The sequence below is a fragment of the Oncorhynchus nerka genome, linkage group LG18, assembly GCF_034236695.1.
Source record: "Oncorhynchus nerka isolate Pitt River linkage group LG18, Oner_Uvic_2.0, whole genome shotgun sequence".
Lineage (NCBI taxonomy): Eukaryota > Metazoa > Chordata > Actinopteri > Salmoniformes > Salmonidae > Oncorhynchus > Oncorhynchus nerka.
The window spans coordinates 57,972,180-58,116,358 of record NC_088413.1 but is presented as its reverse complement, the minus strand read 5'-3'; the positions used below and the strand labels follow the sequence as shown (position 1 = coordinate 58,116,358).

Below are 144,179 nucleotides of genomic sequence, written 5' to 3'. Positions count from 1 at the left end.
CAGAAATACCCGGCTCTGATACTCATACCTCCCCTGCCTTCCTGGAGGTGGACATTTGAAGACAATGGTTTTCTTTTCTAACTCTGAAATTGGCAGATGAAATTAATTAGGCTGAGGGACAGAGAGAGTGGTCAGAGGCAGGCAGAGTTTCATCTGAACCGTTTATAAAGAAATCAGTGAACATACTGAAGATATCCATTACTGCATATCATTCATAAAGTTTTTCAATTAGCCTGGAACCCCTGTGAAAACCTCGAATGTCTGAGGCAGAGAGGGATGCAGTTTGTCACGTTCCACCTCATGACTCAACTGTTTCAGCATGGCACGCGTTCAAAACGGGATCATAGTATCAAGACACAATGAGCCATCACACATAGTGGTCTGAAAGGCTTCTGCTGAGCCTGTTAGAAAGAAGTGTTCGTCAAGTTCATAGATAGGCTAATCTGATATGTCAATACCAGCGTAATAAAAACATATATATAGATATTAATATTATCCTGTTAATAATGTGAAAAACTATAATCATAATTGTCGTTATAATCATACAAATAATCATTTATTAGGCCTATCCTCAAATATATGGGCCAATCATGTGCCGCATTGATATATCGCAATAAACTGGATAGCCTGGGCTATGAATCGTATCTTGAATAAAAATTTAAATGATTATAACATTTGTATTGAGTTCTGTATAGCATATTGAAGCATAACATACCTGAGCAGGTGAAAGCTGAAGTTGGAACGTCACCGCAATCTGGATGACGAACGAAGCAAAGGGTTTCATTTCGTGTTTCTTGTCAGAAGGCCAGATGATGAAGTTTTACAATGCAAGCGAAATCCACCAAAGTGCAGATAAACCGCGTAGATATTCTGGTAATAACCCTCCAGTCCAGAGAAGAAATTGCAGAGGAGACACTTCTCGTTCGTTCCTTCTTCAATAATCGTGAGGCAATGAGCGCGTCGTCATGCGGGATAAGTGTAACCTGACGAGTCGACCAGGCTACAGAAAAATGCTCTCAGAAAGTAGATTGATATGCATTTGTGTAATCTAATATGCAAAAACAAAAAACAAATGGACACAAAAAAAAATACAGTAATATTGTTGCCTTTTTAAAGTTGCTTACAAAAACCAAATATATGTTAAGCAGAACTGTCTACCAAATCAGCAAGTCCAACAATCTATAAATATCTTTCCAAAAGTTGCAATTATATTTACATTCAAAAAGTGCACGATGAGCCAGCTGTCACACTTTGTAACCTGGTCAATTTGAAAGGTCTTCTTGCTCTGTTCATTTCCTGGTAAAGTGACATACTTGCTATTAATTGCCTCTCACTGCCTCTCAACATGTTGCCCATTGAAATCCCCGCCCCTCCAGTTTCCCTCCATCTCCCTCTAGCCTTGATACACTCCTCCTTCTCTCCTCCTTGGAAATACTTAATAGAACTCGTGGAGGTACAGTATATGCTGTTGTCTTATGGGGTAGAGTTTTCCATTCATAGCCCCAACTTCTTGATAATTGTATGAAACCTTTGACATTTGTTGGACAGTTCAGGCTCCTCTCAACCATATGTCACTGTTTAGGGAGACTAAAATGGTCCCTAATTGTCAGGCTGTTAGGATGTAGACATTACAAATTTGCCAACATACAGAATGAGTGTCACATTTTCATTAGAAAGGACACTATGTTCTTTGTCACTGTCAAACTATATATCCTCTTCGATCTCCCCACCCCAACCCACTCCATAGTCTGATTTCATGGAGACTGATTAGTCCCACAATGCAACAAAAAAAGAAATAGTGTACCACCAAGGCAGCTTTTGTGAGAGTATGTTATTGTTGATGTTGCACAGTTGATCCATTTTCAGTCTCTTGGGTATGAGAATCCTGGTACTTCTGTGAGATACAGAAGGTTCTTGTCTCCAACCATGACATCCTCTGGCTGAGAAAGTGTCACTGAAAGTACTCAGGATGTACAGAGTCATTGGAGCAAAGTAGACTTGTATATTCCCTTTTAACAGGAACATTTAATACCCTTCTCCATGGGTTCAGGATCCAGGATGCATGGAGGTTTTCTCTTTAAGAGAGATGGGCTTTTATATTTAGTTGGGTCTGGGAAAGGGAGATTCCTTGACTGTTGACACAAAGAGTTAATCTTCTGTATGGGACTCCTGTGTTTGCAGTAGCACAGGAATGCAAGGATTCTTCACTTGTCTTCCACACATTCCTCCAGCAGCGCTGAATGATTCCACCGCTGTCCGCTATTGTACAGACCACACTTAGGATGATGGTGTTTGTAAACATTTTAGACACTCTGAGGAGACCCAGCAATCCCACCCTACCACCACCTACATGCCCACCCCAGCTCAACGGACCATGGGTCAGTGCAAATGGACATGGATGATAAACAACTCCTCCTCAAAGAATGCCATAGAATTACAACACAGATGTATATAATCATGTCCACCCTAAGGACCACCACGAGCCACTCCTGTTTGGGCTGTCAGATTCTTTCTTCATAGCAATATTCATCTTTATATCTAGTCATCCAAATATCCTCACTTTTTTACCAAAACAGCACACTGGACAGGATATGTCCCCAGTATCCTATATCACACGTACACTTCAGCCAAAACACGATTATGGAACGGTTTAACTCAAAGATTCTTTGTGCTTCTCTATTATTCATGCATTCAAAATCTGAAGCATGTTGGTGAGAAATTTGATAAAGTGTATTCCAGACAACGTGTGGAGGGATGGGAACAAATATATAACTCCTCAACGTCCTAAAGTCATCCAATGCAATCACACTGACACATATCAGCATCATCAGCCATGACTGTGGACTTTGTGTGTTTTCACAGTTTTGCATAAACGGAAAGAAAAATAAGTAAAAACTTGTGAAAATGGAGGGCTAAAACCAACAGTGGTCATCCCCTACGACACAACAGTGGTCATCCCCTACGACAACAACAGTGGCCATCCCCTACGACAACAACAGTGGCCATCCCCTACGACAACAACAGTGGTCATCCCCTACGACAACAACAGTGGCCATCCCCTACGACAACAACAGTGGCCATGGGCTGTGTTTGTTCAGAGGACCGACGCAGACACTCAGTACAGAGCTATGCCTCTGCTGCCTCACCATCTGTCCGGTGATTTAGGTCTGTTTTTAAAGGTGCACTGTCTGATAAGAGCTAATTAGCTCCCTCAATCAGTTTGCAGTATAAATATATGCTAACAGGACAAGCAAACCTGTTGAGAGTGACTGGGCTCTAAAGGCAGATGAATCTTTACACTGTCGGTCGTCCCCTGAAACAACCCTGGGTCCTGCTGTGATTTTGCTCAAACCATAGTGCTGGAGGTTCAATGTTATCCTTGTGCTCTCTAGTCCCATGTCAAACATTCTGACGCTTGTCCATGTGTTTAGACAAGAGGAAGTCGAATTCCTGCTCTGATCACATGTTTCATTTAAGTAAGATAGAACTGTTTTTTTGTTCCAAAAACGATTCAAAGAATGAATAGAATTCAAGGATTATCTGTTAGGACAAAACATTTATTAAGCCACGTTTACATTTCAAGTAATAAACATTCAAATGTTAGATTTCGGTGAAACATCTTACTGAATCTATAACCACCCAAACCGTTTTATAATTATTTTGCTCATTACCTAATATGTGCCAGTACTGGTAAGTGCCCTTGGCTTAATGTTACATTATTCCTTCATTAAGAACAATGTCCCAATGACCTTTTCCATCACATGACATTTAAGCGGAGTAGTGAGTGGAAAATGACCTGGTTCCTCCATTCTGTGTGGATGAGTGATAGATAATCTAGGAGACCATTAAGAGCAGAAAGCCAATGTAATAAGTCCATGTTTATTTTGTGAAGGAATTTGGAATAATGATACAAAACAATCCTAACCAAAACGCCAAAACAATGGCCGTTGTGAAGAGTGCTCCAGTAGAAAGTAGTGCGGAAGGTCGTCAGGTCAACTTGTAGTAAATGAGTCCCCAGCACACTCCACAGTGGCTATTGATGTTCTGAGGACCAAATGGGTGGCTCGCAGGAACTGGGGTGCCAAAGTAAGCACATTTCCCTCTCGCTGGTGACCCCTCATTTTCCCAGATTGCAGAGAAAAAGGTAAACAGATGAACAACATTAATGATGTCCATTCATCATTGTGGGCAGATCTGGTTTCCTCCACGGTGGGCCCTTTAGGGGGGAGGTAGCCAGAGAGACCCCTACTGCCATTTCAGGGGATTGATTAAGAGTACAGAGAGCTCCTCCGCTCCTGAGATATGGGATCAATTATTGGTAAGTCATTACAGTAACTTCGATGGTATGGTAGATTGTGGCCTTTTGTTGATGATATGGCCCATCAACAACAAAAGGCTGAGGAATCCCATATTATAGTATGGTGCACTGAAGTTCTGGGTAAATGTATTCTTCAGTACAAATGATGAATTATAAAGAGAAGCACAATCAGGGGAATGCTTACACAAGACTGTGATGATTCAGAGTTGTATCATATTTGTATGGCTTGAGTTACCTGAACGGGCAAACACTTGACCACCTGGACAGCACCTCAACAGGATGTGACATCATGCCATCACCAGATGACATCTTCCTGTCATTAATTGGCCCAGACACTCTTGACATATTTTGTCCCCCACACACTGTTGGTAAACCATGATAAATAGTGGCAGGAGGGAAATGCTCCAGTCCTGAGTAAAAAGCTGCTTATTGTTGCTTAATGTGATTACCATTATATCACAATTAGCTCTTTCATTTGAACCACGTCAAATCCTCTTTACACTTCCGCGCCACACATTGTCCCACTTTTGTCTCAGCAGAGACCGACATTGTCACGTCTTCAAGGTTGTCAGGTGTCATCCTGTTTTCATTAGTGGTCTGTTCTGTCTGAGCATTGTTGCCTTCATAAGGAAGTCCGGCACAACACTTGTACAGTCAGTAGGAAGCTATTTTAGTCATAAGGTGTTATACAGTGTTATTGTTATGTCCGGATAGAAAAATACAAACCGGGATAAACTTTAACATGAGGATTGTTAGCTCTGACTTGGACAACACTGATCCAATCATCCACAGTCCACACAAGCCAAGAGGGGAAATGTTCAGTATTCTGGAAATGTCCATAGAAGTATTGTCTCTGTTCATTGTTCATCTGAGAAGTTATTCTAGTGACCTGCAGCAGAGTGCAATGTCTTTGCTGAACTACCACTACTGGTGGGGTACGCCGGCAACAATCATATAGTCCAATATGAGCATTTCCTCAGATAGCCCTCTCCTCTCCAGCAGGCCCTTCTCTCCTCACGAGGCTGTTCTCTCAAGCTAAGCTTGACGAGGAGCTGCAGCGTTGCAGAGACACTTTCAGAGGGAATCCCAAGTGTTTTTCTAAGATATAGTTTCATGACCTGCACCAGCCAGCCATGGGGAAGGAAGCAGCATGCGGTTGGTCAGCCAGAGTAGGAAAAACAGCATTAAAAGTGAGTTATCGTGGATTGTGTTGATGCGAGTGGTAAAAGCCGTTTGTAAATGAGGAGCCAGTGGTGAATAGTTGTGGAAGCAATCCTAGTCTCCCACAGTCAAAAAGCAGGTTATAACTCATCACGGCCATGATGATATGCTCAACTCCATTAAGAGGTAACACATGTCCAGAACAGACTGGGCAGGGGCCGCTGCTGAGTAAATGAGATGTTCTTAACATCAATCTTCTGTTTCAATAATCCAGAGGTGGGGCAAAAGTACAGGTCAGTAGGCAGGCTCAGGGTCAGGTGCAGGCAGAGTGGTCAGGCAGGCAGGGTCAGGTGCAGGCAGAGTGGTCAGGCAGGCAGGCTCAGAGTCAGGACAGGCAAGGGTCAAAACCAGGAGAGTGAGAAAAAGAGAGACTGGGAAAAGCAGGAGCTGAGAACAAAAACGCTGGTTGATTCGACAAACAAGACGAACTGGCATTGGACAAACAGAGAACACAGATATAAACACACAGGGGATAATGGGGAAGATGGGTGACATCTGGAGGGGGGTGGAGACAATCACAAGGACAGGTGAAAAAGTTCAGGGTGTGCAGTAATAAAACACCAGGTGCAAAATATATAGACGTTGTACAGTTGAAGTCGGAAGTTTACGTACACCTTAGCTAAGTACATTTAAACTCAGTTTTCACAATTCCTGACATTTAATCCTTGTAAAATTCCCTGCCTTGGGTCAGTTAGGATCACCACTTCATTTTAAGAATGTGAAATGTTAGAATAATAGTAGAGAGAATGATTTATTTCAGCTTTTATTTCTTTCATCACATTCCCAGTGGGTCAGAAGATGACATACACAATTATTATTTGGTAGCATTGCCTTTAAATTGTTTAACTTGGGTCAAACGTTTTGGGTAGCCTTCCCCAAGCTTCCCACAAAAAGTTGGGTGAATTTTGGTCCATTCCTCCTGACAGAGCTGGTGTAACTGAGTCAGGATGGTAGGCCTCCTTGCTCGCACACGCTTTTTCAGTTCTGCCCTCAAATTTTCTATAGGATTGAGGTCAGGGCTTTGTGATGGCCACTCCAATACCTTGACTTTGTTGTCCTTAAGCCATTTTGCCACAACTTTGGAAGTATGCTTGGGGTCATTGTCCATTTGGAAGACTCATTTGCGACCAAGCTTTAACTTCCTGACTGGTGTCTTGAGATTGTTGGTGAGTTGCCGTTCAGGTTATGTCAATATTGGACTCGTTTTACTGTGGATATAGATACTTTTGTACCTGTTTCCACCAGCATCTTCACAAGGTTGTTTGGGGTTGTTCTGGGATTGATTTGCACTTTTCGCACCAAAATATGTTCATCTCTAGGAGACAGAACTCGTCTTCTTCCTGAGCGGTATGACGGCTGCGTGGTCCCATGGTGTTTATACTTGTGTACTGTTGTTTGTACAGATGAACGTGCTACCTTCAGGCATTTGGAAATTGCTCCCAAGGATGAACCAGACTTGTGGAGGTCTACAATTTTCTTTCTTAGGCCTTGGCTGATTTCTTTTGATTTTCCCATGATGTCAAGAAAAGAGGCACTGAGTTTGAAGGTAGGCCTTGAAATACATCCACAGGTACACCTCCAATTGACTCAAATGGTGTCAATTATCCTATCAGAAGCTTCTAAAGCCATGACATCATTTTCTGGAATTTCCAAGCTGTGGAATAGTGATACAGTGAATTATAAAGGAAATAATCTGTCTGTAAACAATTGTTGGAAAATGACTTGTGTCATGCACAAAGTAGATGTCCTAACGACTTGCCAAAACTATAGTTTGTTAGCAAGATATTTATGGAGTGGTTGAAAAACAAGTTTTAATTACTCCACCCTAAGTGTATGTAAACTTCCAACTTCAACTGTATATACAGTGTTGTTTGTACAACACCAGGTGTACTGAGGAATATAGAATATGAGCTCTATAACTTAAATGGAGGTATGTTTTTTGGCAGTAGCTTTTGAATGTGTTGAGATGAGGGAGTGATCTTTTTGGTACGGGTGATTATATTTGCGTTGATTGTCTATGAGATTAGATTTATTTCTAAATGTGAGAGACACTTAAAAAAACATGGAATCAAGGAGCAGTTAGATTTAGTAGACCGCAGCCCCACTAGACCACTGATGTTTATTTTTCCTGGGCAGCAATTGGGTTTACCTCAAATGTGTTTATCCTCCCCCTGGGGTTAAATTTAAACCTGCTCAGGAAGGAGACTCGTTCTGTCTCATAGTGATGAACGTACTTTGGTGCGAAAAGTGCAAATCAATCCCAGAACAACAGCTAAGATCCTTGTGAAGATGCTGGAGGAAACAGGAACAAAAGTATCTATATCCACAGTAAAACGAGTCCTATATCGACATAACCTGAAAGACCGCTCAGCAAGGAAGAAGCCACTGCTCCAAAACCGCCATAAAAAAGCCAGACTACAGGTTTGCAACTGCACATGGGGTCAAAGATCGTACTTTTTGGAGAAATGTCCTTTGGTCTGATGAAACAAAAATATAACTGTTTGGCCATAATGACCATCTTTATGTTTGGAGGAAAAGGGGGAGGCTTGCAAGCCGAAGACCACTAACCCAACTGTGAAGCACAGGGGTGACAGCATCATGTTGTGGGGGTGCTTTGCTGCAGGAGGGACTGGTGCACTTCACAAAATAGTTGGCATCATGAGGTAGGAAATTATGTGGATATATTGAAGAAACATCTCAAGACATCAGTCAGGATGTTAAAGCTTGGTCGCAAATGGGTCTTCCAAATGGACAATGACCCCAAGCATACTTCCAAAGTTGTGGCGAAATGGCTAAAGAACAACAAAGTCAAGGTATTGGAGTGGCCATTACCAGGCCCTGACCTCAATCCTATAGAAAATATGTGGGCAGAACTGAAGAAGCGTGTGCGAGCAAGGAGGCCTACAAACCTGACTCAGTTACACCAGGTCTGTCAGGAGGAACGGGCCAAAATTCATCCAACTTATTGTGGGAAGCTTGTGGAAGACTACCCGAAACGTTTGACCCAAGTTAAATGATTTAAAGGCAATGCTACCAAATACTAATTGAGTGTATGTTATGTTCTGACCCACTGAAATGTGATGAAAGAAATAAAAGCTGAAATAAATAGTTTTCTCTACCATTATTCTGACATTTCACTTTTTTTTAAATAAAGTGGTGATTCTAACTGACATAAGACATGGTATTTTTTACTAGGATTAAATGTTAGGAATTGTGAAAAACTGAGTTTAAATGTCTTTGGCTAAGGTGTATGTATAAACTTCCGACTTCAACTGTTGTCACGATTGTTAGAATGATTTGACCAAGGCGCAGCATGCGTAGAGTTCCACACATTTTAATAAAATAAATTCACTAAAACAAATACAGAAAACAAACAAACCGTGAAGTAATTGCAGTGTAAACAGGCACTACACAAAAACAAGATCCCACAAACCACAAAGGGGAAATGGCTGCCTAGATATGATCCCCAATCAGAGACAACGATAAACAGCTGCCTCTGATTGGGAACCATACTAGGCCAACGTAGAAATGTAATCACCTAGATGACCCACCCTAGTCACACCCCGACCTTACTAACATAGAGAATAAAAAGCTCTCTATGGTCAGGGCGTGACAACTGTACACACTTGTTTTTAGAATATACCTTTACTTTTCCCTGCAAGCCCTACCACCCCTCCCCCAATTCGAGTAAACTGATAAACAATAACACCTAGGCTTCTACCTTCAGTTTATACACATTATACACATTTTACAGACACAATCTATTTTACAATAGTTATATTTTGTTTGTTTTTAGTCCTTCCTCTATTTCTGATGTCCACCCAGTTTGATTTCAATTTGTAACTGTGCTATTTCACAACATTTCTGAACCTATATACATTTTGCATTGGTTATCTTGTTGTTAATAGTCCCACCCTTCAGCTCCATTCAATCCCTCCAATCTATCTCTTAACACCATCCATTTTGGATTCTATTTACCATAGATGTTTCAACTGTGCTTCACAAAAGTACTGAATCTTTCTATTCTCATAGCTTCTACAGATTGTTAAATTAAAGATAAACATTTTTTCTAAATAATTACTATATTATTGATTGATTGACTATGACTTTTCAAATCACCCAGTGTTGCTATCTGCAGCATTAGTTCTAGGTAAATGTTGCAATTCCTCAGCCATTCCCAGACTTGTGACCAAAAACGAGCTACATATGGTCAGTACCAAAATAAATGATCTAATGACTCCGCCTCCTCGCAGCAAAATCTGAAGAGCTGGGTAGATTGTATCCCCCATATATATATATATATAACATTCTATTGGTTGCAAGAATTTTGTCTAATAATTTAAATTGAAAAATGCCTGTTGTATTATTTGTTCTGTCTTTTCAGGTGGATTAACCTGAAATTGCAACCAACTTTGTAAGGCTTGATTAAAAAATAACGATATTTTGGAGATGATTTTGTTTTCAAATAAGGGAAAGTGAGCAGTTGTAATCTGAATAAAGACCAAGATTTGGTTGCACCACAATTGCTGTGGTTTCACGCAATAGAAAACATGTTTAGCGTCATTGTCTTATAAAGTCATTGAAGTCATTCAAAGTGTTTCATTACAAAGTGTACTAGACTACTAAAATAAATAAATGGTTTATTCAAACATCATATTCAAGCACAAATGTTTCTAGATATTTTCATGTGCAACCTAAACCAGTGATCTTCATGAATTTTGAGTTTGACAACTAGGAAATTGTTGTAATTATTTTACTATCAAAATAGGGTTCCAGAATTTTCATATTTTTGCCCTGACTGTGTGTTTTGTGTCGTTGTCATGCTGGAAGACCCAGCCACGACTCATCTTCAATGCTCTTACTGAGGGAAGGAAGATGTTGGCCAAGTTCAGTCGTCCTGTCCCCTTTGCGGAAAATAATCCCCAAAGAATGATGTTTCCACCTCCATGCTTCATGGTTGGGATGGTGTTCTTGGGGTTGTACTCATCCTTCTTCTTCCTCCAAACACGATGAGTGGAGTTTAGACCAAAAAGCTCTATTTTTTGTCTCATCAGACCACATGACCTTCTCCCATTCCTCCTCTGGATCATCCAGATGGTCATTGGCAAACTTCTGACGGGCCTGGACATGCGTTGGCTTGAGCAGGGGGACCTTGCGTGCTCTGCAGGATTTTAATCCATGACGGCATAGTGTGTTACTAATGGTTTTCTTTGAGACTGTGGTCCCAGCTCTCTTCAGGTCATTGACCAGGTCCTGCCGTGTAGTTCTGGGCTGATCCCTCACCTTCCTCATTATCATTGATGCCGCATGAGGTGAGATCTTGCATGGAGCCCCAGACTGAGGGTGATTGACCGTCATCTTGAACTTCTTCCATTTTATAATAATTGTGCCAACAGTTGTTGCCTTCTCACCAAGCTGCTTGCCTATTGTCCTGTAGCCCATCCCAGCCTTGTGCAGGTCTACAATTTTATTCCTGAAGTCCTTACACAGCTCTCTGGTCTTGGCCATTGTGGAGAGGTTGGAGTCTGTTTGATTGAGTGTGTGGACAGGTGTCTTTTATACAGGTAACGAGTTCAAACAGGTGTAGTTAATACAGGTAATGAGTGGAGAGCAGGAGGGCTTCTTAAAGAAAAACTAACAGGTGTGTGAGAGCCGGAATTCTTACTGGTTGTTAGGTGATCAAATACTTATGTCATGCAATAAAATGCAAATTAATTACTTTAAAATCATACAATGTGATTTTCTGGATTTTTGTTTTAGATTCCGTCTCTCACAGTTGAAGTGTACCTATGATAAAAATTACAGACCTCTACATGCTTTGTAAGTAGGAAAACCTGCAAAACCTGCAGTGTATCAAATACTTGTTCTCCCCACTGTATTTATTTTGATCCAAAGCAATGAATGAGTAAGTCACTCAGCTTTATGTAGGTGCAGCTATATGAATTGATAATATATGATATTTTGGAAGTTATTTAATTTTCACAAAAACAAAAGTGAGCGAATGTAATCTGAATAAAGGCCAAAATAATATTTGTCAAGGCCAAAACATTTATTTCTGTTTTTAGATGGAGACAAACGCAGGGCCAATTGTGCACTGCCCTATGGGACTCCCAACTACGGTCTGATGTGATACATAATAATAATAATAATAATACTTTTTTCTGTATTATTTGTTTGGTCTTTTCTGGTGGATTAAACTGAAATTGCAACCAATCAGACGGTTGTGATACAGCTAATCTAACTAAGATATACATTTGATGATAGAATTCTCCCCGTACCCTCCTTCTAGGCAAGTCTATTGTCCAGCTACCTGCCAATAGACATAATGGCGCTGTACAACGTGACCGTGTGTGTTTGAAATAGTATTTTCCATGAAGCAACCATTTGTTTACCTTCATTAGACAACTTAGTTCCAATATTTCTGTAATTTAGTGATATTTATTACCATAGTAATTTGTTATGGAGCCGTAACTAAATAAACATCGGAATTTTGAAAGAGTATTTTTCTCATTATTTTATTAACGAAAGTATAAAGATGCCATTATTAGTTACATTGTTTTAGTTTGAACATGCAGACTGGCACTAAGAACAGCAGGAATGTTTCACTAGTCTGCACCATTATTAGTGCAAAGGCCCCTTAAAGTGTTGCTCTTTACTACCCAGTGTGGTGGGGTGGGGGTCCACCCCCCCTCCCTCTTCCTCCTCCTCCCTTCCCCATGGGCCAGGTCCGTTTTCTGCTGCCCATCCTGTGCCCCCTGCCCTCGTGCCTTGAACCTTATGCGCTTTCAGTGAATCCAGCTGGAGACCTGCAAGGCAATCCCATTGTGGACCACTCAGGAGCCATGACCAACATGACCAATATATATATTGTCCTGCTATTAACAGGGTTAATAATATATCTGTGAGAATATCCAAGGGGCTTTTATATAATTCTAAATTAATAATAATAATCGCTTTCTTTAAAACATTTCAATATTTTGGAGATGATTTTGTTTTCAAATAATGTAAAATGTGCGAGAAAAAAGGCCATTCTTGAACATGGGGTGACATTGTTACTAATTTGTAAATAAAGCCAGTTTGTTATTTATAATGATTTATTTCTGTGTTTACAGGGAGAGAAAACAAAAACCTACAGTCATCTCATGGGTCTCTTAGTCAAGGACAGCACAGGTATTGAACCAGCATCTGTAGCAATACAGATTACACTGCTATGCAGTGTCTTAGACCGTTGCCCCACTCAGGCGCTGTACAATGTGACTGGTCGGGAGTGGGCTACAGTACTACGGAAAGAGCAAAATAATCCTAACAAAATAAAATAATACAAACCTTAGTGTAACAACAGTAAGTAAGTAATACTGAAGCCGTGTACAATTATCTGTTTCTTTTCAGGTTTATGTTGCCCATTCATTGTCATTTAGAGACACATTATAGGACCAAAAAGCATAATCAGTGCCGTATCTCCCCCTTGCGCTGGTCTGGAGCAATGAAGTGGTGACTCAGGGTACCGTACTAAACCACAAATTACCTCTAAATCCTGCAGCATATTTGCTAAACGTTTAGTGGAGGAACCACTGTATTCATTAAACCATAAAAAGAAGCCATCGACTCTTGATGGGCGATCAACAGAACAATATAATCTCTGAAAGAAGTTTTGATGGTGTGCTAAATGACAGCAACGATGACAACTTTTTATCTAAATTCCCTTTTGAGATCAGATGAAGTAATTCCGAATGTAATCAGCTGTTTTTAAGAATGTAACTGTAATCTGATCAGACGCGTTTTTAAAAAGTAATCCAGGTTGATGGATTACGTAATCCCGTTACATTTAATCCGTTACTATCCAACCCTACTTGTAATATTTGTAACAATAAAAAACTTTACTTTAAATTTATATTTTCAAAGATATACAAAGATATAAATCATGATATGTGGACTGATACCTCTAACTTCAGTGCTCACACCACACGTGCACTGAAACTAGGACATATTGACTAATCATTCTTCCCTCTGTCCATGGTTACAACATGTTGAACTGACCCTGTTCTAACTTCCCATTTTCACATAACAGATTAGCAGTGAACCTGACATTAAAGATCATCATCAAGATAAGTGGTAAAGGTCAGATGACTTGGGACGTGATCAGTGAATGTGTCAAGCGCTTACAGTATCATGATGAAAATCTATGTAGATGAGACCTCTTACCCCGTCTCTAAGGAAGGGGTGTCCTTAATTCCTCCATTAACACTGTGTTTTTATTGATGACAAACTCTAGGGCGAGAAGTGCTGAAATGGGAGATGGACTGTCTTCAGCTGAGAGAGAGAGAGAGAGAGAGAGAGAGAGAGAGAGAGAGAGAGAGAGAGAGAGAGAGAGAGATGGCCTGAGCAAGTGTGAGGTGAAATCCATCCCTGAACCAGTGTTTACACAAACTGAAGCCAAGCTAAATTGTGCCTCAACATTTAAAGAGAGAGGGGGCTTTTTTTAAAGGGGCATGCTTATTTAAGATGGTGAGGACATTACTTTTAAAGAACAATCAGACATCCTTGACTGACGGGAGGAGGTCAATACCCGGGCCAGGATACCCGGGCCAGGTCGATTAGAAAGGCCTGCTTGCAGAAGTGTTTTGGGGAGCATTTGACAGTGATGAGGGGTGGTTGTTTGACCACGGACCCATAACGGATGCAGGCAATGAGGCAGTGATCGCTGAGATCCTGATTGAAAACAGCAGAGGTGCATTTGGAGTGCAAGTTGGTCAGGATAATATCTATGAGGGTGCCCATGTTTACGGATTTAGGGTTGTACCTGGTGGGTTCCTTGATAATTTGTGTGAGATTGAGGGAATCTAGCTTAGATTTTAGGACTGCCGGGGTGTTAAGCATATCCCAGTTTAGGTCACCTAACTCTGAAGATAGATGGGGGACAATCAATTCACATATGGTGTCCAGGGCACAGGTGGGAGCTGAGGGGGGTCTATAAACAGACGGAAACAGTGAGACTTATTTCTGGAGAGATTAATTTTTTTAATTAGAACCTCGAACTCTTTGGGCATAGACCTAGATAGTATGACAGAACTTTGCAGGCTATCTCTGGAGTAGATTGCAACTCCTCCCCCTTTGGCAGTTCTATCTTGACGGAAAATGTTGTAGTTGGGTATGGAAATCTCAGAATCTTTGGTGGCCTTCCTAAACCAGGATTCAGACACGGCAAGGACATCAGGGTTGGTGGAGTGTGCTAAAGCAGTGAGTAAAACAAACTTAGGGAGGAGGCTTCTGATGTTATCATGCATGAAACCAAGGCTTTTTCGGTTACAGAAGTCAATAAATGAGAGTGCCTGGGGACATGCAGGGCCTGGGTTAACCTCCACATCACCTGAGGAACAGAGGAGGAGTAGGATGAGGGTACAGCTAATGGCTATCAAAACTGGTCGTCTAGTGCTTTGGGGACAACGAATAAAAGGAGCAGCTTTCTGGTCGTAGTAGAATAGATTCAGGGCATAATGTACAGACAGGGGTATGGTGGGGTGCAGGTACAGTGGAGATAAACCCAGGCACTGAGTCTTGATAAGAGAGGTTGCATCTCTGGATGCGCTAGTTATGCTGGGTGAGGTCACTGCATGTGTGGGAGGTTGGACAAAGGAGGTATCTGAGGCATGTTGAGTGGGACTAGGGGCTCAGCAGTAAACTAAAACAATGATAACTATCCTAAACAACAGTATACAAGGCATATTGACATTTGAGAGAGACATAAAGTGAGGCATAAAGCAATCACAGGTGTTGATTGGGAGAGCTAGCTAAGACAACAACGGGTCAGACAACAACAGCTAATCAGCTAAGACAACAACAACAACAGGTAAAATGCGATGAATGGGCAGAGAGGGTCGGTTAACTACACACAGGGCCTGAGTTCGAGGCTGGGGCCGACAGATAAACAAAATAAACTAAATGGAGTACTGTGATTAATGAACAGTCCAGCAGGTATCAGCTATGTAGCCAAGAGATCATAGGGTCCAGTGAACAGCAATAGATGGAACAGGGAAGCTGCGGGGTAGTTGTTACTACGCTAGCACGCGGGAGACACAGCGTTTAACGTTAGCAGGCCGGGGTTAGTAGAAGCGTCTGCTCCAACGTCCGGCAAGGCCAGTTGAGGGCACAGTGGATGGAGTTCCGTCGGCAGACCAGTCGTGGTGGAACGACGGGGCGCCGTGTTGACAAAGGGTCAAGGCCAGATGGCAAAAGAGGTATTGTAGTTGTAGTAATTTTGTTTGCTAGCCGGGAGATGCGCCTGACTCGCGGCTAACTGGTGCTAGCTTCGGGGCATGGGCGTTAGCCATTATAGTCACTCAGTAGCAGCTAGCTAGCAGTGATGATCCGGTGCAAAGGTCCAGTGTTTGCGGCAAGGATCCGGTGGAGTAGTGGATTCTAGCCGTGTTGGGGTAAGAGTCTGGGAGGCATCAGCTGTGTAGCCGAGTGATCACTGAGTAGGCCGGGAGGTGGGCCTGGCTCAGAGCTAGCTTCGGGGCTGGGTCACTCGGTAGCAGCTAACTAACTGTGATGAATTAGCTGGTTAGCTTCTGATGGCAAGCTTCTGATGGTGGTTCTGGCTATAAGGTCTAAAAAAAATAGCGGATCCGTGTCACATTGGGTGAGGCGGGTTACCGGAAGGTATATTTAATTTTCAAATGGAAAAGAGATTGAAAATAAATTGAAATATATTGTGGCGTACAGCAGGTCAGCCACCAGGGGGAGACTCGTTGAGGCCTGGTGACAGACGGAGTATACATCACGAGGCGATGGCTCCATCTGCTGGACGTGCCAGGTCTCGACAGGCTCTCCGGCCAGGACTGGCCCAACAGGCGCAGCTATTCCACAACTGGAGGTTCGTAGCCGACGCATCCCCCAGAGCCCAGATGAGTGACCTACTGCGCGTCACCAGGGGAAGGCTCCTAACCGACGTACCCACCCTCTCCATCCTAGACAAAGTGGTCCTGGATCACTTCCTAAGGGCACTACCCTACGACATGAAGAGGGTAGCGAGTCTATGCGTGCCCCAGACCTTGGAGGGCCTCCTGGAAGCAGTGGAGACGCATCAGAACACTCAGGCCCTGCTGAGTGGGAGCCGTATGTATGGGAGGAGCTAAAGCTTAAGAGGGTGTGAACAATGCTGAATGGGTGTAGACAAAGAAGAGCTCTCCAGTAGGTACCAAAACATTCAAGGGCCATTTTCTCAAAAGTGTGGTTACAAATGTATCAACGTTTATCAACTTTCAAAGCAGAATTACTTTCCCATTGTTTCAACTATAGTGTATGAAATACACTTTTCTAGCTCTGAGTCTACTTTTATCCAATGTAAAAAACACAATTTCAAATTTTGCTACATAAGACTAAATTGAGCCACATTTATACATAGAGAAGGACATTCACTTAAATAGCTATAGCTTGTATAACACAGGACAGCGGTTAGGGGAAGGAGAGCAGGCAGCTGGGGAAAGTTAGAATAACTTAGAATAATAGACAATACAACTGGCCAATGGAAATTTGGCAGTAGTGCCATCTATTATCCAGACTCAATTCACTGTGCCTGAAAATACGGGTGGCTTTCTTCTCCGCGGCTACTGTGCACTTGCTAGATGGTGGTTTTCATTACTCCTGACAATGTCTGTTTGTTGTTGTATCCCTGGTCATAAGCATCTGGTCTTGGAGCATGGAGCATAGCTGCCAGGGAGATGGTAGAGACAAGCAGTCCCAGATGGCTGTTTGCCCGGAGAGAACAGCTAAATGTAGACCACCAGAGTGGATAAAACAACAGGACAATGACACAGGGGCATTGGGCCGATGAGATGCACATGCCAGTATATGAACCAAGCAAAGTAAATGCTAATGGTAAGGATGGCAAGTTTGTGACTGCCTATCTTTAGTGATACAGTTGGCTTTTCTTCTACAAGTCTTGATTATCTGACTAAGTCTGCATGACTTCACAGTGGTCAGGATGTTTGATTTTCCATTCCCCTAAAAAACTATAAACAAACAAATAGGCTAGCTACAGGATGGCGACGCTGAAGAAGGTTGGGGTAGGCTGGGGTTGTGAGAAAGGAGGGTCCTGCCCTAAGGTTGTCACTGGCTCTCTGCTGGTCCAGCCTGGTCTACTCTCCTCTCTGTCTGACTCAGCTAAACAGGAAACACGCCTATAACACACATACAGTGCTGTGAAAAAGCATTTGCCCCCAATCTGATTTTCTCTATTTATGCATATTTTTGATACTGAATCAGATCTTCATCCAAATCCTAATATTAGATAAATGGAACCTGAGTTGACAAATAACAAAAAAAGGATGCTTACTTTCAAGGTGTGTTTGCCAAGGACTATCAAAAACAAATCTGTACTGATACATCATTGGATTAAAGTGATTTGCAAACTGTGGGGAACACCAGAGTCGAAACAGAAGCTCATAAATGTCCCTAGGTTGTCACGCCCTGACCATAGAGAGCCCTTGGTTCTCTATGATGTAGTAGGTCAGGGCGTGACTAGGGGGTGTACTAGCTCAATATTTCTATGTTGGTGTTTTGTATGGTTACCAATTAGAGGCAGCTGGTAATCTGCCTCTAATTGGGGATCATATTTAGGTAGCCATTTTTCCCATCTGTGTTTGTGGGATATTGTTTTGTGTTTGTGCATATGCACCACTACTTTCACGTTTCGTTTTTTGTTTTAAGTTTCACCGTAATAAAGATGTGGAACTTCAATCACGCTGCGCCTTGGTCCGCTCATTACGACGATCGTGACATAGATCTAGGATATCACTCCCAATCCCTTATGAGCTATTGATTAACAGAATAAACCCCTTCAATTCCCTTATTACATTTGTAGAGATTTCAGTAATCCACAGTGCAGAGCTGAGGGATCCGATGTTGAGCACTTTTTCTTTTCTTTGGCAGTGAGAGGTCCCTGTGAGGTTCCTGCATCATCAGCCTGCTGTTATGTACAACTGAGCCATATTCTCTGTAAATGCAGAACATCTCAGATCAATATTACAAATCATGAACTCCTTCAGACAGCCTCAGCAAGCCTGAGAGAAACAGGGAGAGAGAGAGAGAGAGAGAGAGAGAGAGAATCACAAGCACAAGTTGTGGTGAGTGTTGACATCTCATCACTGTCTGTGCAACCTGCTGTCACTATGCCAAGCAAGAACCTGGGGTTGATTAAAGCTAAGCAGGGGCTGTGTTTGACACTCCCTGCAGAGAGAGAGTGACAGGCTGGCTTGGGGCACGAATATGTGTTTTGGGGGCAGTCAGAGTCTTGGGAAGTGGTGAGGGGGTGATATGCTGGGGACAGGGTGAGTGGATGGCATTGAAAAGACACAAGCCACAGCCCGCACACCTCCCACCTCCTCGAACTCTTCCACGAGGAGTGTGTGAGAGAGTGAAAATAAGTAGTGCTAATCAGGAGAAAATTAACAGAGCAGTACCCCTGGGCATTGTGGGAACAGGAGAGGGCTTAGGCCAAGTCAGGCAGAGTCAATGTGCCACACATGTTGAATGGTACTTATGGCCACCTACCATATCACACTGTCAGCCCATTTATTTATCAATTCACTGACCTGGATTGTATCCAGGGACGCATAGACAAAGATAATACAATAAAGAACTTCACAATTCAAGTTGCATAGACAAGGCAGAAGTCCAATAAAATAATGAATGGTGTGATGAAGTTATAGAAAATCGAAATCAACCAAAACTGGTTTAGAAGTTGGGGTGTAAAAAGCATAATAAGGCTTTAGAAAGGTGTAGTGTCGGGATGTCTGATAGATATCTCCGTAATTGATTGGTTATGTGTGTCATCATCATAACCGGATATGACTAATCTAGCAATGAGGACTAGCAGATAGTTGCTCGGTGGACTGCATGTTAATTGTCTGATTTAAGATTTCTTAAACATATCTAAAGTGGATAATTCACTGTCCGGTCTCCATCAGGACAGCTAGAGATGTTACATTCAGGCAACAGACAAAGCAATAAAGGGTATGCCGCCACTGTGCTTGCTGTCCCCAAAGTTCAACTCACAATTAGAGCTCACAATCAGCCAATACCTTTGTACATTATACATAAGTGTCATTTTCTCTCCCACACAGTGTCTATCCTAGGGAGTGTGTCACTACAGTCCAGGCTAGGGTTCCGTTCATGCTGGTGGAGGGGGTCACGATGGAACTGAGCCAACAAGGCCTGAGGGAGCACGCTTATGATGTCCGAGCCTCAGAGGAGCCAGGCTGCTCTATCTGAGGGACTCCAGCCTAATCTCCAGGATCAGGGGAATTTTTCCCATTGAGATGAAAAGCAGATGTGTGTGTGTGTCTCTCTCCCTCTCTTTCCCTCTCTCTTTCCTCGTAGCCGAACCTACTCTATCCTACTCCAACCCCCCCTCCGTCCCCCCAGGCCCCAGGAGGGACATGGGAGGAACATGAGCACCATGGGAAGGCTGATTGTCCCCAGGCCCCGCCACATGACGGAGGAGCATTTCTGTGGGAGGCATGGACCTTTTAGGTAGCTGTGAGCGCGTGGAGCCGGGCCAAGAGCTCCCTGCTTTCTCAAGGAAAATGCAAACAAAGCTGTTATACTAAACGTCATGTTTCGCAGATTCCCACTTAAGATGAATAAACTCTGGCTGGCTCTAGGTAGACAGGGTCTCCTAAATGCATCCCAGACTTATTCTCTTTCCAGTGTTGATCTAGCACGTGAACTTTGACCTCTGGTGGGATGAAGATCTATGGAGATCAGAGGGCTAGTGGCTTGGCCGCTGCCGTACCAGTCTCCTCACCCCCAACTCCCCATCCCCAGGGCCTGTACCACCACCACCCTTCTGGAGTCTGTGCCCCTCCTCCTGCACCTGCAGCCCCCCTGGGTCACGTCCCCTGCTCCCCTAGAGTCCAGCCCTGGCTCCGGCCCCTGTGTGACTCAGCAGTGACATGCATAGCCTGGCTCACAGCGTAAACAGACAGAGACAGGGCTGCTGTGGAGTCGTCCTCTGTGCAGTGGTCACAGGGTTTGTAAACAGAGCTGGAGGAGGAACAGAATATCCCTGTGGAGTACAGACTCACAGACAGACAGACAGAGAGATAGAAGTGATGGAGGGAACGTTGAGGGATGAGATACATGCCTATGATCATAGCTGCTTAATCTCCAAAATGCCATGTGTAGTTAGGATAAGGAGTTTCCCTTATGAAAATACTGCTCACAGATTACATGGGATTGTTTGCGGTTGTGTTCTGTATATGCAAAATTAAGTAGTAATCTCTTTTCCAATGATTCAGTTGTACCCTATCATTACCAAAACAACATTTTATATATAAGGAACCGTTAGTTCACATAGAACCATTACAAAAAAACTGCTGAAATGGTTTTCACAGGATGAGCTTAAGTTTCATGTGAAACCATATTTTACCATCTATTCAATTTAGAGCTCACATGTTAACACCATCTTCTCACGTGAGGAGAACAACTTTACACCTAATGTGAATTTAGCATTTTTCACATGTGAAAATCGGACATGCAGTTTCACTAACTTTCACATGTGGAATTGCAAGTTCACATGTGAAAAACATTCACATGTAAGAACACTGGTTTTCACATATGATTGTTTTTCACAATCAAATCAGTAGTTTTACATGTGAATAACTTTCACATGTGTATATATAACTCTTGTAGATTTTTGCTTTTTTTTTACATATGTAAGAAACATTCACATGTGAAAATCGAACTTTCACATCTGGATTTGCAAGTTCACGTGGGGGGTGAAATAGTGTTATTCTCCTCACATGTAAAAAGGTGGTGTTAACATTTTGCACTAGCAATGTTTACACATGTGGAATTGCAAATTATGGAATGCCATTCTGTAACAAGGTCATTTAGCCTACCTGAGTATAATAATTCAAGTGCGTTCATTAAAAAGAATGATTTCCTATTTTTGAAATGTCCTCTATATACAGTAGTCCTCCATGGTGTTTCATTGATATACATGTATACTTAGCCACACCACTAGGGGAAGGGATTCAAAGTGTTACTGCTGCAGGCCTCTTTTCTTCATACGTTTGTCTTTGACTGTTGGAAGAAGCACAGTGAAAAGAACAGAGAAGCTAGCACTCCGTGCCTCCTTATTCTTTTTTCTGGTTTACATGGTGTTGCGTTGTCTGGTAATTTTTATGTATAATTTAATTGCTTTGAACAAGTGAGATTTTTTCCATTTACATAAGTGTAGCTCATGCTCCTAGACCTTAGTGCTGCTTTTGATACCATCGATCACCACATTCTTTTGGAGAGATTGGAAACCCAAATTGGTCTACACGGACAAGTTCTGGCCCGGTTTAGATCTTATCTGTCGGAAAGATATCAGTTTGTCTCTGTGAATGGTTTGTCCTCTGACAAATCAACTGTAAATTTCGGTGTTCCTCAAGGTTCCATTTTAGGACCACTATTGTTTTCACTATATATTTTACCTCTTGGGGATGTTATTCGAAAACATAATGTTAACTTTCACTGCTATGCGGATGACACACAGCTGTACATTTCAATGAAACATGGTGAAGTCCCAAAATTGCCCTTGCTAGAAGCATGTGTTTCAGACATAAGGAAGTGGATGGCTGCAAACTTTCTACTTTTAAACTCGGACAAAACAGAGATGCTTGTTCTAGGTCCCAAGAAACAAAGAGATCTTCTGTTGAATCTGACAATTAATCTTAATGGTTGTACAGTCGTCTCAAATAAAACTGTGAAGGACCTCGGCGTTACTCTGGACCCTGATCTCTCTTTTGAAGAACATATCAAGACCATTTCAAGGACAGCTTTTTTCGATCTACGTAACATTGCAAAAATCAGAAACTTTCTGTCCAAAAATGATGCAGAAAAATTAATCCATGCTTTTGTCACTTCTAGGTTAGACTACTGCAATGCTCTACTTTCCGGCTACCCGGATAAAGCACTAAATAAACTTCAGTTGGTGCTAAATACGGCTGCTAGAATCCTGACTAGAACCAAAAAATTTGATCATATTACTCCAGTGCTAGCCTCTCTACACTGGCTTCCTGTCAAAGTAAGGGCTGATTTCAAGGTTTTACTGCTAACCTACAAAGCATTACATGGGCTTGCTCCTACCTATCTCTCTGATTTGGTCCTGCCGTACATACCTACACGTACGCTACGGTCACAAGACGCAGGCCTCCTAATTGTCCCTAGAATTTCTAAGCAAACAGCTGGAGGCAGGGCTTTCTCCTATAGAGCTCCATTTTTATGGAACGGTCTGCCTACCCATGTCAGAGACGCAAACTCGGTCTCAACCTTTAAGTCTTTACTGAAGACTTATCTCTTCAGTGGGTCATATGATTGAGTGTAGTCTGGCCCAGGAGTGGGAAGGTGAACGGAAAGGCTCTGGAGCAACGAACCGCCCTTGCTGTCTCTGCCTGGCCGGTTCCCCTCTTTCCACTGGGATTCTCTGCCTCTAACCCTATTACAGGGGCTGAGTCACTGGCTTACTGGGGCTCTCTCATGCCGTCCCTGGAAGGGGTGCGTCACCTGAGTGGGTTGATTCACTGATGTGGTCATCTTGTCTGGGTTGGCGCCCCCCCTTGGGTTGTGCCATGGCGGAGATCTTTATGGGCTATACTCTATGCCTTGCCTCAGGATGGTAAGTTGGTGGTTGAAGATGTCCCTCTAGTGGTGTGGGGGCTGTGCTTTGGCAAAGTGGGTGGGGTTATATCCTTCCTGTTTGGCCCTGTCCGGGGGTGTCCTCGGATGGGGCCACAGTGTCTCCTGTCCCCTCCTGTCTCAGCCTCCAGTATTTATGCTGCAGTAGTTTATGTGTCGGGGGGCTAGGGTCAGTTTGTTATATCTGGAGTACTTCTCCTGTCCTATTCGGTGTCCTGTGTGAATCTAAGTGTGCGTTCTCTAATTCTCTCCTTCTCTCTTTCTTTCTCTCTCTCGGAGGACCTGAGCCCTAGGACCATGCCCCAGGACTACCTGACATGATGACTCCTTGCTGTCCCCAGTCCACCTGGCCGTGCTGCTGCTCCAGTTTCAACTGACCTGAGCCCTAGGACCATGCCCCAGGACTACCTGACATGATGACTCCTTGCTGTCCCCAGTCCACCTGGCCGTGCTGCTGCTCCAGTTTCAACTGACCTGAGCCCTAGGACCATGCCCCAGGACTACCTGACATGATGACTCCTTGCTGTCCCCAGTCCACCTGACCATGCTGCTACTCCAGTTTCAACTGTTCTGCCTTATTATTATACGACCATGCTGGTCATTTATGAACATTTGAACATCTTGGCCATGTTCTGTTATAATCTCCACCCGGCACAGCCAGAAGAGGACTGGCCACCCCACATAGCCTGGTTCCTCTCTAGGTTTCTTCCTAGGTTTTGGCCTTTCTAGGGTGTTTTTCCTAGCCACCGTGCTTCTACACCTGCATTGCTTGCTGTTTGGGGTTTTAGGCTGGGTTTCTGTACAGCACTTTGAGATATCAGCTGATGTACGAAGGGCTATATAAATTGATTTGATTTGATTTGATTTAGCTAAGCTAAGTAACTAGCTAGCTCACTTTTGTATGAAAGTCAATAGGAACAAGATGGCGTTTCCATTATAATCTCAGGAAGAAGAAAAAGAAACTGTATGTAAATCCAAAGAACTTCACAGATCTTCATTGTAAAGGGTTTAAACACTGTTTCCCATGCTTGTTCAATGAACCATAAAAAATTTATGAACATGCACCTGTGGAACGGTCGTTAAGATACTACCAGCTTACAGACGGTAGGTCACAGTTATGAAAACTTAGGACACTAAAGTGGCCTTTCGGCTGACTCTGAAAAATACCAAAAGAAAGATGTCCAGGGTCCCTGCTCATCTGCGTGAACGTGCCTTAGGCATGCTGCAAGGCGGCATGAGGACTGGCAGCGCTACAGGGAGACAGGACGGACAGCTGATTGTCCTCTCAGTGGCAGACCATGTGTAACAACACCTGCACAGGATCTGTACATCTGAACATCACACCTGCGGGACAGGTACAGGATGGCAACAACAACTGCCCGAGTTACACCAGGAATGCACAATCTCTCGATCAGTGCTCAGACTGTCCACAATAGGCTGAGAGAGGCTGGACTGAGGGCTTGTAGGCCTGTTGTAAGGCAGGTCCTCACCAGACATCACCCACAACAACGTCGCCTATGGGCACAAACCCACCGTCGCTGGACCAGACAGGACTGGCAAAAAGTGCTCTTCACTAACGAGTTGCGGTTTTGTCTCACCAGGGCTGATGGTTGGATTCACGTTTATCGTCGAAGGAATGAGCATTACACCGAGGCCTGTACTCTGGAGTGGGATCGATTTGGAGGTGGAGAGTCCGTCATGGTCTAGGGCGGTGTGTCACAGCATCATCAGGACTGAGCTTGTTGTCATTGCAGGCAATCTCAACGCTGTGCGTTACAGGGAAGACATCCTCCTCCCTCATGTGGTACCTTTCCTGCAGGCTCATCCTGACATGACCCTCCAGCATGACAATGCCACCAGCCATACTGCTCGTTCTGTGCGTGATTTCCTGCAAGACAGGAATGTCAGTGTTCTGCTATGGCCAGCGAAGAGCCCGGATCTCAATCCTATTGAGCATGTCTGGGACCTGTTGGATCGGAGGGTGAAGGCTAGGGCCATTCCCCCCCAGAAATTTCCAGGAACTTGCAGGTGTCTTGGTGGAAGATTGGGGTAACATCTCACAGCAAGTACTGGCAAATCTGATGCAGTCCACGAGGAGGAGATGCACTGCAGTACTTAATGCAGCTGGTGGCCACACCAGATACTGACTGTTACTTTTGATTTTGACCCCCCCTTTGTTCATGGACACATTATTCAATTTCTTTTAGTCACATGTCTGTGGAACTTTTTCAGTTTATGTCTCAGTTGTTGAATCTTTCTATGTTCATACAAATATTTACACATGTTAAGTTTGCTGAAAATAAACGCAGTTGACAGTGAGAGGACATTTCTTTTTTTGCTGAGTTTAGATGTTTTGGCTCTTAAATGGTTTTACTTTTATAAACGAGGGCTCGTATTAAGTGCATTTACATTTCTACATATGACCTATGCTAATGATATGTACTGTATTTTAGAAGGTTATAAAACATTTAAAAAATGTTATTAGCTTTTTCTGTTGCTAACTGTCCGTTGGTTTTTGTTACATTTCATACTCAGGCCTAAAAATTAATTTTAATGTATTTGAAAATGTGTGAATGTGTTTGCTATTGGAATGAATGTAAACATACTTTTATAGAAAGAGATGGTTTATAATTAGGGCTGTCTGAGTTAATCAGTTAACTTGAATTAACTTTTTGTCATTTTAGTGCACAACAATTGCACACGTGTCTGACACTTTCATGTGTTTTTCTCGTTTTTTTTCTCACATGATTCTTTCACGTGACATTTTTCATGCAGTTTTTTTGTAAGGCAAGGCACAGTGAAAGAGGTCAGAGGGTATTGGCCAGCTCAGTTAGTTTGTATGGCCAGAGTTCTCACTGGCGCATCAGGAAACAGATCAAACATCTGGCCTACATCTGTGCAACTACCCAACTTTAGGAAGTTCGAGAATGTACTGTAATCCCTGGCCACGTTCACTGTCGGAACAAGTGGAATTCATAGTTGACTCCATGAAATACATGGAAAGAACAGCACTTTTTAAAACATCAGGGAAGTATATTTATTTCAATTCCAGACAATCAGGACAGGATTGAAAGTATTTAAAATATATTTAAAATATCTAATTACATATTGACTATCATTCTATAGCAGATTATTTGACAAATGAAAAGTTAATAAATTAATCTGTTATCCAACACCTCATAACTTAATCCACTGTTGGTGTGTAATATTGATGGTGAGAAGTAAAACAAATACACTCAACACTCCAAGTAATGTTGGCCAACTTTCTCCGCTCCACTGGCCCCTCTATCCAGTTGGCATTTCCATGTAAAAGGACCCATGAGCAGCAACGTGAAGTTCATAGGAACACATCAAATTGGGTGTCAAATAAAAGCTAAGAGTCTATATGTTTGGGAAATGAAGGCATAGATACACTTTTCAACCATTTTCCATCTTTAAAATTAAGCATAAATAAAAACTTGAATTTCTGGATAAACAGATGGAAAAGGGGCCTTAGAAAACATCTACCAGAAAAAGTCTTAAAAGGTATCAGAAATACATCAACACACAATAACATTGATGTAAAGACACCTATCAACTAATTTCAACACTTATATTTACACTGAACAAAATATAAACACATGCACCAATGTCAAAGATTATACTGAGTTACAGTTCATAAAACGAAATTAGTCAATTCAAATAAATTCTATGGATTTCACATGACTGGGAAAAGGAACTCCTCATGTTTCAAGCAGACCACCATAGTCCCTGTGCCTAAGTATGCCAAGGTAACCTGCCTAAATGATTACCGCCCGATAGCACTTACATCTGTAGATGTCACACCCTGATCTGGTTCACCTGTTTCCACCCCCTCCAGATGTCGCTTATTATCCCCGGTATATATATCCCTGTGTTTCCTCTCTGTGCCAGTTCGTCTTGTTTGCCAAGTCAACCAGTATTTTTCCTTGCTCCTATTTTTCCCAGTCTCTGTTTGTTTCTAGTCCTCCTGGTTTCGACCCTTGCCTGTCCTGACTCCGTACCCACCTGCCTGACCACTCTGCCTGGTCTGACCAACAGCCTTCCTATCCCCTTGTACTGTTTTGGACTCAGATCTGGTTTCTGACCCCTGCCTGGCCTGACCTCGAGACTGCCTATCGTCTGGTACTGTCTGGACTCTGACCTGGTTTATGAACTCTTGCCTGTCCCTGACCTGTCTTTGCCTACTCCCTTTGTTATAATAAATATCGGAGCTCTACCATCTGCCTCCTGTGTCTGCATTTGGGTCTCGCCTTGTGCCCTTATAGTAGCCATGAAATGCTTTGAAAGGCTGGCCATGGCCACACACTCCAATCCGCATACCACCCCAACAGATTAACAGATGACACAATTTCTAATGCACTCCACACTGCCCTTTCCCACCTGGACAAGAGTAACACCTATGTGAGAATGCTGTTCATTGACTACAGCTCAGTGTTCAACACCATAGTTCCCTCCAAGCTCATCATTAAGCTAAGGACCCTGGGACTGAACACCTCCCTCCGCAACTGGATCCTGCATTTCCTGACGGGCCGCCCCCAGGTGGTGAGGGTAGGCAACAACACATCTGCCACGCTGACCCTCAACAGGGGTAGCATTCTCACGTAGGTGTTCCTTTTGTCCAGGTGGGAAAGGGCAGTGTGGAGTCATCTGTGGATCTGTTGGGGAGGTAAGCAAATTGGAGTGTGTCTAGGGCAGGTATTTTCCACACTGGGGTAAGTGAAATGCCGCCGGAGGTACACCAAATAAAATGTGTCATTTTAAAACAGTACATTTATATTTTCCAACGGGTTATACATTTGGATGAGTTTTTCTCTCTCGCCCGAGTAGCCTCGTTTCACTGCCGGAAACAAAATGAAACCATCTAGTGTTCAGTGAAATCACAACACAATGTCAAATACGTGTAGCCTCGTCAAATAATTAACCGTTACTCTCTCGCAGGAAACCTTCACTCTTGCGTAGTCATTTAGAAACGAAACATGCAAATTTAAAAAAATAAGCCACAGGAGTTTGTTGAGCGAGAATAAAGAGGACTTTTGAGTAGTAAGACATGCATAAAAGCAACAGATACCATTAACAAGACGGGGCTAGAAGCGTCTTATATGGTGAGCTACCGAGTGGCTAGGACAGGCAAGCCCCAAACTATTGTAGAGGACTTAATTCTTCCTGCTGCTGCGGATATAGCTGGGACAATGCTGGGGGAAAGGCCCAAAAAACTATACCTTAATTCTGATCACCTGTTCACAAGCCTGTATGTCATCATCACACACTATTTAGTTCAGTTCTTTGCACCCTTTCATTGTGAGGTATTGTTTGTTTTGTGACACACTTCTATTCGGAGCTCTGTTTTTCCCATAATTTAATCCTCCCGTGTATGATAGTTTTGGCCTACCTCACTAATGACGCCGTTTGCTTATTCCCTGCATGTACTTTAACCTATCGGATTAGCTGTTATCAACCTATTGCCTGATCTCCCGGACGACGTTACTAGCCTTTTCCCTGCCTCTACTGTTTCCCTTTTGGACCCCCTGTGTATGACCTTCTGCCTGCCCCTGGACACAGCTATCTGCCTCCTCCTGTGGTCCTTTACAATAAACACCTACTGCAACCTACACTTGATACCAGCTCTCTGTCTCCCATTGTGTTCATTGCAGACTCTTTCCAATACAACCCTACCTTGTAGATTTATGTGCATCCTTTCAAGCACACCCTTCTCATTAACCTGTGGTTAAATTGTATTCACAATTTTCTATGAACAAATAATGTACATTTTATATGTAAGACGGCTAAATACAGAGCAAAATGATTTATTATTACTATTTTATTATTTGTGCCCTGGTCCAATAAGAGCTCTTTGTCACAACCCGGCTTGTGGGAAGTTACAAACTTATTCTTATGTTTAATAAATGCATCGTATAGTGTATGTGGCAGGCTTACAATGATGGCAAAAAAACTACATTTGAGAGTGCTCTGAACCTAGTGCCATAGGGGGTACGCAGCCGGAGGTTGAATGTTTAAAGGGGTACGGGACTATAACAAGTTTGGGAACCACAAGTCTAGGGTATCCGGAAAGATGCTGTTGATGTGAGCCATGACCAGCCTTTCAAAGCACTTCATGGCTACCGACGTGAGCACTACGGCGCGGTAATCATTTAGGCAGGTTAACTTCGCTTCCATGGGCAGGGACTATGGTGGTCTGCTTGAACAATGTAGGTATTACAGACTCGGTCAGGGAGAGGTTGAAAATGTCAGTGAAGACTCTTGCAAGTTGGTCCGCGCATGCTTTGAGTACACCCCCGCGGCCCCCCGGCTTTGTAAATGTTGACCTGTTTAAAGGTCTTGCTCACATTGGCTACTGACAGCATTATCACATAGTCATCCGGATCAGCTGGTGCTCTAGTGCATGCTTCAGTGTTGCTTGCTTCGTAGTGAGCATAAAGGCATTTAGCTCGTCTGGTAGGCTTGCGTCACTGGGCAGCTCACGTCTGGGTTTCCCTTTGTAGTCCGTAATAGTTTTCATGCCCTGCCACATATGAAGAGCGTCAGAGCCGGTGTAGTAGGATCTTAATCCTGTATTGACGCTTTGCTTCTTTGATGGTTCGTCTGAGGGCATAGTGGGATTTCTTATAAGCGTATGGATTAGTGTCCCGCTCCTTGAAAGCGGCAGCTCTAGCCTTTAGCTTGATGTGGATTTTGCCTGTTAACTATAATTTCTGGTTGGGATATGTACGTACGGTCACTGTGGGGACGACGTCGTCGATGCACTTATTGATGAAGCCGATGACTGAGGTGGTATTCTCCTCAATGCCATTGGACGAATCCCAGAACATATTCCAGTCTGTGCTTACAAACATGCCTTGTAGTGTAACATCCGCGTCATCTGACCACTTCCTTATTGAGCGAGTCACTGGTATTTCCTGCTTTAGTTTTGGCTTGTAAGCAGGAATCAGGAGGATATAGTTATGGTCAGATTTTCCAAATGGATGTCTTGGGAGAGCTTTGTATGCATTTCTGTGTGTGGAGTAAAGTTGGTCTTGAGTTTTTTTCCCCTCTGGTTGCACATGTGACATGCTAGTAAAAATTTGGTAAAACTGATTTAAGTTTGCCTGCATTAAAGTCCCTTGCCACTAGGTGCTCCCTTTCTGGATGAGCATTTTCTTGTTTGCTATATGGCCTTATAGAGTTGTTTGATTGCGGTCTTAGTGCCAGCATCGGTCTGTGGTGGTAAATAGACGGCTACGAATAATATAAATGAGAACTCTCTTGGTAGATAGTGTGGTCTACAGCTTATTATAAGGTACTCTACCTCAGTCGAGCAATACCTCGAGACATCTTTAATATTAGACGTTGCGCACCAGCTGTTATTGACAAAAACACACCCCCACCCCTCATCTTACCAGACGTAGCATCTCTGTTCTACCGGTGCATGGAAAATCCCTAGCTCGAACAGTGACATAAACAATTAGATGCCACCGTTTGGAGTGGGGGTGCCTTCAAGAGCTTTGAGTTTGTTTTTATCTGATGGAAAAGAGTGTTAGTGATGGTAAAGTTGTACTCAGCACATTTGATCAGGAGAAATACTCCATTGGAGTTTATGTTGCCGATGCCTTCCTTTCCTATTGTGCCTCTCTAAAGGTTGTGGTCCCCAATCCTGGCATTGAAGTCCCCAAGAAGAATGATCTTATCCTCCTTTGGGATGCTTGCCAGTGATGCGTCTATGCTGGCATAGAAGGTCTCCTTTACTTCCTCCTGTGAGTCCAGAATTGTGGCATCGGCACTCACAATTGTTGCCATCTGGTGTTAGCAAGCACCAGACAGATGGTCATGATCTCAATGGGAAGTTCAGAGAGGTGGCTGATGAGCTGGCTCTTGATTGTGAATCCAACGCCATGGATCCTGGGCTCATCAGCTGCTTTCCCACAGAACAAGGTGTACCCACCCTTCACCTCTTTCAGTTGCCCTTCAACTGCCAGATGGGTTTCAGAGAGGGCAGGTATGTCAATCTGGCACCACCTTAGTTCTCTGACTATGATCGCAGTTCTCCTCTCGGGTTGATCACTGGTTGCACTATCCATTAGGGTGCGAACATTCAAGGTTCCAAATGTGATTTTTCTTTGTTTTTGACCGCATGTGGGTGACCCCTCTGGTGACTCAGTCAGGAGTTTTCGAGGCAAGCAATTTTTAGGGAACCTTTGAGTGTAGCTGGGTGTAGCTGCTGAAAGCTCTATCTGCCTCAGTCCAAGAGCGCAGAGACAGCCAGATCACACATTCCTGTCCACTACGCCCATTGCTGAACACCATAGGACTTTAGTCTGGGATGTATAGGGCGGATTCCTTTTTAAAGGACGCCTGTGCGTGACATAGTTTAACGTGGAGAGACTGATGCACGGGCAGCCACCACACAGTCCAGTGGCATGGAGTCCAAGACGATGGCAGCCTACCAGCCATTGTGGCTTGACGTCATCTTCCGCCTGCTCTACTGTTGAGGCCTTGGTTGGATTCCACTTGGTCTGGAACCTCCCCATTGACCTTAACACCGTGGGTGACCCTACCAGAAGCTAGCTCAGCTCCAGACGGCTTCGGGGTCACTGGAACTGTGCAAGCTTCTCCACCACTACAAGGTGGCGATCCTCAGAAAGGACAGTACTGTATATTGTACTGTACTGCATTGCGCTGTACTGTACTCTACTGTACTCTACTCTACTGTACTGAACTCTACCCTACTCTGCTTTGCTGTGCTGTATTGTACTGTACTGTACTCTGCTGTGCTCTGCTGTTCTCTGCTGTGATGTCCAAACTTGTGAAACATGAGGAGAATGAGATTCATATCCATAATTATGCATTTCTGTGTAGTACAGATCATGGACCCATGATATAATTCTGTTACCATAACGGGGTGTAAATCCACTTCACTTACTGTAGTTTAATAACCAAAATAGGTGCCATGTCATAGTTGACACCCCAGTATTTCTGCAGACATCTTTGAATCTTAATTTGGAGCAGATATTCAAAAGTGTTTGGAAATGTGGACACACAAAAACCTGAAGGACATTTTACCATAATTCCATTTCCAAAGTTTGCATCTGCACAGTTCTGTGACATTTTTTAAAGGTAGTCCTTGTGCATAGAGTTGTATGGTTCTTTAAACTTTGAAATCAATGTTGTTTGTTTGGCATAGATTTAAAAGTGATGTCAAAGCCTAATTACTTTACCGTGGATTTGCCCCGGTGCTACACCTTCCCCTCAGAGCAGTACCTCCAAACGGGACGGGTGGAGCGGGGATAAACCCCATGTCATGGTTGAGAGTTACTGAGGATTCCCATCCAAAGCCTTGCAGTGTGTTAATAAGACTGTGTTGACACTGAGTCGCTCTGTGTTTAGGCAGAGTTGAATGGTTGGGATTAAGGAGAGGCTGGTGGTGTTTTGACAGTCTTGTTAGATGCTCCCCCCCGCCCCCTCTCCTCCTCCAATCTGATTTCATAGTGGTGCCGATGAGATGAGGGTTTGAAGGCACAAGCCCAGTTATGCCAGCCTGCAGGAAGTGCTCAAGTGCTTTCATGTCAACATAACTGGCCCAGTCTAAATGGCACAATCCATTACAGAGCAGAGCTGTGATTAAATAGGGGCCTGACAGAAGCTTCACAACGTCCACTTCATCAAAGCTCCTGACCTGCATGTATGGATTATGGCCCTTTAGCAGCAAAGAAGCCTAGATTACACTGGATCATATGAAACATTTAGGAACAGGTTGCGAAAATCACATAGCGGTGCTTAGGAACAGGTCTGGGGAGCTAATAGAGAATAAGATAACTTTGTGTACAAACATCACATTTAAGCAAGGTAATTAGCAATTAAACCAACCGCGAAAGAACAAGCTGCAAAACAAGGATAATAATTGAATTCACTGTAATATCAGAAAAATAACAATGCATCCAGTGTTCCAAAATGATGAAGGTTAATTGACCCTGCTGCTTGCTGCTAGAAAGTGCATTTAAGTAATCTGAAACCTACACCTAATGACTATTACCACATCTCATAATCTCAATTAGCTTTGCTTACGTCAAACCACTTCAGATACTTATAGGCAGTGTACACTGTACATCTTTACCAAAGCTTCCCATGGTAACAATCTCCATCTCCCCACCACTGATTGCTGGGTACAGTAGTTAAGTATAATTCCGTGTAGTGTAGTAGCCTCCACATCAGGAGCATGCAGCAGCTGGAGAATGTCAGGGCCAGGCTGCAGTGTCCATGAGGACCATGTTAATGGGGCCTTAATCACCTTTACAGATGGGTCATAGAGGGACTTCCTCTGGGCTAACTCCACTCTCCAGCCTGTGGGCTCAGCACAAATGGTGGCAGAGCACAGCTCTGGGAGAATCTACTACTGTACAGTATATACTGTATCTATTGTTTGTGTAGTAGTACTGTAAAAAAAAATATTTACATTTAAACAGGGTAGCAGGACAGATTTTACTATTAGTGCCATTCTTGCTGGGGAAACATGGTGTTTTCTGTTTTTATGTCCATACAGAGACATCAGGTGGGATCATAAGGAGAGGCACTTCTCTCATGTCCTTAGTTCCTTACATGTGATGCTATATCTCCAGGGAACAAAAGAGGGACACTACAAAGAACTCATCCATCATCGGGACATGTTTTAGAACAAGACAAATACCAGTCTAATCTAATGTTCAGCTGGCCAACAATCTGGGTCTTCCCGGGCCCAGGGTCACTCCTCTACACCTGGCTGTAAAGGAGCCCTAGTCTACTGGTACCTGTACAGTCAGGACAGCTCTAGATGGAAGGATTAGTCATAGGGGATGAATTTATGGGAAACAGTGACAGCATGGTCATAACACACTGACACATACATGTGGGATGGCCCTGGAGTGGACTTAATGGGCCATGATTTGGAATTCAACTCCAAGGACCCCAACTAAGGAGTTTCTCCTTTATGTGGAGGGGCGGCAGGACGAGGGATTTAAGTGGTCCTACATCTGTCCCTTTCAGGGTACAGTACAGTAAGAAAAACAACCATCCCTCCTCCTTTTCCTCCTCCTCCAGTGTGTCTGAATGGCAGAGGGGGTGTACAGTACTGTATTCCCAAAGTGAGTCTGATGCTCTTGGCCCTCTCTGTCGTGACTATGTCCACTTCCAACCCAGAGATAACCCAATAGGTTTATGACACTGTAACGGCTGAGGGGGAAGGCTGTCCCAGCGGACCCCCTGTCCCGCTCCTCGCCTCCCTTCTGAACACCGCAATCTAATAGATAAGACATGACAAATGAATTCTGGCAAGTGCATTTGCACACTCACGTGACACATTCTCAGGGAATCACCAATTACGCTGGTGCGTCCCCAGCCTCCCCATCCCACTGGTGCCTCTTATCAATGTGGGAGAAGGCACAAGAGGAAATGCCTCCTTAACTGGAGGAGCCTGCACACTGCTGTTTGTGTTGTCGTGCTCCCTCTCAGTCCACAGTGACAGAGGATGATTGGGGGGGTAGATGATGTCTCGGGAACTATTAGGCAGTGTGCCTGGTGGCCCTCCCCTCAAGGATCTGCATAGTGGAGTCCGATTACAGATTACAGAGCTCTGGGAAGCAACAGGATCCTGCTAAGGGTACATAACATGGAAGCAACAGGATCCTACTAAGGGTACATAGCATGGAAGCAACAGGATCCTGCTAAGGGTACATAACATGGAAGCAACAGGATCCTGCTAAGGGTACATAGTAACATGGAAACAACAGGATCCTGCTAAGCACATGATCATGGGATTGACAGGCCTTTTTACTCAGGGCAGGAAATGCACATCTGCAGATGTTTAACAGCTGGGACATATCACAAACTCTGCCATGGGAACTACATTATAAAATACACTATACTGTCTGTCTATATCCACTATTTCATATACTTTAGTCATAGAGATTAATTATTTAATGAAGTGGACTAATACATTAAACAGATACAAATAAATATAGATCTAGTATACAATAGTGATTTTCTTTTAGTTTACCCACTTGGTAATTGTTTGATTAATTGAATTTGAATGAATCTGAATAGGAGTTTGATTGAATAGGGCTTCATAACTTTTTGGTGTAATAATATGCCAATTTGAGCAATGCTGAAAAAAAGTTTTGTGCAATGTAAGTCCATTTGAATCTGTCTCAGTGAAAATTAGACGAAAGCTGGGGGAAGTGGAGAAGAGGAAGAGATGAGAGCACTACATAATTACACAGATGCAAAGAGATAGTAATTGGCATACTACACTCATTGTCCTGTTCAAAGTAGATGGTATCAGAAATAATAGGAATACAAGCCAAAGGGAAGTCCCATAAGGAAAAGAGAAAACAGTGAAAAAGCTCAAATAAAGATGGACATTCCCATGGACAAACTAGATGATGTTACGCAATTCCGGGATTTTCCTGTCAGTTCACTAGCCGTCACTCACAGCAACAAGCTATCGCCATTAATGCAAATGCATTTAAAGAGACTCCTGGCATCTACAAACTCTGTTGGATCCTATAAGGAGAGCATGTCAGTAAAGGGAAACTTTATTGGATGAAAATTACTTGTAAAATGTTCATTAAACTGTCTCGATCAAAACGTGTTGGCATATCCTACGGTATAGATCAAAGTGTTGATAAACTATACTTCATATACTGTGAAATGCATTAACAGTGCTTAAGTTGTGCAACTCACACAACTTTCATTCTTAACATGAAACAAAATACCTTTCATGGCTGATAACAGGAAACAACAACATTAAAGCAAAAACCCTCTGAGATTTTGTTCTATCTCTGTGCAACATGATTAGCACCTGCTATCATGTCTGCTGACCTGGACCAGGGGTTCTCATGGTCATTGGAGTCTGACTGGGTTCCTGGACGCTGTGCACGCTATGAATCTCAGAGACAATCTGAATCTGTTTTTATTTGTTTTGCCTTCCAATGTTATAGTCTAATGCTTCTGCCTGTGGCCAGTTAGTAAGTACTTGTTTAGCTGGCTCTACAGTACAATACTATTGGACCGATTCTGTAGATTCACAGAGGTTTGTCTTAACTCTGACAAATCTAAAAAGAAAGGTGTGTAAGAATCTTGGTCACAGTCACTATTACCTATTGGATTGAGATTTGTTCAAATCATATTGTTTGTTGCATGACTGATACTTATCCAAAAGAGTAAGGGGACCAGTTGCTGCAGGTTGGCAGGCCTGAGGTGAAGATTAGAGGGGTCATTGACAACTAGTGTCCACCTCAGCTCCTATATGACCCCTAACACTTTCTATTCAGATAACTGATCAGGTTAGAAGAGGTCTAATGCTGAAAGCCACAGTCTAAAAGGCCCTGTGATGACAGACAGTCACATTGAGTACCCGAGAATAGGATTTCAATCCGTGTAATGTAAACCATTTAAAAATACATTTAAGTTCACCATCCCTTAAGTGAACACCAAAATATGTTTCAACAGACTCTACTGATTGTAATCTTAATGTTAAAGTTTGATGTTTTAGATAGAGAGACGAGAGGAGTTCCTAATATTATCCACTTCTTCATCACATTTCAAAAACATTTTCGAAAACGATCTTGAGATGGAAACCATCCATAAAGTCAAGCATAACTTTCAAGCACATAAACCACGGCTGGCCTGTACAACAAACGTTGTGTTTACTTTGGCAGACTGCTGCAGTATGCAAACCTGTTTCTGGCAAAGCTGGAGAAAAAAAAATGTATGGAGTTCAATGGGAGTAAGACCCAAACTACAATCATTTGTTCCCACTGTTGAAGCCAGTTCAAGGCTAGCAGTGCATCAAGTTGCTACTGTTTCCACCATGCTGTTTGCAGTTTACACCATCCTAAGATACTTCCAAGCCATTGTATTCAGTCATAAAATAGTTTTTTAGAATCCATCTAACAAGCTGTGAGCAAGCGTATAGAGTAGAGAGTGCAGGATCAGCACTTCTCAGTGCCAGCATTGAAATGGCCATTTACACTTTTTGACATGTTGAATGTCATACTACAGTACGTGTAGAGGATATCAGAGTTGGCCATCTCCAGACCACGACCCATTTCTGTATATTACTGAAATCTCCTAATGGGAGCTAAACAGAGGTAAATTAAACCTGTAGTTATGCTTAGTACAATCTATCCCCAAAATTTCACAATTCATAAACTAACAGGCCATTTCATTTTTTCCCCCAACTTGTACTGCATGTATGCTTCATACCATTAGAACTGATATTGATCATTCAGTACAGATTGGTCTCTCCAGTAAGGCCAAGTAATAGCCGTTGAAGTGACTTTATCTATGACAGATGTGAGCTTTGAGAAAGCTGACAAAGGGGTTGTGTTCTGCAAACTACTAGCAATTTCCAGAAAACGATTGGGCAATATTAGAATTGTATCAGACTCACAGTTGAGTTCCCAGTCAGTCATCATTGGGTAATTCTTTCACATAATGAAGTTAGTTTTTCATAAGATGCCAATGAGATAACATTTGGCAAGGTCTAGCTTGGCCTGTTCTGACAGCACAGGGAGTAACAACAACCAGTGTTCTACATGTGCGTCTGCACTGACATTGATCATATACCAGCAGGTCATGGAATACTGGAGGATACTCAGATGCTTTGTGGAGAAGCCAATAATAAACACAAGGTTAACAGTATGATTGTAATCATCAGGCATGGATTGAGTGAGTCATGATATTAATTTCTTGTTGCATCTTGAGACGAAATTGGGAAAGATTGAATTGCACGATTTAAATAACTTCCAAAGAAGTATGAGGACAATCTATGGACATTTAGGTCAAACTGGCCATCTTTAGCTACAGTGAAACTGTGTCATAAGTGCATGATGGTTTTTGCGACTGCACTTGAAGAAACTTTCAAAGTAATTTACATTTTCCGAATTGATTGACCTTCAAGTCTTAAAGTAATGATGGACTGTCATTTCTCTTTGCTTATTTGAGCTGTTCTTGCCATAATATGAACTTGGTCTTTAACCAAATAGGGCTCGCTCCTGTATACCACCCCTACCTTGTCACAACACAACTGATTGGCTCAAACGCATTAAGAAGGAAAGAATTTCCACAAATGAACTTTTAACAAGGCACACCTGTTAATTCTCTCTCTATATATATACAGTGCTGTGAAAAAGTATTTGCTCCCTTCCTGATTTCTTATTTTTTTGCACATTTGTCACACTTAAATGTTTCAGATCATCAAACAAATGTTCATATTACACAAAGATAACCCAAGTAAACACAAAATGCAGTTTTTAAGTGATAATTGTGTTTACTAAGGGAAAAAGGCTATCCGAACCTTCATGGCCCTATGTGAAAAAGTAATTGCCCCTCCTTGTTAAATCATGAATTTACTATGGTTAATCACATTTTTTGGAAAGCTGAGTTCAATTTCACTAGCAACACCCAGGCCTGATTACTGCCAGACCTGTTGAATGAAGAAATCACTTCAATAGAACCTGTCTGACAAAGTGAAGTAGGCCAAAAGATCTCAAAAAGCAAGACATCATGCCGCGATCCAAAGAAATTCAGGAACAGATGAGAAACAAAGTAATTGACATCTATCAGTCTGGAAAGGGTTACAAGCCATTGCTAAAGCTTTGGGACTCCAGCGAAACACGGTGAGAGCCATTATCCACAAATGCGGAAAGTGTGGAACAGTGGTGAACCTTCCCAGGAGTGGCCGGCCTACCAAAATTACCCCAAGAGCGCAGCGACGACTCATCCAAGAAGTCACAAAAGAACCCACAACAACATCTAAAGAACTGCAGGCCTCACTTGCCTCAGTTAAGGTCGGTGTTCATGACTCAACCATAAGAAAGAGACTCTGCAAAAATGGCATCCATGGCAGAGTTCCAAAGTGAAATCCACTGCTGACCAAAAAGAACATAAAGGCTTGTCTCACTTTTGGGAAAAAAAACAACTTGATGATCCCCAAGACTTCTGGGAAAATATTTTGTGGACTGACGAGACAAAAGTTGAACTTTTTGGAAGGTGTGGTCCCGGTACAACTGCCGTGGAAGTAACACAAGCATTTCAGAAAAAGAGCATCATACCAACAGTCAAATATGGTGGTGGTCTGGGGCTGCTTTGCATCTTCAGGACCTGGACGATTTGCTGTGATTGATGGAACCATGAAATTTGTTCTCTACCCAAAAATCCTGAAGGAGAATGTCCGGCCATCAGATCGTGTCCTCAAGCTGAAGTGCATTTGGGTTCTGCAGCAGGACAATGATCCAAAACACACCAGCAAGTCCATCAGTTCGTGACCTCAAGCTGAAGTGCATTTGGGTTCTGCAGCAGGACAATGATCCAAAACACACCAGCAAGTCCATCAGTTCGTGACCTCAAGCTGAAGTGCATTTGGGTTCTGCAGCAGGACAATGATCCAAAACACACCAGCAAGTCCATGGCTTAAAAAAGACCTAAATTAAGGTTTTTGAGTGGCCTTGTCAAAGTCCAGACTTGAATCCGATTGAGATGTTGTGGCGTGACCTTTAAAAAGGCGGTTCATGCTCGGAAACCCTCCAATGTGGCTGAATTAAAACAATTCTGCAAAGAAGAGTGGGCCAGAATTCCTCCACAGCGATGTGAAAGACTCATTGCCAGTTATCGCAAACGCTTGATTGCAGTTGTTGCTGCTGAGGGTGGCACAACCAGTTATTAGGTTTAGGGGGCAATTACTTTTTCACATAGGGCCATGAAGGTTCGGATAGCTTATTTCCCGTAATAAATAAAATCATCACTTAAAAACTGCATTTTGTGTTTACTGGGGTTATCTTTGTGTAATATTTCAATTTGTTTGATGATGTGAAACATTTAAGTGTGACAAATGTGCAAAAAAAATTGAAATCAGGAAGGGAGCAAATACTTTTTCACAGCACTGTATTTAATATCATTTCAACGTTTGAGGGGCTGGAACTGGTTCAGGGAACAGAACAAAAAAATGTAATATAGCAAACATTTTAGAGGAACAGAAACTGAACTGCGAACGAAAGTGATCTGTACCGTTCCTGAACAGAACCAATATTTTTAAAATCATGGGAACCGTTTAATAACGTTATTTTACGTCCCAGGCATTTTTTTCTAGTCCCCACAAAGAAACGTAACAAGGCGTCTATGCAAAGCCCTCCCTCTGTCACCCACCTTTGACAGTGTGTGCTCCTGTAGCCTACTGGTGTTTCAAGAGTGATTTTAAAAAATCAAAGCATATACAAGATGGCGCCGGTAGACATGGCAGCTCTGTTTCTAGCTCCAAAGATTCAGAAATTAGGAAGAGAGATTTTTTATTAGAGAAAAATTTATTCACATTTTCAATGCTAGTTAAGGATACTATAGTTACTACAAAAAGGTAAGTGTTTTTATTTAAATTCTGGTGCCACTCTGAACACACAAGCTTGTTCGCTTGCTAGCTTGCTCTGGACCAACGTTAAGCCAACTCTAAGAAGTTGAAAGACATTCAAAGTTCCATCATAGAGGCTGCTCCTCCAAAGGTATATTTATGTGGGCCTAATTCAGATAATACATTTCATAACAAGATGCCCAGCACTTCAAGCCAAGCCTCCTCCTCCTCCACTCTCTCTCACTCTCTCCCCACCCTTCAAAATGTCTGTTACATTAGACAGGCAAGTGTCGGACACGAAATGTATGTAAACAACTATAGTTTGCTCGCTCCATAGCAAGCTGCTCTAGCCGCACTGATTTTTCAAGTAATTTAATGTCGAGCTAAATGTAAAAAAAAAATCATTTTAGAAGTTTAAAAAGGAACATAAACTAACATTACTTTTTGGGGGTTTAACTTAGGAAGTTAAAGCTTGCTCGCAAATGGGTCTTCCAAATGGACAATGACCCCAAGCATACTTCCAAAGTTGTGGCAAAATGGCTTAAGAACAACAAAGTCAAGGTATTGGAGTGGCCATCACAAAGCCCTGACCTCAATCCTATAGAAAATCTGTGGGCAGAACTGAAGAAGCATGTAAGAGCAAGGCCTACCATCCTGACTCAGTTACACCAGCTCTGTCAGGAGGAATGGACCAAAATCACCCAACTTATTGTGGGAAGCTTGTGGAACGCTGCACACAACGTTTGACCCAAGTTAAACAATTTAAAGGCAATGCTACCAAATACTAATTGAGTGTATGTAAACTTCTGACCCACTGGGAATGTGATGAAAGAAATAGAAGCTGAAATAAAACAATCTCTCTACTATTGCTCTGACATTTCACATTCTTAAAATAAAGTTGTGATCCTAACTGACGTTAGACATGGAATTTTTACTAGGATTAAATGTCAGGAATTGTGAAAAACTGTGTTGTATTTGGCTAAGGGGTATGTAAACTTCCGACTTCAACTGTATAAACAGTGTATTCGGAAACCATTACTTTTTGCACATTTTGTTACATTACAGCCTTATTCTAAAATGTATTAAATCGTTTACCCCCCTCATCAATCTACACACTATACCCCATAATAACAAAGCAAAAATATGTTTTATTTATTTTTTGCTCATTTCTGAACAGAAAACTGAATAATACATTTAGATAAGTATTCAGACCCTTTACTCAGTACTTTGTTGAAGCATCTTTGGCAGCGATTACAGCCTCAAGTCTTCTTGGGTTTGACGCTACAAGCTTAACACACCTGTATTTTGGGAGTTTTCTCTCTGCATTTGGGGAGTTTATTCTCTGCAGGTTTTTTAAAAACACCCCCCGAATTTGGATTTATGTAGCAAAATTTGAATCTCTGTTTTTTACATTGAATAAAAGTAGAGACTCAGTGCTACAAAATGGTATATCATACACAGCATTTTTGAGGAACAACGGGAAAGTAATTCTGCTTTGAAAGTTGATATATTTGTAAACTCACTTTTGAGAAAAGGGCCTTTGAATGTTCTGGTACCTACTCCTTTGTATACATCCATTCAGCATTGTTCACACCCTCTTAAGACAGCCCCACCCATCTCTTTAAGGATTCACATGATGTCATGTGATAAAGACTAAAAGTGGTAGTAGCCTACAATAAGGACAAATTCCAGGTAAACAGAAAGTGTCCAGATATGAATATTAGATGATGCTTACCCAGACACACTTGTCTAAATTGATGGGTCGTGTGAAAGAAATACTAGAACCCACAGCCACATCCAGTGGTGGAAAAAGCACTAAATTGTTATACTTGAATAAAAGTATAAATCATTTCAAATTCCTTATATTTAACCAGACGGCACAATTGTATTTAAAACAAAATATATATCATATTGATGGATAGCCAGAGGCACAATGTATTTAAGTATCAAAAGTAAAAATATAAACCATTTCAACCTATTTATATTAAGCAAACCAGACAGCACAATTGAGTTATTTTTTATTGATGGATAGCCAGTGGCACACTCCAACATAATTTACAAACAAAGCATGTGTGTTTAGTGAGTCTGCCCGATCAAAGGCAGTATGGATGACCAGGGATGTTCTCTTGATAAGTGTTTGAATTGGACAATTTTCCTGTCAACATGTAACAAGTACTTTTGGGCGTCAAGGAAAATGTATGGAGTAAAAAGTACATTATTTTCTTTACAAAATGTAGTAAAGTAAAAGTTGCCAAAAATATAAATAGTAATGTACAGATACCACAAAAAAACGACTTAATTAGTACTTTAGGGTATTTTTACTTAAGTACTTTACACCACTGCCCAAATGCCTTCACACCAGTACATTAGCATACTTTATATACTGTTACACATGCACTTATCACATAGTATACCATACATAAGTTAAGGCCATGCCTGAGTTGAAACCTGAGTGAGGTGCACATGTACAGTATATAAACAGATGCATGCGCCATATATTTAAGTGGTGGTCACGTGATACGAACACATGATATTGTTGTGTTATGTCACAAAATCATGTTACGACCACACATCAATATTCATTTTATATATCAATGTTTTGCTAAGTCTTGCTGAGTGGATGGTCTCTACAGAACATGTAAATGGTACAGCCAAAGCCAAATGTTTACTTGCATAGTAGTAATATCAGAAATAGATAGTGTCAATATAAATCAAATATACAGTATGTACAAGAACAACATCAATAACAATAGTGATAGACGAGGTAGTTATATGCATACAATCAGGGGTAAAGTGGCTGAGCAGCAGGATAAAGAAAAATATCAGCAACATATGGCGTGTGTGTTAGGAGAGAGTCATGTGAATAGAGGCACTGCAGATAGTGCTGATGACTGGTCCGTCCAAACCACGCATGAACAAGGGAATCTATATTCGGAGAACCTGTTTCTGTCCTGTCCTTGACTTTGGTGCAGGGCATGTGATGTCCATAGCCTCTTCGTCGCACAACTCCCTAATCTTGTCAAAAATATATTGTCTAGCTATGTCCAGTCCAGGTGGTGCTTATACAGGCATACCATCTATGGGAGGAAGGATGTCAGCGTTGCGCGGCAGCTGAAACCTGGTCCCGACAGTCCGAACGCTCCTTGGCAACAACACCAGGCTCCAGAACATCGAAGCTGTAAAACAGAGAATGACAAAAAAAAAATCAGAAGACATTACAACCCTGCACAACATCAAGTCACCTCCCAAGTTTAGGTAAGAGTAATCTCATGCAAATACCTTTTATTTACCTGATGGGCTGGCACTGCTTGATCTGTGGCAGCGGCCTGAAGTAGGGAGTCAGGTGTTGTTGCCAGCCATGGCTTTCCACCAGCACCGTACCATCCTCCAGTCCAACCAGCTGTGGGATGTTGACCCCTGTCACAGTGCTGTCCTTCACAACCCCAGCAATCTCTAACAAAGTGTACACTCTGGTCTTTCTGAAGCGCTGCTTGATGAGGCCGAAGCAAAGTCAGGGGCAAACTTGGTGTGGCCTGTGATCAGGAAGTGAAGATCCAGATTATGGTGGAGCTTGTGCATGGTCCACCAGGCAAAATACCAGAGCACAAACTTGTTCTTGTTTTGGCCACTGCAGTTATTACAATTCAGGTCCACAGTGTTTTACCAACTCCGTAGTTAGTGAAAAAACGGTGCATGTAGTTGATGGCTGCGCTGCTGCCTTCTTTTGCTTGGGCCAGCTCTCTTTTGATGACTGTATGACTGGTGGATTAGTCAGGCGTGTTCTACTGATTTAATGCTGAATAGACAAATTCCAGATACAAATATTTTAGCATTATTATACAATAGATGCGAAACGGCATTCTGATAACATCACTACACACAGTTCATAAAGGTAATACTAGCTACTGTAGCTAGCCAGCCATCTAACGTCAGCTGGCTAGCTAACAGCGAGCTTTAACTAGAAATACAAAGCGATTGTCAGCTAACATTAGGCTATAACTAGCAATGCGAAATGGCATTCTGAGAAAACATCACTAACGTTACAAACACTTAAATTAATGTTAGCTAGCTAGCTAAAAAAGAAACTATAATCCCAATCCATAGAATAACGTTACTAGCAATACAAACCGATTGTTTTAGCAAGCTAAAGTTAACCAAAAAAAGTTAGGTTCATTGTTCAATGGCTGGATGGCTAACAGCAAGCTTTAGCTTGCAATGAAAACAATTTTCAAAAAAATTAGAAACGTATAATATCTGAATCTGTAGCTAGATTTTTACCTGTATACATTAATGAAAGCTTAATGGCAGACTGCAACCCCTTTTATAAGACATCTTGTGTTGTTTCTGTTTAGTTTACACAGTTTATTTGGTCCGTTGTGTTCCACTGATTTCAAAACGTGTTATGAAATGAGAGAGTCAGCATTTTGCATGGCATGATCACACCTTTTCCCCATGACTTTTGTCGATAACAGCTGATAAATTCACGCCAGCAATGTTATTGAGAGCAGTAACAACATATTTGCAGTTCTCCATGGCTAACATAATATATTTCTAAAAAACTGTAGTAGAAAGGATTATTAATGCATTATGAGCAGCTCATTTTAAAGACAAAAGACACAACACCGCAGACCAATTCAAACTCATCTCTCGGCATGTCCCGCCCACTCATCATCGCAGCCAATCATGGCTAGCGGGAAGGTTGCCGACTTTTTCTGTAGCTAAACCAACTAGGCTCGTAATTTAATAATTGTATTGGTATTTACAGATGATATACACGTTTGATATTAAGGCACATGAAAGTTCACATGTTCGAGAAGGCATTTCTGCCAAAAAACACATTTTGATAAAAAAATATTATTTTTACATTCAAAAGGCTCTCTCTCCTGTGAAGTCGTGACTTGCGACATACGCCTAGTTTCCTGAATCGGGTCACATTTGCAAAAAAAAGAAAACGGTTTTCTCTTTGTCATTATAGGGTATTGTGTGTGTAGATTGGTAAGACAAAATGTTTTATTTAATCCATTTTAGAATAAGGCTGTAATATAACTAAATGTGGAAAAAGTCAAGAGGTCTGAAAACTTTTCAAATGCACTGTACACATTTTTGCATATTCATTAAAAAAATACAGAAATAACTTGTAATATAATTATATAAGTATACTTTCCGAAATGCACTGTATAAATCATTGGGTGGAAGCGGACTGGAAGCTTTAAAGTTGTGTAACCTCAGAAGGCTGGTGGGAGTTTTTTTGAACCCCAGCCGCTGTGACCCGCCTTGACGTCATACATACCCAACACACAAACACCTGCTTAGACATAGGAACTAACTAGGCAATGTAGGAGTGCGAAGCCTTATACAGAGTATTTCCTGTCTAGACATGCTTCCTTTTCAATTGTTCATCTTGTTTCAATTGTTCAAGGTGGAAACTGTAACATGTTTCAATGCACAGTATGAAATTTACATTTACATTTAAGTCATTTAGCAGACGCTCTTATCCAGAGCGACTTACAAATTGTATCACTTGATGTAATCAGCTGTATAATAAAGCTGTGATTTACTATCCTTGCTTGGAACTGGTTTCAACATGATTATTATGTGGTTGCAAAGGAACACCATTATTGATTTCACACGTTTTCCAAGGGATTTACTGTCTACTGTGCCCATTTGTAGTGGCAGGTTCGGAACTGGAGTCGGAGGCCTGGGATGCCTGTCCAACCTGAATATAGTCTGAACACTGCCTGAATTCAACAGGACCAAAGTTGTTTGCACTTCCCAACTCCATGGCAACCCGGTGGAAATAGGGGGATAACCGTTCTGCAATCTGGCCTGGTGAGGCAGCTGGGCTTGCCCACTGACTTGGGTGCCTTACACACACTCCAAGAGTGTTTGGTTAATGCTTCCATGGCTCTTGAGGAAAGGTCTTTGTGGGAAAGAAGAGGCTTTTGGGGATTATTGAGAGCATACACAGACTTAAAGCTAACCTCACAACTTAATCCTGCTGGAACACTTTCTACGAATATTGCAGCTCATCCCTTAACTCCTCAAGTCCATCAATCTATTTGTGTTTTGCAGCTCTATCTACATTGCAATTTACTATAATTGTTTAACTGTCTACACAGTTCTTAAAAGAGTGGTAGTATGATGATTGCAGACTAAGGTATGAACACATGGCCTTGTAAGAAATTGCCATCTATCCCTGAGTTTGACATGCCCATCTCCGTAGACACAATTGCGTCCCCTAGTGCATTTACTGTGTATTACCTCAATAAACAAATACCTCTGTCCTCTATTGTCTTGTTCATGCGTTTATTAAATAGGTCTAACTTGTTTGTTGAAATATTTGATGAAGTAAAGAGATATCTGCACCTGTAAATAATAAAATACTGTAGATCATATGGATAAATGCAAAGACCTAATTTAACGGCAGTTTGTACTGCACAAATACTGAGATGATGAATGAGAATGATCCTTGTTAAATGTAGTGAGGTTACATTTGTTCTGGGAAGATAATCAGACTAATCTAATTCCCTACATCCTGAGAGTGATTCAGTGTTCTGGAGAGACCATATGGAATTGTCATTCCACTGGATTCTGTGAACTGTTTCTTTCCAGGAGGACATTCACAAGAAACACACCTCCCAATAGAGAACACATCAAGATACATTTTCAAGCATATCATGTCCTGTCAGCCCAAGTTAGGGGTGTGGTGGAAACTGTGGTTTATCCATTCATTTTGTATGATCTGGAGACAGCATAACCTGTTATATGAAATGAAGAAAACTCAATTCAAAAGGTCTCACAAGGGAAATGTTTTTTTTGTCCCTCTGCAGTCAGCAAACTATATATCAGGCACCCTATTATATATGTCAGAATATAAGATCCTTTTCACCATTTTTGCAATAGTGATGCCACTTTGGTGGAATTTCTCTGTAAAAAAATGTAATGTTTTCTTGTGTACGGTAATGTTTCAGTTAAGTGGTGTTAGTGCATTATATTATTGGTGTAAATGAATGCCATTAAGAGGAACAACACATTAGCAAGAAGCATCATTCCCAACAGAGTATGCATCCTGATGAACTGCTCATTTCTGGGACAAGTGCACAACATACAATGTAAACTTACAGTGTTTATCAAACAATCCCAAAGTTAATATCTATTTGTACAGCATTTGCTTGTGGAGGAAATCATCTTAATTTAATGATTTCCTCTGTGAGGAGAAACTGTTATAATTGTCCACATTGTGTTGTATACTGGTTGAACACAGGGTGGCAGTCTAGTCATATCCCTAAAATGGATGTCAATAGGCAATGAAAAGAATGCAAAATATATACTACTGTATACTCTCTCTCTCTATATACTATATTACAATTAAGACTTAAAATGTGAAATATACTATAGCCTAAGACAGAATGCATTTCTGTCAGATACAGGAGGCTGATGAGGGCACAGTAACAGTTCAGCTCACTCAGACCAACAAAAACAATCAGATCTTGTTGCCTGGGGCAGCAGCATTGTTGAGAGTGGTTCTGTTATAGAAGAAGCCACCTCCAGCTCATGAAACTCATGTTCCTCCCATAAATAGCCCAGAGTCCGTCTGAGGCTCCCTGGGGAGTACCTTGTCTATCTCTGTACTGGAGTAGACAGAGAACAGTCCAACTCCATCCAGACCTCAACAGCAGCAGAGCCCGCTTTTATTTACCTCCACAGAGGTAATCCATCCTATCAGCCTAATACACCATAATACAGATTCCTTAGCAAATGAATTAATAACACAAAGAGGCTGATGCCATGGACAAGTTGTGTCATGTGTCAAGGTCTGGAAAGCAGTGCATACTGTGTTGAGTTACAGCTCGATCAATGTCCACTAACTCATACTGCGGCCCAGAAGATATATTATGAATGATCCATCAATAATCCTATCTAGGTGCCAATACCAGGCAGGACTGGTCAGTTGTTGGCCACAGAGGAAATTCTCTGGGCCATTTCCACCCTAGGTAACACCCTTGGTGGTCGGGAGGCATTTATCAGAAGGTATTGATTCCATGTTAAGTTGTCCCTGGGTAGACAGTGATCATGGGAGAGAGAGCTCAGCCTTTTGCCTTAAGCGTCAGCCTGGACAAATTGGTTTAATTAGGCTTGCCCTCTTTGGAGGATAGAGGGACATTGTGGGTTATATACAAGCATAAGTTGTGTCGTTTGTGGTATGTCGGATCAATATGTGAAACAGGGGAACTGTCAGACTGAGGTGGATGGTCAGCGTGGTGCTGCAAGCAAGGGTAGGGAGATGGCTGACAGGTTTCTTCAATGGAGTGCTTAGCAGTCATCCTCTGTGTTAGTGGATAAATACTAAGCACAAGAAAGATTTGGTCTCTGATCATGGGCTGTTAATGATTACACAAGTAAGATATAAGCTTAGAGAATTATAACCCATGGAAATCTCCACAGGTGTTAGGGAATCCCAATAGGGGTGTAGTATAACAGGGGCCAGTATGGCAATCTTAAAGATGAGGACCTGGACCTGGACAGTCTTTGAGGAGTCGAGGGCTCAGTGCTCGGTTCCATTATAAAGACATGAGGCCATACCACACTATGACCTTTTTATTACACAACAACACAGACATTACTTTCTCAGTGACACATGACCGTGGCTTCATTGTGGTCACTTTGAACAGCAGGCCAGAGGAGAGTCATCAAAGCCAATGTAGAAACCTTCCCTCTATGTGTTTTATCTACCATGTGAAGCTAACTGTTCTCCCTCTAGTTGTATGATAACAAATGGCTGCTATTGGCATGTTATGTAGACACCATTTAATTTTTTTATTTTTTATTTCACCTTTATTTAACCAGGTAGGCTAGTTGAGAACAAGTTCTCATTTGCAACTGCGACCTGGCCAAGATAAAGCATAGCAGTGTGAACAGACAACACAGAGTTACACATGGAGTAAACAATTAACAAGTCAATAACACAGTAGAAAAAAAAATGGGCAGTCTATATACAATGTGTGCAAAAGGCATGAGGAGGTAGGCGAATAATACAATTTTGCAGATTAACACTGGGGTGATAAATGATCAGATGGTCATGTACAGGTAGAGATATTGGTGTGCAAAAGAGCAGAAAAGTAAATAAATAAATAAAAAAAAACAGTATAAAAATAGTATGGGAATGAGGTAGGTGAAAATGGGTGGGCTATTTACCAATAGACTATGTACAGCTGCAGCGATCGGTTAGCTGCTCGGATAGCTGATGTTTGAAGTTGGTGAGGGAGATAAAAGTCTCCAACTTCAGCGATTTTTGCAGTTCGTTCCAGTCACAGGCAGCAGAGTACTGGAACGAAAGGCGGCCAAATGAGGTGTTGGCTTTAGGGATGATCAGTGAGATACACCTGCTGGAGCGTGTGCTACGGATGGGTGTTGCCATCGTGACCAGTGAACTGAGATAAGGCGGAGCTTTACCTAGCATGGACTTGTAGATGACCTGGAGCCAGTGGGTCTGGCGACGAATATGTAGCGAGGGCCAGCCGACTAGAGCATACAAGTCGCAGTGGTGGGTGGTATAAGGTGCTTTGGTGACAAAACGGATGGCACTATGATAGACTGCATCCAGTTTGCTGAGTAGAGTGTTGGAAGCCATTTTGTAGATGACATCGCCGAAATCGAGGATCGGTAGGATAGTCAGTTTTACTAGGGTAAGCTTGGCGGCGTGAGTGAAGGAGGCTTTGTTGCGGAATAGAAAGCCGACTCTTGATTTGATTTTCGATTGGAGATGTTTGATGTGAGTCTGGAAGGAGAGTTTGCAGTCTAGCCAGACACCTAGGTACTTATAGATGTCCACATATTCAAGGTCGGAACCATCCAGGGTGGTGATGCTAGTCGGGCATGCGGGTGCAGGCAGCGATCGGTTGAAAAGCATGCATTTGGTTTTACTCGCGTTTAAGAGCAGTTGGAGGCCACGGAAGGAGTGCTGTATGGCATTGAAGCTCGTTTGGAGGTTAGATAGCACAGTGTCCAATGACGGGCCGAAAGTATATAGAATGGTGTCGTCTGCGTAGAGGTGGATCAGGGAATCGCCCGCAGCAAGAGCAACATCATTGATATATACAGAGAAAAGTCGGCCCGAGAATTGAACCCTGTGGCACCCCCATAGAGACTGCCAGAGGACCGGACAGCATGCCCTCCGATTTGACACACTGAACTCTGTCTGCAAAGTAATTGGTGAACCAGGCAAGGCAGTCATCCGAGAAACCGAGGCTATTGAGTCTGCCGATAAGAATATGGTGATTGACAGAGTCGAAAGCCTTGGCGAGGTCGATGAAGACGGCTGCACAGGACTGTCTTTTATCGATGGCGGTTATGATATCGTTTAGTACCTTGAGCGTGGCTGAGGTGCACCCGTGACCGGCTCGGAAACCAGATTGCACAGCGGAGAAGGTGCGGTGGGATTCGAGATGGTCAGTGACCTGTTTGTTGACTTGGCTTTCGAAGACCTTAGATAGGCAGGGCAGGATGGATATAGGTCTATAGCAGTTTGGGTCCAGGGTGTCTCCCCCTTTGAAGAGGGGATGACTGCAGCAGCTTTCAATCCTTGGGGATCTCAGACGATATGAAAGAGAGGTTGAACAGGCTGGTAATAGGGGTTGCGACAATGGCGGCAGATAGTTTCAGAAATAGAGGGTCCAGATTGTCAAGCCCAGCTGATTTGTACGGGTCTAGGTTTTGCAGCTCTTTCAGAACATCTGCTATCTGGATTTGGGTAAAGGAGAACCTGGAGAGGCTTGGGCGAGGAGCTGCGGGGGGCGGAGCTGTTGGCCGAGGTTGGAGTAGCCAGGCGGAAGGCATGGCCAGCCGTTGAGAAGTGCTTATTGAAGCTTTCGATAATCGTGGATTTATCGGTGGAGACCGTGTTACCTAGCCTCAGTGCAGTGGGCAGCTGGGAGGAGGTGCTCTTGTTCTCCATGGAGTTCACAGTGTCCCAGAACTTTTTGGAGTTGGAGCTACAGGATGCAAACTTCTGCCTGAAGAAGCTGGCCTTAGCTTTCCTGACTGACTGTGTGTATTGGTTCCTGACTTCCCTGAACAGTTGCATATCACGGGGGCTATTCGATGCTATTGCAGTCCGCCACAGGATGTTTTTGTGCTGGTCGAGGGCAGTCAGGTCTGGAGTGAACCAAGGGCTGTATCTGTTCTTGGTTCTGCATTTTTGAACGGAGCATGCTTATCTAAAATGGTGAGGAAGTTACTTTTAAAGACTTAACTTCCTAAATTTAACTTCCTAAAATGGTGAGGAAGTTACTTTTAATGAGTGGTCAAGTAGGAGATACTCATGACAACACTTATTCACTTGGTCAGGCATTCTACATGCGTGAGGAAATGGGCCAACCATAAATACCCAGAGTTTAATGAGAATGTCGAGCCAGTAGAGGAGGACTGTGAGAGGCTGATTTAAAGCGACATTAGTCCTGACCTGGGAGGGCAACGTGCTCGGCCAACCATCTCCATACTGCTCTGGGCACCAGCTAGGGGAGAAATCCTAGCTCTAAGATTGCCAATCTCCCAAATCATTATTCTCATTAAGGACAAATGACAGAGGCTTTTACAGAGGGCTCCTTTGAGGCTTCCCAAATCCCTCCCCTGATCTCTCACTCTCTGGTGACTTCGACCTTGAATCGCCAGAGTGAGTGTGTCATGCCCTCGCCATAGAGAGGCTTTTTATTCTCTATTTTGGTTAGGCCAGGGTGTGACTAGCGTGTGCATTCTATGTTATTTTTTCTATATTTTTGTATTTCTTTGTTTTTGGCCGGGTATGGTTCTCAATCAGGGACAGCTGTCTGTTGTTGTCTCTGATTGAGAACCATACTTAGGTAGCTCTTGCCCACATGAGTTTTGTGGGTAGTTGTTTTCTGTCTCTGTGTCTACACCAGACAGAACTGTTTAGTTTTCGGTCTCTTGTTATTTTGTGTTCAGTTTAAATAAATTATTAACATGGACACGTACCACGCTGCATATTGGTCCGATCCTTCTTATTCCTCATCAGAAGAGGAAGACAATCGTTACAGAGTGTTGCCTTTCCTACCATCAGGGTTCAGTGGGTTTTGGTTTGAGGAATGAACTCTCTGTTGATTTCCCTTCCATAGATCCCCTTTAATGACCCGTGGGGAGAGTGGCTGTAGGCTGCGGGGTCAATGTTGGGCTCAGAACTCTTGTGTGGGAGTAGAGTAGAGACACCTGCCACTATACTGACTCCACAGTAGTGTTGGCCTATATCATACTGCTGGTGTATTTCAGGGAGAAAACTGCAGCCTAACCAGAAACCTCCAAAATGACTGTACACAGATAATAGAACTGGTGGGTTGTCTGTGGATACTGCATAGTAGATTGAGTTTTTGCAGCGCTGCAGTAGTAAGGTGGGTTTGATTAAGTGGCAGAACTCCCATGGGACCTGCTCATAAAATGTGTGTTGAGAGAAGACACTTGAAAGAATTATATAGCTTTAACATGTAGCCTATCCATCCACCTCTATTTTATCTGGGAGCTGAGAGAGGTTAATGAGAAAAGGTGGTTCTATGAATTTCATCTTGTGCATGTAGGTCTCAGTTTTTACAGTGAAGATTAATGGTGGAGGTGGTCAGTGACGAATGGCTCGATCATTCTGTGCTTTTCTTTTTGGCCCTTTGCCTACATTTTACTCTCACTTTACTCCTGCTTTCTTCAAAGAGGACAGCTCAAAGAATTTTCTCCTTTTATTGTATCACTCCTCTTATTTCCCCTCCTTATCCTTGTCTTCGTTTAAGCTGGGAGAGTTATGTAAATCAATGCAGGCTTATCTCTCACAGCTACTTTGGAGATTTTTGCTGTTGTGCCAAATGTGACTGTTTTAGATTGTATTAGAATAATGGGATCAGAATCAATAAGCAGCAGACAAAAAGTAGTAACTGAGTGGCCCTGGTTATTGACATTTTTACGATATGGTGCTTTTAAAAGGAGTATTGAGGCAGCTTAACAGTTAGCTGTAAACTATTTATTTTGGTCGTATCTTCGGAGGGGGAACTGCAGCCAACAGTCTCTTACCAACTTGATCACTATCTATGCATGGACAACTTGTCTGATTTCCTGAAATAGCAAATTATTCACTTGTTTATTTGTGTGAGATGGCAAGTTACCCTGGTCTGTATCCCCTAAAACTGGTTTGGAGAGATAAGATGAGTATGAGGAGACAAGCAGGCACCGCAGTAACACAGTAGTATCCAGGCTGAACTGCATGTATCTGAGAATGGCACATAACATCCAGATAAGGAAACTAGATCATGATTGCTCTATACTATAATGCATTAACTGTATGTAAATGAATTAAGACACTAATTGGTGAAATTAAAATGTCATTATCCATCTGTAACACCTGGAGGAAAGTGCATTCCCATCCCATCATACACTGTAAATAAAACATTCCTTCTTTTCCTCACTGTTATTGACATGGTTATGCAGTGTTACTTGTCAGGCTACTCTGCTGCAATCATGTTAACATGGATGACCACATTTAGCAACTCTGGAGACCTTGACCACCATAGGAATTTCATGGGAAAGTGAGCAATTGGCTCTTTCTATGAACGAGGCAGAAGACCAGTTTAGATGGTACTTGAGCGTGGCACCAAGGCTGATGCCACGTGCGTTCCATATTAACATGTGGTGGCAATGTGGTGGAATGAGAGACGACAACACAATCAACACCACAGACTTACTAGAGTACTTGTCTCTGTAGTGAATTGATCTAACTGTCTTTCACTAAAAATGTGATCAAACGTATGAAACCAAACAGGGCGGAACTTAGCATGTTAGAGAAGCTCAGCGCTGTACATCCTCTATTTTAACTATGTTTTATTCATATAGAGACTGGCTTAGGCCTACTTACAGCAGAGTGAGTAGAAGACTTATTCGGCAATGGCCTTTTCTAGACGCAAAACCAACCATTAAAAGTCAATGGTAAGGAAAAATAAATGTCATGGGCCGACTAGTCCATAACAAGACCACGCTACCTAAACAGCTGACTGCACTGTATGTTTGTGTTCGCAGATCAAAACAACAAAGAAAGGTCTTCATCAAAGGACATCTAGAGCCACATTAGGTAACTGGGGGTGGCAGGTAGCCTAGTGGTTAGAGTGTTGGGCCAGTAACTGAAAGGTTGCTAGATCAAATCCCTAAGCTGACAAGGTGACAAGGTAAAAAATCTGTCGTTCTTCCCCTGAACAAGGCAGTTGACCCACTGTTCCCTGGTAGGCCGTCATTGTAAATAAGAATTTGTTCTTCACTGACTTGCCTTGTTAAATAAAGGTTAAATATAAATTGGTAGAATCAGATTTAAAGGCCATTGTCCATGGATGTAGAGGCCATGTTATATACAATGCATCATTGTTTTATGATGTGTGTAAGAATGGCCCTAAGTGGAAAAATATTAGCGTCGTTCTGCCCCTGAACAGGCAGTTAAATAAAGGTTAAACATTTAAAAAAAAAAAGATTACTCTTGGGAACAATTCAGTGAGCAAAACATGTTAAGACTCAGACTGCATGCACCATTGCTTCTGTATTAGATTTTTCATCACACACAACTAATTAGGTCAATAAGTCTTCTATAGCTGCCTACCATCTAGCCCAGTACGTACTGACTCTATGCTATATGGTTCCTGCCCCTCCTCCACTCTAATTAAAGCTATACATTGCTACAGTGGCATGCTGATCAAAGACATTCAATATTTAGCAGCCTTTTAAACCTGACCTTTTAGCAGGCCAACACGGTAGGCAGCCACCGCTGGCCTTGCTGTATTCTAATGAGAAAACCTCTTCTACAACAGACCTCTTTCTCCACCACCACGGCACATCAATGTTATCTTTAGTGCACATTGAATATTTATAAGGGAAAGAGGCTGGGAGCGCCGTCACTGATCTGTAAGGTGACTTGTGGTGTCTTTGCAGTGGGTGCTGGTGCAGTGCCAACCAAGTCACATGGTACATGATGTCTCATAAAAGTTACCTTTATTCTTTTTAGGGGAAGGATTATGTTTCATTCTTAATAGCTGTACCTATTAGCTTTGGATTTCTCTGGAGTATTTCATGAACATTAGAATCATTACCGGAACATATAGATGTGTCAATCTACACAAGCGGCAGGTAGCCTAGCGATTAAGAACATTGGGCCAGTAACCAAAAGGTTGCAGGTTCAAATCCCTGAGCCAGCTAGGTGAAAACTCTGACGATGTGGCCCTGAGCAAGGCACTTAACCCTAATTACTCCTGTAAGTCGCTCTGCATAAGAGTGTCTGCTAAATAAGTCAAATGCAATTATACAGCAGGTCTGACTGCCCCATCAAATCCAGCCTAGTACTGAAGCTAACATCAGAAGCTTAACAGCCTAATTGGTCTATATATAGGCATTTGCTGTTCAACTGCCTGAAAAACATGTTACTGATAATAAGCATCAACAAACACTGCTGGCATGTAATCTCCTCCAGACTCATGTGGCCACATGACACCTCATTAGAAAAGAGTGGAGGATATAGGGTCAGAATGCTAATGACGTCCATTGATCGTAGGGCTAAAACACTCACAGAATTCACCTTCTTATATCTGACGGAGACTGGAAGAGGAAAGGAGGGGAGGAGCAGAGAGGAGAGGAAAAAAGAAGAGGACAAACTAATAAGACCAGACCCCAAGTGGGTTAGCTGTGCCAGTGAACCAAATTGTTAACCACAGTCATCTTTACAGAGACAAGACGTGAGGCTGAGAATGGTTTGTATACTGAGCAGGAGGATGTGGAAGTGTCATTGGAACAGCATGCATCTTCATCCTCATGTTCTCCTTATTACTGAGGGGATGTCACATCACAGAATAAATAAATGATAGCATAATATTCTCTATGTCGATATTATGGATGACTGAGGCAAGTAATTATTTAGAGGTTACATTTACTGTCTCTTGGATGATTCCAAACCAGTTGACTGTAATGTGACCTCTGGATTCTAATAAATGAATAGATAAACATCCGATCCGCCAGACAGACACAAGCTGTCTGCGATCATGCATACTGACTCGAATGATTGCTCATTGCTGACGACACGTGCTTGGAAGGCTTCATTGGAGACTAAAATGTACATCATACTTGCTAGCTTCCTCTCCAAAAAGCCATTAGAAAACAATCATCCATCCCTCTAAATTGAATCCTCCTCTGTACTATACAGCAGGTGACTCAGGGAATATCAATGAGAAAGGCCTCCCAGGCTACTCATATGCCAGAGACATACATCACCAAACTGCTGGGTAAAATGGCAAACAATCTGTAGAAACTTACTGGGCACAGATGTCAATTCAACGTCCATTCCGCATTGGCTCAACATCATTTAATTAAAAAGACATGGAAACAACGTTGATTCAACCAGCGTGTGCCCAGTGGGAAACCACTAAGCCCTGAGCTTCAAAAGCAACAGACGGGGGGGACATTAAATATTGATGGGTAGAAATAAATAAACAGGCTAAGGACAACCAGAAGGACACTGCATAAAATGGAGTCGTAGATGTACACCAAAAGTGTTCAGATCACAAAAAGATGATCTCTTCAGGATTTTGACATTCCAGAATTAAGGTTTCTAAATTCTGCCTGCTCCTCACATAAGTCCCACACTCACCACATGCCTACAACTTAGAGACACTAACTTTTTTGGCACTGTAGTTTGTGGAGACCAGACTCATGTGGCCAATAATAAAATCACAGAAACAAATCTCACAAAGCCTTTGGGGGAAAAGACTTCTGGGCTCTGGCATTTCTATGTCGCTGCAGCTATAAAGCTATCATATCCCTGCCGGGTAGGGGAGAGATAACTGTTCTGGAGAAAAAACAACCAGAGACAATAGAACATGAGGTGGAGATTGGTTTAGTAAGTAAGAGAGGGAGAGGAAACACTGCTGGCATCCAGGGGCATCGCCACAACTCAGCGGGTGTCTGCACAACAATGCCAACAGGGGTGCAAATTCTCCATACTCTAGAAATCAATTTCACACAAAGTGCTGAGGACTTGGACAGAGGCGTATCGGAAACACATTGAAATACTGCAGCTTGTGTTATTGGATTTGGAGCCCAATAGTGAGCCCTTTGGGCAATATCCACAAACTGGGGGGGATCCAGTCAAGAGTAGCTTCCCTTCCTTCCCTCGCCAGCCCTGGAACCTCTGGCTCTCCCTCTGCCAGCAGGGGAAAAGAGATTGTTATGGGATTTACTTCAGATTTAAAGTTCTGTCCTCAAATTTGGATACAAACTTTTTGGGTTGCTTATACTACCCATACTGGAGAGTATGACAACTATCTCTGTTTCTACTCTGTTGTAAACTGCCTGCAGTAAAAACATTTCCGAAAGCTATGAACCAATATGTATGGACACAGACCTGTTACACTCTCACTCACTCACTCACTCTCCAAGATTCATGCATGTTTCATTGAAAACAATAAATAGAAACATCTCCCAAGGGTACTTAAGTATTGAAGTACAGCATACTGTGGAAAACTAGTGAGCCTACAAGGAGCACTGAATGGATTCTACAAATACAGTGCCTTGGAGGGAAAGGGGCATTATTGTTGATTTGTGACAGGATGAAGGTTGTAGTAAGGGTATTAGGCCTACATTATGAGAAGGTTTTAAATGAACCTACAGAGATTTAATATACATCTTAATTCCTTCTTCCTATAAAGACTCATCTTTCTCATACACTGTATGTTGCCGAGTGACTTAATGTGATGTATTGGTTTGGCAATCATATATTTTATAAAAGCTGACGAGGTTAGGGTTAGGTTTAAAATCAGATTTCAAGAAGAGAAATTGTAGAAATAGGCGGGGTTTAGACATAATTATGACTGTGACTGTGGTAACTAATGATAACCATAATCACATCAAATCAATTCAAATGTTATTGGTCGCATACACATATTTAGCAGATGTTATTGTGGGTCTAGCGAAATGCTTGTGTTCCTATCTCCAATAGTGCAGTAACATCTAGCAATACACAACAACACACATCAATCTAAAAGTAAAATAATGGAATAAAAAAATATATAAATATTATGACAAGCAATGTCAGAGTCCGGAGTATAAATATATAAATATATACACATTTATTTATATGTATATATATATATATATATATATATTTATTTATACACAGTTGAAGTCGGAAGTATACATACACTTAGGTTGGAGCCAAAAACTAGTTTTTCAACCACTCCATAAATATCTTGCTAACAAACTATAGTTTTGGCAAGTCGGTTAGGTCATCTACTTTGTGCATGACACAAGTCATTTTTCCAACAATTGTTTACAGACAGATTATTTCCCTTAATTCACTGTATCACTATTCCAGTGGGTCAGAAGTTTACATACACTAAGTTGACTGTGCATTTAAACAGCTTGGAAAATTCCAGAATATTATGTCATGGCTTTAGAAGCTTCTGATAGGCTAATTGACATCATTTGAGTCAATTGGAGGTGTACCTGTGGATGTATTTCAAGGCCTACCTTCAAACTCAGTGCCTCTTTGCTTGACATCATGGGAAAATCAAAAGAAATCCGCCAAGACCTTGTAGACCTCCACAAGTCTGGTTCATCCTTGGGAGCAATTTCCAAATGCCTGAAGGTACCACGTTCATCTGTACAAACAATAGTACGCATGTATAAACACCATGGGACCACGCAGCCGTCATACCACTCAGGAATGAGACGCGTTCTGTCTCCTAGAGATTAACGTAAATGCAAATCAATCCCAGAACAACAGCAAAGGACCTTGTGAAGATGCTGGAGGAAACAGGTACAAAAGTATCATAACCTGAAACCTGAAAGGCCGCTCAGCAAGGAAGAAGCCACTGCTCCAAAACCACCATAAAAAAGCCAGACTATGGTTTGCAACTGCACATGGGGACAAAGATCGTACCTTTTGGAGAAATGTCCTCTGGTCTGATGAAACAAAAATAGAAATGTTTGGCCACAATGACCATTGTTTTGTTTGGAGGAATAAGGGGGAGGCTTGGAAGCCGAAGAACACCATCCCAACCGTGAAGCACGGGGGTGGCATCATCATGTTGTGGGGGTGCTTTGCTGCAGGAGGGACTGGTGCACTTCACAAAATAGAGGAAGGAAAATTATGTAATATATTGAAGCAACATTTCAAGACATCAGTCAGTAAGTTAAAGCTTGGTCGCAAATGGGTCTTCCAAATGGTCAATGACACCCAAGCTTACTTCCAAAGTTGTGGAAAAATGTCTTAAGGATAACAAAGTCAAAGTATTGGAGTGGTCATCACAAAGCCCTGACCACCATCCTATAGAAAATATGTGGGCAGAACTGAAAAAGCATGTGCGAGCAAGGAGGCCTACAAACCTGACTCAGTTACACCAGCTCTGTCAGGAGGAATGGGCCAAAATTCACCCAACTTATTGTGGGAAGCTTGTGGAAGGCTACCCGAAACGTTTGACCCAAGTTAAACAATGCAAAGGCAATGGAACCAAATAGTAATTGAGTGTATGTAAACTTCTGACCCACTGGGAATGTGATGAAAGAAATAAAAGCTGAAATAAATCATTCTCTCTACTATTATTCTGACGTTTCACATTCTTAAAATAAAGTGATGATCCTAACTGACCTAAAACAGGGAATTTTTACTAGGATTAAATGTCAGGAATTGTGAAAAACTGAGTTTAAATGTATTTGGCTAAGGTGTATGTAAACTTCCGACTTCAACTGTACATAGGCGACAGAGGCCATTATCAGCAACCATCACTCCTGTGTTCCAATGGCACATTGTGTTTGCTAATCCAAGTTTATCATTTTAAAAGGCTAATTGATCATTCGAAAACCTTTTTACAATTATGTTAGCACAGCTGAAAACTGTTATTCTTATTAAAGAATCAATAAAATTGGCCTTCTTTAGACTAGTTGAGTATCTGGATTTGTGGGTTCGATTAAAGGCTCAAAATGGCCAGAAACAAAGCTCTTTCTTCTGAAACTTGTCAGGCTATTCCATGCCAGAAATGGCCAAGATACTGAAGATCTGGTAAAATGCTATGTACTTTTCCCTTCACAGAACAGCGTAAATTGGCTATAACCAGAATAGAAAGAGAAGTGGGAGGCCCCGGTGAGCAAAAGGACAAGTACATAAGAATGTCTAGTTTGAGAAACAGAAGCCTCACAAGTCCTCAACTGGCAGCTTCATTAAATAGTACCTGCAAAACACCAGTCTCAACGTCAACAGTGAAGAGGCGACTCCAGGATGCTGGTCTCCTAGGCAGAGTTCCTCTGTCCAGTGTTTGTGTTCTTTTGCCCATCTTAATATTTTATTTTTATTGGCCAGTCGGAGATATGGCTTTGTCTTTGCAACTCTGCATAGAAGGCCAGCATCCCGGTGTCGCCTCTTCACTGTTGACGTGACAAATGTTCGATGTCTATATATATAGGGCAGCAGCCTCTTAGGTGCAGGGTTGAGAAACCGGGTGGTAACCGGCTAGTGAAAGTGACTAAAGTTTTGGGCAGGGTACTGGGTGGATGCCGGCTAGTGGTGGCTATTTAACAGTCTGATGGCCTTGAGATAGAAGCTGTTTTTCAGTCTCTCGGTCCCAGCTTTAATATACCTGTACTGACCTCACCTTCAGGATGATAGCGGGGTGAATAGGCCGTGGTTCGGGTGGCTGAGGTCCTATGGTATAATAAACTTCCGGCTACTGTCTTTCAATTGTAAAAGAGATACTGAGGGCCAATCCCAAATCAACCACTATACCCTATGCCAGGGGTACTTAAGTATTATTTGAGAAGCAGTAATAAACGCCCAGCTCTCAGTCCATGCGATCCCAAACTTTACACATCCCTCTTTTTAGCTGAGATGAAATGATTCTGTTTTAAAGCTAATTTCCTGCAATTCTACACATGTTGCCATGTATTATTTGTGTTAATATGATACCAGTGGTCGAAGTCTGACCTAGCTCCCCCAATTCAACAAAAGAAAGACCTGTGGTCCGTATTGACCCCGTTCTGGATCCGGCCCTATGCGGAGATCTGAAAGGATTTGATTGGTATAACCAATATGGTGAAACTTACACAAAGCCTATCAAAGGGCAAGGTGGCGCTATTCCCATATCGATTGGACCCAGAGGTTTCATACCATAGGGGGTACGTGCCCCCTCATATTTTGGGGGGTAATTAAATTAATATATATTTATACTGTAAATATATATATTTTTTATTACATATTCGAATGTTAAATTAATTACTTAACTTATTTTTTAAAGCCACATTTTGATTATAATTATTTATAAAAAGAGGTATTTTGCGGAGGTGGTACAATGATTGTACCAGGCAAAGTGTAACGGTTTTCTAGGTGTGGTGAAGGAGAGTCGGACCAAAACGCAGCGTGTAGATTGCGATCCATGTTTAATCAAACAAACGTAAACACGAAATAACACAAACACTACAAAACAATAAACGTAACGAAAACCGAAACAGCCTATACTTGTCAACTAACACAGCGACAGGAACAAAGACACTAAGGACAATCACCCACGACAAACTCAAAGAATATGGCTGCCTAAATATGGTTCCCAATCAGAGACAACGATAAACACCTGCCTGATTGAGAACCACTCCAGACAGCCATAGACTTTGCTAGATACCCCACTAAGCTACAATCCCAATCCCAATACCAACACCAAAACCCCAAGACAAAACACACCACAATACAAAAACCCCATGCCACACCCTGGCCTGACCCAATACATGAAGCTAACACAAAATACTTAGACCAGGGCGTGACAGAACCCCCCCCCCTAAGGTCGGACTCCCGAACGCACCTCAAAACAATAGGGAGGGTCCGGGTGGGCGTCTGTCCATGGTGGCGGCTCCGGCGCGGGACGTGGACCCCACTCAGTCAATGTCTTAGTCCCCTCTCCTCGCGTCCCTGGATAGTCCACCCTCGCCGCCGACCATGGCCTAGTAGTCCTCACCCAGAACCCCACTGGACTGAGGAGCAGATCGGGACTGAGGGGAAGCTCGGGAGTGAGAGAAAGCCCGGGAGTGAGAGAAAGCTCGGGAGTGAGAGGAAGCTCAGGAGTGAGAGGAAGCTCAGGAGTGAGAGGAAGCTCAGGAGTGAGAGGAAGCTCAGGCAGGTAGATAGATCTACCAGATCCTGGCTGACTGGCGGATCTGGCGGATTCTGGCTGACTGGCGGATCCTGGCCGACTGGCGGATCCTGGCCGACTGGCGGATCCTGGCCGACTGGCAGTTCTGGCAGATCTGGAAGAGTCTGGTTGACTGGCAGATCTGGAAGAGTCTGGTTGACTGGCAGATCTGGAAGAGTCTGGTTGACTGGCAGATCTGGAAGAGTCTGGTTGACTGGCAGATCTGGAAGAGTCTGGCTGACTGGCGGATCCTGGCAGACTGAAAGATCTGGCTGCTCCACACTGACTGGCGGCTCTGGCTGCTCCATGTAGGCTGACAGCTCTGGCGGCTTCTTACAGACTAGCAGCTCTGGCGGCTCCGTGCAGACTGGCAGCTCCTTCCAGACTGGCAGCTCCTTGCAGACTGGCAGCTCCTTGCAGACTGACATCTCTGGCTGCTCCATGCAGACTGATAGCTCTGACTGCTCCATGCAGGCTGGCAGCTCTGGCTGCTCCATGCAGGCTGGCAGCACCTTGCAGACTGACAGCTCTGGCTGCTCCATGTAGATTGGCCGCTCTGGCTGCGCTGAACAGGCGGGAGACTCCGACAGCGCAGGAGAGGCGGGAGACTCCGACAGCGCAGGAGAGGCGAGGCGCACTGTAGGCCTGATGCGTGGTGCTGGCACTGGTGGTACTGAACCGAGGACACACACAGGAAGCCTGGTGCGGGGAGCTGCTACCGGAGGGCTGGGGTGTGGAGGTGGTACTGGATAGACCGGACCGTGCAGGCGCACTGGAGCTCTTGAGCACTGAGCCTGCCCAACCTTACCTGGCTCGATGCCCACTCTAGCCCGGCCGATATGAGGAGCTGGAATATACCGCACCGGGCTATGCACCCGCACTGGGGACACCGTGCGCACCACTGCATAACACGGTGCCTGCCCGGTCTCTCTAGCCCCCCGGTAAGCACAGGAAGTTAGCGTAGGTCTCCTACCTAGCGTAGCCCTACTCCCTGTGAGCCCCCCCCCCCCCCAAGAAATGTTTGGGGCTGACTCTCGGGCTTCCATCCGCTACGCCGTGCTGCCTCCTCATACCAGCGCCTCTCAGCTTTCTCCGCCTCCAGCTCTTCCTTAGGGCTGCGATATTCTCCAGGCTGAGCCCAGGGTCCTTTACCGTCCGGTTCGTCCTCCCATGTCCATTTCTCCAGGTGGTGCAGCCTCTCCCACTGCAGCTGCTGCTGCTCCTGCTGCTGCTGCCTCTGTTGCCTCTCCTGTGGCTCCTGCCTGTTGACACGCTGCTTGGTCCGTTTGTGGTGGGTGATTCTGTAACGGTTTTCTAGGTGTGGTGAAGGAGAGTCGGACCAAAACGCAGCGTGTAGATTGCGATCCATGTTTAATCAAACAAACGTAAACACGAAATAACACAAACACAACAAAACAATAAACGTAATGAAAACCGAAACAGCCTATACTTGTCAACTAACACAGCGACAGGAACAAAGACACTAAGGACAATCACCCACGACAAATTCAAAGAATATGGCTGCCTAAATATGGTTCCCAATCAGAGACAACGATAAACACCTGCCTCTGATTGAGAACCACTCCAGACAGCCATAAACTTTGCTAGATACCCCACTAAGCTACAATCCCAATACCAACACCAAAACCCCAAGACAAAACACACCACAATACAAAAACCCCATGCCACACCCTGGCCTGACCCAATACATGAAGATAAACACAAAATACTTCGACCAGGGCGTGACACAAAGAGTACCCCCCCACCCTCCCTGCTCTATTCTCCCTACTAGTGGTTCCTTCCAAGGTGCACCATGGAGCAAAGATATGCTAGGCAGGACATTAGATACTCTGGTGTGTGAAAACAGTATTGTGAGTGTCGAGTGACACACAGCGTTTTATTTTATTTTAGCTGCTGATGATGGGCAGGCCTTGTTTGTAAATTAATTTGAACAATCTATGTAGCCTATTGATTCCTTCTTGATGAATAAGTAAAATAAAAATGTTTTGTTGTTTCTCTATAAAACTAGCCACCTAGCAATTTAATTAAGTTGGCTTTAGCTAGCCAGCTAGATTGGTTCCCAAGTCTCCCAACCTCATAACTAGCTACCAAGCCATTTCAGGCTATCAAGTTAAAGTCGCTTGTCTAACTATCCTAGCTGGCATGCTGGCAAGGTTGCTAGGCTTTAGAAAATACAAAAAATGCTTTAATTCTTGGGTTATGATAAATACCAGTGTGGCAGTTGTACTAAACATCTAAAGCCTAAAAGTTCTTAAAGGTCCAATGCAGCCATTTCCATCTCAATATCAAATCATTTCAATTAAGTACCTTTAAAGGGATGGCTTAAGATAAATGTACTGAAAAATAAATAAATAAAAATACGTTGGTCAGCAAGTGGGAGGGTTTTCAGCAGTTGAATTAAATATATTCAGAGCGGGAAAGGTAGCCACACCTGCAGAGTGCATTAAGCAACTGAATAAGGTAAATCTGAATACCAAATACTGAGAAGTGCGTAGGTAAGGTGTAAATTCCTAAGTCGGAATCAGGCCTTTAAGGCATAAATGTTCTTAAAGGTCCAATGCAGCTGTTTTCATCTCAATATCAAATCATTTCTGGGTAACAATTAAGTACCGTACTGTGATTGTTTTCAATTCAAATGGTCAAAAATAAACAAATTACTTCTAAGAAAAATGCCATTTCTAAAAACAAGAAATTTCCTAGGACTGTCTGGAAGTGGTATGAGAGAGGGGACCAATTGAAGGAGCCTAATGGGAGGATCTGTAACCTGAAAACTAGCTCCTGTTGGCAGAGGGAAAGACAAACGTTCTTCGTTATTGGTCTATTAACTTATACTGCCTGGTGATGTCACCAGGTGGTCCAAAAATCTCACCCAGCCAAACAAGCTGAAATTTCAGGCAGTCTTTTCAAACAGCTCTTACAGTAATAGTGCATTATAATTTTCACAATATTATTCCAACCTCATAGTGTGGAAGTATACATGAAAGAAAATAATGTTTTTGACTGCACTGCCCTTTAAAGAATCATTGTGCATCATTAATTATAATGACAATTGAACAGGTAAAGAGGTACGCTTAGATACATAGAATTAGGCATTATAATTATATGGCTCTTGATTGCAGGAAAAAGCTGTTTCCCCTCCATCCTCATGTACTTCGTGCCCCCTCTAAAATAATAGGTGCATGACACCCCTGATTGCACCTGTCATACCCTCTCAGATCTCCACAAGTACATAGGCCCCAAGTTGAAGGTTTAGGTCCATTAGTAATTGGGCCCGAGACTACTAAAACTGAGTTTAGATGCGATAGTGACACGCCCCCTGGTATACGATGTCTGTCACGCTCCCCAAATTCAATAACCTCCGCGCCTTGCGAACAGTGTGGTGCAATGTGAATGCCCTTCCATAGATGTTAGTTGATGCCTTTGATACTATATTTCGCATGGTGAGCGCGGAACACACGAAACATTCCCTTCTGACTGCGCGTTTGGATTTATGATGATCAGTACCGAGGATGCTGAAGGTGGAGGAGACCAGCCCTGCTTTCGGCTGGAACCTTTGAACGCGCACCTATCAGGCAAAGCGGGTGAAACCCACCTTCTCCATGAGGACACGGACGCCACCTCTAAAGTGACCGCCAACGGTGTGCAAGACATTGAGGATAGAATTTTGCGGATCACTGGTTATTACGGCTATTATCCGGGCTACTCCAGTCACAGACGTAAGTCATGAAAATAGAAAACAGTCAAATAAGTCAACTAATAAAGTAGAAGTCAACTAAACGTAGGCGTAAAACTGAAGGCCTTTGTCAATTTCACACTATTGCTCCTCGTCATCCAGGTAGAGACAATGGCACGGGGGTAGTAGCCTATATTGTATGTGACCAGCATATTACAGAGGGGGGAGCTTTGCTTTCCCATATCAAATAAATGTTAACCATTTATACGGTGTTGCAGGAATAGGCTTAAACATGATATTCACTCACAAAATATAGTGATTGTTGGGGCATGTGGTTTTCAATTGTTTATTCGACTGGGTTTTTTCAACCAATTCTGTCAATCACTGATTATTGTGTAATGTCAGAAGAGGGCTTTTTAATTTAAAAAAATTATATTCTCTACCTGAGAGCTAGAGGAATTGGTGCTGTATAGCCTACAATTCAATTTGTTTGTGGAATGAGCCGTAATGGAACCACATTCTAAGGTGACATGTGCCTGAAACAGCTGCCGCTATGGAGAAGAAGTAATAGGTTCCTCTTCACATCCTTATTGACTTTTGGTCTGAGACACAAACAATGAACAGCAGTAGACATCCAGATGGACAGGCACAGACAGACAGGCACAAACAGACAGGCACAGACAGACAGGCACAGACAGACAGGCACAGACAGACAGGCACAGATAGACAAGCAGGCAGTCAGACAGACAGATGCAATACCATAATGTGACATGACATCTATGCAAACCATTGTTCCTGTTACCATGACTGAAAATCATTTGAACTGTTTGTTGCTGGTCATGTTAATAGTTTTGCAGCTATTAAAATAATCAATATTTTACAGTAGACAAATACCCTCCTCACATGCAACTCTCACATGCTTCTATTACTCTGATTCTGCAGGACTTTATATTTTACTGTCTTGTGAAATGACAGAAACACAATGATCAAAAATAAATCCCACCACTGTGCATTGTACATGCATTGCAGCATACATTGGATATAATAATCATTGGGCTGCTTGTCACAATGCAATGCGATCTGCCTGGGCTACCATTGATTGGATTTATTTTGATTTGCAATAAATGTATGATGGCTGTGGTGAAATCATGGGTTGAGATGAAATGAGATTCATTATACGGGTTGTTCCCGGGGAACTCTATTTAAGCAATAACTATCAAATCACAATCAAATCAAAATGTACTGTATAGAAGAAACATAGCAGAGCATTTGACTGGTTTATAGTGAAAATTATGTATTTAATATACAAAACTAAATCTAATGAGATCAAGGCCAGTATTCTGTAAGATGCTATACTGGTCAGACATCCTGTAGGCTATAATTGTGCCGTTCATTTTACTATACAGTATGTGGGGCAAATGTAAGGAAGACTATCACTGATTCAGTGTCCATGAGCCTGTTGTGATTCATACTCAGAAATACCCTAGCTGAACTGAAATATACTTACTGAATTGAATTTGACTTGTCACGGACAAGCTTCGTAGCATTTCCAAGCTTTTATATAAAAGCTCGTCTAAATGAATTACTTGCAAAGTTACTCAGACCTAAAGAACAATGGAAGTCAGTCACACACATTATCACTCTGGGTGAATAACAAGTCTTCACCATGCTTTAGTGCATCAACCAAATTCAATCAAATGTATTTATAAAGCCATTTTTACATCAGCATATGTCACAAAGTGATTATAGAAAAATGTTCTAGTGCATCATGAATCAGGTTTCCAGGCAAAAGGGGAAATCACTTTCAGCAGAGCAAGAGAATGTCTGAATTGCTATTATTTTCTTTCATAGTGTTAAAGGCTCAATGCAGTCCAAAAATGAGATTTTCCCATGTTTTATATATATTTCCACACTATGAAGTTGATGTCTGAGGATTGCCTGACACTTATTTGTGAGTTGGTTTTTGTTTAGATTTTGAAATTAGAATTAAATGTCTCTTGAAATGTTGCATATCATTTAAAAGAAGACTGCTGTTGGGTTGAAGCAAAAATAGCACAGATCTAGAACATTAGTTTGATCTTGCCAACGCCATTGGCTAATTCTATTTTTTGCCATTTTCTGTTGGCGTTTTGCTATTTTTGCCATCTGCAGTGAGTTAAAATATGCCTCCAAGGAGGATCATGGACTACATTTTCAGAGAGGGTCTTGAATAAAGTTCACACAGTGTTTGTGATAACTTGTTAGGTAATGATGTGACAAAAAATGTAAATGTTTTGCTCACATTAAGTGATAAAATAACTTTGAAATGGCAAAACTGACTCAAGTTGAAGTGTTGCTTTGAAATTGTACAAAATATATCTCCCCATCTCTTACCCCAGCACCAGTCCTCGGATCAATTCTGGGGACTCCTCATAGGCCCTGCTCAGCCAAGTTGCAGATCAGTGTCCCTTGAACAAACATTATTTTCATTTATTATAATTTGTGGTGTATAGTATCGTGCCTGTGAAGTGCTGAGATGTTCTGTTCAGTGGTCCAGAGGAACTGGCTGGGCTGGCACACCACTGGGCAGACTGGCAGAGGCGAGAGGAAGTGAAATGACAGGCCCTGGCAACGCCACTCAGCACCGAGCCAGGCTGGCAGCTCACATTAACATTGACATTAGAATTTGAACTCTCCTTGAAAACTAGTATGACAAGACACACTATGATACCTATGGCTATAAAAGTCTCCCCAGACACACAGACAATCACATTCATGTTTTAATTGAATCATTTAAGATTTCACTCAGACATGTAGGCCTATGTCTGCAATCACTTTCCCACTGAAGCCTCACTCTTTCGGCGTGCTATTTTTAACTAGTGTCTAATTGGATGTGGGCTTTCTCTTGAACCACCATAGAGAGCACTGTTAGCCCTTAGCTCTCTTGAGAATGGGTAAAAACCTGTACAGAGTAATGGGGGAAATATTTATTCAAAATAGGTTAAGGACTCCTGTGTGTTTGGCCAAAGTAGCAAACACACAAACACGAGAGGCAAATTAACATCACACAAGAATCTAGGTGCTTAGGGTAGGTAATTAAAGGTAACTCGGCATACACTGAATATTCTTGAAAGTGAGTTTGATCTCATTCTCAGTGTTGTTGAGACTTTAGCAACAGTATGGCACAGAATATGATGGTTAGAAATGCACAGCTATTTACCACCTTGAATGTGCACCTGCAACCATCTGTTAAGACTAGATCTCTACTCCACTAATGGGTTGACTGTTAGAGGTGGTGGTTACCATGTGTTGCCCTTATCACCGCTGGCCAGCCTGTTCCTTAGCTCACTCCAAACAGCAGCAGAGTACCTGTTCAGTACAGCCAGTCCCTCCAACAGAGAGAGATTTATATACACCTGAGTGTACAAAACATTATAAACACTGCTCTTTCCATGACATAGACTGACCAGGTGAATCCAGGTGAAAGCTATGATCCCTTAATGATGTCCCTTGTTAAATCCACTTCAATCCGTGTAGCTGAAGGGGAGGAAACAGGTTAAATAATCATTTTTAAGCCTTGAGACAATTGAGACATGGATTGTGTATGTGTGCCATTCAAAGGGTGAATGGGGAAGACAAAACATTGAAGTGCCTTTGAATGGGGTATGGTAGTAGGTGCCAGGCTCACCGGTTTGTGTTAAGAACTGCAACACTGCTGGGTTTTTAACTCTCAACAGTTTCCCATGTGTATCAAGAATGGTCCGCCACCCAAAGGACATCCAGCCAACTTGACACAACTGTGGGAAGCATTGGAATCCCTGTGGAACGCTTTCAACACCTTGTAGAGTCCATGCTCTCAACAAATTGAGGCTGTTCTGAGGGCAAAATATTTAAATACATGTCATTTTGTCCCATTTAATTGAAATACTGTAGCCTTACATGAATTCCTATGGAGGACTGCTTCTTCTGAGGAGTGAAACTATAGGCTGACCGGTGGTGTCAAAGCCACTCATTGGCCAATACATAGCGATCCAGGGTTTATATACATCATTGGTCTCCTAGTGCCCTCTTGTGGTCTATTAGGCTATCTAAACCTCAGTATGAAGTCTTCTTCTGTCCTCCAAAGGAATGATAACAGGTAAAAGGGGAGCCGTGACTGGAGGTCTACTAAGCCTAATTACTACCAGCGTGTATAAGACAACATAAGACAATCACCCCCATGCGGAAATCCATTATATAAAAAATCTAGTCAAATCACATTTTATTTGTAACATGCGCCGAATACAACATGCGCCGAATTCACCTTACAGTGAAATGCTTACTTACAAGCCCTTAACCAACAATGCAGTTTTAAGAAATATACATGTTAAGTAAAAAAATAGATAGGTAAAAAATAAGAAATAAAAGTAATAAATAATGAAAAAGCAGCAGTAAAATAACAGTAGCGAGGCTACATACCAGATACCAGTACAGAGTCAATGTGACCAGGTCTTTGACCACTGGTTATTCGAGGTCATGGAGGTAATATGTACATGTAGGTACAGTTAAAGTGACTATGCATAGATGATAAACAGAGAATAGGGGGGCAAATAGTCTCGGTAGCCATTTGTTTAGATGTTCTGGAGTCTTATGACTTGGGGGTAGAAGCTGTTTAGAAGCCTTTGGACCTAGACTTTGCTCTCCAATACCGCTTGCCATGCGGTAGCAGAGACAACAGAGACAACAGGGTTGGCTGGAGTCTTTTTGACAATTTTTAGGGCCTTCCTCTGACACCACCTGGTATAGAGGTCCTGGATGGCAGGAAGCTTGACCCCAGTGATGTACTGGGCCGTACCCACTACCCTCTGTAGTGCCTTGCGGTCGGAGGCCAAGCAGTTGCCGTACTAGGCAGTGATGCAACCAGTCAGAATGTTCTCGATGGTACATCTGTAGAACGTTTGGGGGATCTGAGGACCCATGCCAAATCTTTTCAGTGTCCTGAGGGGGTGTTTATTTCACCTTTATTTAACCAGGTAGGCAAGTTGAGAACAAGTTCTCATTTACAATTGCGACCTGGCCAAGATAAAGCAAAGCAGTTCGACACATACAATGACACAGAGTTACACATGGAGTAAAACAAACATACAGTCAATAATACAGTATAAACAAGTCTATATACGATGTGAGCAAATGAGGTGAGATAAGGGAGGTAAAGGCAAAAAAAGGGCCATGGTGGCAAAGTAAATACAATATAGCAAGTAAAACACTGGAATGGTAGATTTGCAGTGGAATAATGTGCAAAGTAGAAATAAAAATAATGGGGTGCAAAGGAGCAAAATAGATAAATAAATAAAAGTGTGCTTGGACCATGTTAGTTTGTTGGTGATATAGACACCAAGGAACTTGAAGCTCTCAACCTGCTCCACATCAGCCCCGTCGATGAGAATGGGGGCGTGCTCGGTCCTCCTTTTCCTGTAGTCCACACTAATCTCCTTTCTCTTGATCACGTTGAGGTAGAAGTTGTTGTCCTGGCACCACACAGCCAGGTCTCTGACCTCCTCCCTATAGGCTGTCTCATCGTTGTCGTTGATCAGGCCTACCACTGTTGTGTCATCAGCAAACTTAATGATGCCTGTCCATGCAGTCATGAGTGAACAGGGAGTACAGGAGGTGACTGAGCACACACCCCTGAGGTGCCCCTGTGTTGAGGTGCCCCTTACCACCTCAAAGCGAGAATACAAGTAATTTAGCTTGTCTGGTAGGCTCGTGTCACTGGGCAGCTCACAGCTGTGCTTCCCTTTGTAGTCTGTCATAGTTTGGCAAGCCCTGCCACATAAGACGAGCGTCGGAGCCGGTATAGTACGATTCAATCTTAGTCCTGTATTGACGCTTTGCCTGTTTGATGGTTTATCAGAGGGAATAGCGGGATTTCTTATAAGCTTCCGGGAAGGTGGCAGCTCTACCCTTTAGCTAAGTGTGGATGTTGCCTGTAATCGATGGCTTCTGGTTGGGGTCTGTACATACTGTCACTGTGGGGACTATGTCATTGATGCACTCATTAATGAAGCCTGTGACAGATGTGGTGTACTCCTCAGTGCCATCGGAAGAATCCCGGAACATATTCCAGTTTGTGCTGGCAAAACAATCCTGTAGTTTAGCATCTGCTTCATCTGACCACTTTTTATAGACTGAGTCACTGGTGCTTCCTGCTTTAATTTTTGCTTGTAAGCTGTAATCAGGAGGATAGAATTATGATCAGATTTGCCAAATGGAGAGTGATGGAGAGCTTTGTATGTGTCTCTGTGTGTGGAGTAAAGCTGGTCTAGAGTTCCCCCCCCCCCCCCCCCCCTCTGGTTGCACATTTAACATGCTGGTAGAAATGAGGTAAATGGTTCTATGTCAATGGTTCTCATGCAGAGTGACTTGCACAGCCTCAGTGACCCTAGAGTAACCACTGAATGCACATAACATGGGTATATATATGGCATATGTTGCTCTAGATGACCAGAGTTATATTTATACACAGTAGACGCTAACATCATACACAAAAATGTTGGTAATGTTCTCAACTGATGCTCCTACTCTGCCACTCTCCCTAATGCCCACTAGATGTCTCCCTCTTAAAACTAGAGTCATCTTTGATTATAACCATGGGCAATGGTTTTAATCATCAATCTTAACTTCACAACTTCACACCATTTTGTATAGCCCTGGAATAATTCAATATGCTTAAGAAAAATATAGATGCAAAATGTATCCTTTGTAATAATCATATGGGTTAGTCAGAATACTATTTCACTACCGCCTACTCTAATACATTATTTCAGTGGCTCTCTGTCCTCTCTCTCCTGTCTGTCCTTTTTGTCCTGTTCCTGCTCATCTCTGAGACGTACTGATTAATAGAGAGATGCATAAAGGCAAAGGGCTGTACGGTGGCAGAGGAACACGGACTAATCTGAATGACAAAGGGCCTGAATGAGGCGACTGCGTCAGTGTTTCAGGCCAGAGCACACCGGAGCACCACCGTTGCTATGGACGAGTGCATTGTTTATTTTAGAATCTGTGCCCTGGTCCAAGATGTTGTCTATGGTAAACTCTGGTCAGGGGTCTCTGGGGTTGTGATGAGAGGCTAGGGGGATATGGTTGGTCGGCAGTGAGGTGGAGTGTCGGCAGTGAAGTGTGGTCGGCGGTGAAGGTCGGCAGTGAAGAGTGTCATTGGGACATAGAGTGAGAGGGCTTGTCCCAGTCCTTATGGGCATCCCATCCCAGCACTAGGAATGAGGGATAGGGGGATAATAACCTTTTCAGCCTTTCATGATCTAGATGTACCTGAGTTTGGTCTCCATACAATATCCATGCTCTATGTCATTAACTGTGCCCCATGTCAATATCGGGGCCCTATGTCATTATCCATGCTCTGTCAATATCCGTGCTCTATGTCAATATCCGTGCCCTATTTCAATCCCCTAAGCTCTCAGTGATTAGCATCCTTGGGCCAAATGTGCTGACTAGCTGCCTTTCTTCTCCCTCCCTGTCTAGCTGCTGTCTCCACTGTGGTTAAGCAGGGCTATTTTTAAGTTTAGTGCCCCCTCCCCCCCTCCTAGCCCCTGCCTCAGGGAAGGGAACCATACAAGCACAAGGTGCAGCCAGAACCAGCTCTCCAGACAGTCTCCACTGCCTTGCCCTGCCCCACTCACTTTCAGAATTTGAGGAACAGTGAAGCACTGTGATCTGCCATGCTCTGTAGCTTTGCCAGGATTCTGACTGAGAATTGGAGAGGAGAGACAGGAGAGTGGGAAGGGGGGGGTCTGAGTGACATCGATATAGTGACAGAGAGAGGTTGGAGTACACATGATTGCAAAAAGGCAGTGACAGCTGGTTTCCTGTTAACTGTAATCAGGGCTACCCAATAGGACGGTGCTGCAGCCCAGGTTCACTGTACTGTTGTTCATATCTCTGGTGAAATACTGCTGTCACTCCCTTGCGGGGGCTGCTGATAGAATTTGTTGTATTTAGGTCCACTCATACAGGAGTAATAAAGGCCCAGTGTGCTTCTTTTGTGAGAGAGAAAAAAATATGTATGTATATGTATGTATGTATGCTGCATCTCCCTCAGCACCCCTATTTCCCACGGCTATGTTCCCTGGCCGGCTTGCCTGAGATTCATTTTTCTGGTGTGAGAGTAAGCAGGGTGGGGGATATACTAAGATTATATTACAGGGAGCTGAACCTCTGCTCTGTGTCTCACCGCATTGATGCTGTTGTATGCTATTGATGTATAGGCTGACAGGATGCAGAGGCCCATTAGAACCTTTGATTGTGAAAACCGCAGACAGAGGCAGGATGACCGGGAGCGAGGGCACTGTGAGATGAGAACTCTTGACCACACTCCCATGGGCCAGCTAGCACACAATGTTCTGAGAACCATACGTTTCTTAGAGTTTGGTGAGAGCGTGGTTGTCCTATGGTTATTTTACATACAACCTTCCCACAACTTTCTGAGAATGGTGCTTCATAGTTGCTTGGCTTTGGAGCATTTTCAACACATTTAAGGAACTTGACAAAAAAAACATTATTTTATTTGTATTATGCCTAACAGTTCAAACATGGTTACATTTGCTTTCAATTTTAGTAATGTTCTAGGAACATTACCTAACTGGTTTGACATTGGGAATGTTCTCAAATAGTTCAGAGAATGTTAAGAAACAGCTTTCTTCTGTGGGAATTTCAGTACTTCAAGAATAAAGTTTCCTACAGGTTTCCACATGGTTCTATTTAAAGTCACGTTAAATGTGATGTACATGTTCAGAAAACATGTACATTCCATTTTCGGGAAAACTCTCTCTATCCACTATCTTTTTAAGTGTGTTTCGGTGTGTTGGCAGCACCCACTAATTGGCCACACCTGATCTTAATGAGTGCTTGTTTCTTTTGAAATGGGGTCTGTTTGAATAGACAAGATGAACATCTATGCATGCATAATAAAAACCCAAAACTTACGTTCCCAAGGGACACAATGTGCTAGCTGGTTATGCCCTGAGCTCACCCCTCTGCTGGGGCCTCTTTGCTGACATCATGGGAAAATCAAAAGAAATCAGCCAAGACCTCAGAAAAACAATTCTAGGCCTCCACAAGTCTTGTTCATCCTTGGGAGCAATTTCCAATCGCCTGAAGGTAGCACGCTCATCTCTACAAACAATAGTACGCAAGTATAAACACTATGGGACCACGCAGCCATCATACTGCTCAGAAAGGAGACGTGTTCTGTCTCCTAGAGATTAATGTATTTTGGTGCGAAAAGTGCAAATCAATCCAAGAATTACCGCAAAGGACCTTGTGAAAATGATAGAGAAAACAGGTACAAAAGTATCTATATCCACAGTAAAACGAGTCCTATATAGACATAACCTGAAAGGCCGCTCAGCAAGGGATATGGCACAGCTCCAAAACCGCCATAAAAAGCCAGACTACGGTTGGCAACTGCACATGGGGACAAAGATCGTACCTTTTGGAGAAATGTCCACTGGTCTGATGAAACAAAAATATAACTGTTTGGCCATAATGACCAGAGTTATGTTTGGAGAAAAAAGGGAGAGGCTTGCAAGCCGAAGAACACCATCCCAACCGTGAAGCGCGGGGGTGGTAGCATCATGTTGTGGGGGTGCTTTGCTGCAGGAGGGGCTGGTGCACTTCACAAAATAGATGGCTTCATGAGGAAGGAAAATTATGTGGATATATTGACGCAGCATCTCAAGACATCAGTCAGGAAGGTAAATCTTGGACTCAAATGGGTCTTCCAAATGGACAATGACCCCAAGCATACTTCCAAAGTTGTGGCAAAATGGCTTAAGGACAACAAAGTCAAGGTATTGGAGTGGTCATCACAAAGCCCTGACCTCCATCCTTTTGAAAATATGTGGGCAGAACTGAAAAAGCGTGTGCGAGCAAGGAGGCCTACATACCTGACTCAGTTACACCAGCTCTGTCAGGAGGAATGGGCCAAAATTCACCCAACTTATTGTGGGAAGCTTGTGGAAGGCTACCCAAAACATTTGGCCCAAGTTAAACAATTTAAAGGCAATGGAACCAAATAGTAATTGAGTGTATGTAAACTTCTGACCCACTGGGAATGTGATGAAAGAAATAAAAGCTGAAAAAATCATTCTCTCTACTATTATTCTGACATTTCACATTCTTAAAATATAGTGATGATCCTAACTGACCTATAAGACAGGGAATTTTTTACTAGGATTAAATGTCAGGAATTGTGAAAAACGGAGTTTAAGTATTTGCCTAAACTTCCAATGTCAACTCTACATTTGATGTGTCTGGTCCATGCTCTCTCCAGCCCTCTTTCTGCTGGCATGACAGAGCACCATGGTGGGCTGGATGTGTGGGTGTTGGAGAGAGCATGTGCAGCCAGGCTTGATTCTCTTTCTCATCCAGACTCTGTGAGCTCCTACTGCATTAGGACTCCATGTTGTGAGGTGTAATGGGGAGTTAGGGGTGGTGTGGGACTTAGGTAAGTCCCTTCCCTGTCTCAGTTCAATTAATTTGTGTTGCAATGGCACAGACAACAGGACAGGGCCACTATAAATAATATAAGACTGAATGAGTAGTGAAGTAGGGGAGAAGTGCCAGCAGAGGAGAGAGAGAGAGAGAGAGAGAGAGAGCGAGGGGACAGCAGCTAACACAGCATAATTAGCTGGGGCTGCTTGGTTACCTTCCAAACAAAGCAGCTGATTTGCGGATCAAACGAAGAGGAGGGGAATGCAAGGGAGGAGGAGGGAGAACGAAAGGAAAGCGATGAAGGGAGTGATTGCGCGGTGCCACACACTTGAATCTCAGTCTCCCTTGGAGACAGTGCATGACCGTGCAACAGTAGTCTCCACTCCACAGCACTTCTACTGAGCTCCAGCACTGTCCAGAGAGAAAGAGAGACAGCATCTGAGTAAGAGACAGTGAGGGAGTTAGCTCAACTGATTGTGAACGAGGGAGAAATAAATAAAGAAGGAGATATAAACATCAATAGACATTTAGATAGAAGAGACTGATAGAGAGCTAAAGCAAGCCACCTGTGGAGGAGCCAGGAGCCTGGGAATGCAGAGGGATTGCAGGAGGAGCTGCTGAGTGTAGCAGCAGTCCAGGCAGGCAGACAGACAACACACACACATCCCAGGGAGAGACTGTTGGCTCTGCCTCTAGTGGAGGATGAAGAAGCACTCGGCCAGAGTGGCTCCTCTCAGCTCCTACAGCTCCCAGGTCCTCACCTGCCCCATCTCCGAAGGTAAAGACTCCAGACTGGGGGTAGGGGACGGGGGAGTAGGGATGGAGTCTGGCCCTAGGCGCCATGTCTGGGACGTGTGTGTACGTTTGTGTGTTTTGCGTATGTGTGCGTATCTGTGTGTCTAAGATGGGCAGCATTGGAAACTCTTCTATAAGAGCAGGGATATGAGTGGAGAGATTACCATATCTTTGTGCATTGTTAATGCCTATGGCTAAACAGCTATGGCAGGTTTGCTGTTTTCCCATATTAATGTCTGTTTATAGGCCTTGGTGTAATGTGGTCATTACATTGTTCATTAAAATCAACCCCAAAGGGCAGAATATGAGGTTGAGAAAGAAAGAGATAGTTAAGGTAGCTAAAACAAATGTGGATGTGTCCAGTCTTAGTATAATGTTATGCTCTGGGCTTTCTATGATTATGTAAAGAGCACATTATGTGCCCCCTACAGAATAGTGTATACTGGGCTCCTCATTAAGTCTATGAAATGTCACAAGGGCTTGAAAATATAGTTATCAAGTAGACTAAAATGTTCTTCATTATCTTGTGATTATTCAAGATGATACACAATCAGATTAATGCTTATATTACAAATCAACTGTTATGATTATTTAAATACTTTCACTTGAATGACTGTATTACATAACCATGAGAAACATTCGTGCCTTTGCTCTTCACCGTTCTTTGAGATGGGATACAGAATTTATCAACAGGGAATCTTAGATCACAGCATATGTTTAGTTGTGTTCAAGTTGTACTTTGTGCCTTACTGCTGATGTTTCCATGCGCAAACAGGCTGATGGTTTGGCTGTTCTCACATCTGTTCCGTCTCACTTACTTGTCTTGCATGTGATTAGTTTTGAGAGGGACATGGGTACCAAGTCCTTTAAATGGTACAGTTCTCTCCACAGCCATACACCGTCCCGTCTCTAAGGCTTTAAGGTCCATATCCATTGTCTTTCTATCTATTTTGCAGAGATGAACAAAATATACACTTAATATTAATCCTCAATTAAACCATGTATTTTATTCTCACCTGGTATGGACTAGATGCATTGCCTGACCTCTGTATACCCCTGCAGGCCATGTAGGAACATTAATGTGAACTACTAGTCATTTATTATATTCAGCACTGGTTTATCCATCACTGTCTCCACCACCCTTCCTCTGTCATGGATTGGAATGTGAGGTCCACGCAGGGGCACTGCGTCACGTTGTCAGCATATCCTGTATTTCTTCTCTTAATGGGAGTTTTGTATTTCACACCTTTTCTTATGAGTCAACTCAAATCATAGCTTGGGGCTTAATACAGTACAGGTAACTAGCTGTATATAGGTAGCTACTAGGTAAAGGCCTACTAAGCAGCAGTGCTTAGAGATATTCCTGTCCTTTGCAAGACCTCAGCCATATGGTGCTCTCAGATGTCCGAACTACAGTGTGTGAGATACCTTAGTTTTTGTTATGCTATTATATGCTGTGCCATACTGTATTGTAGTCTAACGTTTTATAGCACCATCAGCAGGAAATATTGCAGTTTGTTACAGGAGCTCAAATGTAGCGAATAATTCAGTATTAATGAGGTGGAATGTGGAATGATAGTTTTGTTTTAATATCCACATCCTGGCAATGGATCAGAGCGTGGTGCTTTTGCCTGGGGAAACAGGATGCTAACAAGCCTACAATTTGTCACTCTCTGCACCCAGCACCCACTACAGTACTGTACAGTGAATTATGTCCTCTCAGTATGGGCAAGGTCTTTGAATGGTCAATGGGAAGAGGACAAGACAATGCAGCTTAACGTACAATATCTACATCCTATGATGTTACTTCTGCTTTTAAACCATGCAATTCTTGATTGTCTCCCTTTCTCCACTTAAGGTCTGTCTGTCTGTCCCCATCTGGGACAAAGTGCGATAAAACACGTCATCAATCTTTAGTTTTAAGGCATACTAATTTATTTTTAAAAAGTTTTTTTTTTTTTTAAAGTTTTGCATTTCATGGATGTATTGGAGATGACATTTGCATCCAATACAAAACTCTGCACTGTACGCCTAGATCCCAAGCCAAATTGCCAGAGTTTCAAATGCCAGTGAATGCCAGTCACAGTAACCTCAGTGTGACAGAGATACAGTTTCCCTATCAAAATCCTTTTGAATAAATAAGTCAAACAACATAGACTGGAACTGATTATCATTCACTGTCTGTCTTCATAATGTGTGGAACTGATTCTCATGCACTGTCTGTCTTCATAATGTGTGGAACTGATTCTCATGCACTGTCTGTCTTCATAATGTGTGGAACTGATTCTCATGCACTGTCTGTCTTCATAATGTGTGGAACTGATTCTCATGCACTGTCTGTCTTCATAATGTGTGGAACTGATTCTCATGCACTGTCTGTCTTCATAATGTGTGGAACTGATTCTCATGCACTGTCTGTCTTCATAATGTGTGGAACTGATTCTCATGCACTGTCTGTCTTCATAATGTGTGGAACTGATAATCATGCACTGTCTGTCTTCATAATGTGTGGAACTGATTATCATGCACTGTCTGTCTTCATAATGTGTGGAACTGATTCTCATGCACTGTCTGTCTTCATAATGTGTGGAACTGATTCTCATGCACTGTCTGTCTTCATAATGTGTGGAACTGATAATCATGCACTGTCTGTGTTCATAATGTGTGGAACTGATAATCATGCACTGTCTGTGTTCATAATGTGTGGAACTGATTATCATGCACTGTCTGTCTTCATAATGTGTGGAACTGATTCTCATGCACTGTCTGTGTTCATAATGTGTGGAACTGATAATCATGCACTGTCTGTGTTCATAATGTGTGGAACTGATTATCATGCACTGTCTGTGTTCATAATGTGTGGAACTGATTCTCATGCACTGTCTGTGTTCATAATGTGTGGAACTGATAATCATGCACTGTCTGTGTTCATAATGTGTGGAACTGATTATCATGCACTGTCTGTCTTCATAATGTGTGGAACTGATTATCATGCACTGTCTGTGTTCATAATGTGTGGAACTGATTATCATTCACTGTCTGTCTTCATAATGTGTGGAACTGATTATCATGCACTGTCTGTCTTCATAATGTGTGGAACTGATTCTCATGCACTGTCTGTCTTCATAATGTGTGTTTGGCCAGCATTATCTTTTCCTTCCTATGGAAAGGCACTTTTCGGAGAGATGCAATGCTCACCTAATATTATGTAGGAACTGTAGGTGTATGAATGCTTTTCGATGCTGTTACTGTTAGGTTTGTCATCATGAAGTTTCTGCCAACACCTTAGCGTGGGTACTGAATAGCAGCATTATTATACGTTTGGGTCAGAGAGCATGAAGTGTCTTGGGTATCAAGGATATTATCATTCTGGATGTGCAGCTGAAGTCTTTTCTCTTACTTCTAAGGCGTTCAAGTTTTACAGAACCCAGCACACACACTCTTAAGCATCTATGACATTTTAAGCCAGCAATTAATGTTACCCTTGTTCTCTTTCAATCAAATGGATTTGAAAGAGTTCCATCTCATACATATTCCATTACACTCTGCTTTCTGTTTTAGAGAACCTAGGGGGAAGAGTCAAGGTATGAATCTTAGTGCCACTTTTATAGTTTTGATTAGATATTTTTTTGGGAGGGGGGGGCTGCTCTGAACCAACAGTTTGTTTTCTCTCTGGGAGCAGGGGGTCGATACCTAGTGGTGCACGTTAGGGGGTTTATTGGATAACTTTGAGGCACTGATTGTACTCATTCATATTGCTTTGAGCACTGATAATGCTCCTCCTCAGAGAGCGAGAGAGGCTGCTGCTTCCTGCTCTATTGTAATGTAATGTCTACAGCCATGGTGGAAATGGCTGGGCTGAGCCCATAGTGCTGAACCAGCAAGCTGAAAGCGAGCAGAAAACACCCAGCACATGTCATATTTTATTCCTGCCCTGGTGTAAATTGATCATGCTCTGGAGGGTTATATAACGGATCCTAGCTCTCTCCGGAAACACCCTCACATCATCTCAGTGACACACACACACACACTACAGCAAGTAAGCAATGACCCATAAGGCATACAGTCCCACAATCCATTAAGGCATTCAATATAATTCCTTACATTTCTGTTCTCAATTCCTGGTTGTCTGTTGTAGTGGGTGTGATGTGTGTGCTCACAGTTAGTTTTAGGGTTCTCCTTGCTCCCAGTCTCCCTGCGCATACTGCACCAGTCCAAAAACCACTCAGTCTGCACTGAAGCCACTGAACACATAAATGCACACTCAGAGCTTTGCTAATCTATTCTCTTTACAGTCGCAAGCAAAAACAAAAAGGCCAGTCTGCTAACCTTTTAACAATGTTTTCTTGCGGTTGTAAAGATGTCAGCAGTCTGCCGTAGTTGCCCTGCTATGTCCACAAGGGAAAGTCCTAGTGGAAGATCTTGCTCAGTGCTGTAAAGGTGTTTTTGAAAAGTCTCATTCCTCAATAGTCAGACCTCTTGTAATCCTGTAGTTTCTTTAGAGAGGTGGCTGGATGTCACGTGATTGGGCTGACACATACATATTGTGGATAGTTGTTTTGGGGCATCAGGTTTCTGTACGCATATGACTACATGACTATGTTAGGACTGTGTCCACATGACTTCATGGTGCTATTTCTGACATCGGCAACCAGCAACCACTATGCTAAGGTTATTCAATCTGGGGGATTTACTGCTCACTAAGGATGAATGATCAATTCTTGCTTATTTACAGTACCTCAGCGAGGCAGCCAGGATAGTCTCAACGAATGGAGCATGGAACCCATTGAGAACAATGGAACAATCCACTTTAAATGTATTTGTGAAAACTATCCCACATCACCTGTATTCTGAAGTGCTAAGTGTTTTCTTGTGAAAACTGAACATTCAAATTGATTGTCTGTTGATGGAAAGAGGGTCAGCCACAGCTGAATTAAACAATTGCATGTCATTAATCTCTCATGCCAATGGCTACTCAAGTGGTACACATGTACTAGTTGTGTACTGTCATCAACAACCACAAACTGTCCATGGTTCTAAAGCCATTCAACTGTTGTTGGTGCTGAAGCCAGTTCCACTGTCCGTTGTACTGAAGCCAGTTCCACTGTCCGTGGTGCTGAAGTGTTTACTCTTCAGACACACCTACGCCCATAGGTGTAACCCTATTCCCTACATAGTTCAACAGCATGTGCTTTCCCCCCACAGGAGAGGAGGGTTCTGAGTCTCGTGCAGACACCCCAGGCAGCGAGGCCAGTGGAGAGGGGACATCGTACCAGACGTGTGCTAACACAGTGCTGAAGGTGCTGGGGGGCCTCCTATTGGTCCTATGTGTGTCCTCCTCCTGGGTGGGCACCACTCAGCTGGTCCAGCTCACCTTCAAGTCCTTCTCCTGCCCCTTCTTTGTCTCCTGGTTCAGCACCAACTGGAACATCCTCCTCTTCCCTCTCTACTACGGAGGCCATGTGGTCACCACCCGGGACAAGCAAACGCCTATACAGAAATTCAGGTGATTTCTTATGACAGCGGGGAAGGGATAATACATGTATTTCTCTTTGAGAAGCCAAATGCTCCATAGACTATATGGAGTGTATTGAATCAGTGGTGACACCCGGAAGTGTTTACCGGAGCTACAGTAGTTATCAGATTTGTACGATGCTGTTTGTTCAGTATTCAGTGGCTTTAATCTCCTCCAGTGCTCAGTGAGACGCTGTTTATATGACACGTCCCTCCTCTAATTACCATTGGCACTCAGGCGTGTGAATGGGAATATTGACCGCAACCAGGAGAAATGGCCATTGTAGTAATGGTGATGTCTGCATATTTCAATGAAGCGTTGCCTCTCAGCCGGAAAAACAAACAAAAATTATCAAATTTACCCGAACAGTTTTGACTTCCATCCAAAGTTTTTGGATTCCCACTCTTACATTTCCTCATGGGAATAGACCTAGAACTAATCCCTTTGATAAGTGCTCTTACCAAAAACAACAATTTTGAGAAGTAAATAGCCTCTCCCATTCCTTTATCCCTCATTTCCTTTCTGTAATTCTATTCGTCAGAGAATGCAGCAGGCTTTTCGGGGAAGATGGGATGACACTCAAGCTGTTCCTGAAGAGGACAGCCCCCTTCTCCATCCTGTGGACCCTGACTAACTACCTGTACCTGCTGGCCCTGAGGAAGCTGACCGCCACTGACGTCTCAGCCCTCTACTGCTGCCACAAGGCCTTCGTCTTCCTGCTGTCATGGATCGTCCTGAAGGACCGCTTCATGGGTGTACGGGTCAGTACTCTACCACTACTATTACTTCCTTGGGCTTGGTCACACAGCTATCTAACAAATTATACAGGGGAGTGGGACAGTAGGCACAAGTATTAAGGTTGATTGGTTTACTTCCCTCATCCCTACCTGCAGATTGTGGCAGCCATAATGGCCATCACAGGCATTGTCATGATGGCATACGCAGATGGTTTCCATGGGGACTCCATCATAGGTGTGGCCTTGGCTGTGGGCTCTGCCTCCACATCGGCTCTCTACAAGGTTTGTTTAATAAGCATGTGTCTGTTTACTGAAATACTTAGTATTCTCAATTAGTTTGACAAAAAGTGCCATCAGTATAACATACTTGGACATTGTTTCCTCTGCTGCAGGTGCTGTTTAAGATGTTCCTGGGCAGTGCCAGCCTGGGTGAGGTGGCTCACTTCCTCTCCACCATGGGTGTCTTCAATCTCATCTTCATCTCCTTCATCCCCCTCATCCTCTACTTCACCAAAGTGGAGCACTGGGGCTCTCTGTCCTCACTGCCCTGGGGATACCTGTGTGGCCTGGCTGGGCTCTGGCTGGGTGAGTGGACACAACTATGGGACACACACACGCGTACAGGAAAGATATTTTGGTTAATATTCTCATTTCTCTTCCAGTGTTCAATATCCTGGTTAATGTTGGTGTGGTGCTTACCTACCCCATCCTCATCTCTATAGGGACACTGCTCAGTGTGCCCGGCAATGCAGGTATGTGTCTGTGTGTGTGTGTGTGTGTGTGTGTGTGTACGTGCATCCGTGTGTGGGTGAAGTAAAGTTTAAACTGACATTGACTTTTGTTAATAAAGACTGGCTCTTTTCTTCATCTTTATAATGTGCAAATGTTCCATGTCTGTATCATCTCTGAAATCTGTGTTTAGGCCTATTTATTCTAGTGCATGCAGAGGTATTGTATCCAGAGGTCAGCACTTTAGGCCCCCACAGCAAACAGATTACACAGCAAGTCTGACTCTCTCACCTCGGAAACCCAATCATCAATGTGCCTTCACACAGACGCAGCAACTATCCCTCACTAAGGTGGATTAGGTTTCTAAGGCAACAGTAAATGCCTGCAGACTAGTTATTTTCCTCAACCACAGAGGCCTGTATGAAGGTCAGTGGGTTACGACAGCTATGCGGGGCAGGGGTCTACACTCTTAGAAAAAAGGTTTCTGTAGCTGTCCCCATAGGAGAACCCTTTTTGGTTTCAGGTAGAACTCTTTTGGGTTCCATTTAGAACCCTCTGTGGAAAGGGTTCTACATGGAACCCAAAAGAGTTCTATCTACAACTGATCCTACAGGGACAGCTGAAGAACCCTGTTTGGTTCTAGATAGCACATTTTTTTCTAAGACGTTAGGCCAATAGAGCAGAGAGGAAACGTTTGCAATCTTGTGCTGATTGTAAGCCACATTGTTAGCTACTTTTATCGCCCCCTGCAGTTCAGTTTGTCCCCACACCTGTGTCCTGTGGTTTCTGTTACTTTATGTAATTAATCAGAACATCTTCCTCTCGCTCTCTCTTCTTATACCTCACTTCTACTTAATTAATCAAAACATCTCTCTCTCTGTACCCCCTACCTCCTTCCCTTCCTTTCCTCCCTCTCTCCCCCCTTCTCCCCTCTCCCCTCTCCCCCCCCCCTCTCCCACCCATCCGTAGCGGTAGATGTGTTGAAACATGAGGTTATCTTCAGTGTGGTGCGTCTGGCTGCCACCTGCATCATCTGCCTGGGCTTCCTGCTGCTGCTGCTTCCTGAGGAGTGGGACTCCGTCACTCTGCGCTTCCTCGCCGCCTTCGCAGACAAGAAGTCTGAGGAGCATGGCGAGGAGCTGACCGAGTCCAGCATCCACACGCGCAGCCGCAGCCGAGCCAATGGCACAGTCTCAATCCCTATGGCATGATCCCATGATCCTCCACTGCCCCGTCCCATCACCAACCCCCATTCTCACACGTTTCTACATGTCCCATCTGGGAAGCGTGGCGAGATGACTCTGGTGCTGACTTACAGACCAGGAAGTCCAAAATCAGGAGAACAGGATGTGTAACTAGGACTGAGAGAAACTATCACAGTTCTGTCACTTTCCCCAGGAACTACTGGGGAGTGAAAATAGAACATTTACTGCTGAGTTTGGTGAGCAGAAAGTTGGAAAGTGTTATTTACTTTCTTGAATTCCTTGCCACGCCCAGTCTTGCCCGTCACATGCCCCTAGACCAGTGTTTCTCAACTTTGGTCCTCCAATACCCCCACAGTACATATTTTTGTTTTGGCCCCGGACAAGCACATCTAATCATCTAGCACTTGCCAAATTGAATCAGTTGTTTTTATCCTACAACAAAAATATGTGCTGTTGGGGGCACTGAAGGACCGGAGTTGGGAAACACTAGCCTAGACCACGTAAGCTCAACCTTGAACCTGCTACACGGACTGTATTCTGTGAATATAAATATTGAATGGGCCAGTTTGGCTCAATCTTATATGTATTTATTGAATTTACTCAGAGGTGTATCAGTATAGTATTTACATTTTACTTCTTATATAGTATTATGTACAGGAATGGGTTGGGAAATACAGTTCATTTAGAAAGTATTTTTTTCCCACATTTCGTGTTACACCCTGAATATAATTACATTTAGATGTTTTTCTCACTGGCCTACACACAATACTCCATAATGTCAAAGTGGGATTATGTTTTTTAATTTTTTTAAATTTACAAATTCATTGAAAATGAAAAGAGTCAATAAGTATTCAACCCCTTTGTTATGGCAAGCCTAAATAAGTTCAGGAGTAAAAATGTGCTTAAACAAATCACAAAATAAGTTGCATGGTCTCACTCTTTGTGCAATAATAGTGTTTAACATGATTCTTTTAAAGACTACCTAATCTCTGTACCTCACACATACAATTATCTGTAAGTTCCCTCTGTCGAGCACTGAATTTCAAACACAGATTCAACCACAAAGACCAGGGAGGCTTTCCAATTGCTCGAAAAGAAGGTAAATGGGTGAATATCCCTTTGATAATGATGAAGTTATTAATTAGGCTTTGGATGGTGTATCAATACACCCAGCCACTCTAAAGATACAGATGTCCTTCCTAACTCAGTTGTCAGAGAGGAAGGAAACAGCTTAGGGATTTCATCATGAGGCCAGTAGTGACTTTAAAACCATTGCAAAGTTTAATGGCCATGATAGGAGAAACCTGAGGAAGGATCAACATCGTTTTAGTTACTCCACAATACTAATCTAATTTACAGAGTTAAAATAATACAAATATTCCAAAACATTCATCCTGTTTGCAACAGGGCACTAAAGTAATACTGCAAAAGCATGTGTGGGGCAAATCCAACACACAACTGAGTACCACGCTCCATATTTTCAAGTGGTGGCTGCATCATGTTATGGGTATGCTTGCAATCGTTAAGGACTGGGGAGTTTTCCAGGATAAAAAATAAATGGAATTGAGCTAAGCACAGGAGAATCCTAGAGGAAAACCTGGATCAGTCTGCTTTTCACCAGACACTGGGAGATGAATTCACCTTTCAGCAGGACAATGACCTAAACACAAGGCCAAATTTACACTGCACTTGATTACCAAAAAGACCGTTCCTGAGTGGTCGAGTTACAGTTTTCACTCAAATCTACTTGGAAATCTATGACAAGACATGAAAATGGTTGTCAAGCAATGATCAATAACCAATTTGACAGAACTTGAAGAATTTTGAAAAGAATAATGGGTGTGGAATGCTCTTAGAGACTTACCCAGAAAGACTCACAGCTGTAATCGCTTCCAAATGTGCTTATACAAAGTATTGCCTCAAGGCTGTAAATACTTCTGTAAAGAAAATATTTCTGTATTTCATTTTCAATACATTTTCAAACATAAAAAAAAAAGGTTTTCACTTTGTCATTATGGGGTATTGTGTGTAGATGGGTGAGAGAAAACATATATTTAATCCATTTTGAATTCAGGCTGAAACACAACAAAATGTGGAACAAGTCAAGGGGTATGAATACTTTCTGAGGGCACTGTATCCCCTTAATGTAAAGGCTCTTTTTCTTTTTTAATAAAATATTATAAAAAGACCAATAGCTTCTTGTTATTGGTGCCTATCAGATCAGATTGTCTTATAAACTCATAAACACATGGTATGTTCAAAACATGAAAATGATTGAGATGGCTATAAATTGATATTTCAGATATCAATTGCCAGAGAAGTCGATCAGGTTCACATTGGACAGGGACTCCTGGCAGAGCTTCTGAAGTCTCTCTCTCAATACAGGCAGGGCCTTCAGATCCTCCTATCACATCTCTTCTGCACGCGGCACACAGACAGCAGGTTCATGTTTATATGTTTAACTAACTGCTCAGTAGATCTGCTCACAAAGGCCTGAGAATATATTGCCTTCTTCAGATCAACTATACCAGTACTTTTTATTATGAGCTTTAGAAGGCTGTGAACCACACTTAATGCCATATGTCACAACCAGTAAGGTCACTACCTTGTCTTCTGCCCTGATTCTCCTTAGTTTCAAACATATCCAGCGATATGGAGAGTGGGATTCATCCATTCTTAGTAATAATGTATTTAATGAATTGTGAGGAGATGACAAGTCTCTCCTGCATGCTCTGTGTGACAGGCTCTCCTGTATGCTCTCCATCTTTCCTCTCTCTGCTCCCCCTGCTCACTTTCATAGATATCTCTGGTAATTACGGGATAAAGGCTTTTATAGCCCAGCAGCAACCTAGCACTGATTCACGTGAAGGTAGCATCTCGCAGGTCCTCCACAACCAGACAGTGACAGAGGAGCAGTAAGAACAGCAGCCTTTCAGTGTGATAGAAATACAATGAAACCAATATGAAAGACGGAACAACTTAATCTTAAATTCATTTCAGGGCGCTTGAATTGCTTTATTCCTGGAGACGAAGTGGAGTGTGTTTGATGGAGCTGTTCTCCTCTGAGGCTGATACACAGAGCTCAGTCCCCAGTCAGTGCTGTGATGGCTGGTGTACTGTCAGTGAGACATGCCCTCTAATGAAGCATTTGCTGAAGTGACAGATTCACAGACACAGACTGTTGTGGCTGCTGCCTCATTAAAGCAAACGAGCGAGAAAAGAGGAGTAAGAGGGCTTTAAACCCCTCATCACTGATATATTTACATATCCACACACTGAGACGGGAGAGAAGGAAACATCTCCATGTTACGCAGGTAGTCTGAACTTCCTCATTTTTGGAAAAGTCATGCTCCAACTTTTACCCTTATTTCCTGCTGTGAATGACTTCCTTGTTGAAAACGGAATCCTGGGAAAGTAGAGTGTATGTTGATGAGGCAGCTCTGTCTCTGATTCTCTACCCATGCCTGGGCAGTTTGGAACGGGGAGGGGAGGAGGTATGGGGCTCGAAAAAAAAAACAGGGTCTTTCAAGCATTAACTTGGAGTTACAAAGTAACCTGTAGGGAGAGTTTCCATAGAAACACAGCTCATTATAATGAAAAAGTATAAAGACAGGGGGGTTGCACACACCTTCCATGTTAACCACAACTAAAACTGGCTACTGCACTTGTACAGTTGCAACATACAGAGAGATGGTTTCAGAGGGGAAATGCTCATGTTTCCAATGGGAGGATATGAAGCCCACTTTGATTGATAGCTATAGATGACAAATGGATATCTGAGAGGTATGCCACCACAACTAGCAAATAAAGTTATTATGTAATTAATGGTATCATACTAAAGGGTTATGCTAAATTATCAAGAAAGAAAAGTCAACTACAGTATATCAAGAGCCGTAGCAGCCGTGGCGGAGCATGCCGCACCACATACAGCCAAGCGAATGAAAGAACCTGAGCGGAGGACTCTAAAACAAGTGAGATGAGACAAGTTCCTCTGATTTCAACACTAAAGGTAATTTATTAACAAACCCAAATTCCTGCTTGGCTGACCAACAGACTAAAAGCAAAAGCCTAGCATAGCATAGCAGCCTGACGGCCATAGCAGAGGCGTAGTAGTGGAGTATGGGCTCTACAGGCTCCAGGTCCAGGCTCAGTCAGGTGGCCCCGTGTCACAGTCAGACAGAGGGAGACCTGGACCAGCAGGCCAGTCATCCCACTTCACATTGGACCATCCCTGCCATACCAACCCCACTGGAGCAACAACATCAGCCGCTGGGACATAGGAGGACTACCCAGCTGCCGCCACTGAAACTGGAAAACCCTGCAACCTTCCCACCACTATCTACAGGTTGGTATACAAGCAGAACATCATTCAAAATGTTGCTGTCATCCTCATGAAGGATGAACTGTATTGTGTGTATATGTGTGCATGTGCGTGTGTGTAAGTATCCTCATATGTATCAAGCAGCCTCCCACAAAGTCAAATCAACATTTGGGGTCCAAAAGCATCATTCATCCTCAGCCACCACGGAGACTACAGGTCAGAACAGGAAGGTTTCACTCAAATTGTACTACAAACTATTACTAGCATTCTTGTTCAACTGTTACTAAATTCCTATTTTGTTATTTTCCTATCTCTATGTGAGATAAATTGCATTTCAGTGTAGTGTCAATTTTGAATCTGTTTAAATGGCCTTATGCTTCAGTTTGATTTGTTCTCTATTGTCACAGGGCAGGGACCGGAGAGATGGGGGTGTCCTCCACTTTTCTACACCCAGCCAGGGGGCACATGGTGGCACCGGCCGCCAGCCGCAGGTGCAGATAGATACTGTAACGGATTAACATGCTTAAGTTACTCAGTTGTTATAAAAGGAAATGTACGTGTGTAGCAAGATAGTACTGTGCTTGGTCTGAGAGAGAGAGAGAGAGCGAGAGAGAGAGAGAGAGAGCTGGGGAGCTGCCAGCCCGGGCCCTTCCTGTTCCAGTGGGCCTGACTGCAGTGCTGGTGGGGTGGGCCACAGCCAGCCATGACTGGCCCTCAATGGGATGCTCTTTCAAGGTACGGGGAACAGGAAAATCCCCACGACCAGGCAAACACACACAAGCATGTATGTGGACATACACTCATTGGGGTGGCAGGGTAGCCTAGTGGTTAGAGTGTTGGACTAGCAACCGAGAGGTTGCAGGGGTGGCAGGGTAGCCTAGTGGTTAGAGTGTTGGATTAGCAACCGAGAGGTTGCAGGGTAGCCTAGTGGTTAAAGTGTTGGACTAGCAACCGAGAGGTGGCAGGGTAGCCTAGTGGTTAGAGTGTTGGATTAGCAACCGAGAGGTTGCAGGGTAGCCTAGTGGTTAAAGTGTTGGACTAGCAACCGTAGAGGTTGCAAGTTCAAATCCCCGAGCTGACAAAGTACAAATCTGTTGTTCTGCACCTAAACAGGCAGTTAACCCACTGTTCCTAGGCCATCATTGAAAACAATAATATGTTCTTAACTGACTTGCCTAGTTAAATAAAGGTATAAAATGATTGCTTAGGGCATGATCTAGAGATCAAAAACTTTTCTATCGCATATTTTGGGTGAATTATCTGTAACATATCGTTGGTGCATTATGTGTATAACATGGCATGTGACTATATTATATTTCAAACAACCATTTGTTGCTGACCCATGAATGGTGTGGTCTTTCTGGCTGTGTGGGTTGGGTTGTGCTGGATAGGGAGGTCTCCTGGAGGCACAGATGGTCCTCAGTCAACAGGCCCAGCAGAGACAGAGAGCCCACCGGAGACAAGTCAGAGAACAGCAGGAGCACGAGAGGATCTTCTAAACAGATAATTGTGAGACTGGAGACATTTTGTACCACCCCCACCAACTTGAACGTTCTAACTGACGCATACAGTCCATAGATAAATGGTGTACTTGTATTATTGTCTTTCTCTCTTGGCCTCTATAGTTGGAGCACCAAGCAGCAAAGGGATACAGACACTGCATCTGCTGAACAGGCCAACGCTAGGGGACATATTTTGGGATTGGATGACAGAAGAGAGCCTTGCCCTCAGGGAGATCCTCCAACAAAGACCCCTTCCCCCAGAGCAAGGAGAGAGACAACAGTACCAGCCTGGACCACAACCACTGCACCTGTGTCGGGATGAGGAGCTGATCAACAGAGACTTGGCATGGGGAGGCCTCAGGAGTCCTCACCAGAAAACCAATACTCTCACAGACAGAGGGAGGGGTGATGGATGGTGGACCGACTTTGAGGAAAACCTTACCTTGGATGCTGGACTGGAAGACAGAGAAACAAGGAGATCCAGTTCCCAAACACTTGAACTCTTTAGGGGATAGTGAGAGGGCTAGTAGGTGGGACATGAGGCCCAGGCCTCTGATAGACTGGCAGAGGTGGGACATTGGTTGAATCAACGTTGTTCCACATCATTTCAATAAAATTACGTTGAACCATCATGGAATAGACGTTGAATTGACGTCTGTGCCCAGTGGGCTATATCATGTGGAGAGCGTGATTTGGGAACCTGAACTGGACTAGGAGCTGTTTATGAGGTTTAGTAATCTGGATTAAACTGGATCTCCAATCTCATGTTGCAAAATGCTAATTAACTTTTCATGGACACTTTATTTAGAAAAAGCTGAAATTGTATCTAATTTATTTGGTAAAATGTTTGCATTTTACTGTATGATCGCATGGCAAAGTTAAATGTTGGTTTGTTATCAATTACAGTGGCAAGAAAATGTGAATCCTTTGGAATTACCAGGATTTCTGCATAAATTGGTCATACAATTTGATCTGATCTTTAAAAAATAAACATGTAACCTTTATTTAACTAGGCAAGTCAGTTAAGAACAAATTCTTATTTACAGTGACGGCCTACCGGGAACAGTGGGTTAACTGCCTTGTTCAGGGGCAGAACGACAGATTTTTACCTTGTCAGCTCGGAGATTCGATCCAGCAACCTTTCGATTACTGGCCCATCTAAGTCACAACAATAAACAAACACAGTCTGCTTAAACTAATAACACACAAACAATTATATGTTTTCATGTCTTTATTGAACACAGCGTTAACATTCACAGAGTAGGATGGGAAAAGTATGTGAACCCTTGGATTTAATAACTGGTTGACCCTCCTTTGGCAGCAATAAACTCAACCAAACGTTTTCTGTAGTTGCGGATCAGACCTGCACAACGGTCAGGAGGAATTTTGAACCATTCCTCTTCACAACACTGTTTCAGTTCAGCAATATTCTTAGGATGTCTGGTGTGAACCGCTCTCTCGAGGTCTTGCCACAGCATTTTAAATCAGGAAGAGGTCAGGACTGACTGGGACACTCCAGAAGGTGTATTTTCTTCTGTTGTTGATTTACTTCTGTGTTTTGAGTTGTTGTCCTGAATCATCACCCAACATCTGTTGAGCTTCAATTGGCAGACAGATAGCCTAACATTCTATTGCAAAATGTCTTGATAAACGTGGGAATTCATTTTTCCGTCGATGATAGCAAGCTGTCCAGGCCCTGAGGCATCAAAGCAGCCCCAAACCACGATGCTCCCTCCACCATATTTTACAGTTGGGATGAAGTTTTGATGTTGTGGTACTGTGCCTTTTTTTCTCCACACATAGTGATGAGTGTTCCTTCCAAACAACTCAACTGTAGTTTTATCTGTCCACAGAATATTTTGCCAGTAGAGCTGTGGAACATCCAGGTGCACTTTTTAAAACTTCAGACGTACAGCAATGGTTTTTTTGGACAGCAGTGGCTTCTTCCATGGTGTTCTCCCATGAACACCATTCTTGTTTAGTGTTTTACGTATCATAGACTTGTCAACAGAGATCAAATCAAATCAAATGTTATTTGTCACATACACATGGTTAGCAGATGTTAATGCGAGTGTCGCGAAATGCTTGTGCTTCTAGTTCCGATAATGCAGTAATAACCAACAAGTAATCTAACTAACAATTCCAAAACTACTGTCTTATACACAGTGTAAGGGGATAAAGAATATGTACATAAAGATATATGAATGAGTGATGGTACAGAGCAGCATAGGCAAGATACAGTAGATGGTATCGAGTACAGTATATACATATGAGATGAGTATGTAAACAAAGTGGCATAGTTAAAGTGGCTAGTGATGCATGTATTACATAAGGATGCAGTAGATGATATAGAGTACAGTATATACGTATGCATATGAGATGAATAATGTAGGGTAACATTATATAAGGTAGCATTGTTTAAAGTGGCTAGTGATATATTTTACATCATTCCCCATCAATTCCCATTATTAAAGTGGCTGGAGTTGAGTCAGTGTCAGTGTCAGTGTGTTGGCAGCAGCCACTCAATGTTAGTGGTGGCTGTTTAACAGTCTGACGGCCTTGAGATAGAAGCTGTTTTTCAGTCTCTCGATGTTCGCATGTTCCAGAGATTTCTGTAAGTTTTTAGCTGACACTCTAGGATTCTTCTTAACATGGAGTATTCTGCACTGTGCTCTTGCAGTCATCTTTGCAGGACGGCCACTCCTAGGGAGTAGCAACAGTGCTGAACTTTCTCTATTTATAGACAATTTGTCTTAACATGGACTGATGAACATCAAGGCTTTTAGAGATACTTCTGTAACCCTTTCCAGCTTTATGCAACGATTCTTAATCTTAAGTCTTCTGAGATCTCTTTTGTTCGAGGCGTGGTTCACATCAGGCAATGCTTCTTGTGAATAGCAAACTCAAATTTTGTGAGTATTTTTTATAGGGCAGGGCAGCTCTAATCAACATCTCCAATCTCGTCTCACTGATTGGACTCAAGGTTAACTGACCTTTGACTCCAACTAGCTTTTGGAAAAGTCATTAGCCTAGGGGTTCACATACTTTTCCCAACCTACATTGTGAATGTTTAAATGATGTATTCAATACAGACAAGAAAAATACAATAATTTGTGTGTTATTAGCTTAAACACACTGTGTTTGTCTATTGTTGTGACTAAGATGAAGATCAGATCCAATTTCATAACTAATTTATGCAGAAATCCAGGTAATTCCAAAGAGTTCACATACTTTTTCTTGCCACTGTATGTCATAACCAAAGTATTTCAGAAAATGTGTCCACCACCAGTGTTAAACGATCACCTGAATGTATTCATAGGATTGTGACTAGCAGCTGGCATCCTTACCGTGATAAAATGGATGTTTTGCTGCTTCTGTGTAGAGCTGTTCTCTCTCACCAGATAATTGATCATTTTGTCACTGTGGTTAAAATAAGTCTCGTTGTGGGAACCATTCTGTTTGCCATGCGTCAGTCTCTTATTCCAATATGTTTGAAGCCACAGTATGGGGCGCCCTCTAGGGATGATCGTGATAATCCAGGTGTGGAAAGGACTAACGTGCGTAATGCAACACCAGTGTAATGTTCACAAGGTGAGAAAGCACATTCAAAATAATACATTTGTCTTGTGTCATCTTCAGAGAGAGATTGTTTTCTTTTCAATCTTAAATAAGTTTTAGGATTACATGGTATTGAGATTTAGGGGTGGCAGGTAGCCTCGTGGTTTGAGTGTTGGGCCAGTAACTGAAAGGTTGTTGGATCAAATCTCTGCGCTGACAAGGTAAAAATCTGTCATTCTGCCCTTGAATAAGGCAGTTAGCCCACTGTCATTGTAAATAAGAATTTGTTGTTAACTGACTTGCCTAGTTAAAAAAAGATAGTACTTTTCAATGAACCAAAGTGGCTTTAATCGATTTGTTAGTTTTCAATCTTATTTCATTATTATGATTAATACCTCTCACTGGGCAAAAACTGGTTGAATCAACGTTGTTTCCATGTAATTTCAACCAACAAAATCAATGTGATGATGTTGAATCAACGTGGAAAACTGATTGAATTCGCAGTCATCAAAATAACAACTTTTAACCTAAATCCAATGACATGGTGATATATATTAATGTTTTCAACCAAATGTAAGTCAAAGCTACACTTTGAACTGATGTCTGTGCCCAGTGGGATGGTGTTATTATATATTTTTTCAAGGACCCAAAGATTTCAATTTCAATGCTTAATCTTAATGGAAAAACGTGTTCCCTCAATGGCCATTTGATCAAGCTTCAAAGAGAAAGTATTTCAAAAAATATATTTTGTTTTGTGAGAAGCACACAGAAGATCTCTTATGTTCCCTAGTTCCCTTCAACATTGAAAAGATCTATTGCACTTCAGGTCTCCTTTTACCATAACAACAGGAAATTGCTTATTGCAACACTCCTCTCCACCTCAATGAAGCCCAGATTGAAGCTCTTAGCAGGACTAGAGAGACAAAGTAGAACTGGCCAGCTACCAAACACCTGGGTCCACAATGTTGAACACACAACAAGAGCAGGGTCAGGTGCATTTCGTTCTTGAATTGAGTGAGAGGTGTCCACTTTTGCAATGATTTCTGAAGCATATAGGCTACTGTATATAGCCCTTATAAAGGGTTTATGATGAAGATTCAGTTTGTGTAGTCTTACTCTCCTTGTGCCATGTTTTCAGTCTTCTAAGAAACAAGGAAAGAAGCAAGCTGTTGTTTTGTTTGTAATAGCTCTAGTTTAGTAAAGGGTCAAGAGCTAGGGTGTGGTCATTTTCTGTTAATTTCCACTGGCCACCATAGTGCCACAAGTACTTCCAATACACCAAAGAAAACTGTGGTACCTGTCTCATTTTCCTCCTTCCTAATCTTGCTGGCTTTTCTGTGGCTTTGATGTTTCCCCTCATAGGGAGAACATTTCTTCCTGAGACTGGGGGGGAAGAGGTCTCAGAGCCAGAGTCAGAGCCAATGACTACCAAAGCCAGTTTGAGCCTGTAGAGCTCCATTTAAATAGTCCATTTAAATAGTACCGTAAGAGCTTCTTGTCCCTCACAAAGCCCAGGTGCTCATACAGTTTCTGGGCTGATTGGTTGGTGATCTTAGTCTCTTGCACCACCTGTTGAAGTCAATAAAATCAAGTAATTTAGTATAGATCTGTACTGAATCTACATACTGAATACAATGCTGCTGTGCAAATTAATCAAATCAAATCAAAGTTTATTTGTCACGTGGGCCGAATACAACAGGTATTACAGACCTTACAGTGAAATGCTTAGTTACATGCTCTAACCAATGGTGCCAAAAAAAGGTATGTGTGTGTGTGTATGTAGGTAAGTAAAGAAATAAAACAACAGTAGAAAGACATTTGAAAAAAGAGTGGCAAGGCTATATACAGACACCTGTTAGTCAGGCTTATTGAGGTAGTATGTACATGTAGGTATCGTTAAAGTGACTATGCATATATGATGAACAGAGAGTAGCAGAAGTGTAAAAAGAGGGGTTGGCGGGTGGTGGGACACAATGCAAATAGCCCGGTTAGCCAATGTGCGGGAGCACTGGTTGGTCGGGCCAATTGAGGTAGTATGTACATGAATGTATAGTTAAAGTTACTACGCATATAAGATAAACAGAGAGTAGCAGCAGCGTCAAAGAGGGGTTGGGAGGAGGCACACAATGCAAATAGTCCGGGTAATAATTGGTTACCAGTTCAGGAGTCTTATGGCTTAGGGATAAAAACTGTTGAGAAGCCTTTTTGTCCTAGACTTGGCACTACGGTATCGCTTGCCATGTGGTAGTAGAGAGAACAGTCTATGTCTGGGGTGGCTTTTTTTAGGGCCTTCCTCTGACACCGCCTGGTGTAGAGGTCCTGGATGGCAGGCAACTTTGCCCCAGTGATGTACTGGGCCGTACGCACTACCCTCTGAAGTGCCTTGCGGTCGGAGGCCGAGCAATTGCCGTACCAGGCAGTGATGCAGCTGTAGAACCTTTTGAGGATCTCAGGACCCATGCCAAATCGTTTTAGTTTCCTGAGGGGGAATAGGCTTTGTCGTGCCCTCTTCACGACTGTCTTGGTGTGTTTGGACCAATCTAGTTTGTTGTTGATGTGGACACCAAGGAATTTGAAGCTCTCAACCTGCTCCACTACAGCCCCATCGATGAGAATGGGGACGTGCTCGGTGTTCCTTTTCCTGTAGTCCACAATCACCTCCTTAGTCTTGGTTACATTGAGGGATAGGTTGTTATTCTGGCACCACCCAGCCAGGTCTCTGACCTCCTCCCTATAGGCTGTCTCGTCGTTGTCGGTGATCAGGTCTACCACTGTTGTGTCGTCAGCAAACTTAATGATGGTGTTGGAGTTGTGCATTGTTTGTGCATTGCCAGTCAGGGGTGCCAGTAATTTTGGATCCCATTTTATTTGCTTATATTTAGCCTATATTGATCAGAGTTACCTTGTCCTATGGATATCTACACAGTTATCAAATTGGCAAGGTGATGTAAGTCTACATAAAAATATCCTATGGAATAAATGAATGAAGGAACCGCTTTTCAGAATTATGTCATGGGAATTATGACTCACACTTTGGTAGTCAATTCTTACCATGCCCAGTATTAAAATAGGATTTCCTGCATATAGAAATGACAGTTTTAGTTTTGAACATTCATCACAGGTAACTTAAACTCTAGTGTTATTATTCAAACAGTTGAGAATATGTGTGTCTCCTAAGCAGACTCTTCAGTATCCTTGTCACTTCAGAGTGCTGTGCGTGTGTGTGTGTACGATTATATACATTTTACAGATGGCAGAGAAAAGCACCAGTGTGGGACTATTACATTGAATTGGCACCAGGGAAAGCAAGGTGTCTTATTTGTGATAAAGATGTAAGCGTGGGGTCAGCAACCTGTGGATTCACCTTAAGAACACCTATCCAAAAGCCCATAAGGAAGCAATGATGAAAAAAGCTAAACACAAATTCTTTGTCAGGAAAAAGTGATACAGACACGTCACAGACATCGCAGGCTACAATCTTAGAACTTTTTAATAAACAAGCAAAATGGCAGGACAAAGACCTAAGAAGATGGATAAAGCAATTATTAAGATGATAGTCCCTGACAAGCAGTCATTCACAGTGGTGTCTAACGTTGGTTTTCAGAGGCTGATTACTCTTGCTGAACCCCGGTATAGGATCAAAGATGAAAAATGATACCGCATAGAAATGCTAGGTAAAACACATGAAAGAGCTGTGATGAAAGTGAAGAATCTTTTGGCACCATTGAATGCTCCACACATGGCATTCACAAATGACTGCTGGTCAGGCACTACAGAGTCCCTGATGAGCCTTACTGGACATTTAATTGACAATGTCTGGACAAGAAAGCAGGTTGTGCTGAATGTCAAGACTATGACTGAAAACTATATCAGAGAGATGTGGGAAATCCACACAGAACGTGTAGTTCTGGTCCTCTGGGACAGTGGGGCAAACATGGTGAAAGGTATGAGACTGGCAGAGCTTCCAGACTTCAGCTACAGTGCACACACCCTACAGCTTGTAATCAATGATGGACTATCCAGTCAGAGAGCTGTGCTAGATATTATTGCCATGTTGAAGAGCTGTGCAACTCACTTTGACCACTCTGTACTGGCCAAACAGAGGCTGAGGGCCATTCAGGAAGAGCTTGGCCTTCCCAAACACAGCATCATCGAAACAGTTCAAACTCGTTGGAACTCAACATGTTGCAGAGGATGTTTGAATAGAGGCGTGCACTGAATGTGTATGCAGGTGAATATGGACACATCAGCAGTTTGTCTGCTGCACAGTGGGACATTGTCTCTAACCTAATTGAGACTCTGGCACCTATGGAGGAGGTAACACTGGAGATGAGCCACTCCAACTCTACAGCAGCATGCATCATCCCCAGTGTGTCGGTGCTGAAGCTGATGCTGCAGCAGGAGGGTTCTTCTACTCACGGCATCAAAACTTTACGGAAGACCATGTTGGACAGTCTGACAAGGTGGTTCCCCAAGGCCGAGGAGACAAAGTGCCTAGTGCTGGCAACTGTCCTGGATCCACGTTACAAGAGATATGCCTTCACCTCAGGGACAGCACAAGAAAGAAAAAGAGTGGCTGAAGGAGGAATCTGACCTAAGGAAACCAAATCCCAGAGCCACAGCAGAAAGGACTAGTGTAGAGGAGGACTCAGATCCAGGTGCAAAGAATCTGGATAGATCAGCCACCCAGTCTGGTGGAAAGCCTCTATGCTAGAATCCTTGGAAGCCAAGAGGGCAGGGCTGAAGTCCAGTGTAGTTTTGAAATTGAGCTGGAGCGTTACGTCACAGAGCCTGTCATTGACAGAAAGAGCAGCTTGCCTTTGGAGCGGTGGAAGCAGAATGGGGACAGTCTTCAATCACTTGCTCCCCCATCTTCTTCGGTCCCTAGCGAGAGAGTGTTCAGTGAGGCGGGGATCAGAGGAGCAGACTGACGGGAACATACAGACAAGCTCTGCTTTCTGCACTACAACCTAAAACCTCTTAACTGGGAATATAATAGGAACTACTATCTTTCATATGTTCTCATGTTCTGAGCAAGGAACTGAAATATGAGCTTTTATACATGGCACATATTGCACTTTTACTTTCTTCTCCAACACTGTGTTTTGCATTATTTAAACCAAATTGAACATGTTTCATTATTTATTTGAGACTAAATTGATTTTATTTATGTATTATATTAACTTAAAATACAAGTGTTCATTGTTCATTCAGTATTGTTCTAATTGTCATTATTACAAATATATAGACATAAAAATCGTTAATCGGTATCGGCTTTTTTTTGGTTCTCCAATAATCGGTATCGGCGTTAATAAATCATAATCGGTCGACATCTAGCATGCACTGTGCGAAAAACGTATTCTAGTACTTCTTCTTCTTCTTCTTCTATGGTAATATGGCGGTTCGCAAACAAACATTAGAGGTGCATGCCGCCACCTACTGTACTGGAGTGTGTAGTCAATCACCCCCCAAATCCTCATCCAACCTCAATAACTATACACATCAATCTTTCCCGCTCTTTCACATACCAGTACATACAACAATACATCATCACATGCTCCAGTGTTTCATCAACCATACACTCAATACACAAACCATGCACATGCTTGCCAACCAGACGTAATGATGAGTTCAATGTACAATGTCTAAGGCGCAACCGAGCAAACACCACCTCTTCCTTCCTAATCTGACCTTTGAATCTTGGTCCACCGTAATTTCTTTGGAGGGCATATAAATACCGGCCCTTGGGCTCACTGTCCCATGAAAAACATGAAAAACAACTTTACGACACTCATAGAAGTCAATTTGCTGAGGAGTCGCATACAAGTCTTTGGAACAGTGTACTATCAACAAGTCTACACATTTTATTAAATAATTGAATGCAGAAATAAAATGACATATCTATAAATCTAAATTACGTTTTTTGTTTAGTGTGTCAAAAAGACAGAGCTCAACAACAACATACCACTGGATGTCGTAGAAGGCTTGACAGTGTGAGGGTAGCACTTCGTCCAGACACTGTCGTTGCATTTTGGTACAACAGAATTACATACATTTCCAATGAAACGCTGTGTTCGCCTTGCAGCATTGTGTTGCAGAGGCAGTTGCAGTGCGTTAGGTGTGGTGCATACATTGGATTTATCGACGTATGCGTCAAACTGTATGCGTAAATGGCTTGTCATAAATTGTAGCAGAAGGTGAATGTTGATTGTTTGTTGCATACATATCCAGATGATGCTGCGTACTATTTTGTGCAATGATGCTGTCGGTGTGATCGAAGCGTAGGGAGATTAAAGGCATACTCAGCAATATGACGTAGACAAAGAAAGTAAACAGCATAGTGGGTCAATTTCCGCAACAACTAAGAGTATAGAAGCTCAAGGCTCAACTTTTCAACTGTTTTGGTCCTGTGGCTCAGACACTGTAAGAGCATGAAGCAAAACCGTGCACATGCACAGATACTGTGTGTGACTGTGTGAGAGTGAAGTCTTGCATCTCACCATAGCTGTGGGAAGTACAGGTGCTGGAGGTGCTGCAGCACCCACTGGTGGTGAGATGAACAAGATGGCACCAACAGACATGGTCGCCCTGTTCCTAGCACCTAGCTAACTTTGTAGTATTTTTTTGTGTATTTATTTCTTACATTATTTTCTCAGAACGTTTCTTTCACCATGGGCTGCTCTAAGACTCCACTGATGGAGAAGAGGAATATGAAGTGGAATTTTAGTTTTACTCAGAAGGTGTGCATTCCATCCACTGCTTCTGAGCATATTACACACTAATGTTCAGTCCCTGGACAATAAAGTAGACAAGTTCAGGGTGAAGATCTCCTTCTAGAGAGACATCAGGGACTGTAACATTCATGGAATCGTGGCTTTCTTTGGATATCCATACAGCCAGCGGGGTTCTCAGTACATCGTGCGGACAGGAATAAAATAGGTCTCCAGGAAAAAAGCGAAGGTATATGTTTCATGATTTCACTACTCATGGTGTGATTGTGGTAACGTACAGGAACTCAAGTCCTTTTGTTTTGCCGATCTGGAATACCTTACTATCAAATGTCGACCACATTACCTCCCAAGAAAATGTTCTTTGTTCGTCGTCACAGCTGCGTATATTTCCCCTCAAGCCGACACCACGACGGCTCTGGACTTCATGCAAACTGGAAACGGCCTATCCTGAGACTGCATTTATTGTAGCTGGGGACTTTAATAAAGCAAATCTGGGGAAAAAGCTAAAGAAGTTTTAACAGCTGCGCTACTCACTCATCAAGAATTCTTAACCATTGCTACTCCCCCTTCCGGGATGGTGGGGCGGCAGGCCTAGTGGTTAGAGCGACTAGTAACCGAAAAGTTGCAAGATCCCCGAGCTGACAAGGTAAAAATATGTTGTTTTGCCCCTGAACAAGGCAGTTAACCCACTGTTCCTAGGCCGTCATTGAAAATAAAAATTTGTTCTTAATTCTTATGGCTTGGGGGCGCTATTTTCACGTTCGGATGAAAAAGTGTGCCCAAAGTAAACTGCCTGCTACTCAGGCCCAGAATCTATATGCATGTAATTGGTAGATTTGGCAGGCGAAACCCCGAGCACAATCCATTCAGGGAATTTTTCTTTTGAGGTCATTCTGTTTTCCATTGGTTTTCTATGGCAAGGCCATTTTAATAGAAATATCCTTGCAGTTCCTATGGCTTCCACTAGATGTCAACGGTGTTTAGAAATTGGTTGATGTTTTTCTTTAGAGAAATGAAGAAGTAGCACTGTTATTTCCCTGTGTCACTCCAGGTGCACTCTATTGATTTGGTGCGCTTCAAGATGTCCACCATTGTTCCTGTACCCGAGAAAGCAAAGGTAACTGAACTAAATGACTATCACCCCGTAGCACTCACTTCTGTCATCATGAAGTGCTTTAAGAGTCTAGTTAAGGATCATATCACCTTCACCTTACCCGACACCCTGGACCCACTACAATCGCCATTGCCTCTGGACAAGAGGAATACCTATGTACGAATCCTGTTCATGAACTACAGCTCAGCCTTCAATACCATAGTACCCTTCAACCTCATCACTAAGCTTAGGCCCTGCGTCTGAATCCCGCCCTGTGCAACTGGGTCCTGAACACAACAAAGGAGCTGATTGTGGACTTCAGGAGACAGCAGAGGGACTGTTTTTTTGCATGCACATCACTGAAAACCTGAAATTGTCCATCCACACAGACTGTGTGGTGAACAAGGCGCAACAGTGCTTGGCCCCTAAGATCCTCACAAACTTCTACAGATGCACCACTGAGAGTCATCCTGTCGGGCTGTGTCACCGCCTGGTACAGCAACTGCACCATCCACAACCGCAGGGCTCTAGAGGGTGGTGCGGTCGGCCCAACGCATCACCAAGGCACATTGCTTGCACTCCAGGACATCTACAGACCCTCTCTCTGCGTGCTGGAGAGAGGAATGAAGGAGAGAGAGGAAATGAAAACCCATGGTGGTGAGATATTATTAAGTAGCTAAAGGTAATGTGTCAGCCTATTAATTATGAAAATATAACAAATGCCATATTACTAGGCTATTCAAAATAAAATACAAATTCACTGTAATTGTAGGCTAACTCTGAATTTGTTTAATTTAGGCGAGACCAATTATGTACCAAAGATATCTTGAATCAGTATTTACATTTTTCTGTGGTAGGCTATGTATTGTACAATCATTTTAATTCAGGGTTTTTGGGCTTGGGCTCATACACTGCCTTCGGAAAGTATTCAGACCCCTTGACTTTTTCTACATTTTGTTAGGTTACATCCTTATTTTAAAATGGATTAAATCAAATTTTCCCTCATCAATCTACACACAATACCCCATAATGACAAAGCAAAAACAGTTTTTTAGAAATTTTAGCAACTTTATAAAAAAACTAAAAACTGAAATATCACATTTACATAAGTATTCAGACCCTTCACTCAGTATTTTGTTGAAGCACCTTTGACAGCGATTACAGCCTCGAGTCTTCTTGGGTATGATGCTACAAGTTTAGCACATCTTTATTTGGGGAGTTTCTCCCATTCTTCTCTGCAGATCCTCTCAAGCTCTGTCAGGTTGGATGGGGAGTGTTGCTGCACAGCTATTTTCAGGTCTCTCCAGAGATGTTTGATCCGCATTAAGTCCGGGCTCTGGCTGGGCCACTCAAGGACATTCAGAGACTTGTCCCATGTGTTGTCCTGGCTGTGTGCTTAGGGTCATTGTCCTGTTGGAGGGTGAACCTTTGCCCTAGTCTGAGGTCCTGAGCATTCTGGAGCAGGTTCTCATCAAGGATCTCTCTGTACTTTGCTCCATTCATCTTTTCCTCGATCCTGACTAGTCTCCCAGTCCCTGCCACAACCATGCTTCACCGTAGGGATGGTGCCAGGTTTCCTCCAGATATGATGCTTGGCATTCAGGCCAAAGAGTTCAATTTTGGTTTCATCAGACCAGAGAATCTTGTTTATCGTAGTCTGACAGTCTTTAGGTGTCTTTTGGCAAACCAAGTGGGCTGTCATTTGCCTTTTACTGAAGAGTAAAAGGCCTGATTGGTGGAGTGCTGCAGAGATGTTTGTCCTTCTGGAAGGTTCTCCCATCTCCACAGAGGAACTCTAGAGCTCTGTCAGAGTGACTATAGGGCTCTTGATCACCTCCCTGACCAAGACCCTTCTCCCCCAATTGCTCAGTTTGGCGGGGCGGCCAGCTCTAGGAGGAGTCTTGGTGGTTCCAAAATTCTTCCATTGAAGAATTATGGAGGCCACTGTGTTCTTGGGGACCTTCAATGATGCAGACATTTTTTGGTACCCTTTCCCAGATCTGTGCCTCGAAACAATCCTGTCTCGGAGCTCTACGGACAATTCCTTTGACCTCACGGCTTGGTTATTGATCTGACATGCACTGTCAACTGTGGGACCTTACTGTATATAGACAGGTGTGTGCCTTTCCAAATGATGTCCAATCAATTGAATTTACCACAGGTGGACTCCAATCAAGTTGTAGAAACATCTCAAGGATGATCAATGGAAACAGGGTGCACCTGAGCTCAATTTCGTGTCTCATAGAAAGGGTCTGAATATTTATGTAAATAAGGTATTTCTGTTTGAACATTTTATAAATTTGCAAAACATTCTAAAAACCTGTTTTCACTTTGTCATTGTGGGGTATTGTGTGTAGATTGCTAAGGATTTAATGTAACGTAACAAAATGTGGAGAAGGTCAAGGGGTCTGAATACGCATAAGTCCTTATATGTATGAGTGTTTTAATTGATCATCACCTTAGAAAGTGCTGTCCATTTCGTTGTGTTAGGCTTTGAAACAACATCCACAATGACCATGTTTTCCACTCAGTTTCAAATTGATCAATCACAGTGAGGTGAGTTTTAAAAGCATGATACTGTTTTGATAAGTGTTTTATGTGATTTTCAATTACATTTGCATTGATGTCAGAGTGGTTAGAGGGACAATAGAGCCATGAGTACCAGGCCATTAGCTACCTGATGATCATTAGTGAGTTGGGTTCTACTAACACATGTCCAGAGTACATAAGAGGAGATTACCATGACTCAATGGTCACGTAGAATTTTACTGCAGTTATGACTCATGACTGGTAACGCAACAGCTCTAGTCATGGTGAGCTAATAAGACAATCAGAAATCGGACATCCCCAAATGGGCACTTTCCTACATTTGTCCGCAGCAGGCCAGTAGTATTTCTCTGCGTGCTCAGGCGCCCACGCTCCATCAACATTAAGAAGACAGCGAAATCAGACACATGCTCGTTGCTCACATGGAGCGCTCCAAACAAAACACAATGAAAAAATTGACAACACTCAGAAATGATGGTATGACAACCAAAACTTGTTTCTCACAAGTGGAGCAGGTTGTGAACTCTGCAAACAATGTTTCCACTGAGTGAATAAGTACAGTAAATGACTGTAGGCCTAATTAATCCATGCATTAACAGAAATGTACGTAACCAAATGATGGGGTTAACTGTAAATGTACTACTGGTGAATTGATCAAAATAAACAATAAAAGTGCAAACAATTGACAGGAGACAGCTCAACATATTCTGGAGAGCTGAGCACATTCTGGAGAGAGATGTACCAAATGTCTTTGTCACACACTCCTCCCCTTCTTGTCTCCACATTTCACATTTTCCTCAAGACACATTATCTTCACACATATTTGAGATGCATTGCTTTCACTGACAGCCACATCTCAATAATCAGCGAGGCCTATTGCTACCTGCACTGCACCAATTGTGGGCTACCCAAATAGGCATATATGCCTACACGCTTATGATTTGAAACAATATACAGCTTTAAAAAAAAAAAACTAGTGGTCCAAATTAAGCAGTGCCCCCTTTGTGCTTTGTATAATATCATGTAGGTTCCACAGGTGAGCGCAAAGATGATGGAAAGAGAAAGACCATGGGTATTCATAAACTTTATTACATGATCTTCTTAATAAAAAGCAGATGCTTTTTATTCTCCATTAGGTCAAGTAGTTGACAAGTCAATGAATCAAAAGAAATTGCTTTTAAAAAATCCCCCAGAATGCAGCATCTCAATTTAGATGAATGCCTATGGTATGGATTCAAGGCATTCTAGCAGAGGCTTGTTATAATGAGCCCATTAATTTAGAAAGCCTTACTTAACCAACAATGCCATGTCTGCCAGTGGGAACCCAGTAACTGCACAGACCTCAGGAGTCAGGCTGACAACAGGATGGGATGCTCAAGAGCTTTAGATCAGTCAGCAACACACACACACACACACACACACACACACACACACACACACACACACAGTCTTAAAGCCAAATCAATGTGGAGAAAGGGAAGGCTCAGAGGTCCTGGTGTCTGCCATACCATACTGCTACATAAAAAGGTGAAAGATGCCATGTTAGCAATTGGTTCCAATTGACAGAGGATTGGTCATGGTCAGTCTCCTGGGTGGAAATCCTGGTGAATGTGGCTATTGCACCAGCAATAAGGCAAGAGAGGCCAGTGCTGGACAATAGAGCACTCAGAGGAATCTGGCTACAGTGGAACACACTCACAGTGGATCACAATCTCCCCCTGTTTTAACTCTTCAACTACCAGATGTGCACATACCTAGCAGTGTCTATATGACCATTATATATACACTGGACAAAAATATAAACGCAACATGTTGAAAATGCACAAAAAGCTTATTTCTCTCAGATATTGTGCACAAATGTGTTTACATCCCTGTTAGTGAGCATTTCTCCTTAGCCAAGATAATCCATCTATCAAGAAGCTCATTAAACCGCATGATCATTACACAGGTGCTCCGTGTCCCGGGGACAACAAAAGGCCACTCTAAAATGTGCAGTTTTGTCACAACACAATGCCACAGATGTCTCAAGTTGAGGGAGCGTGCAATTGGCATGCTGACTGCAGGAATGTCCACCAGAGCTCTTGCTAGAGAACTGAATGTTAATTTCTCTACCATACGCCACCTCCAACATCGTTTTAGAGAATTTGGCAGTACGTCCAACTGGCCTCACAAGCGCAGACCACGTGTAACCATGACAACCCAGGACCTCCACATCCGGCTTCTTGACCTGCGTGATCATCTGAGACTAGCCACCCGGACATCTGATGAAACTGATGAGCATTTCTTTCTGTAACAAAGCCCTTTTGTGGGATAAAACATATTCTTATAGGCTGGGCCTGGCTCCCCAGGGGGTGGACCCTCCCAGGTGGTGGACCCTCCCAGGGGGTGGACCCTCCCAGGTGGTGGACCCTCCCAGGTGGGCCCTCCCAGGCCCAGTCATGTGAAATCCATAGATTAGGGCCAAATTAATTTGCGTTTATATTTTTGTTCAATGTACCTTCCTTACTAAAAACCGGGTCTACATATAGTATGTCTTGGGAAACAGCTTCGTTCACATTTTGTAGACATGCCGATGTATTTTCTTTTAATTTACTTTTTTTTTTATCATGGTCATGCATGGGTGAGCTCTACTCTAATCAAATTGCAATTAAGACCTGAATCCGGACCCCTACGCTAAACCTATTTTTGTCATGTAATATTTAATGCCACCACACCCAGTTTCTCCAATTAGCCAGTCATCTGGCCAGCTGGGGCCTCTACTTTTTAGAGGGCGGTTCAGTGGAGAGGCTGGGTATTTGAAGAGACCACTGGCTGACAGGCAGGGCAGTCACAGGGAGGAACCAGTGAGTCCTGCCAGTTCTCCAGAGGGGCCCTTTGTGGCACAGACTCTGCCCAGATCAGCTTACCCTTTCACAGGCCAAGCCCCGTCTCCCACAGGCCCTCAGCTCCAGCTGAAAACAAGGCCCCAGCTGCTAATTATCCGGCTGATGGAGGGGTGGGACTGAAGTAGGACTGTCAGAGCTAAGGGTGGCAACACTCTAAAGAGATGTGGAGTGGGATGGCCAAACAAGTTCCAAAAATGGCAGCATCAATACCATTTTTTACATTTCAATATCCGTATCCAGTAGTACTACTCTTTACTAGAATTCAGTTAAATAACCATTATCTCTATTTAATAAGGCACATTCTTTCACAAAAAAGGGATTGATCTGTGTTCAGAACAGATGAGAAACAGCATTTTTCATCTTAGAAGAGACCGAGACTGTAAGAACAACAGCAGAAACAAACCATTCAGTTACAGTACTTTGACCATTGGGTTCATAACGTTGGATGCTGTCTGTGTCACAGATTCAAACCTGGTCACCAGAATCCTGTTGTCCAGTTGCTGCAGAGAGGAGAAAGTGAATGTGCATTCAGAATTCACACAAATACACCTATTTTCATACATAATAATGAAACCAGCATTAGAACCCAAATATGTGACTATGCAAGGTTTTGCAGAGGAATAGACCTGCACTGAATGCTGGGCTACACAACATCCAGACAGAGTCAAGTCTGGCACTCGAAAGTACAACTGAAAAACATAAATGAAAAGTTTCTGGTTTGTTTGGTTTTAGATGCATCTCCATTGTCTAGAAAGATTCTGACTTACTTTGATGTAGACTGTAAGGTCTGTGCAGAGAGGATCTGTAGGTCCTGGGAGCTGCCCTAAGAAACTCAGTGCTGTCTAGTGACACCTCACTGGACTTGGGGAACTTCTGGCCTAAAGAGTGGCAGGGCAGAATAGGCATGTTTGTCCATAAACAAAAGCTATTTGAACATGTAATATGGCTTAAACTGGGTCATTGCAAAGTGTAAATGTTTTCGCCAGACCAATGAGACATACAGAGGACCCAGACAAGCAGGTTCTCCTTGAACACCTCCAGCTGTCCTGAGCTCACCTTTACATCCACACTACTCATCTGGTCCATACAGGGACACATAGGTCAGAGGTTAAATTTAACTTGAAGACTAGATTTGTTTCTTAAAAAATTAGCTGAAACACTATTTCAAGCAACAAAAAGTGATGATTATGTGTAATAAGCTACTATGTTGACATCAGGAAGCCCGTCATCAATGTGAGATGTTATGTATTGTGTTTAGAGGAAGCGCTACCGGAAAGCCAAGTCTAGGTTCAAAAGGCTCATTAACAGCTTCTACCACAAGCCATAAGACTGCTGAACAATTACCCCCCCACCCCCCTCCCTGTTTCTACACTGCTACTATTCGCTGTGTATTATCTATGCATGGTCACTTTACCCCTACTTACCTATGTCCAAATGACCTCGACACCAGCACATTTACTCGGTAACGGTACCCCCTGTATATAGCCTCGTTATTGTTATTTTATTGTGTTACTTTCTTTTGACTTTACTTTATTTAGTAAATATTTTCTTAACTCTATTTATTGTACTGCATTGTTGGTTAAGGGCTTGTAAGTAAGCATTTCACGGTAAGGTCTACTACACCTGTTGTATTTGGTGCAGGTGACAAAAACAATGTGATTTGATATGTCCATAGGTTACCTGTTAAAGAACGGCAGATGTGCCTCACAGTACTCAGAGCTGTTCCTCACAGTCAAATGCAGCTGGTTGTCATACTCCTTCAGCTGACAGGGAGGATGGGTGGCACGGGGACCTGAGAAAAGACAGCATTTAATTTGACATGAGACGAACATAGCAATCTATGACATTTTTTGATGTATGAAGGAGTGTTTAGCTATGTTTAGAAGCTGTGGACCTGAAAGACTCAATGGGAGAAGGGGAACTTGTAGGGGCCAGAGGCATCCAGTGAAGACACACAAGGATGGACCAGGACATCCAGCAGTGGTGAGCCATTGGGTCACAGCGAGAGAGTGACCATCACATTGGGAAGGACCCCTTCCACGTCACACAGATTACACAAAGGGGAAAATAACAAATGGGTTTGAGAAAATTAGGAGACAGCAGAAGGCAACAAGAAGCTTTAGCATTACATTTACTGTACCATAGACTGTGCTCACCTTGCAATTCACTGTAGACACTGTGCAGTTTCCATACTGCATGGAGCGTACCAACTCCGATAGAGCTACATTCACCACAGCCCCACCATGCTGCAGCCGTTTTCTAGGCTTGGTGTTTCTGGATCCTTGCAGGAGAGGGCATTGCTGATGCCGATGAGGCCCCTGGCTGAGGGATGTCCCAAAGGGGCAGACCTGCAGGAAGATAGAGGGTATCATGGCCAGGCGATAGGCCAGCCCTTCACTGTCAGGCTTACTCCCAGACCCACAGAGGAAAGCCTGCAGGTCCGATAACAGTATGAGGTCCTGTGCGACAGAGAACAGCCTGGCCAGAGGAGAAAGGGGCCATCCACCAGGGGCAAATGGCCAACACTGGCCAGAGGACAGAGGGAGCCGGCCAGACACTTAGCACTGTTGGGTATTGCATGTGTTAGAGAAGAAGACAAAATACTGCACAATCACAAAGATGACATAACCTGCTGACAGTGTTGAAAGTAGAATAATAAAAATGAGTACATGCACAGTACAATCAGGGAAAATAAGGGAAAAAAGCATTACAAATCTGGAAAAACGCACAACTACATATTCTCTTTCTCGTATGTAACGTTACTGTATAATCCACAATGCCCTCACACTCATTTTGGCCAGGAATGAATGTTATTGACTGTGATTGAGGTTATGAATAAATATGCTAACCAGGACTCTTCAGTGATACATCTATGAGTAAAATCCTAAAAATTAAAATTAAAAATAATAATTTTGTTTCATTTTAAACTTACACGGCTGATGTTCTAACAAATTAACATTGAGGTTCTGTTTCGTTCTATTTTCACTGCAAACTGTACTTCCTATTTTTCTAATAATGTGACTGCCTGGACCAATCAAGAATCATTTGGTGCATGCGTTTTACGCAGTGTATTCTGGCAACGACCAGTCCCAAACCTTTTTTTTTTCAGCACGGGAGTTGTATTGCTTTGGATACAGGAAGTAGAGCTGTGTAACTGTTGTCAATAAAGGGCAAAACATAAATCCAGTTGATCAATCAGTTGTCTGTCATACCCGACAGTTAGTTTGCCTGAATTGCAATTTCTACATTGCAAATCGAAGTAAAACATGTCAACGACTGCTCAACTATTCGAGGTAAATTGAACTGTATGTTCTAGTATTGTTGGGGTAGCTGTCTGCTAGTTCTAGGTAGCTAGCTAATGTTAGCTAGGTGGAGAAAGGAGAAGTCAGTGCTAGCTATCCATCCATATGACGAGAAGTCCGAGCTAGCAAGCTAGCCAGCCAGCCTATTCCGATTAGGCTATAGCTAGCTGGCTAACGTTAGCTATAGCTAGCTAGCCAGATAACTATAATGAGTGTAAATCGCGTTTTTGAAAGGAAGCTGCCATCATCTAGCTAGCTACCACTCGCTATACAGTTGGCAGTGCTGTGTTTATCCAGGGATATGTTGTCAAACATGTAGCTAACGTTACCTACATATGTTGACCAACAGAGCCTTTCCAGCAGTGAATTGTAATTCTAGTTACTATGTTTTTTGTTATTGTGTACAGTTGCATTTGCTAGCTTGTCACGCCCAGTGTTGGCCCAATAATGTACTACTGTCTGTGAATGGGCTTGCCCAGCTATAAGCAGTGACTACGTTTACATGCGCATATTATTACGGATAGTAGCTCATATCCCGTTTATGGTCTTATTCGGGAAAAGCTGTTTACATGCACCTTTGATATCCTGCTCATGGGTATCCCTGTAAACATGAATAAACATCATATTCTTCATTTACGTTTATATGGGTTAGTCACTGAAATATGGACACTGAGTTTCGACCTTTAACCTCTCACATGTAGCGTAATATAATAGTAACTCCTGGACAATTATTCATTTCTTGCAGTGTAATTATACAACAAATGTTAATTTTGTCTCGGGAACAGCAGTGGAGAAATATTATGTTTTTCTTTCAGCATCTCTTTGAGAAAATGCAAATGCGTGTGTAATGTGCTATCTTCGACACTGTTATGCCATCAGACAGTATTTCAACCATATCAAATATGCACCCAAAATGAAGCCTTATCAGGAACGTGTTTGGTATTTTTCTCAGCTTTTCATTTCCTTAAAACTGGTCAAACTGATGACATTTTGCACAGGACTAATCTTTCCACTGTTTTCTCCCCGGTCACTAAACAAAACAGACAATTTTACCAGTGTTAACTAGATTACTAATGCATTCATTCCATCGATGTAAGACATTATTCTGGTGAGCACTACTTTATTTGGTCTTCTGGGGCAACAAGTTATGACAGAAGAGAAGCTGCATGTATCAAACTATAGTTGACATACAAATGGCCTACCAAATGTCGGAAATTAGAATATGGCCTACCAAATGTATTAAATTATAAGCAGATACTTATATTAATTATAGTAGGCAAAATTATTAAGGAATTATTATGGTGAATCGAACTGGCAGGTAGCTTACTTTTTGAAGGGATTTCAGTTTACGTAGAATTTCAGCACCCTGCAGAAGGACCGCAGTTGTACAGGACAAACATAGGTACAGGTAAGCGTTTTACGAATGTACATTTTTACAGGAATCGAATGATGGTGACTCAAATCCTGCGACCCAGTTATAAAAACTCAACTCCACCTCGATATAAGAGAACAGAGTTGAGCGTTCCTCAGCTAGGTCCAGTATTGCTCATGTCATGTAAGGTACACACCATTTACATTGATTTACTGTATGTGTATGATATGATTCACAGGAGCCCTTTGATGCAGACGAGTACATAGAGAGGTTGGCCTGGAGAACCCCTGGAGGAGGGTCCAAAGGAGGAGCAGAGGCATTCGACCCCAAAAGGTAGTCTTGTACTAAAGACATGGCTTTATTCAGACTCACTGTAATCATGGCTCTAGTCCCAACCATACAGCAAGCTTTATTTAAACCTCCATTGAAGATAACTCTGAGGCAGAGCATTATGGGAGGCCACTAAGTTCTGAGTCATACAGTAACTGACAGAGAGGGAATGTGTGCGCGTTGGGAAGGGATGGGCAATGTGCCTAAGCTGTAGCCACCACCTAAGGAATTAGCCAAAAGATTATATACTCATCATTTTGGGATGTTTCCAACTCTGTTAAATATGGTGCTGACTTACAACATTTGCTCCACAGTCCTCACTTTAAATGCAGCTGACGAAGCTTCCAGTTTGTAGAGATTCTGAAATCTGGGGACCCAAGAATTAAGCCCCCAATGCTATTTATAAATATTAACAGAGAGAGTGTAAGGTTAGTAGGACAAATCTAACCCCATATTACTCAGTCACTCATGCTAGTAATATAGTAAAGCAGTTTTCCCTACCCTTTGTTTGCTGTAAAACTCATGACTGTAGATCAATGAAGAGTGTTGAAGGCCAGCTTGTACTGTAAGTGGCCTTATGGCTATAGAGTGTTTACTCTAGACCAATGTGAGGTAGGCCTGCAGTGTGTTAATAAAGCCCTTGTCCTGCTTACCTTCCAGGCTGCTGGAGGAGTTTGAGAACCACATAGAGGAGCTGAAGCATCTGGATGAGAAGATCCAACGGCGGGTGGAGAAGCTGGAGCACCAGTGTCACAGAGAGGCCAAGGAGTTTGCACACAAAGTGCAGGACTTACAGAGGAGCAACCAGGTCAGCTTCACGGCCCACCGGACCCTCAACCACCCACCACAACCCCAAATCCCCAGGAGTTTCTGTCGACTTTTCTGAAGAAAATGTTTTGTTTTATCCACATTCATCAATCATGTCACTAAACATGTGACTTCTTTGTCTCCATACAGGTAGCCTTCCAGCACTTCCAGGAGTTGGACGAGCACATCAGCTATGTGGCCACCAAGGTGTGTCACCTTGGTGACCAGCTGGAGGGAGTGAACACGCCCAGGCAGAGGGCTGTGGAGGCCCAGCGTCTCATGACCTACTTTAATGAGTTCCTGGATGGGGAGCTTCGCAGTGATGTCTTCAACAATCCAGAAAAGGTCAGGATGCATACACTACCATCCACCCACATGTCGTCCTAAAGAGATTGAGTTTGGTCAGGATGCATACACTACCATCCACCCACATGTCGTCCTAAAGAGATTGAGTTTGGTCAGGATGCATACACTACCATCCACCCACATGTCGTCCTAAAGAGATTGAGTTTGGTCAGGATGCATACACTACCATCCACCCACATGTCGTCCTAAAGAGATTGAGTTTGGTCAGGATGCATACACTACCATCCACCCACATGTAGTCCTAAAGAGATTGAGTTTGGTCAGGATGCATACACTACCATCCACCCACATGTAGTCCTAAAGAGATTGAGTTTGGTCAGGATTGTTGACAACATGTAAACTATATTTCGTCTCTAATGTTTATTGAAAACAAATACATTTTCACAATTAGCATTTGTTGTTTCTCAAAGACATTTCTCCGGTTGTTGTTTAGCTAGCTTACACATTTTAGCCATACTAGCATAGACGTATGTGGACACCTGCTCGACGAACATCTCATTCCAAAATAATGGGCATTAATATGGAGTTGGTCCTACCTTTGCTGCTATAACAGCCATCACACTTCTGGGAAGGCTTTGCACTAGAAGTTGGAACATTGCTGTGGGGACTTGCTTCCATTCAGCCACAAGAGCATTAGTGAGGTCGGGCACTGATGTTGGGCATTAGGCCTGGCTCGCAGTCAGTGTTCCAATTCATCCCAAAGGTGTTTGATGGAGTTGAGGTCAGGGCTCTGTGCAGGCCAATCAATTTCTTCCACACTGATATCGACAAACCATTTCTGTATGGACCTCGCTTTATGCACGGGGGAATTGTCATGCTGAAACAGGAAAGGGCCTTCCCCATCGTCTAGATGGCACGCGACGGGTTGGAGCGAGCGGTCGCATCTGCACTCGGTCCGCAGGTAGTATTACATTTCATTACATTTCATTATAGTACAACGGTTTGATTTGTCTAATCTTAGCAATTTCTTCTTAGCTAGCTACATAGCCGTCTTTGTATCATAGATAATTGCGTAATTATCGTATTTCGTCGTCCTAACGCAGTCTACACTGCTATCTGCCCTGCAGCTAGCCAGCTAGCTAACGTCCACCGTCTACCGATTAGCAGCACAACTATTACACTCAACTGAACGACTTGATTAGTGTAGTGTTAGCTAGCTACATAGTTGTCTTTGCTGTCTTCGTATCCAAGATAATTGTGTAGTTTAGAGTGTGTAGTTTTAGAGTGATTATCTTAATTTACCGAGGTTAGCTAGCCAGCTATTTGTCGTCCTTAACGTAGGAGACACTGCTAGCTAGCCAACAGCTAGCCAACGTCTACCGAACAGAACTTCCGCACTCAACAATCCGGTCGCATTTCGCTTCGCTCCACAGGTAGTATCACATTTTTCATTTCATTTCATTACAGTACAACGGCTTGATTTGTTTGATCGTAGCTAGCTACATAGCTAGCTACATAGCCGTCTTTGTATCAAAGATAATTGTGTAGTCTAGAGCGATTTCCTAGGATAGCTAGCCAGCTATTGTTGTTCTTTTAACGCAACGTAACGTAATCAACACTGCTAGCTAGCCAGCTAGCCCCGAATAGCAGCACAGTAGAAACTATTACACTCAACGGAACGACTTGATTAGTGTAGTGTCAACAACGCAGCCACTGCCAGCTAGCCTACATAGTCAACAACGCAGCCTCTGCCAGCTAGCCTACTTCAGCAGTACTGTATGAGTTTAATCATTTTAGTCAATAAGATTCCTGCTACGTAAGCTTAACTTTCTGAACACTCGAGACGTGTAGTCCACTTGTCATTCCAATCTCCTTTGCATTAGCGTAGCCTCTTGTGTAGCCTGTCAACTATGTGTCTGTCTATCCCTGTTCTCTCCTCTCTGCACAGACCATACAAACGCTCCACACCGCGTGGCCGCGGCCACCCTAATCTGGTGGTCCCAGCACGCACGACCCACGTGGAGTTCCAGGTCTCCGGTAGCCTCTGGAACTGCCGATCTGCGGCCAACAAGGCAGAGTTCATCTCAGCCTATGCCTCCCTCCAGTCCCTCGACTTCTTGGCACTGGCGGAAACATGGATCACCACAGACAACACTGCTACTCCTACTGCTCTCTCTTCGTCTGCCCACGTGTTCTCGCACACCCCGAGAGCTTCTGGTCAGCGGGGTGGTGGCACCGGGATCCTCATCTCTCCCAAGTGGTCATTCTCTCTTTCTCCCTTACCCATCTGTCTATCGCCTCCTTTGAATTCCATGCTGTCACAGTTACCAGCCCTTTCAAGCTTAACATCCTTATCATTTATCGCCCTCCAGGTTCCCTCGGAGAGTTCATCAATGAGCTTGATGCCTTGATAAGCTCCTTTCCTGAGGACGGCTCACCTCTCACAGTTCTGGGCGACTTTAACCTCCCCACGTCTACCTTTGACTCATTCCTCTCTGCCTCCTTCTTTCCACTCCTCTCCTCTTTTGACCTCACCCTCTCACCTTCCCCCTACTCACAAGGCAGGAAATACGCTCGACCTCATCTTTACTAGATGCTGTTCTTCCACTAACCTCATTGCAACTCCCCTCCAAGTCTCCGACCACTACCTTGTATCCTTTTCCCTCTCGCTCTCATCCAACACTTCCCACACTGCCCCTACTCGGATGGTATCGCGCCGTCCCAACCTTCGCTCTCTCTCCCCCGCTACTCTCTCCTCTTCCATCCTATCATCTCTTCCCTCTGCTCAAACCTTCTCCAACCTATCTCCTGATTCTGCCTCCTCAACCCTCCTCTCCTCCCTTTCTGCATCCTTTGACTCTCTATGTCCCCTATCCTCCAGGCCGGCTCGGTCCTCCCCTCCCTCTCCGTGGCTCGACGACTCATTGCGAGCTCACAGAACAGGGCTCCGGGCAGCCGAGCGGAAATGGAGGAAAACTCGCGGACCTGGCATCCTTTCACTCCCTCCTCTCTACATTTTCCTCTTCTCTCTCTGCTGCTAAAGCCACTTTCTACCACTCTAAATTCCAAGCATCTGCCTCTAACCCTAGGAAGCTCTTTGCCACCTTCTCCTCCCTCCTGAATCCTCCTCCCCCTCCCCCCCTCCTCCCTCTCTGCAGATGACTTCGTCAACCATTTTGAAAAGAAGGTCGACGACATCCGATCCTCGTTTGCTAAGTCAAACGACACCGCTGGTTCTGCACACACTGCCCTACCCTGTGCTCTGACCTCTTTCTCCCCTCTCTCTCCAGATGAAATCTCGCGTCTTGTGACGGCCGGCCGCCCAACAACCTGCCCGCTTGACCCTATCCCCTCCTCTCTTCTCCAGACCATTTCCGGAGACCTTCTCCCTTACCTCACCTCGCTCATCAACTCATCCCTGACCGCTGGCTACGTCCCTTCCGTCTTCAAGAGAGCGAGAGTTGCACCCCTTCTGAAAAAACCTACACTCGATCCCTCCGATGTCAACAACTACAGACCAGTATCCCTTCTTTCTTTTCTCTCCAAAACTCTTGAACGTGCCGTCCTTGGCCAGCTCTCCCGCTATCTCTCTCAGAATGACCTTCTTGATCCAAATCAGTCAGGTTTCAAGACTAGTCATTCAACTGAGACTGCTCTTCTCTGTATCACGGAGGCGCTCCGCACTGCTAAAGCTAACTCTCTCTCCTCTGCTCTCATCCTTCTAGACCTATCGGCTGCCTTCGATACTGTGAACCATCAGATCCTCCTCTCCACCCTCTCCGAGTTGGGCATCTCCGGCGCGGCCCACGCTTGGATTGCGTCCTACCTGACAGGTCGCTCCTACCAGGTGGCGTGGCGAGAATCCGTCTCCACACCGCGTGCTCTCACCACTGGTGTCCCCCAGGGCTCTGTTCTAGGCCCTCTCCTATTCTCGCTATACACCAAGTCACTTGGCTCTGTCATAACCTCACATGGTCTCTCCTATCATTGCTATGCAGACGACACACAATTAATCTTCTCCTTTCTCCCTTCTGATGACCAGGTGGCGAATCGCATCTCTGCATGTCTGGCAGACATATCAGTGTGGATGACGGATCACCACCTCAAGCTGAACCTCGGCAAGACGGAGCTGCTCTTCCTCCCGGGGAAGGACTGCCCGTTCCATGATCTCGCCATCACGGTTGACAACTCCATTGTGTCCTCCTCCCAGAGCGCTAAGAACCTTGGCGTGATACTGGACAACACCCTGTCGTTCTCAACTAACATCAAGGCGGTGGCCCGTTCCTGTAGGTTCATGCTCTACAACATCCGCAGAGTACGACCCTGCCTCACACAGGAAGCGGCGCAGGTCCTAATCCAGGCACTTGTCATCTCCCGTCTGGATTACTGCAACTCGCTGTTGGCTGGGCTCCCTGCCTGTGCCATTAAACCCCTACAACTCATCCAGAACGCCGCAGCCCGTCTGGTGTTCAACCTTCCCAAGTTCTCTCACGTCACCCCGCTCCTCCGCTCTCTCCACTGGCTTCCAGTTGAAGCTCGCATCCGCTACAAGACCATGGTGCTTGCCTACGGAGCTGTGAGGGGAACGGCACCTCAGTACCTCCAGGCTCTGATCAGGCCCTACACCCAAACAAGGGCACTGCGTTCATCCACCTCTGGCCTGCTCGCCTCCCTACCACTGAGGAAGTACAGTTCCCGCTCAGCCCAGTCAAAACTGTTCGCTGCTCTGGCCCCCCAATGATGGAACAAACTCCCTCACGACGCCAGGACAGCGGAGTCAATCACCACCTTCCGGAGACACCTGAAACCCCACCTCTTTAAGGAATACCTAGGATAGGATAAAGTAATCCCTCTCACCCCCCCTTAAAATATTTAGATGCACTACTGTTCCACTGGATGTCATAAGGTGAATGCACCAATTTGTAAGTCGCTCTGGATAAGAGCGTTTAAATGTAAATGTAAATGTAGAATGTCATTGTATGTTGTAGTGTTACGATTTCCCTTCATTGGAACTAAGGGGCCTAGCCCGAACCATGAAAAATAGCCCCAGATCATTATTCCTCCTCCAACAAACCTTAGTTGGCACTACGCATTGGGCCAGGTTGCGTTCTCCTGGCACCCGCCAAATCCAGATTTGTCCGTCGGACTGTCAGATGGTGAAGCGGGATTCATCACTCCAGAGAATATGTTTCCACTGCTCCAGAGTCCAATGGCGGCGAGCTTTACACCACTCCAGCCGACACTTGGCATTGCACACAGTGATCTTAGGCTTGTGTGCGGCTGCTCGGCCATGGAAACCCATTTCATGAAGCTCCCCACGAAGAGTTCTTGTGCTGACGTTGCTTCCAGATGCAGTTTAGAACTCGGGAGTGAGTGTTGCAACTGAGGACAGACAATTTTTACACGCCACGCGCTTCAGCACTCGGCATTCCTGTTTGGTGAGCTTGTTTGGCCTACTGCTTCGCGGCTGAGCCCACGTTGCTCCTAGACGTTTCCACTTCACGATAACAGAACAGTTACAGTTGACCAGGGCAGCTCGAGCAGGGCAGAAATTTGACTACCTGAGTTGTTGGAAAGGTGGCATCCTATGACGGTGCCATGTTGAAAGTCACTGAGCTCTTCTGCACGGGCCATTCTGCCGATGTTTGTCTATGGAAAATGCATGGCTGTGCTTGATTTTATACACCTGTCAGCAACGGGTGTGGCTAAAATAGCCGAATTCACAAATTTGAATGTGTCCACATACTTTTGTGTATATATAGTGTACAATGAGTTGAAATGAGCCACCTACGTTTCTCAACATGGCAGTTTCTTGTCCTTGTTGTTAGCTATCTGGCCATCCGGAATCACAGCAACACACCGAAGCCTTCTGCCCCATTGAAGCGTTCGCATTTGTTTTTGTGAAGTTGTCACCTAACCCGTCTATAGTGTTCAAAACTATCTGAGCGACCTCCCTATCAACCCTCAAAAATGTGATAGTGTATTATCAGAATATCATAGCTGTTTTTGAAGAGTTTGGGATTCTCTCAATGAATTCCTTTTAGTGAGAAAACAGTAATCAATCTCAGAGACGGGAGCTGGACATGGGATGAGAATGCTTCCAGAGAGGCACGATGTGGAAATTGCAGACAGATCCCTTTTTCTGAGCATACCTCCAGACGAGGAGGAAAGAGGAAAGCTGCGAGTGAATAGCTGAAGGGGGAAGGCTCTGCTAATCCTTCTGAAAGGGAGGGCTGGGCCGCCAGCGTGGAGACAAGTGCTGCTAAACCCTGACTGCAGAGAGACGGCTACATTACTTACATGGGATTTAGCTAATCTTAGCTGGGGGACAGATACTTAGAAAACCTTTGCCGAGCAGAAAGGCTGGATCCTCCTCACGGGAGCGGAGTAATAATGTTAGCTGAGGCAGGCATCTGCAGAAACCGGGGAGTTGCGGACGGCGGGCCTGTCCTAGGTCTGGGGTTTTCAGCCAGAGTGTGTTTGTCGGGTGGGGGGAGTGGGCGGTTCTTGACAGGGTCCCTCTTTAGAGAGATATCCCTGGCCGGACAGATTATTGAAGGCGATTTAGGCTCCTGTGGGATTACAGCCCATTCAGAGGAGGCATAGCAATACAGAGTTGGATATGCTGCTAACTCAGGGCTGCTGTGGATGCCGTTAGCCAGGTGAGCAGCGGCTGCTTGTTATCATCTCCGTGGTGTACAGAGAGGAGGTGGAGGAGGGCTGGTTTAACATGATCCCCTAAGTGGAGATGCTGGTCTGCTCTCTGGATGTCCATTTCTTATGTTCCTCTGTCTCCCTCCCCCTATTTCTCCCTCTCCCAGATTAAGGAAGCTGCTGATATCATTCAGAAGTTGCATCTCATAGCCCAGGAGCTGCCATTCGACAGGTGAGTAGTCCTGGAGGCAGCATTACACGATCTCTGTGGTATAATGTAAGCAGTATAGGTGCTGCTATTCTGCCTCTAGCCCATCTCATAGAAAAATCTGAAATATTTTTGTCAATGTTAGGTTGCATTAACTGTTGTTTCTGAGGGAGAGAATATATTCAACTCACTTCAAATTAGAGGGACTACACATTATATAATTTTGGGTTTCAGTCTTTTTAAATGTCCGATATCTCTCTGATGAATGCCTCTATCCTTGTCCTCTTAACAGGTTTGCAGATGTTAAGGCCAAGATTGCAAGTGAGTGTTTGCGTTCAACATGCTCATTTGTTGCTGATTGATGAACAAGTGATAACACAGCCATACTAAGAAAGGCAACTAAATCTGTTGAGTGTGTGTCTAGGTAAATACCACGACCTGGAGCGCCAGCTGATCCAGGAGTTCACGGCGGCCCAGCGTAGGGGCGAGATTGGCCGCATGCAGGAAGTCGCTGCGGTCCTCTTACACTTCAAGGTGACCCACAAACACTGGACACACTCTGATATGTCTCCATATTAAAGGAAGATGTGTGTTATTGTTTGAGTTGTGTTGTAACTTACAAATATGCTCTTGTGTCTCATTCAGCGTCTATGCAACCATGCATACAGTTTGTTGTCATTTTTTGGTGATGTTAGATTGTGGAAGTCATGCAGGTGTGATTGTGACATGTCTGTGTTTCCTGCAGGGCTATGCACACTGTGTGGATGTATATATCAAGCAGTGCCAGGAGGTGAGTGTGCAGTGTTCAGTTGAACATGAACCCTTTATAACAGCTCAGTATAGAGTACCTGAGCGCTTCTGTCGTCTCACCACAGGTTATTCCTGAGGTCTGGGTTCAACATAGCCCCTCTAGTAATTTAATAGGATCTCTATGTCATAAACCCTCAAAGTTCCAGAATGGGGTGAAAATAGTAGCCATTGTTAAAATACAAACCATTCTAATTGGAATGAATGGCAATAGAGGCATTAGTAAAGAAGTGATGCATTTCCTGCTTTTACTTAGGCAGAAACATGTGGGATATATCATAATTACTGTTATAGAATTATTGTTACCCTAAAATATTGTAATATAATTAAAAATGTTACGTATAAATAGCCTAAAAAATACACTGCTCAAAAAAGTAAAGGGAACACTAAAATAACACATCCTAGATCTGAATGAATGAAATATTCTTATTTAATACTTTTTTCTTTACATAGTTGAATGTGCTGACAACAAAATCAAACAAAAATTATCAATGGAAATCAAATTTATCAACCCATGGAGGTCTGGATTTGGAGTCACACTCAAAATTAAAGTGGAAAACCACACTACAGGCTGATCCAACTTTGATGTAATGTCCTTAAAACAAGTCAAAATGAGGCTCAGTAGTGTGTGTGGCCTCCACGTGCCTGTATGACCTCCCTACAACGCCTGGGCATGCTCATGATGAGGTGGCGGATGGTCTCCTGAGGGATCTCCTCCCAGACCTGGACTAAAGCATCCGTCAACTCCTGGACAGTCTGTGGTGTTGGTGGATGGAGCGAGACATGATGTCCCAGATGTGCTCAATTGGATTCAGGTCTGGGGAACGGGTGGGCCAGTCCATAGCATCAATGCCTTCCTCTTGCAGGAACTGCTGACACACTCCAGCCACATGAGGTCTAGCATTGTCTTGCATTAGGAGGAACCCAGGGCCAACCACACCAGCATATGGTCTCACAAGTGGTCTGAGGATCTCATCTCGGTACCTAATGGCAGTCAGACTACCTCTGGCGAGCACACAGAGGGCTGTGCGGCCCCCCAAAGAAATGCCACCCCACACCATGACTGACCCACCGCCAAACCGGTCATGCTGGAGGATGTTGCAGGCAGCAGAACTTTCTCCACGGCGTCTCCAGACTGTCACGTCTGTCACGTGCTCAGTGTGAACCTGCTTTCATCTGTGAAGAGCACAGGGCGCCAGTGGCGAATTTTCCAATCTTGGTGTTCTCTGGCAAATGCCAAACGTCCTGCACGGTGTTGGGCTGTAAGCACAACCCCCACCTGTGGACGTCGGGCCCTCATACCACCCAGTCTGTTTCTGACCGTTTGAGCAGACACATGCACGTGTGGCCTGCTGGAGGTCAGTTTGCAGGGCTCTGGCAGTGCTCCTCCTGCTCCTCCTTGCACAAAGGCGGAGGTAGCGGTCCTGCTGCTGGGTTGTTGCCCTCCTACGGCCTCCTCCACTTCTCCTGATGTATTAGCCTGTCTCCTGGTAGCGCCTCCATGCTCTGGACACTACGCTGACAGACACAGCAAACCTTCTTGCCACAGCTCGCATTGATGTGCCATCCTGGATGAGCTGCACTACCTGAACCAGTTGTGTGAGTTGTAGACTTCGTCTCATGCTACCACTAGAGTGAAAGCACCGCCAGCATTCAAAAGTGACCAAAACATCAGCCAGGAAGCATAGGAACTGAGAAGTGGTCTGTGGTCCCACCTACAGAACCACTCCTTTATTGGGGGTATTCCATTTGCACAACAGCATGTGAAATGTATTGTCAATCAGTATTGCTTCCTAAGTGGACAGTTTGATTTCACAGAAGTGTGATTGACTTGGAGTTACATTGTGTTGTTTAAGTGTTCCCTTTATTTTTTTGAGCAGTGTATATGTAAACGGACAATAAATGTCTCAATGTTTGTTTCCCTGGAAAGCTGTGAGTGTTATAATACAAAATCAGTACTTTTGCATTTCTGACTTGTCTAAGTCCTATCATTAACTGATTTCAGCCAGTGTCTGGCTGTGGATTGACTGCATTTGTATGGAATATTGGCAGTTAAATTGAAAATATATGGAATCATTCCACTTAAACTAGCTGGTAGGTCAGCTAATAAACATACTGTGCAGATAATCTTCAAATTCATTGTTTTACACCATCTTATCACAGCACACTGGCTGACTAACTCCCTGACCAAAATGGCTGACCTTTTGGCATAATACTTTATCCATTCTAGTATTCTAATTCCTGATTCTATGGGGTTAACCCTCTCTCTCGCTCTCTCTCTTTTTCACTCTGTCTGACTGTCTGTGTTCAGGGGGCGTACATGCGTAGTGATGTGTTTGAAGACACTGCACTCCTCTGCCAGCGGGTCAACAAGCAGGTGGGAGAGGTCTTCCAGAGCCCAGAGACCGTCATGGCCAAACTCATCCAGAACATCTTTGAGAACAAACTACAGGTACAGTGGACATTCTCTCCTATTGACCAAATCTTCAGCTGCCACAAGGTTTAAAAATGTCTTAGTTCTCTGACCCAGTTCTGATGGACTGACTAAGCAGTTTTTTATTCCAGGCCCACGTAAAAGAAAAACTGGATGAAACCCGCCGCTCTGATGTCGAACAATACCTCAAAAACCTCTATGACCTTTATACCAGGTAATACTGCTGTTCGCCCTTTGACCTCTCACTCTAAGCACCTCATACCATCTATTCTGACTTTTTTGAAACCGCGGCAACCCTGTGTCTCCAGGACAACGGCCTTGGCTTCCAAGCTGACCGAGTTCAACCTGGGCTCAGACAAACACACCTTCCTGTCCAAGCTCATTAAAAACATCTTCTCCACCTATCTGGAGAGCTACATTGAAATGGAGAAAGATTACCTCCGCACGCGCAGCGCCATGATCCTGCAGCGCTACTACGACTCCAAGAACCACCAGAAACGTCCACAGGGTGGGGGCAGGTAGGAAGTGACTGACCACCTCTACCCCCTGACCCTCTCTTCCATCTCGTCTTCCTTTACCCAAAACTTCTTGTTCATCCTTGGGGTCAGATCTCAGTTGGATTAAATGGTTAAATGGATTTAAATAGTATGTTCCTCATCTCTCCACTCCTCATCATAGCAAGGTCTTTGAGTTCACTCTTCCCTTTTCCTTAATGCACCCCCCCTCCCCAGTATCCAGGAGCTGAAGGAGCGGATCAGGCAGCGCACCAACCTGCCCCTGGGGCCCAGCATTGACACCCACGGAGAGACCTTCCTCTCCCAGGAGGTGGTGGTCAACCTGCTGCAGGAGACGCGCCACGCTTTCGAGAGGTGCAACAGGGTAAGGCTGCTATGCTGCCACCTACAGGAGAGACAATAACACTGCATGCAGTAAATCCCTGTAGAGTGCTGAGAGTAAATCAGTTCCTGTCTCTGTGTGTTGTGAACCAGCTCTCAGATCCCTCGGACCTGCCTAAGAACGCCTTCTCCATCTTCCTACTGCTGGTGGAACACCTGTGTATGGACCACATCGACTACGCACTGGAAATCGGCCTCTCCGGTACATCTAACTCTCACTAACACCGTAAAGGCTGTGAAACCTTGAGCAGATACTTTTCATTTGTAGGTGTTGTATATTCATCTTCCTATCCTTCTGTTGTTCTCTTTTGCCTTTTTTAAAAAAGAAAAGTGGTGTGTTTCTCTCTTTCTACAGCCATTCCCTCAGCTGATGCCAAGAATGCCAACCTGTACTTCCTGGATGTGGTCCAGCAAGCCAACACCATCTTCCACCTGTTTGATAAGCAGTTCAACGACCACCTAATGCCTCTTATCAGGTTAGCGTGGGGCCTGAACTGTCAATCACACCCCCCCCCATTAAAAGGTAGCAACTCTCTAGATGGCTTCATGCTTCATGGACCTTCTTTCTCCACCAGCTCCTCTCCCAAACTGACAGAGTGCCTGCACAAGAAGAAGGAGGTGATTGAACAGATGGAGGTGAAACTGGACACAGGCATAGACAGGTCAGTAAACCACAAAGTGTTGTAAATGTTATCAACAGCATCATGGGAAATGAGTGAATGTATCCTATTAGTGTGTTAGGGGTGGTCGTCATGGTGTTGTCCTCTCTCTGCAGGACACTGAACTGCATGGTGGGACAGATGAAGCACATCCTGGCTACGGAACAGAAGAAGACAGACTTCAGGCCTGAAGATGAGAACAACGTCATGATCCAGTGCACCGCAGTAAGGGGTGAACTGCACCCAGCCTCCACCTCTGCTCTCATTTATGAAAAGCAAAGCGAGAATCAAACCATGTTAAACACGCTGCTCCTGGCAGTTCAGAATATGTTGTTGAATTTCAGTGTATTTAAAAAAAAACTGTATTTAACTTGAAAGTCATCTGTTTTATGCAAGTACCAGAGAATTCTTCATAGTTGTAGAAGTTGCAAATTATTTTTTTGCACATTGATTCACTTGACCTTTAACACCAGAACTACACAGTCCGACTCCTACTTCCTCCCTGTGCTCCCCAGGCCTGCTCCAAGGTGTGTGTGTATGTGAGTCGGCAGGTGGAGCGTGTGCGGAAGTCCATGGATGGTAAAAACGTGGACACAGTGCTGACGGAGCTGGGCGTGCGTTTCCACCGCCTCGTCCACGAGCACCTGCAGCAGTACAGCTACAGCTCCATGGGAGGCATGCTGGCCATCTGCGACGTGGCCGAGTACCGCAAAAGTGCCAAGGACTTCCGGGTGAGAGGTCACACCAGAGTTAGCATCATTACGCATGTAGCAACAGTTGACATCATGTAGAGCTAGGAATGATACTGAATAAATGCCTCTTGGCCTAGTTAAAGGTTTGGTTTATTCCTCCTAGCAGAACGCTAATGGTTTGTCTGTCCCCCAGGATCCTCTGGTTCCTAATGGTTTACTGTCTGTCCTACAGGATCCTCTGGTTCCTGATGGTTTACTGTCTGTCCCCCAGGATCCTCTGGTTCCTGATGGTTTACTGTCTGTCCAACAGGATCCTCTGGTTCCTGATGGTTTACTGTCTGTCCCACAGGATCCTCTGGTTCCTGATGGTTTACTGTCTGTCCCACAGGATCCTCTGGTTCCTGATGGTTTACTGTCTGTCCCACAGGATCCTCTGGTTCCTAATGGTTTGCTGTCTGTCCCACAGGATCCTCTGGTTCCTAATAATTTACAGTCTGTGCCCCATGAACCTCTGGTTCCTAATGGTTTGTCTGTCCCCCAGGAACCTCTGGTTCCTGATGGTTTACTGTCTGTCCCACAGGATCCTCTGGTTCCTGATGGTTTACTGTCTGTCCCCCAGGATCCTCTGGTTCCTGATGGTTTACTGTCTGTCCCCCAGGATCCTCTGGTTCCTGATGGTTTACTGTCTGTCCCCCAGGATCCTCTGGTTCCTGATGGTTCACTGTCTGTCCCACAGGATCCTCTGGTTCCTGATGGTTTACTGTCTGTCCCCCAGGATCCTCTGGTTCCTAATAATTTACAGTCTGTGCCCCAGGAACCTCTGGTTCCTAATGGTTTGTCTGTCCCCCAGGAACCTCTGGTTCCTAATGGTTTGTCTGTCCCCCAGGATCCTCTGGTTCCTGATGGTTCACTGTCTGTGCCCCAGGATCCTCTGTTTCCTGATGGTTCACTGTCTGTCCCCCAGGATCCTCTGGTTCCTGATGGTTCACTGTCTGTGCCCCAGGATCCTCTGTTTCCTGATGGTTCACTGTCTGTCCCCCAGGATCCTCTGTTTCCTAATGGTTCACTGTCTGTCCCCCAGGTTCCTCTTGTGCTGCAGCTCTTTGACACGCTCCATGCCCTGTGTAACCTCCTGGTGGTTGCCCCAGACAACCTCAAACAGGTCTGCTCCGGTGAGCAGCTCACCAACCTGGACCGGAACCTTCTGCACGCCTTCGTACAGCTGAGAGTGGACTACCGCCAGGCCAGACTGGGACGACACTTCAGCTAATGGCCCTGGCCAATGCGTCGCTGTCCAGCCATCGGTCCGTCCAATCACCACGGCCTATGATTTCACAAAACTCACCATGGAAACGGAATTCAGCCAACCTGGATGGAGTCTTCTCTGAGTTAGTCTTTCATTCTCATCTGCAGTAGCACCTTTTGCTTTGTCCATCCTAGAGGCCAAGAAAGACCACCGCCATTCACAGTTGGTCTACAGATAGCCTAGAGGTTAGAGAAGGGTTTTTTAAACTATGGGTCGGGACCCAAAGTGGGCCCTGAGTTTGTGGGAGGTGGGTCGCGAGTTATGAGAATACATATATAATCAAACACTATTTCTTCTTAATTTGGTTTGTTGGAGGACGGTCAATTTCTCATTTGGATCTCGAGCTGAAAAAGTTTAAGAAACCCTGGGTTAGAGCATTGGGCCAGTATCCGAGAGGTCGCTGGTTTGAATACTCGAGCCGACAAGGTGAATAATCTGTTTATGTGCCCTTGAGCATGGCACTTAACCCTAGTTTTCTCCAGGGGTGCGATACTACTATGACTGACCCTGTAAAACAGGGCTGTCAAACTCAGTCCACGGAGGGCATAGTATCTGCTGGTTTTTGGTTTTCCTTTCAATTAAGACCTGGACAACCAGTTGTGAGGAGTTCCTTACTAATCAGTGTACTTGATTGATGAATTAAGGTCAAGGGAGGATGAACACCCGCGGACACTCAGCCCTCCGTAGAATGAGTTTGACACGTGCTGTAAAACAACACATTTTCACTGCACCTTTCACCTAAAATTTCCTGCATTTTGCCCTTGACTTCTGCAACACAAAGAATTTTAAATGTATATGACTCTTGTTTTGAAATACTAATCCACCAAAACATGATTGTGTCATATTACCGGTAATATCAACCTTGGATTTCCAAGCTTTCAACTTTAACATAAAGCGACATTTTGTTTTGATTGTGCCAAATGTATATTCTGTGGCTGCACTTGTACACAGGAACAGACTTTAAAGCTACTGCAAAGAGAAAGTTGAGCTCTTCATAGCTCAGGCCTGTCATGGCACTGACTGACTGCATACTGGAAACAACCACCCCTCATACAGAACTCCCAGAGGAATCTACTCTCACCAACATCCTTCTCTCTCTCCTCCCGAACCAAGCCTGCTAAAGAGCTCCGCTGTGCCTGCCAGAGAGAGTCACATGACCACCTTTCTCCGACCCCTGACCTCAAGGGAGAGGTGAGGGGTCAACACACTGGCTGTGATCCCAGCCGTAATCATGTCTGAGAACCACTCGGGGGTCCTGGGTGGTCCGTCTGTGGCTAAGATGACAGGTCCGAGAGGTCAGTGAATGTGTCATTGTAATTGCATAGATCAACACCTGCTTATCCAACGAGGCTTACCATCCGTGCTCTCCATTGTGGACTTCTCTTCACCGCTTAAGGAGATAATGAGTGAAAGTTAAGTGGACTTCACGGGGCCTACAGGAGGCCAGGGAGGGTCAAGATCGCTGTGCCTCTGTGTTCTCTATGGTGGTAATTGTTTGTCTGTCTATCAGTGTCGGTGAGACCAAACCTGAAGTTATGTATTATGCTAAGCTATTCCCAGTGTACTGCTGTTTACCTTAATGAGTCATAAAAAAAATGGTGTTTAATTGGTCTCATTTTCATTAACAATAACCGTGAAGAAAGAGTTTGAAATGTAAGAACTCAGTGAGAGAGTAGGCTTGGTGCTGGAAGTGATAGGAATATACTTATATAACTCATTAGGTATTCTTAACATGCCAGACTCAGAGTAATTTCTCCCTAAAAGAGTAAAGTTCTCTAGACTCCAGGAACAGAATCTGTTCGAGGGATTAGACATCTAGCGGTTCATGAAATGTGTGCAGTCGTCATGGACTGGAGAGACTGGGCGAGATGGAGATGGCTGAGCACTCAGCCACAGCTCCGGCTGGCTAGTGTTGTGTAGAAGGTACACAGAGTGCTGAGCAAAGTCAAACAACATCATTAATTAGGCTAATATTATTATCAATGCCACGGAAATTAAATTCTCCCAGCCCTAATCACAACTGGATAGCTTGTAAAAAATATTTTGTTAGGCCCTGGTGCAAACACTGGGCCTTCTACCAAACATTTGAAAACGATTTGTTTTAGCAGCGATTAATACATGCTGCCTGGGTAGGGGTGGGGGGAATGGGCCCCGGCTAGAGACTATAACTGGAGAGGAGGCTAAGGCACAGCCTGCCCCCAGGGACGCCCTGCATGGGTAAATGGGAGGGATGGTTTTTTTCGGGGGGTGTTTGAACAGCTGGAGGGGATTAGTAACACTGTCAATACTGGAGAGCTGGATAAGACTTGTTCCCTCTTACTCGTCAGCCGCCACAGTCTGAGCAGCTCCTGCATCGACACACGTTTACACACACAAACACGCAGGGGGCGTCTGTCTGGAGATGGAGACAAAACAACTGAAAACTGTTCTTGTTCTACATTCAATCAAACCTGGTTGAGGAAGATATACAGTGCATTCGGAAAGTATTCACACCCCTTGACTTTTTCCACATTTTGTTACCTAACAGCCTTATTCTAAAATGCATTACGTTGTTTTTTCCCCCCTCATCAATCTACACACAATACCCCATAATGACAAAGCAAAAACAGGTTTTTAGAAATGGTTGATAATTTATTTAAGAAACTGATATCACATTTACATAAGTATTCAGACCCTTTACTCAGTACTTTTGTTGAAGCACCTTTGTCAGCGATTACAGCCTCAAGTCGTCATGGGTATGATGCTACAAGCTTGGCACACCTGTAGAGGACAAAAATCAGTTAACCACCTAACTGAGGAACTCAATTTAACCTTGCGCAATACCCTAGATGCAGTTGCACCCCTAAAAACTAAAAACATTTCTCATAAGAAACTAGCTCCCTGGTACACAGAAAATACCCGAGCTCTGAAGCAAGCTTCCAGAAAATTGGAACGGAAATGGCGCCACACCAAACTGGAAGTCTTCCGACTAGCTTGGAAAGACAGTACCGAAGAGCCCTTACTGCTGCTCGATCATCCTATTTTTCTAACTTAATTGAGGAAAATAAGAACAATCTGAAATTCCTTTTTGATACTGTCGCAAAGCTAACTAAAAAGCAGCATTCCCCAAGAGAGGATGACTTTCACTTTAGCAGTGATAAATTCATGAACTTCTTTGAGGAAAAGATCATGATTATTAGAAAGCAAATTACGGACTCCTCTTTAAATCTGCGTATTCCTTCAAAGCTCAGTTGTCCTGAGTCTGCACAACTCTCCCAGGACCTAGGATCAAGAGAGACGCTCAAGTGTTTTAGTACTATATCTCTTGACACAATGATGAAAATAATCATGGCCTCTAAACCTTCAAGCTGCATACTGGACCCTATTCCAACTAAACTACTGAAAGAGCTGCTTCCTGTGCTTGGCCCTCCTATGTTGAACATAATAAATGGCTCTCTATCCACCGGATGTGTACCAAACTCACTAAAAGTGGCAGTAATAAAGCCTCTCTTGAAAAAGCCAAAGCTTGACCCAGAAAATATAAAAAACTATCGGCCTATATCGAATCTTCCATTCCTCTCAAAAATTTTAGAAAAGGCTGTTGCGCAGCAACTTACTGCCTTCCTGAAGACAAACAATGTATACGAAATGCTTCAGTCTGGTTTTAGACCCCATCATAGCACTGAGACGGCACTTGTGAAAGTGGTAAATTACATTTTAATGGCATCGGACCGAGGCTCTGCATCTGTCCTCGTGCTCCTAGACCTTAGTGCTGCTTTTGATATCATCGATCACCACATTCTTTTGGAGAGATTGGAAACCCAAATTGGTCTACACGGACAAGTTCTGGCCTGGTTTAGATCTTATCTGTCGGAAAGATATCAGTTTGTCTCTGTGAATGGTTTGTCCTCTGACAAATCAACTGTAAATTTCGGTGTTCCTCAAGGTTCCGTTTTAGGACCACTATTGTTTTCACTATATATTTTACCTCTTGGGGATGTTATTCGAAAACATAATGTTAACTTTCACTGCTATGCGGATGACACACAGCTGTACATTAAAATGAAACATGATGAAGCCCCAAAATTGCCCTTGCTAGAAGCATGTGTTTCAGACAAGGAAGTGGATGGCTGCAAACTTTCTACTTTTAAACTCAGACAAAACAGAGATGCTTGTTCTAGGTCCCAAGAAACAAAGAGATCTTCTGTTGAATCTGACAATTAATCTTAATGGTTGTACAGTCGTCTCAAATAAAACTGTGAAGGACCTCGGCGTTACTCTGCACCCTGATCTCTCTTTTGAAGAACATATCAAGACCATTTCAAGGACAGCTTTTTTCCATCTACGTAACATTGCAAAAAAGTTGCAATTGCAAGAAAGTTTCTGTCCAAAAATGATGCAGAAAAATTAATCCATGCTTTTGTCACTTTTAGGTTACACTACTGCAATGCTCTACTTTCCGGCTACCCGGATAAAGCACTAAATAAACTTCAGTTGGTGCTAAATACGGCTGCTAGAATTCTGACTAGAACCAAAAAATTTGATCATATTACTCCAGTGCTAGCCTCTCTACACTGGCTTCCTGTCAAAGCAAGGGATGATTTCAAGGTTTTACTGCTAACCTACAAAGCATTACATGGGATTGCTCCTACCTATCTCTCTGATTTGGTCCTGCCGTACATACCTACACGTACGCTACGGTCACAAGACGCAGGTCTCTTAATTGTCCCTAGAATTTCTAAGCAAACAGCTGGAGGCAGGGCTTTCTCCTATAGAGCTCCATTTTTATGGAACGGTCTGCCTACCCATGTCAGAGACGCAAACTCGGTCTCAACCTTTAAGTCTTTACTGAAGACTTATCTCTTCAGTGGGTCATATGATTGAGTGTAGTCTGGCCCAGGAGTGGGAAGGTGAATGGTAAGGCTCTGGAGCAACGAACCGCCCTTGCTGTCTCTGCCTGGCCGGTTCCCCTCTTTCCACTGGGATTCTCTGCCTCTAACCCTATTGCAGGGGCTGAGTCACTGGCTTACTGGGGCTCTCTCATGCTGTCCCTGGAAGGGGTGCGTCACCTGAGTGGGTTGATTCACTGATGTGGTCATCCTGTCTGGGTTGGCGCCCCCCCTTGGGTTGTGCCATGGCGGAGATCTTTGTGGGCTATACTCAGCCTTGTCTCAGGATGGTAAGTTGGTGGTTGAAGATATCCCTCTAGTGGTGTGGGGGCTGTGCTTTGGCAAAGTGGGTGGGGTTATATCCTTCCTGTTTGGCCCTGTCTGGGGGTGTCCTCGGATGGGGCCACAGTGTCTCCTGACCCCTCCTGTCTCAGCCTCCAGTATTTATGCTGCAGTAGTTTATGTGTCGGGGGGCTAGGGTCAGTTTGTTATATCTGGAGTACTTCTCCTGTCCTATTCGGTGTCCTGTGTGAATCTAAGTGTGCGTTCTCTAATTCTCTCCTTCTCTCTTTCTTTCTCTCTCTCGGAGGACCTGAGCCCTAGGACTACCTGACATGATGACTCCTTGCTGTCCCCAGTCCACCTGACCGTGCTGCTGCTCCAGTTTCAACTGTTCTGCCTTATTATTATACGACCATGCTGGTCATTTATGAACATTTGAACATCTTGGCCATGGTCTGTTATAATCTCCACCCGGCACAGCCAGAAGAGGACTGGCCACCCCACATAGCCTGGTTCCTCTCTAGGTTTCTTCCTAGGTTTTGGCCTTTCTAGGGCTATTTCCTAGCCACCGTGCTTCTACACCTGCATTGCTTGCTGTTTGGGGTTTTAGACTGGGTTTCTGTACAGCACTTTGAGATATCAGCTGGCTATATAAATAAATTTGATTTGATATTTGGGGAGCTTCTCCCATTCTTTTCTGCAGAGTTCTGTCAGGTTGGATGGGGAGCGTCGCTGCACAGCTATTTTCAGGTCTCTCCGTAGATGTTCAAGTCCGGGCTCTGGCTGGGCCACTCAAGGACATTCAGAGACTTGTCCTGAAGCAACTCCTGCATTGTCTTGGCTGTGTGCTTAGGGTCAATTGTCCTATTGGAAGGTAAACCGTTGCCCCAGTCTGAGGTCCTGAGCGTTCTGGAGCAGGTTTTCATCAAGGATCTCTCTGTACTTTGATCTGTTCATCTTTGTATCGATCCTGACTATCCCAGTCCCTGCTGCTAAAATATCCCCACAGCATGATGCCGCCACCACCATGCTTCACCGTAGGGATGGTGCCAGGTTTCCTCCAGACGCGAGGCTTGGAATTCAGGCCAAAGAATCAAGCCAGAGAATCTTGTTTCTCATCTGGTCAGAGTCTTTAGGTGCCTTTTGGCAAACTCCAAGCGAGCTGTCATGTGCCTTTTCCTGAGGAGCCACTTTACCATAAAGGCCTGATTGGTGGAGTGCTGCAGATATGGTTGACCTCCTGGAAGGTTCTCTAATCTCTACAGCGGAACTCTCAAGCTCTGTCAGAGTGACCATTGGGTTCACCTTCCTGACCAAGGCCCTTCTCCCCCGATTGCTCAGTTTGTCTGGGCGACCAGCTCTAGAAAGAGTTTTGGTGGTTCAAAACTTCTTCCATTTAAGAATGATTGAGCCCACTGTGTTCTTTGGGACCTTCAATGCTGCAGAAATATTTTGGTACCCTTCCACAGATCTGTATTTATTTTTAATATTTTTGCCAAAATTTGATTGCTGACGATTGTTGTTTCTAATTTAATACATTTTAGAATAAGGCTGTAAAGTAACAAAATGTGGAAAAGTCAAGTGGTCTGAATACTTTCCCGACGGCACTATTTCCTCATGCTTTTTACAGTGCAGATTGAAAGGCAGTTCTGCAAGAATGCAAGCATCTGGATGTAGCCGAAGAACCTTATTCAACCTGTAAAAATATCAAATATGTACTGTGCATGTTTTTATCTATCAATCATTTCTGAACTTCCTAAACAAGGAAATGTAGAACATGCATCCAAAACCATGAATTCACTTTCCCTCCTCTCTCTCTTCCTCCACTCTCCCTGAGCTTTATCCTCACCCAGCAGGCTCAGGTAGAGCTCAGCCAGCAATTACACCTGTATTAGTGGCCAGATACGGAGTGCCCCTCTCTTAAGCTACCAAACCTGCCAACCTGCAGTGTCACCAGGCTAATTCTCTGTCACTCACACCCTCAGGAAGGAAGATGTCTCCTTGTCAAGAGTGATCTCCATTAGGCAATATGAAAAGTGGATTGATTGTTTTGTCATGTGTTATTGTATTCAAATGAAAGACATTCTGTTTCAAACGCTAGCCTCTTGAGTGTTCTACTTAAGCTACATATTCAACAGCAACAACTCTTGAAACTCCATTTTATAGTGTGTTCTGTTAAGAGGAAGTCTGATTCCTCCAGTCCTCTGCCCTGTCCGTCAATATCTTTGTTCTCTCCGCAGGTCATATTCTCCCCCATCATCCCCACTCAACACCAGTCTTCCAGCAACCCCCTCTTCCACACTAAGATGTCATAGCACTTTCAGTTTGTCCACTCTCTACGCTACAAGCCCAGCTAGTCCTTCAGAATCCCACAAATCCCTGCTTTCGGCGTCTCCCTCCCATACATGCCGGTCCTCCCTCTGCCTCCTGGAGCACTGACAATAAAGCATTACAGCAGTCAATCCATGTCAACAACAGCTTTGCTTAATTCCTGCTAAACACGTTTAAGCTAAATCTTCACCTAATGATGCATAGTGATTAGCACTTGCTCTTTCGTCTGCCTGGCGGCTTGTATCAATTTCACTTATGTATTTGTATTTTCCTGCCATCGTCAGAGAGATGACTCAGGTGTGGGAGCTGTAGCAGCCAGGCTGGGAGGGTGTTAAGGATCCCCCTTCAAATTAGACACCAAGTAATTAACACTTGTATTGTGGGCAGCTTTGTATTCATACAACACCCCTCATCAGCCTCTTTGATGTGGGAATCAGATTAATGATGCCAGAGCCAGCAATAACTGGTGCTATTTAACTGCCTGTTGACCCTATCTACATTTCATATCAGACATTTGTCACTTGACATCTACAGTATGGCTTGGAAAGAGGGAGTCCAGATGCAAAAGGAGTCCCAGTGCATATTCATAGAGCATAATCAAAAGGCAGGTTGGATACAGCTATGATAGGGGTTGCAAACAGGGTGCTTTCCAACTGAATAGATAGAATGGGTTGTTGTTCATGTGCTGCCCCTTTTCAAAAGCCATTCTCCAGGATGTCACTACGTCACTACAGGAGTCAGGAGGTGGGCATCGTGCCAGACACTTACCCCGCCAGGCTCTCTTAATGTGTTGTAGATTTTGCCCTGGACTTGACCCACTGCCCAGAGTGTGCCAGCCAGGCCCAACATGGCACAGGTGTCATGCCACCTTTAGTCTTGGGCATCCTGGAAATTCACTAGGCAGAATGAGACTGATGCCAATGCTCTCCTCCTTCGCTTCACTCTTGTCATAATGAAGGCCTAGTCCACTGTGGCCCAATAGAGCCCTCCCTCGAATCATTTAATCATCCACCACCATCCTTTTGATAATATTAAGCCAACGTGCGGTGGTGTGCTTTGTTCTCTCCCACTCCTTCCCTCTATGCCATAACTCTATTAATACTGTTCATCATTTTCCTGTTTCCTGGCTCGATGCCTGTGCTGTGCACGCTCTTGGCTGGGCTTGTCTGTTTGACTGCTCCACAGGAACAGACTGGCACTCTGACTGAGAGCTCCGGGCTTCGGGGCCTGCACACAAAATCAGCTAAGCATGGATCTCTGCCTGTGATAAACAGGGTTGACTTCTCACAAGAAATCCCAATATAAATTGTCTCAATGCTACTTTTAGTTTCTAATCTGTATCACTTACCCACACACGCATGCACAGTGCACACACGCAAACGCACACATACATACACACAAAACAACAGCTAGGTTCACTCACCCAACCCTGGGATGTGAGCAGTTAGGTGTCTTGATCATGGGTTTGGGTTGTTTTCCAATAGAAACATCTGCAGCACCCCACTGAGCCACCATACTTGGCAGAGAGAAACAGAGCTCCCGCTCTCTCCTCGACTAAAGATGAAACACTACGTCAACACAACAACACATGCTTTTGTTTCATCAAGCATTTGCCTTGAGGGTAGATCAAATGTAAATGAATGTGTTCTGTGCTCTCCTCCCAAGTATTTTCCCATGTGGAATGAGTAGCCGTGCTGCTGTAGTAGAAATGGTTCAGTACCTCTGGTAGGCCAGCAGAGGGCAGTAGTGCTCTAGTATTGCTCTCCTCCCCTGAAGAACTCTTTCTTCCCCAGAGCTGCTCACAATGGGGATCTTCCTGAGGGGTGAAATGTAGCTTTTTTAGGTCTGTAAGCCCATATCCCTTAATCCCCAGCCATGATTGACAATCATGATTTAGGGTATATGGTGTCCCATTCTAATCCATGAGCAATGATTCATTTGCATACCTTCCGTGCGTGGCCTCATTTTGAAGGAGGAAACCGCTGCCTTTGTAAGTGACGCAGAGAGAGAGAAAGAGAGAGCTGAGGAGACAGTGTATGACAGATAAAGAACAGAAAGAAGAGAGCATGGATGGGGGAATGCTTGTGAATTTTGCCAGAGGGGAGATGATTGCAGTCTCCATGCCTCACCAAACCTGCCCTTTGCCCGTCTTCTTTCTTTCCTTTGACACAGTGATACACACACACACACACAGGCAAACAGACACACACACACACAGAGACAACCATCGAACATAAAACACAGATACCAGAGCATATACAGAAATAGAGACACAAGGGGACACAGAGGAGAAACACAGAGATGCTCCCTCACACGTTGCAAAACTAAATTGGTATTTGCTCATTTTATATCCAAGTCAGGCTTAATTATAATCATGGGAGTTTGGGAGTTACCGTATAATCTCTGGAAGGTATTAAGAATTACCCAGAACACGCCACAGCAAAAGAAACAAATACAAATACTTACAATTACTTTCCAGTTATAATACACAAGGGATTTAACATCAAATAATGCATGCTGTTTGGCATACCTTCAGAGAGCAGTCATCCACACTGTATCAATGAGAGCATTGTACAGAGGGGGATCGCCTGATCGAGGAGTTTTATGGTCAATGTCTGGGCTTACTGTACTACATGTACATCTAAATCATTTGCACAACAATTTCTATTTAGCTAAATATCCTGTGAGTGTATAGGATGCAATTAGGCCTTTATTTTCAATATTAAAATGTGAATATCTCACTGTCTCACACGTAACACACTGTTGTTACATGTTAATGACTAAAGGATCAATTTGGATAGATTTTGTATTTGATATAATTAATCATCTATAATTGTGTAATTACAGTGTTTTAAGGCTAGTTCAATATTATTGTAATTGTAGATAGGCCTATGTGGAAGCAATATTTGTTTGAGATATCAGTTCTACACTTGCAACAACGTACACATAACACACAATTAGACACGGGGATATTACAATATAAATATATATTCTAAAATAATGATTAATGTTATCATATTGTATTAGAAGATGTTTTATAGTGCATATGAAGCAAGTGTTTTCTTATCCAGGGGAAATTGTCCACTGTAGTTTAAACACATTTTTCAACACATGCTACTCATATTACGGTAATGTACATTACTGTTGAAAAGCAACCTATAAAGTGACCTTGAACATATAATTATCATACCTTCATAATGGTTGTATTATTCCTTCACTCAATCCCTGAGACCAAAGCTATCAAGGCCATCGAGTTTATCAAGTCTATAAAAGGGTGAATAGAGGTTCAGGTATCTCTTCCCACTGAATATACCTTTACGAGACCACCACATTTCTGCAATGAACTTACTGACACTCTTGACTGACTGAGCCTGGCCAAGCCTTCGTGACGGATCACTTCCCTTTGAGATGGCAACTGTGTGATAATCTGATTTGATCTCCGGTAGTATATCGTCTGTCTGGTTAACAGGCTGTGGATGTGTCCACACTGTAGTGTCAGTGTTAATACTAGCCTGGAGAAGACAACACTGGGACACACTGACTACAGCAGATAACCTGGACACCTCAGTTCACACAAATAACATGTATAGGTAGGTAAATCAAATCAAACCGAAGAAAAAAAGTGTTTTCGTGTTAATTATCTCTTTTCAGACTTGATATTCTCGGCAAAGTTATCAGTGGCTTATTTTTTTAATGTAAAAACAATAACATCAAAATAAATGCAGTTACACACAGTCATTTACAATACTCCTTATTAAATTCGCAACTATAATAACATTTTATTTTTCATTAAATGTCATTCACATCTCTTCCATAGACTCGGTGCTGGTACATATAGCTCATTTGTCTTTGCTCAATGTGTATCTATTATTACGCGTTTTACTTTTCTATTATTTCTCTATTTTCTTTTTCTCTGCATTGGGAAAGGGGGATACCTAGTCAGTTGTACAGCTGAATGCCTTCAACTGAAATATATCTTCCACATTTAACCCAGCCCCTCTGAATCAGAGAGGTGCAGGGGGCCTTAATCGACATCCACGTCTTCGGAGCCCAGGGAACAGTGGGTTAACTGCCTTGCTCAGGGGCAGAACGACAAATTTATACCTTGTCAGCTTGGGATTCGATCCAGCAAACTTTCGGTTACTGGCCCAATGCTCTAACCACTAGGCTGCCTGCCGCCACGTTGGGGCCAATAAGTTTTAGTTTCACTGTTAATCTACACCTGTTGTTTACAAAACGTGATGAATACAATTTGATTTGATTTGACTGGCTTATTGCAGTGAACATTAGCAAACATGAACAGGCTTGTTCAGTCCTACATACTGTATCCACTATGGGCAACCATCCTGAGTGCCTGCCCAGCCACAACCTCAGCCTAGCCCTGAACTGGCCTGTCAATGTGGGAGGTGCAGTGTGATTAGTGAGCCTGTGGCAGGGCTCTATCTACTTTAACACAGTGCCCCCATCCCACCGCCATGTGCCATCCTACCATCCCAACCCCTCTGCAATCAGCACTATTTACTGGCTCAATTGATTCCTTCTCTTTATCTCTCTAACTCCTACATTTTCAGTGAGTGAGGGGAAAAAGCTCTTATTTTTCCCATTTTGAGAAATTATACTCTTGTACTTGATCCAGCTAACAGGATTTTCTTAAATTACTTTATAAAAGACCATCTTTTAACTTTCCTCTTTCTCCTCTATCCATTCATTAGCAGGTCTGCCTCAAGGCCTGTTCACATCAATTGGTTGGGTTAAAGTTACAAAGTTAGGCAGCTCAGCTCAGCGCTCACGGTGGTGTGTGTGTGTGGGGGGGGCAGAATTATTAATTTCTGAAGTATTAGAAAAAATAAAGAGATTGAATTAAGAGTATTGGCCCTCTGTTATCCAGCACGGGGAGCCTCAGGGACCTACTGTGGTGGAGGACATTATGCTAATGCTTTCTCCCTTTCCTCAATATCTCTCTCTCTCTTTCACTCTCTCTATTCTCTCCCACTCCCTCTCTGTCAATCTCCTGTCCCTCTCTCTATAATCTCTTCCTCTGCCCCTCTCCTCTTTTCATCTCTCCCATCTCTCTCTCTCTCTCTCTCTCTCTCTCTCTCTCTCTCTCATATATATATATATATATATAATCTTCATCAGCCTGCAGAGACAGAGAGCTCCCTGGGAAAAAGACAGCTGTCACAGTGTCTCCCTCTCTTGCCTCATCTCTCTCTCTATTTCACTCTCTTGCCTCATCTCTCTCTATTTCACTCTCTCTCTTCCACTCTCTCTCTCTTCATCTCTCTCTCTATTTCACTCTCTCACCTCATCTCTCTCTATTTCACACTCTCACTTCATCTCTCTCTCTATTTCACTCTCTCACTTCATCTCTCTCTATTTCACTCTCTCACTTCATCTCTCTCTATTTCACTCTCTCACTTCATCTCTCTCTATTTCACTCTCACCTCATCTCTCTCTATTTCACACTCTCACTTCATCTCTCTCTATTTCACTCTCTCACTTCATCTCTCTCTATTTCACTCTCTCACTTCATCTCTCTCTATTTCACTCTCTCACTTCAGCCCTCTCTATTTTACTCTCTCACTTCAGCCCTCTCTATTTTACTCTCTCACTTCATCTCTCTCTATTTCACTCTCTCACCTCATCTCTCTCTATTTCACTCTCTCACCTCATCTCTCTCTATTTCACTCTCTCACCTCATCTCTCTCTATTTCACACTCTCACCTCATCTCTCTCTATTTCACACTCTCACTTCATCTCTCTCTATTTCACTCTCTCACTTCATCTCTCTCTATTTCACTCTCTCACTTCATCTCTCTCTATTTCACTCTCTCACTTCATCCCTCTCTATTTCACTCTCTCACTTCATCTCTCTCTATTTCACTCTCTCTCTTCATCTCTCTCTATTTCACTCTCTCTCTCTTCATCTCTCTCTATTTCACTCTCTCACCTCATCTCTCTCTATTTCACTCTCTCACCTCATCTCTCTCTATTTCACTCTCTCACTTCATCTCTCTCTATTTCACTCTCTCTCTTCATCTCTCTCTATTTCACTCTCTCTCTCTCTCTTCATCTCTCTCTATTTCACTCTCTCACCTCATCTCTCTCTATTTCACTCTCTCACCTCATCTCTCTCTATTTCACTCTCTCACCTGATCTCTCTCTATTTCACTCTCTCACTTCATCTCTCTCTATTTCACTCTCTCTCTCTTCATCTCTCTCTATTTCACTCTCTCTCTTCATCTCTCTCTATTTCACTCTCTCACTTCATCTCTCTCTATTTCTCTCTCTCTCTTCATCTCTCTCTATTTCTCTCTCTCTCTTCATCTCTCTCTATTTCACTCTCTCTCTCTTCATCTCTCTCTTTCACTCTCTCTCTTCATCTCTCTCTATTTCACTCTCTCGCCTCATCTCTCTCTATTTCACTCTCTCTCTCTTCATCCCTCTCTATTTCACTCTCTCTCTTCATCTCTCTCTATTTCACTCTCTCATCATCTCTCTCTATTTCACTCTCTCTCTCTTCATCTCTCTCTATTTCACTCTCTCACTTCATCTCTCTCTATTTCACTCTCTCTCTCTCTTCATCTCTCTCTATTTCACTCTCTCACTTCATCTCTCTCTATTTCACTCTCTCTCTCACTTCATCTCTCTCTATTTCACTCTCTCTCTCTCTTCATCTCTCTCTATTTCACTCTCTCACCTCATCTCTCTCTATTTCTCTCTCTCTCTTCATCTCTCTCTATTTCACTCTCTCTCTTCATCTCTCTCTATTTCACTCTCTCGCCTCATCTCTCTCTATTTCACTCTCTCTCTCTTCATCCCTCTCTATTTCACTCTCTCTCTTCAACTCTCTCTATTTCACTCTCTCTTCATCTCTCTCTATTTCACTCTCTCTCTCTTCATCTCTCTCTATTTCACTCTCTCACTTCATCTCTCTCTATTTCACTCTCTCTCTCTTCATCTCTCTCTATTTCACTCTCTCTCTCTTCATCTCTCTCTATTTCACTCTCTCTCTCTTCATCTCTCTCTATTTCACTCTCTCTCTTCATCTCTCTCTATTTCACTCTCTCACTTCATCTCTCTCTATTTCACTCTCTCACCTCATCTCTCTCTATTTCACTCTCTCTCTCTTCATCTCTCTCTATTTCACTCTCTCTCTTCATCTCTCTCTATTTCACTCTCTCACTTCATCTCTCTCTATTTCACTCTCTCACCTCATCTCTCTCTATTTCACTCTCTCTCTCTTCATCTCTCTCTATTTCACTCTCTCACTTCATCTCTCTCTATTTCACTCTCTCTCTCTTCATCTCTCTCTATTTCACTCTCTCGCCTCATCTCTCTCTATTTCACTCTCTCTTTTCATCTCTCTCTATTTCACTCTCTCTTTTCATCTCTCTCTATTTCACTCTCTCACTTCATCTCTCTCTATTTCACTCTCTCTCTCTTCATCTCTCTCTATTTCACTCTCTCACTTCATCTCTCTCTATTTCACTCTCTCTCTCTTCATCTCTCTCTATTTCACTCTCTCATTTCATCTCTCTCTATTTCACTCTCTCTCTTCATCTCTCTCTATTTCACTCTCTCACTTCATCTCTCTCTATTTCACTCTCTCACTTCATCTCTCTCTATTTCACTCTCTCTCTTCATCTCTCTCTACTTCACTCTCTCTCTCTTCATCTCTCTCTATTTCACTCTCTCTCTCTTCATCTCTCTCTATTTCACTCTCTCTCTCTTCATCTCTCTCTACTTCACTCTCTCTCTCTTCATCTCTCTCTATTTCACTCTCTCTCTCTTCATCTCTCTCTCTACTTCACTCTCTCTCTCTTCATCTCTCTCTACTTCACTCTCTCTCTCTTCATCTCTCTCTATTTCACTCTCTCTCTTCATCTCTCTCTATTTCACTCTCTCTCGCCTCATCTCTCTCTATTTCACTCTCTCTCTCTTCATCTCTCTCTATTTCACTCTCTCTCTCTTCATCTCTCTCTATTTCACTCTCTCTCTTCATCTCTCTCTATTTCACTCTCTCTTCATCTCTCTCTATTTCACTCTCTCTTCATCTCTCTCTATTTCACTCTCTCGCCTCATCTCTCTCTATTTCACTCTCTCACCTCATCTCTCTCTATTTCACTCTCTCTCGCCTCATCTCTCTCGCCTCATCTCTCTCGCCTCATCTCTCTCTCTCATTAAGTGTTGATTGCGTTCCAAAGATTTCCAAGAGCAAACCAGAGGGGAGGGACGAGGATGTCTCTCTCTCTCTCTCTTTCTGTGTGTCCCTGGCTCTTGTTCTGTCTCTCTCTCTACCTTGTGACAGAGAAGAGGATATCGTTTTCTCTTCATTTCCTCATTCTG

At 43.4% G+C, this 144,179-nt stretch overlaps 2 protein-coding genes, 3 long non-coding RNA genes and 2 pseudogenes across 10 annotated transcripts; 4 read left to right on the top strand and 3 right to left on the bottom strand.

Moving 5' to 3' along the window:
* The window catches only part of LOC115146644 (placenta growth factor-like), a 21,970-nt pseudogene extending 20,666 nt beyond the window's left edge, over positions 1–1,304 (bottom strand).
* Positions 1,305–42,615: 41,311 nt separating this feature from the next.
* LOC135561571 (uncharacterized) lies at positions 42,616–45,257 on the bottom strand. 2 transcript variants are annotated; one of them, XR_010459569.1, is made up of 3 exons: positions 44,889–45,257; positions 43,890–44,406; positions 42,616–43,786 (listed from the first exon to the last, which is right to left on the bottom strand). It is a non-coding gene; the product is annotated as an uncharacterized LOC135561571 (long non-coding RNA). The 2 variants fall into 2 exon arrangements; XR_010459568.1 differs by having other exon boundaries at positions 43,901–44,406; positions 44,889–45,255.
* A 20,908-nt stretch (positions 45,258–66,165) lies between these two features.
* LOC115146643 (solute carrier family 35 member F4-like) lies at positions 66,166–88,119 on the top strand. 2 transcript variants are annotated; one of them, XM_029688704.2, is made up of 7 exons: positions 66,166–66,534; positions 82,959–83,259; positions 83,810–84,029; positions 84,162–84,287; positions 84,398–84,590; positions 84,668–84,757; positions 85,704–88,119. In XM_029688704.2, exons 1-7 carry the CDS (start codon positions 66,309–66,311, stop codon positions 85,943–85,945), a joined length of 1,398 nt encoding a protein of 465 aa, XP_029544564.1. In that variant the 5' UTR covers positions 66,166–66,308; the 3' UTR covers positions 85,946–88,119. The 2 variants fall into 2 exon arrangements, with proteins under 2 accessions (XP_029544564.1, XP_029544566.1); XM_029688706.2 differs by lacking the exon at positions 66,166–66,534 and adding an exon at positions 77,303–77,736.
* A 1,478-nt stretch (positions 88,120–89,597) lies between these two features.
* On the top strand, positions 89,598–95,670 carry LOC115146642 (uncharacterized). Of its 4 annotated transcripts, none has more exons than XR_010459764.1 (4): positions 89,598–90,284; positions 90,405–90,476; positions 90,668–91,769; positions 91,886–95,670. It is a non-coding gene; the product is annotated as an uncharacterized LOC115146642 (long non-coding RNA). The 4 variants fall into 4 exon arrangements; XR_010459765.1 differs by having other exon boundaries at positions 90,405–90,751; positions 91,652–91,769; XR_003866192.2 differs by having other exon boundaries at positions 90,405–90,995; positions 91,652–91,769.
* A 3,155-nt stretch (positions 95,671–98,825) lies between these two features.
* LOC115146785 (zinc finger BED domain-containing protein 4-like) lies at positions 98,826–99,913 on the top strand (annotated as a pseudogene).
* A 6,849-nt stretch (positions 99,914–106,762) lies between these two features.
* On the bottom strand, positions 106,763–111,607 carry LOC115146205 (uncharacterized). Its single transcript, XR_003866104.2, has 6 exons — positions 111,509–111,607; positions 110,733–110,924; positions 110,471–110,610; positions 110,257–110,368; positions 109,344–109,454; positions 106,763–109,076 (listed from the first exon to the last, which is right to left on the bottom strand). It is a non-coding gene; the product is annotated as an uncharacterized LOC115146205 (long non-coding RNA).
* Positions 111,608–111,674: 67 nt separating this feature from the next.
* LOC115146204 (exocyst complex component 5) lies at positions 111,675–129,955 on the top strand. The gene is made up of 18 exons (XM_029688135.2): positions 111,675–111,869; positions 113,489–113,583; positions 114,241–114,388; positions 114,538–114,732; positions 121,515–121,579; positions 121,848–121,876; positions 121,980–122,089; positions 122,301–122,345; positions 124,674–124,814; positions 124,928–125,010; positions 125,105–125,314; positions 125,528–125,675; positions 125,786–125,894; positions 126,048–126,168; positions 126,268–126,354; positions 126,468–126,576; positions 126,867–127,082; positions 128,125–129,955. Exons 1-18 carry the CDS (start codon positions 111,843–111,845, stop codon positions 128,311–128,313), a joined length of 2,127 nt encoding a protein of 708 aa, XP_029543995.1. The 5' UTR covers positions 111,675–111,842; the 3' UTR covers positions 128,314–129,955.
* Positions 129,956–144,179: the final 14,224 nt, after the last annotated feature.

Coding starts and splice junctions, on each gene's coding strand:
- LOC115146643 (XM_029688704.2), top strand. CDS start 66,309: ATGATGATCAGTACCGAGGATGCTGAAGGTGGAGGAGACCAGCCCTGC. Junction 84,030..84,161: donor ACCGCTTCATGGGTGTACGG/GTCAGTACTCTA, acceptor CCCTACCTGCAG/ATTGTGGCAGCCATAATGGC. Junction 84,758..85,703: donor CAGTGTGCCCGGCAATGCAG/GTATGTGTCTGT, acceptor ACCCATCCGTAG/CGGTAGATGTGTTGAAACAT.
- LOC115146204 (XM_029688135.2), top strand. CDS start 111,843: ATGTCAACGACTGCTCAACTATTCGAG. Junction 121,877..121,979: donor TGTTAAGGCCAAGATTGCAA/GTGAGTGTTTGC, acceptor GTGTGTGTCTAG/GTAAATACCACGACCTGGAG. Junction 125,011..125,104: donor CTCTATGACCTTTATACCAG/GTAATACTGCTG, acceptor CTGTGTCTCCAG/GACAACGGCCTTGGCTTCCA.